The sequence below is a fragment of the Corvus hawaiiensis genome, chromosome 3 (genome assembly GCF_020740725.1).
Source record: "Corvus hawaiiensis isolate bCorHaw1 chromosome 3, bCorHaw1.pri.cur, whole genome shotgun sequence".
In the NCBI taxonomy this organism is placed as follows: Eukaryota; Metazoa; Chordata; class Aves; order Passeriformes; family Corvidae; genus Corvus; species Corvus hawaiiensis.
Window position 1 is genome coordinate 98,388,960 of NC_063215.1, and position 144,179 is coordinate 98,533,138.

Sequence of the window (144,179 nt, forward strand, 5' to 3'; positions counted from 1 at the left end):
TACACTTATAAATAAAAATAAAAAGAAGATGAGATGCTTCCATATAAAAGCTTAATGCAAAATATCATGGGGTAAATGAATTTTTCCTTTGACTTCAGTGGCCTTTCTGTGAGGAGTGAAGTGTTCAAATTTAAGAGGTAGTTTTTTGCTAAGATAATTGGAAACAGAACATAAAGCTACTAGGATTCCAACTTTACCTCCAAAAACCATATGAACTAAAAAAAGAAAAAGTAATCTTTGAAATCCTGAGATTGGTACCCCATCCTCTGCAGAAGAGTATCTGGTTTCCTACGTCATTTTCTATGGATAGAAATATCCCTTCCTTCTTACAACACTTAGACTTATACTTTCTTTTGTTTTTTCTTTAGGAAGTAGAAGGTGCTGAAAGCCAGTATGAATTTGATATACTTACTTATGAAAGAGAAGTCCAGTGAAACTATACATATAGTTTTATTCTTCATTTGGAACCTAAAGAAATAGAAAACACACAACTATAAAGACAAAGTAGACAATGAAGACTTTTATATTCAGAAAGATACACGGTTTGACTAAAAAAAGTTTGAGATAATAGTTTTAAAAATATTTACTGTTTAAAAAGTTAAGGTCACACTACTAGTTTAGAATCACCTTTTGTGAGTTAAAATACCTGAAGAGAAGTCAAGAAAAGATAGTACAAATACATAGAATTTTTATTTCTATATTCTTTAGCTCTGAAACTAACAGTGAGGTTTAGGGGTTTTCAATCTCTCAGGTTTTTTAGGTACATTTTGGCAAGCTGTTATGCAATTTGTATTGCTTTTGTTTTAGACAATGGTTTAATGGACAGAGCTAGAAAGCAGCTGAATGATAGTTCCAAGTTCAGAAGACAAATACTGGTTTGGACTTCCACATACTCACAGCAGGTAATGTTTCTGGCAGAGTGAAAACAAACCCCAGAAAGCATAAGGTTATTAAGCTTTTGTTGTGTTTTAACCCTAGCCAGCACTCAAGTCCCACACAGCTGCTTGCTCACTCCCCCACCAGTGGGATCAGGGAGAAAATCGGAAGGGCAAAAGCTGGAAAATCCATGGGTTGAGATAAAGACAGGTTAAGAGGGAAAGTACACAAGCAAATCAAAAACAAGGAATGAATTCACTGCTTCCCATGGGCAGGCAGGTGTTCAGCCATGTCCTGGAAAGCAGGGGCCCATCACACTCCAAAGTCACCTGAAAAGCAGAGCATCCCTTCAATATGAAGTTCTGGTTCAGCCCCTGGTGGCCATAAGAGCTTCTATGAGATAAAGCATCACCATGAAAATAGGAATCAGGATGTGCTTTCTTGGAATGACCCCAAAATTACTTTTTCTCTTCCCACTGGGAGTATAGGTTCGACTGAATAGTGCTTTATTTCCAAATGAAAACTAGTTTATCCATAGGGATTCATTTTTAAATTAATGTTACTTTTTCTACTATTCTGTGTATGAACTCAGAATTATGTGTACAATTTGTTCCTGAACCCAAAGTCTCAAGACCTGAGACAATGGAGCAAGATACTCTTCCAGCATATGCTTTGGCCTGTGCCAGGAAACACGTGATCCTTTTGTTTTATTCCTGGCTTAGTGTTCAAAATAGTAAAGAAGTGATCAGTTGTAAGTAAGTATTTTAATTTATTAGGCATATTTTGATTAGACACTTGTCTCATACAGAGTGATGAAAGACCAAAGTTGACTGACTTTGTGGCAATAATGATTCAGGAGCATCAAGGAAGTGATTAAGTTTCTGCTGATAACCCCATTGACCAATCTTAATATCTCTTTACCTCCAGTGGTAACTCCAAAGAGGAAAGCTTTCCAGACAGGTTACACATTCTCAGTAATAGTCTACCGAGCTCAGCTGCTGTGCTCAGCCACGTATACAAGATGCAACACTGAACTTTCAATACTGAAAATTCTTTGCCTGTTGCAGTCCCTATTGCAGCAGAAAAGTTGGATGAGTCCAGTGGAAAGGAGCATTTGCTCCACTGAGGAATAAATTACCAGTGCAGAAGGCCAGAACAGAAATTGCTGCATATATATATATATATATATATATATATATGTGTGTGTGTGTGTGTGTGTATATATATATATATATATACCTAAACTTCCCACAGACATGTACAGCTTTCCCTGTGTAGGCCGACAGCAAGGATTCTTGCTTTTATAAAACCAAGTAAAATCCAGCTCTGCCTGACAACTACTACGTGCAAAGCACAGGAGCTTTCCTTTCCTTATGTGAAGTACACGAAATAGTACTCCCTGCTCACACAACCCCAAAACCCAAAGCTGTTGTTTCTCTGTGCACTTGCTGCTTTGCTGTCTCCCCTCAAGGGCAGAATCTTGGGGGTTTCATGTAATTTGTATGAAAATGTAATGCTTTCCAGCTCTTTCATTTATGTTATGCAAAGTCAGTATTCTCCTCTCCAGAATTTAAAGCATATCCAGTGAAACTTGACAGGTAAGGGAGGGTAGGTGGAGGAAGGTCTTAGAGGTCTGAGAAAGCGAGTATAATTTACAACGCCTAAACCCATAAAACCTCATTAAATATGTAAAGGCAGCATACCTACCAGGAGAGGAAACTGGGTAGGGCTGGCCCCAAGCACAGAGGACGTGCTCCACAGAGACTCCCCAGTGACCTTCAGTGGGGAGAGGACTGTGTGGCAGGGAGCTTTCCTGTACTGTGGCTCAAGTCTTGTGGGATGTTCTCCAGCAAGGCAAGCTGCTGGGACACCTCTCCATTCACCCTCCCTCTGCATCAACAGTGGATGAATTGTGGGTCTGTGTGTATATTTGCACATTGTGCCCCTCCTTTGCTTGGCAGGAACTGCTGGGGTGAATGAGAAATTACTACCCTGTTGCACTACATTTAAAAACCATTCCTGTGAAGTGTCCATGATTTTTTTTGCAGTTTCTGCTATAGATCTGATCATCTACTGTTTTGAGTGTATAGGTAGGGTGTAGGAAGTGCAGCTGTCCTGTGAACTATGATTCACCACAGCCCAGGAAAGCTCATCATTGGGCAGAACTTACCCTTGTTGCACATTAAATACTTCCCCAAGTCCTCTCAAAGCAATTCTAAGAAGAGCATTATTAAAATGCTAAGTCTAGGAAATGCTCAATATCAACAAACAAATTTTCCAGACAAATGCTGGTTCTGGGCTTTCCCAAGCGTGTCACACTCAGTCTGCAGATGGGGCCCATTCCTATGGTCTCAGAGGAACAGAGTGTACTTAAAGACCCCCTACAGACGGGTACAGAGCCAGATCCTGCACTTCATGGATTAAATCATATGTCCATTGGTCAAACAACACAGAACCAACTCCAAAGATTTCCAAATGCCTAGTGTTCTCTAAAAGGAGGACTAAACACATATGATTTACTGTGGCACCAACTGAAATCCATCCCTATCCTTTTAGTTCCTTACCTTTCTTTTTCCCCCCCTCCCCCCTTTCTGCTTTAGTGAAAAAAAAAAAAAAAGATATTCCATCTTATGCATGGCACTCAGTCTCTCAGATTAACTATGAATATGAAAAACAAATGCTCAAAAGAAATGCAGCTGGCTGGCTCTATGCAGGTCTCTAAAATGCAAGACGCAGGGAAAGAGCTGTCACAATTCTTACTGCAAGTATAAAAAAAGCACCGGGGTTTTTCCTTCACATGCTTCACATCTAATCAATTTACAGCCTGACAGTATTCCTAGAAAACCTTCTTTCTCACTGTATAAAGGCCTGGTATTCAAGCATTTTTGAGTGATAATTCAATAAGATTAAATTACACTCATGTGACAGCTCAACCTCACTAATGAGGTACATTTCAGTAAACTGTTGACAGAACTGTCTGGAAGGCTTCTTTAATTTACCAACATGTAACAACATGGGAAAAGCATTAGTCAACTAGATGAAGATGAATAAGCACTGGGGTCTCGGGGCATTTTGCATTAACATATGACAACCTAAAAGTGTTTTTGTCATTTGCTCTTTTTAGCCCAAGGCAGTCACTGAATAACTGGTACCTGTTCGTGCGAGTGACTTACCAAAGCAACAGAAGGGATTATATTTACAAATGTCTGTATGGAAAACAAGCCAGAGAAATGTCTTTCTTTTTTCTTAAAAGATAACAGTTGTTCTGTGGGAAGATGTCTTACAGCTACAGCCTGGCTAAAAGAACATTTAAATCTCCTCAGCCTGCCAGAATGCTACATCAATTATTTCATTTCAGGGATTTTTTAAGCTTGTTTAAAGTATATAATTCCATAGAGCTGTTGACTAGCAATAGTATATACAATCTTTTACTAAGCAGAAAATGCAAAAGGAAGAGTAAAGGTGTCAGAGACAAACTCTATGGCTTCAAGTGACACAAAACTCTTCATGTGTATCAGTTTCTGCACATATACTGCTATTAGCATGCTTAAAGAGAAGCTGGGGGATACTTAACCAACTGATGACATCATTAAACTAAGGAGAGACTCAGGGAGACTAAGATGCAGATGAAAGCAAAGACAGAACAATGCCAGTAATTTTAAATGTGCAGCTTCCTGTAGGGGAAAATCAGTGCAGGCAATTTTAAAGATGTGATGAAGTCTCTTGCCTGATGCTCTCAGCTAATGTATCTGCTGCATTTTTAAAACTGGGAAGGCTAAATACTTGCAAATAGCATAACATTCAAGCACAACAGGTTGCACCATGACTGATGGGAAGTGGTCCACTGAAGGAAAAGTCTGTCTTTCTGTTTAATCAGACTGTATATTCTCTGTGTGTGTGTGTATTTTGTTCTGTTTTTCTTTGGTATCACCTCGTGTGATGCTCACAGTTCTGTGAGTTTACTTCCCCAACAGGGACTGCCTGTTTCAGAAGAATTAAAACTTTTCTTGATGGAGGGGGAAAAAAGACAACTGAGCCAGAACACAGTTTTCTGGTGTAGTGGAAACAAGATAAGCATCCTAAAACAAGACTGAGGTAGAGGACAGAGGGGCAGCAGGAGATTTTGTAGGCTTACTAAAAGAAAAATTGAAAGGCTGAATTCACTTGAATGGGAATCAGACCCCAAAACCCCATAGCTGTCTGGTTATACTGAATTTGAACAATATGAAAAGAAGAGAAACAAAAGAGGTGTAAATGAATCTTGCCATGAGTAAAGCTGATGAGGTTAAGTGATAGATAACCACTGAGTCTTTCAAAAGATTCATCTTTTCCCCTTTGGATTTGTGCTAGTCTGCTGCTGAGGGCTACAATTGCCTTAATTTTTTCCATCTGTACTGGCTGTACTATCTGAAGTCACCACTTCTTTAATCTGTTCCTTATTAAAACTAGACTTTTTCTCACCAAGGTAACCCTACTGTCTGTGATCACAAAATGAAAAATCCCGAGTTTTAACACCAGTGAACAGCCCTCCCCAGTCTCCTCAGCATTTCGAACTGGTAATTATGACTGATGAGAATAAAAAAGGCTACTTAGGTAATGCCTGGGGAGTAGCATAACTGATGTAGTCTCATGCTGAGTGTCCCTGTCACCTCCCTGTCACTGACAAACCAACACCCCTGGCTCTATAAAGCAGCAGATACACAGAACAACGCAGGCACAATATCAAGGACAACCTTAATAGTGTAAAGTAGGCCACATGTTGGTCCCTTCACACAGCTTACTTCCTACAAGAATAAAAATACTGAAGGCCTGGTGCTGGCGGGTGCTTCTGTCCTCCTCTGCCAGCAGTCCTCTGCACTCCTTCCCCTGTGATCCCCTCTCTTTCCAGCTGCAGTGGTGGTGGTTTGTATGGGCTGTGCTCTCCTTCACGGCAAGTACTGGGAAGCCAAGAACTTTTGACTGAATTTGCAAAACTGTTTTGAAAATGTATGGAGAAATGTCTCAAATGACAAATATCCAGAAGAAGGAAGAAGGGAGGGGAAAGGTGATTCTCATATATGCAAGAGCTCGCTTAAAATAGTTTCTGAGGACCCTTGCACCTTGCAATCCCAGTGATAGCTGATTGAAAGCACTGATGCCACAAGAGTAGAGTAGTAAAATAGATGCGAGCTGTGCCGATAATGTATCTTTTTTAACAGTCTGAGTCTCTGGGGCTAAAAAGGGCTGGTGCGTGACTTTGTCTGTTCCTTTTTTTCCTCAACTCAGATGCAAGTGTATTTATTATGCAGCAAGCTGAAACCTTTTTGTCACAAAAAGTTAACTTTTTTTCCCATTGAGTTTTACTGTTTATTGGAAAGAGGAATTACTTACACCGTGTTCATGGCTGCAGTGCCAGAGCAGCTCACAGTCCTGGCGCATTCATCGTCACAGCACTACTTGAAGGAGGGGTAACACTATTACCTACACTTTGTGTATGGCAGAACTTGAGCTCAGAAGCTGGTGCATTCAAACTCAGTGACTGGCCCAACATTACATAAACTTCTCTGCCACAACAAGGCCGTGAACTTGGGCCACCCAAGGTTGTCTATATGTAAAAATCAGAAATTCAAAGAGTTTTCTTTTCAGACAAACCAGCTTCTGAAAACACCTAATTCCCTTCTGGATTGGTTCTTAGGTCTACCAAATGTCTACAGCTACCAGATGACACCTTGAATAATTCTCAGGATAATATGATCAAGCATTTTAATAAATCTATTGATGGCTTTAAGGGTTTTTCCTGTTCTGCTATTTTATTATTAATTGTTTCTAACTATGGTGTAATCAGTGAGTGAGACTGAAAATGCTGGCATGCATTGGCTAGCCAGGAAAAGGCTAAGACCCCTAGCATCCAAAATACCAAGAGAAGCAATTGTCTAGCCTGTTGAAAACACAGGGATTCATTTTATTTTAAAGCACAAAACCTTCCTAATTAGTCACCAGTGTCCTTAGGAATAATTTCAACTGGTTTCCAGGGGAAATAGGCAGGAATCTTGTAAATTTGTTCCTGCCCATGAATACTTGACCCCTTAAAGAAAACAGAACTACAATTACAAGGAGAGGTGCTCTTTCAGAGATCATAGGTTTCCTCCCTTTTCCCTTCTAGCAAAAATACTTGGAATTAGAAGGACTTAAGAAACCAGTCTGATCTTCTGTAATGAAAAACAGCTTTTTTCAGGTCCATCTCATGCATTGCCAAAAATATGTAAAAAGGAGGGAAAGTTACAACACTGACTGCACTCTCATTTACTTCTGGATGACAGAAGGCAGCTTCAGAGCATACATGAACCTAAACCACTTCTCTTCCTTGATGAGGCAGCATTTAGGGATATCCATGAAATATGAACTATATTGTGTTTTCTCTCACACCCCATGACTTTCTCAGGCACAACAGATGATGCTAGGCAAGTGAGTGTAGCTGAATGAGCACAAAGATCTAATCCAAGTAGGCTCTGAAAGTACAGAGAACCACAGAATATTCTGAGCTGGAAGGGACCCACAAGAATCATCAAGTCCAACTCTTAAGTGAATGGCCCATACTGGGATCAAACCCACAACCTTGACATTACTAGCACCATGCTCCAAGCAACCACATCACAGACATCCAGCAGAGAATTCGCCAGCGGGTCAAACTGATACTCCTCTGGCACATGAACAGGGTGACTAAGTTCGTACTCAACACAGGGGGAGAAACCCGTCAGTGCAGAACTTGAAGTAGGACCCTGGGGTGCCAGAAAATCTGTTTTTGAGGGCTTCTTCCCCAACAGCACCAACATGCACACAGCCTGAGCTTGCTGGCACTGCTCAGCCTCTCCAGCACCCTCAGCAAACTCCACAGGGCGGAGCTTGGCAATGTCTCTTGCTCCATCCCATAAGGGAAGGACAGCAATGCCATCACATCTTCCTGATGATTTTATTGAGCAGTTCCATTTCTGGATCTTGGGGCTATTTTCTCTCTGTGTTGAAACATCCATGAGTTATTAATTTACTATACGCCCATCACCGTCTTGATTCTTTTGTTCGGTGAAGAGTGCCATAAGTCAGTGTCTGTTCTTTAAGACTGTAACACAAGCACTTCACTGGTGGCAATGCCTTTGGGCAGTGGTATCTGCAAATCCTGCACTTTCCAGTCCACAGGCAGTGCATGCAACTGTCAGAAAAGGCAGTCAGCTCCATCCTGTCCTCCTTGGCTCCAGTTCCTGGAACACAAGTCCCATTCCTATCTCTGCTGACCAAGGGTAATCTCTGGAGCAGAGGTGATGAGCTGGGCTGGAGATGCAGCACCTGCACATGAGTCAGCTGCCCAGGGTAGATCCTGCTGGCTGGTGTGAGCCTGAACAGCAGCAGAGCAATGACCACAGGTTAACACCCACCTGGAGGCATCTCACAGCCAACAAACACCTGAGCAAATAGCTCAGGTCCCCCCTTGTCCTTCAAAACACATCCTTATTCACGTTTGTGCAGCACCACCTAACACAAAACAGAGAAGAGGCACCATCCCAAGCAATTTGTAATTGTTCTAACAAGTACAGCACCTATCCCAAAAAATCCACATTGCTTGTTTGCAATCCATGGCCTTGAGTTGCCCCGAGAGAGGAACTGGTTGGGCAGAGTGTGGATATCCTGCTCCATCTTTCATCTCAGGGAGAAAAGCACACCCTAAGCTGCTACTGCTGCTATCACTCTGCTCCTCCATCTCGGAGCACTGACAATTCCAGGTCTGCTGCCCTTATCTGCTACAAGATCTGCCAGCCAAAAGATGACACACATGTCTTGTTATGACAAATTGCTTAATTACAAGTTTGGCAATATGTAATACTTTGTATTTGCTGCTATCGTTAAAGCTGAAGAAAATGAAAAAAACATCCATTACCCTGAGGAAAAAAGTCTACTCTTACCATAAATTTCTGATAAAGAAATGAAGTAGGTTCAAGTTTAATCACACCAGCAGTAAATCAAATATCAAATTTAAAACAACGAATTACAAAGAGCCTCCTCACAGTCACTTAGCATTGATAAATTAGTAATGTAATATTAAATTATTCATATCTTTTTTTTTTCCTTAGGACTATAATGATATACTGTACACAGCACTGATAATTTACTTAGGCTGAGTCCATTCATTTAATTATGCTGCTAAAGTTGGTAGGCCAATTGGTCATCATGAGAGTTTCCAGGCAAGCTAATCACAAATATATAGAACATGTCCCTTATTGTCCCCAGCGGCTAAGTGCTAAAATGCTATTTAGTGCTCAGAAGGTTAATGTCCTGCTTATGTAAATTGTCCAATTTAACATTCAGCAGCAGTATCATAAATTCTGGCTCCAGGATTTCATTAAACGTATGTTCAAACTAGTTGACCTTAAAGGTTAACAAGCACAAGTTAAACAGGACAATTATTTAACTCGCTTCTTATCAAGAGACTGAAGCGCTCTAGCCATTTAATAGTTATGCATACTTCACAATTAGAATTCTTAAAAGGTCTCTGATAAAGCGGCAGGTCATGAATTTTCATAAGGATGTCAGATAATAACTATTTATCTGCACTTGTTTTTCTTTCTTATAAACTTAAACTTTGATCTTAACATTCAATTAGAAATGATTCCACAGAGAAAGACTAGGTGACTCAAGGAGCTTGTCCTCACATTAATTTGAATCTAAATTAAGCTTTAAAAACATTGCATCCATATTGTCTCCTACAGAAATTAATTCAGAAGTTAGCGACCTATTCTTCATGCAAAAACCACTTCAGCCTTTCAGCGCTAGGCGATCGAAAACCACTGAATGCCAAATTATTACATCAGGTTAACAACTCTATTTTAATGCAAATCATAGCAAGAAAACTCTCCCTACACATCATGAAATAATTTGTATCATACACAATCAGCTTGCCTCGTACTATGTTAATCAAAGATGAAGACAGATTAGCCAAGATCATTCCTTTTTTACGCTGCCCTATTTCTCACACAGCGTCTTTTCCAAAGGCTTTGGTGAAATATGAACAGCAGCAGCTCCTGAAAGTGGCTGCCACAGCCACCACTACCTATGGCAGTGGTGATGCATTGAGAGCAGCTCCTCTGCTGACATTTCAAATCCCAAACACAACTTCTAAATGCAACAAGATCAAGCCATAGCTTCAGGGATACATTAAAACAGTAAACATACATGAGAAATCTCTGGAGCTGACAGTAACTGTATTCCAAGGAAGTCATAAGAAACCTTTTTTTTTTTTTTCCCAAGCTCAAAGGTACAAGGTGATTTCACTTTCAGACAAAATAGCAACTACAGTTTTATATTCATAAATCATGCAATTGCCGCAGTATTTCAGAAAGAAAGGAAATGCAAGAGAAATTGAATGGTTATTTAAGAAAAAGTCTTTTCCTTTTCCAATATGATTATGCTTTCACCCAGCTCATGAGGATTTTTTTAGTACAAAATTTTGTTTCTGAGGGTGTCTTCTGTAAATAGAACCACAGGACATTTTTGAGCTAGGGTCTAATTTTTTTTCAGTAATACATATAAAAAAATGCAGGTCAGTTGGAGTAAGTCCATGAAGATGGGAAGTTGGCTACCCATTTTCCAGTATTCTATTTTAAAAGTTTTCTATCCTAAAAGAGATCAGAAAGCTACACACTTTGGCAATCAGGCAAAATACTTAAGAATAAAGTTGCATCATCTAAGCCTTGAGGGGAAGGGACTAAGACTCTGAGAGCTGCTACCTGCAGTACATTTAAACAGCCCAAGGAAGTGTGACATATTCTAATTTTGTGAAATTAGCAGATTACTTTGGCTTGCTTCTCCAGAGTTTTGTTTCCTAAAAGCACTGTAATTTAATGATGGCAAAGCAGTACATGATGAATACTCCTATGTCTTTCTAAAGGTTATTGAAAACCTTGCAGAAAGAAAAGAATTTTCTAGCATCCTGAAAGTGACAGCTTTTTATGACTTCATGTGTGGCTCCTTTTCCAAACTTCAGCTTTTGAATTCTGGCTTCAAATTCTTCCTGAAAGAGGACATAAATAAAATGGAATGGCTAATGGACTAAAAACACTTATGATCAGGTTTTCATAACGAACATTATTAATGGCCTCCTTTGCACATGCACTGACATATAGTGCAATACTCATTTCTAAAGTAAGATTTAGAGCCCTATTTGCAATAAAAAGCTAACAGATGCAAATAAAAAATGAGAGATTCCATTACACAGCTACACACAATGGATTTCTATTAAAGATAAACAGAAACATTTTCTTCTAAAGGCAGAAAGAATTTCATTAGAAACTCACACATGTATGTAGGATTCACATTTGTCTTCTCAGACAGACATGGGTATGTTTCTTTTATTGCTATCAACAGTACTAAAACCTTGGGTCTCATTTTCAGTAGCAATGGACACACACATCCTATTTTGGGTTCTCCTAGAGTTGTGAATCTTCACATCTGAAAAATCACATTGACAGAATCCAGATTATCTCCAAACAATGCAAAAAATCCCACCAAACTCAACAAAAAAATCCCAAACCAAGCCCCCCAAAAACCGCACAAAACCAACCCCAAATAATATATATCCTTCTGCTAGACTTCTAGCCTTTCTCATCAGATCACACCACCACCACCTTTTTCTTTTTAAAGAGACATTTTTAAAGAAATGAAAATCAGAAATGAAATCCAGAAACGAAGACAGGCAACTTGAAGAGTTACTCTTACACAAAACTCTGCAGTCTGTCCAATTATTGGTTAAGATCACCACGAATCCTCTGCTCTGGCTCTTCACAAATCCTAGATTTAGGTAAATATTTTTGTCTCTATTTAGAAAGGCAACTTGTTCTTCCTGCTGCTACCATGGGATCCCAGGTGGCCACATTCCTGCAGAACAAATGAAGGTCCTGCCAGCACGGGGAGGTTCACTCAGGCAAGGAGGCTGAACAGTGCCATGAGCCTGACTTACTCCATAGGACTTACTCTCACAACAAACCCAAGAACATTTACAGAACTAACTGCTTTTGAAATCAAAAGTAAGGCTTATTTCTCTGACTTCATGTTCTATCAATAATTTCCTAAGATCCATTCCAAACAGCTAAACTCATTGCATCCAAAAAAAAAAAAAATCCATTTGCAATAATTATTTCTGTTGGGGCTACAGAAAAAAAGTGGCGTGAGTTTAGTCATGTCAGCATTCAGATGAAAGCTGCAAGAGTACTTTTATAACAGGTTTGTCCATTAGCAATTCCATCATCAAGGTAAATCACTAGAAGTGTATATTAACAAACAACGACTAGTAATTATGGTTTTGCACAGGGAACAAAAATATGGTATGCAATTCTATTTTCCCTGAACACAGTGAAGGATCTGCTACTGACTTTGGGGGAACCAGGAATTTATTTACTTGTCTTTAATTAAAGATGAAAGACTCCTAAAACACTTTGAAAAATAATCCCAGTGTTAATTGGGAGGGTGCCTGTTGCTAGAATAAAGGAAAACTTGATGAAGACAGATTGGATGATGAATCTCTTCCAACTGGGCTTCTGGTTTGATAGAGCCACCTCTTCCTTTAACTTTAATTCAAAATCCCTAAATATACATAAAACTAACTCACTTATCACTGAAGAGTTTAGGTCCCTCTAAATACATCCCAGGCCTGGTAAGACTCTTGATAGATCTCACCTTGTTTAAATGAGTCTTAACTACGGTTGTTGGCCAAGTTCTCATTCAGCTGAAGGAGTATTAACTGAATTCACTGATTTGTAGATGATTTTCACTGTGAGGAGAAGGGAGTGGAGGGGGAGGAGGAATTGATTTTTAGGAATAAATTACTTTGCAGCAATACATCTGAATGAAAAGTTTAGTTTCCTATGTTTAAAGTGTTCTTGTCACCTTACTACTAGCAAAGTTCAGGTTCCTAAATACATACCATTACTTGAAAATCTGAGAGTATGACAGGAGACCAGTTGTAAACCAATTCCCATTGTGCTTCAGTTCTCAGGAGGAAAAAAAAAAGAAAATCATTTTATGGAATACTTGCTGATATGAGAATTAAGGCTTTTCATCAGCAATTGGGTGCAAGTAGCCCCTCCCCAGTAAAAACTCGTGTGCCTGCAACCTCGTGTATTCAGGCTTCATCAAAGTAATTACACTTAGGCTTAGTGAGCATGTTTCAAGAACTCATGGAGAGATTTCATATGCTGAGAGGTTATAGGCATAGAAGTCTTTATGAAGAAGGGTTTAGAAGCTTTTTGAAGCTGGATTTTATTTGGTTGTTTGGGGTTTATTTTTATGATTGGTGTAGAATAACTTATGCGTCAGGTGGTATCGAAGGGAGGTGTATCAAAATCTGGTATTAAATGAAGGGCAAGAATTCATGCACTCCTGATCTTGTGCAAACAAGTTTAAAGTAAAGGTCTAGTCCAGGTAAAAACCAGAATTTTCCTGTCTTAGGGTTTAAAAAAATAAATTATGAAAATTTTAAGCTAGTTTAACATGATCTTTCTTTAGCTCTTACCCCATTCCACAAGGGTATTATCTCATCCTCTTCAATTATCCCAGTACAGATTTTGCTTTGTAGTTACAATACTGTTTTTGGCTAACCCTTCTGCATCTCTATTTTGTAATGACTTTTACGGCCAGTGTGAAATCACTGCAGTGAGGCTTCAAGTGGTTTTGTGAAGACTGTTATAATAATGAACAAAGTAGGTCTGGAAAATTTTACTATTTGAGGTAATAATTAAGCATAATATAAAAATATTTAGGTAACAAATATATAAACCTTTCAACTAAATATATATATAAAATTCCCTGAGACTATTCTGCAGGAAATGACTCACAATTAGTCACCTTGCTGAATTATCTTTCTTTGTTGCTTTATAAGTTGTGTCCCTGCACAACCCTCAGTGCATACAAGCTAAGTCACTATTCTGGCCCCTTTGTCCCCCTTGGAGGTTTAATTGTGACTTGGGTGTTAGGCATTTGGATTTTTTTCTACTACAGACAAGCAGGCTCAAGCCACAATCTCTTCTGTGATTCCCAGAGAGCAGGAGACAACTTTCTGAGCTTACCTAAGCTTTTCTGATTTTTCATGTATGCAAGTTTGTTCTTCTCTTTACTAATGATTACTGAGAATTCTTTAAAATTATCAGCTGTGATGAACATAGCTAACAATAATTTAAATGTAAAAAACCCCATTCCTAAAGCCTTAAAGATTTGGATACCATATTCATTGACCATCTTGTTCTCCCACCTGCCTTCCTTGACAAGTTCTCAAACATTTAAAATCTACTCAGGACATAAACCCACTTTTTCCGGCACAAGCTCTCGTTCTTATTTGTTCATTGTAGCTCCAGCCAACTCCTGTGATGCAGGTATTGATAAAATGAAGAAAATCTGACATGAATTCTTAAAATTCCAGTCACTGGTTTGTGTTTTGAACCTGATTGTGTCAGGTAATACATCACTACCATAATTAATTCCTGTGAAATATAGGAATAAGAATGATTATTGAGCATGAATAAATGAATGAATGGAGTTAGGGAAGAAGAAACATGGAAGAATTTAAGATTTAGGTACATATTAGCTAAATTAAGTCCTTTTATCTCTTTTTAATTTTCTCATATTGATGAGGGACAAAATAATAATTGCTCCTCAACATAACACATAAACTTACATATCTCTTAAACCAGGAAGCTCCTTTTCAAATGGCACCATGGTATTGGTTGAAAGCTGATATATAATAATCAATGACCACATGCAGAATAAATTGTGTCAAATAATACGGATAGTGCAAACTCAAGCACTTAAAGTTTGGAAAACACAGATTTAAGATTAGCCAGCATCACTTCATGCATACACAGCGTGCAAACCTGTTGCATCCAATGGGCAAGATTTCACAATTTCTTTTTAGAATTATTTTCCAGTCCCTGTTTCTGACCTTGGTTTGTTGGGGTTTTTTTTGTACACAAGAGTTCTTGTCTTTTCTATGTTTTTCATTGCTGAGGTAGCTAATAGTTGCACAAACATTCAGCTAAGTCTACAAACAAGTTTATGCTTAAAACCACAGGCATAAAGGTTTGCAAATGTTATATTTACCACTCTGTGTCTCCCTCCTAAAAACATTCAGGTTTACTGCACTGGTGTTTGTGAGGCTCAGGGATCAAATGAATTCACATGGAAAGAAATAGAAAGTTTCCACCTGACCTTGCTGGGAGCTGGACTAGAACTTTCATGAGGTAAAACATTTGCAGAGGACCAGGTAGTACTTTATTATGATTTATTAAATGTCAGTTTATATGAGTTTTATTGAATATGAGATTAGAGCAGTAGTTATTATATGACACCACAGTATTCTGTGATTTACTCGTGAACTGCTCTTTTTTTCTTCATCTGCAAATACCCTGCAGAGCTGAGGGGAAAACATGGCGTCAGCTAAACCAAAGAAATGGAAATGAGAATAAACATGCTTAAATCTAGGGGCACTGGAGAGCTTTATCATGCTCATCTCCTATCTTGGTGTTATTGATCTCTCTTGGTGCAGGAATCAGGCTATGAATATGACCTACAAAAGTCGCAAAGATTTTAAACTTTATTATACTGGCTTGGAATTCAGTCTTCATTGGAACAGAAAGGGCAGTTATTCGGGGGATATGTGTGAGTCAAGGCAATTTGTTCACAATGTGGTTAGGAAGAGAATGGTAGCAGCCATGGGAGAAAGCTGGATAAGAAAACACAGCTAGAAAGATCACAAACATTAAGCTGTTTATTTGGGATAATACAGGCTCAGCACTTGGGAAGCTGAGGATAATGGCACACCAACATGTGAGGGATGCTACAATGCTCCATTCTCACAGATGCCAGTAAGAATTTCTAGCACAGAACAAGGGGCTACATTAGTAATTACCATCATTATATTACTTTTTCATTTCTATTCTGTTGAAATTTAAGCATGAAGAACTTGATCCAAAGGCCACTGCAGGAGGCAGCAGGTGCCTACATTTACTTCTACACCCATCCAATGAAGTCAAAACTGGAGTCCTGTCTTTAAAGGCTTTTGGTGGCCTGCACCCAGGGTATTGAGAGGCTCCACTCTGGGATGAAGATCGCAGCTGAGAACTACAGCATGACTGCACTTTTTCAGGAGGGGTAATCCTGTCTGCCTAGGCAAGAGTTCCTTTGCACAGGACGAGACAAGTCTGTGGAGTACTTTCCCACAAGAGCTAAGGGTAGCACAAAACTTTTACTGCCTTGCTTAAGCACAAGGTACACTACTCTGACCTTGTTTCCCTTTATATAAACCCACTGCACATTTCCCTGTGAGTCTGTGCATTTGTGTTGGAAGAACATCCTGCAAACTTCTTTCCTAGAGACAAACTGACAACAGGCTTGTGCAGACATTGGTCACTTTCTTGCTGGGATCTACAAATTCATTTTAACTCTAGAACCCACCAGGACAGAGGAGTTGTACAACTCCAAAGAGAAACCAAAGGGAAGTTTTGTCTTCATTTGCTCTCTCTTAGAAAGGCAGACCAAGAGAGCTGGGGTTATTCAGCCTGGAAAAGAGAACGCTCTGGGGAGACCTTATAGGACCTCTCAGTACCTAAAAGGGGTTAGAAGAAAGTTGGAGAGGGATTTTTCACAAGGGCAGGTAGTGATAGGGCAAGGGATAGTGGCTTCAAACTGACACTGGGCAGGTTTAGATGAGCTATTAGGAAGAAATTCTCTGCTGTGAGGGTGGTGAGGCACTGGCACAGGTTGCCCAGAGAAGCTGAGAAGCTGTGGATGCCCCATCCCTGGGAGTGTTCAAGGCCAGGTTTGACAAGGCTCTCAGCAATCTGGTGTAGTGGAAGGTGTCCCTGCCCATGGCAGGGGTCTGGAACTGGATGACCTTTAAGGTGCCTTCCAAACCAAACCATTCTACAATTCTGTGAATTTGCTGCTGCTATTTATGTAATGAGGAATACACAGTAACTGCTTCAACTGAGCTGTATCCCAGAACTGTTGATGTTTAAACTTTCAGCCAAAAAAACACCAACCCCCCCCCCCAAAAAAACAAACAAACAAAAAAAAAAAAAAACCAAAAAAAACCCACAAAAAAAAACCCTAACACATTTAAAATCTTAGAAAAAAAGATTAGGATTGCAAATTCCTGCGCCATCCTTTTTACACTTTCGGGGTTTTTTCCCCCCAATGTTGGCCCTGGTGCACCCATAGATCCAAGTTTTGTGCACTGTTTCATTAGCCAAGGTTTAACTATAGACTCGTACACGCAGAATGCCAGCTTGTGCCTCTGCTGCTCTTCAGCCACTGTTCGTAATGATAAACTGGGATGTAAGTGCTGCTTTGTCTGGTTTGGAAAGATTCTGCAGGCTGGTCATATCTCCAGCATTCCTCAGACCACAATTCCAACAGAGAAAACATTCACACCAGAGTGATGGGAGACAATGACAGCCATTTGAAATGAGGTTTGGCAACAAATCTTCTGACAAATGCTCTGGCATAATGCTCATGGAGAGAAGTGTGCTCTCGGAGACGTGACTTGTTAATTCAATCTGAGGGAAGAAGATTCAGAGCCGTCCTTTATTGGAACCTATTACAGGACTTAATCTGAAGATTTTGACATACTTCCGAGACAAATAGGCTACCAAGAGTGAGACATGTTCAATAAGGTGGGTGTTCTAGGAAATGAGGACTGTAATTGCCATGCTGAGAGAGCTTGTTGTCTATGCAATTTAATGACTTTCTCCTAGCAGTGTCCCTTCTGACACAACGTGATTCAGAGATTAATCATGCCAAGCACATGGAAAGGGTCTTTATCATCACACAGCAGACTTGACCAAATGGTTACCGCTTATTATTGGCAGATACCGTAGGATTTGAGCCCCACAGAGTAAAACATTAGGAATTGCATCTCCTGTAATGCTTGGGCCTCTTCATTAAACATCATGGGAGTGTTTACAGTTTTCTTGTTACTCTGCAAATCACAGCACTGGCCCAAGATTTTCAGCACAAGTTTTCTCTTTGCTTGTAGCAGTGAGTTAGACTGAAATTTGTCTGAGATAACTCTGCTCAGGAGCACAGATTATGATAGAAACAAGAAGTCAAATCCTGTTTGCCCTTAGCCAGCACTTAACAAAGACACCCTTACTTAGTCTTTTTAATCTTTCCTTGGAAAACAGTTTCCTCAGTCATGTAAGAATATCTGTCTCCACTTTCTGACCTCTCTCCAACTTCTAATTTTCCCACCTGATACCGAGGCAGGAAAAGAAATTTGCTATCTTGGCTGCAATCCACATCACTGAGGAAAATTGTGGAATGACAGAAGTGCAAAGACATAGGTCACTTATTGTGCAGGGTTGCGACAACAAAAGAAATATTTCCAAAAAATATAGGGTGTAGAAATTAAACAGCCTTTTAAAGACTTTAAAACCTGCAAAATACTCAAGACTACACGACATGCTACATTTTCCCCCTTTTACTACCTATACTCCTATCTACAGATGTACTTGGCAATGTCTGTGGTTATTTCTGCTGCACTACTTTGGGGCTCAAAGGAATACTGGAGCTTCTGCCCCCCAGCACATTTTATTGCTACAAGAACAGCAGTTCTTTATACGTAATTTTTATTTGCTTAGTTTAGACTGCTTCTGTGTAAGAAGTTGCCAAAGATTTGCTTCTTTTACAGTTCTGGTGTTCTAGGTAGTGCTGTTTTCAGGGTGTGCTTCTTACAGATGCATCAAATTGAGTAATTGGATGACTGGTAGTGTTACAATCTGGTCTTAAAATCTGTGCATCTGTTTACTGGTTGTGAAGTGATAGAAAATTAGTGTTACTAAGATTTCTCTCACCTAAGGTAGGAGAAATGTATTCCTACACGTGGTGGATGGTCTGCTCTTCTGACCAGCCAATGCTAACAACAAATACCACCACTAGAGAAAGGGATTTCAGTACATCAACTGGACTTTGCAAACACTTCCAGCCCCTCCTTTTGGGCCTTAAAGCAGTGTCTGAAAGCGTGGCTAAGTTTTCTCGGGACACCAGCACTGAGGAGCTGTGGAAATTCCTCTTCCCACCAGGCACCCTACATAAATACAGCATTAATTTATTTTTCTCGTTGCCACGTCCATCCTCAGCAGCTCCCCAAGATGGAAGGGAACACCCAGCCTGAGCTTTGCGGTGTTGGAGCTCTTCTCGGTACTTTTCGCGCAGCTTTTCCGGCATAGGGAGGCCACGATCGGGGCCTGGGTGTTGGTAACCCCGCGACGGTGCCTTCGCAAGCTAAAGTGGCCGAAGGCTCTGCCCACAGCTAGACGGAGCAGCAGCCAGGGCCTGGGGGACAGGAGGGGCCCGGATAGCCCAGTCTGCCTTATTTACGGGCCCATGTCAGCGCGGCCGGAGCCCCCTGAGCCCGCAGCTCCCCCAGCCCTGCCGCGCCACCCCCGCCCCGGAAGCGCCGCTCGCCTGCCCGGAACCTTGGGAGCCGGAACGAAGGTTGGCGGCGCGGGGGCCGGGCCGGAGCGCGGCACTGGGTGGACCCTGGGGAAACATGGCGGCGGCCGTGGCGAGCCCACGTGGGCGCGGGGCTGCGGACACGGACACGGATAGCGGTAACGGGAGCGGGAACGGGGGGCGGCTCTCTTCTTCTGAAGCCTCTTCGGCCGCCGCTGCGGGCATCTTTGGCTTTGGAGGCCTTTCCTCTCTGCCCCGTCCGAGCCCGCCGGTGGGTCCGTGGCCCTTCATCTCCCCCGCTTCGGACCCTGGGCCGAGGGCTGGCGCCGGTCGGCGCGGGGAACGGGAGCTCAGGCCCCGGCCCGGGCACCTGCTGAAGCCCCTTCCCAGCGGCGTGTCCCGTGGCTGGCATTCCCGCCGTCCCTGGTGCTGTGGTTGGCCCTGCGCTGGCCCTTGGGCTTTTCCTCGCTCAGCCCCGGGGTAGCGACGGCAGCTCGTTAGTTCCCTAGGCCCACCAAAATAGCTTTCGCTGCCCTCTCTCTTGGGAAAGGGGGGAACGACAGTGCAGAGCTGCACGAGTTCCGTGTGTGTGCGAGACCGGGATCTGCTTCTCTTCGAAGGAAACCCCTGGGACACTCTCGTTACACTGATTTACCCTTAACGCACGGTTCTCCACTCGTTCTCGCCTCCTGGCGTGTTGTGAGGGTGTACCTAACTAGTTGTGACCACTTCTTAATTATATCCTGTAATTGGTTTTCTTTTTTTTTTCTTTATTCTGGGAGGAATCAAGGTTGGAGCCATTTGGAGCTGTAGCTCGCATTGGTTCTGTTTGGTTTGAGCGTCAAAACTGAGCCCGAGGGGAAGCGTTGTGTGGCAGCTTCTTTCAGAGCTCATTGCTGAATGTTTGCTGTATTTTAACTGTGTGTCTACGCCTCGATCACTGAGCAAGTTTAAAAGAGTAAAGTACAGATATGTGTGTTTCACACACACACAAAACCGACTAGAACTTAGATTAAATCAATTCCAGACATCAGTCTTTCCAATTCAGAGTGGAGCCCCAGGTCCTACTTCTGATGGAGTTAATCTAGTTTAAATTACTTTGAAATACTTCAGCTTTATCTCATGTTGTTGACTGATACTCTGATGTATTATAGATTACGTTTTGGCTGGTAGTGGAAAACTTGTTAATTTTTCTGTAATTGTTGAAAGTAAAATGTTGCTGGTATTATCCAGCACTGTCCTATTTTATTGGCAGAAAATATTATGTATAGGAAATTAATACACGCTTTTGCAAATTTCCTTTCTATAAGTCTGATCTTGTTTTTTGTGGCTAACTGCAAAACTTGGTCCTAAGCAGTGTGGGAGATTCAGGTTCAGACTTTTGGTAGTTGCTAGCTTCTGTGTGTGTAAAAAAAAGTCACAAGCAGGGGTTAATTCCTTGTTTAAAAGCTAAGTAGCAATATCCTAGCATGGACAAGGCCCAGGGGTGAAAACTTGACTTTGTTTTATGTGTAGGAACTAGGATGTGGTGATGCAGTTACTTCTTTGCAGGCAATGGTTTGAATTTATTTTTTATTTGAAACTCAGCATATGGATACAAATATCTAAAAGGATGCCTTTAGGGAGTTACTGACTGTGTTGAGAGAATTTGCCACTTCTAAATTTCCAATTTATAGTAAGGACCGTTGGAAAAAAACCCCATAGTTTGTCTTGGCTGGAGTATGACACAAGACTGTGTTCACCTTGCTGGTATTAAAAGTCATACTGATAGAGATAATGACCAGTTATTCAGTGATTATTTCTTTCCCACATTTGTTTTGTAACCATAGACTCTCACTTCTTTCCATCAGGATAACTAAATGCTCTCCAAGCTTCTAAACATGCCTGGGCATTAGAGGCTTTGTTTTAAATTGGTCAGTGCCACTGTTTTGCTGCTGTGTTGTTTGGTAGGTTTTTTTCTGGTTTAAACAGGCACATGGAGAAGGCAGAGTAATGAATTAGTGTGGCAACAGAGTGTATGTTTATGTTTGCTAAGTAATTAAATAGACAGTTGATTAATGAGGAATATCATTAATGGCACCATAAATGATTTTATGGAGAACAGATCTTGTGAAGCACTCCTGGCTTCATTCTCTTAATGGTTTGGTTGATAAAGGTAGTTCATAGGATATAGGAGTGCTTGCACAGTAAAGCACTTGGCTCAGCAGTACTGTGATTTTAAATTTAAATTTTCTTTTTTCAGTAGTGTGAGAGTGGTAGATGGATGAAAGTGAGTCATCTGCTGGGGAATCAGTCCCTTGCTGGTGGGACTGGGTCAGAAACCAGCCTCCTTCTGTCCAGCACTTGATTTTGCAGCCTTGACAGTTGTATATAAGATAATTAATTTAAAATTTCAAGTGGCACAAATACTAGTGGAATAGTAGTTAATGCTGGCAGGACTGGTGTATGCTCTGCTCTTGATTATGTGGTGAAGTGAAATAGCCAAACATATTTAAGCCCACCCTAAACCTGCAGCCCATTTCATTCTAGTTAATCATCTGCACTGTTACAGACTTTTATTGTTGCAGTTCGGCCCACTGAACAGAGTAATGAGGACTGATTCTTCATGTGTTTGTTGTGCCATCAGTTTGGCTGTTTCCAGCCATCTCAATGTTGCTTTATTCCAAACTTTGGTAACTTCAGTTCCTTGTTTTTTTATTTTGAAGGGCTCATAGGGGTAAGGAAACTTGACTTTGGGGGTGTTTTATTTGTGTAACTTGAGCAGTTAGTTACTTATCCCAGAAAAGCTCAGTGCCTCTGGTTTCTTTTTGAGCTGCTTGACGACTGTCTTGATTCTGTATTTCACAAAGCAGTCTCCCCTGGGTTCATTATGCTTGGGTAATTGTATTTTTGCTGGCGGTGTTCTCTCTGAGCAGGTTTTGCTTTCATGTAAGAAATGCCCCCCAGCTTCAGTGTAATCCCTGTGGCTGTTTGCACTCAAACACCAGATGTCACTGTTGCAGTTTGTCTGTGTGTACGTATATACATACATATTTGTGTGTATAGGCATTTATAAGTTACACTTTTTTAACTGCAGAATAGATGGGTTTTCCCCCCACAGTTACCAGCCCTAAACATTAAAGTATTCAATAATCTAATAATAAATATCCGGGGCTGCCTTTTCCCTTTGGCCCAGCCTCTTTCTGTTAGTTTAAATCATCACTGAGATGAGCAAGCACTTGCACTGCATAATTTCTAATAAATAAATTGTAACAGTGTGTGCCTTCTTGAGGAATTAATTGTAACAGTACATGTACAGTAATACATGGCCCTGAACTTGGATAATATTTACATAAGGAGCCAATGGCACTAGTGAATGATTCCTACTAGAAACAATTCCTGATTGGTTTTTTTGCTTCTTTTCTTTTCTTTTTTTTTTTTTTTTTTATCCTTAGGTTCTGAGTTAAGCTCAGAACTTCCAGAAGACAGCTACTCCTCGGGAGGTGAAGCCTTGGATGGTGATGATGAAGATGAAGCAGCTGCCCCTGGCAATGTGGCTGAAGAGGCAACGAGCTCCAAAGATGGCCCAAGTTCAGGCTGGGCAGATGCCATGGCAAAAGTGCTCAACAAAAAGATTCCACAGAATAAGTCCACCATCTTGGCCAAGAATAAAAGCCTGGAGAAGGAGAGAGAGAGAAAAAAACAAGAAAGGCAAGAAAAGAAGATGAGGGTGAGAAAAAGATGCAGTATTCCATGCACAGTGACTGTCAGATGGGCTACATGCAAAATAGTCTCAGAGCACTCTCCCAAGTCTCTGCTGAGGCTCTCTCAGTTTTGGAATCTCTCCTTCCCAATGATCTTGAGTAGCTTAATTTTTTTTTACTTTCCAGTCATGCTGTGTAGCGTTTTTTCCCTTACTGCTTATTCTGGGTCATCAGGCAGGCTGAACTTTGGCAGCAGGTCTGTTCCAGGCTGTCAGCTTAAGGTGTTTTTATTGTTGAGAGGGTGAAAGCAGCTGCTTTAAGCTTGGTTTTCTAATTGTTGTTGTTAATTTGGGGTGAAATTCACTTTGTTGGCATTACAAATTGAAATAGTTCTCTACCACAGAAAGTGAGAGGGAGAAAGAGAAGCAAACTGCTTTCATTTAAATTGTGCTGTGACTTCCAAAATCAAGGCCTCTGGGTTGAGATTGCAGTAATCACTGATGTGGTTGTGATTGTTGTTTGCTCCCCTCAATCATTTTCCTGATTGAAGTTTTCTGTTACGGTGTCAGTGCCCTAAATTGCTTTTGGTTCTGAAACTGGTATGCAGAAAGCAAAACCATGTTGGCAAGTAAGTAATTTGTTTGTGCCTTCAGTGGAACTTTTAATTCCAGGCTCTGATTGATTTACCTTCAGGCTAGAAATACATTAATAGTTCTAATGGCTCATCCTACCAGTTCTGTTTCAGTGGGATAACCAGGTTATTCACCTGACAGTTTGGGACATGCTGTGGCTGGGCCATGGCTTGCCTTTTAAATACAGAGAGCTTCAGTACAGTGTCTGCCCAGTTATGGTTGTCCTAAATACCTGCTCTCATCCAGTCAATATTTGAGAATACCGCAAAACAGAGATGGGCCACAGGTCCCCAAACTGACTTGTTTGCTTTAGAAAAACTTGAAAGTAATTTGCCTTTTATTGATTTCTTGCTGATGAAAGGTAGGATAAGACAGTTATTTTGATCAAAGGCCAAAACATGGTCATAAACTCAGAAATTCATAGTAGTCTGCCTGGAGTTATAAAGATAAGGACTCTGAAATTCTATTAGAGACTTCTTGCATAAAACAGATTTAATGGAACATCACCAGGACTAAAACACTGTTAAATTGTTCAGAGGGGAAGAAAAAATGTCACTACTTTATTCCTGAAGCAGAGGTCATGAAATACAGTGGTCTGCTATTGCAGCAGAAACAAAGCTGGTGGTATTGTGTCTGCTGGTAATGGAAAAGTGGATCAGTTTGCTTTTGAAACAGAGCCTCCAAAAAAAAAGACAAAACCCAGTATTGTCCACATGACTTGTTGTCTGGTGGACACTTGGTGCTCTCCCTGTGTTAGAGTTCTGCCTGTTGCACTCTTTGCTGAGCGTCACTTTGGTCACAAAGCTATACCGGGATCAATCCTGTGGGGGGATGTCAAATTCCCAAGGCTCAAAATCTGACATGCCTGTCTTGATGGACCTAGGGATTCATTATGTATAAATTTCTCTGTGATCAGCTTGTGAAGTCTGCAATTTGAAGGCTGTCTTTGAATAATTTCCTTGCTCATGGCTGTCAGTGTGAAAGCATCGTTCTCCTAGACTTTTGTTACTGAAAGCAGATGACTCTTGAGACTTGAGTGTGGCCCCTGTTGTGTCAATGCTCAGACCTGCTCAGACCTGTTGTCCAGCCCTATACTGGCGCTCCCTTTACTTTCAACCAAAGTGAACTTTGCAGATACATTTTTTTCCTCCTGCTACATACTCTATCAGAGCATGCTGCATTCTCAAATGTCCATGTTGTTTCACATAACAATATTTATAATGCAGCTCGATAAAAAGCGGGAATGGGAAATGATGTGCCGAGTGAAGCCAGATGTTGTCAAAGACCGAGAGAAAGAAAGAAATCTTCAGAGAATTGCCACGAGGTAAAAGTTTTTCTGAATGCTTTCCTTAAATATATGTATATCAAAAAGAGGAGGAAGAGGCCTGTGCAGGTAATCTGTTTCCAATCAGATTGAACTCCTTTTAAGAAGTGACTAGCAGGAGCCGAGAGATTTATAGACAGGTCTGCATTGTACAGTATCAAGTTCAACAAGAGATTTCAGAAGCTTTATGAAAGAGTAAAAATTTAGATGGGAATCTAATGTTTGCTTAACAGAAGTGCTTTGTTGGATCCCCTCATTTTGTTAATTTAATGCTTTAAAAATGCAGAACACTTGTTTCTACTGCTCTGGTTTTTTGCTTCTCTGCAGAGGATTCCCCAGATCCATGGCTGTGAAGTTCAGCTGCTTGTTCCACATTGTGGTGGTTTGGTGTCACAGAACTGGTTGAACATTGATGTGCTGCCTGTATCTGTCTCCTTACTCATTCCTGTGCCTTATCCTCCTACTTCAGCTGCCATTAAGAAACTTGCCTGAGTAATTTAATAACTGATTTTAGGACAAATAACATGCTCCCAAGGATGAAACACGCTCAGGGATGAAACTGATCTCAGTGCCATGTTACCAAGCTTACTTCAGAGTCTGAATAGTTATTTGTGGATTTGTTTGTTACTGGTTCCTAGCAATAAGTATGAAGGAGGAGTGAAAATTTAAAGTCTTGTATGTTGTAGTAAATGTTACTTCTTAACCGAACTGAGGTTCCAGGTAACCATTTTGGGGAGCTAGAAGTCATCCAGCATCTGTACCGATTAGCTTTAGTAGGGGGTTCATTCCTGTAAAAGGAACTCGAGTTTAAAATTGTGCTTTGTTGTCTTTTTCCCTATCCCAGAGGAGTTGTACAATTATTCAATGCTGTCAGGATGCACCAGAAGAAAATGGAAGAGCAGGTGAAGAAAGCTGGGAGCTCTGAGAGGAAGCGTGCTAAACTGATGTCTTCTGTTTCAAAGAGAGATTTCATCGATGTTTTAAGAAACATGGAGGGTGCTAAGGGAGGCAAGAATCCTGCTGGAAAGGCCACAAAAAGTAAACAGGTAGGCTTCATCTGTGAGAAAAAAATGCGTACAAGGTCCCTTCTTATTATAATGACTGTTAATGTGCCTGCTCTTCATAAACCTGTGATCCAAATGGCTGGGTTGTTTTGAGGCTTCTGGAAGGGAACAAGCAGCTCTTAGCCTGTTTTCCCTGTCTTTTGACTATCAAAGTACAAAACGCTGGAAGCTCTTCTGGTAAGACATCAAGCCTTTTATGCAAATAACTTGGTTTAGCTGTGTGTTTAAAAAAAGACTATGAAACACTGGATTTTATCTTGGATTTTGCACCAGGCATGGAACAAACTGCTAGATTATGGTGGGTTGTGACATTTGGAATTTGGCCAATACTTGTTAGCTCCTTGAAATTGTTGAAGACCTGGAGGCTGTCCATGTTACACGGTGTATTAGACTGTACTACCTGCGTGTCCCCACAGTTTGGTCATGTCAAACTCGCTTCCTTTGGGTGATTGTGGTGTCTGAAATTGAAGGATTTGCCAGACAAAATGAATACCACAACAGAAAGAAACAGAGATGTATTAAACCTTATATGTAGGCTTTTCTTTCCCTGATTCTCTGTGTGTGTTGGGCTGGTGTGGCTTCCTTGCTCTTGTGATGTTTTGGAAAGAAATACATTCCACTTTTTCCAAATGTGTTTGAGACACAGTGGAGTTGGACTCATCCAACTCTTCATCAGTTCTTTCAGCTCACCAAGTAGCTCAGGGTTGAAAACAAGTTGCTCAGACACACTCTTTCTCGTATTTCAGAAGCTGCACTTTTCTGAAGCGTATTTGTGCTCAGGTTTGAACTCTGTGCTTGGTAGTGGGTGGAATACTGCAATTGGCCCAGACACACTGCAGTTAACTAAGTGCTTTTCCATGCCAGGAAGAAATACTTTAATCAGTTAGGAGACAACAGTTTGTCATATGTTTTTTGTTTGTGTGCGCTTGGGGAACATGCTGAAACACTGCCTGGCATGGAGTGCTCATACAATTTTCATGCAAGTGCAATATTGAAGTATTTTTTAAATTCTTCGGATAATGAGAACAATTTAGCTTGGTGCTGACACTTTATTTCTCTGTAAATGATTCCAGCTTGCCTGTTTGTGGGGGGGGGCATGTGCCTGTGTGTGGTTCTACTTTTTTGGTTTGTTTGTTTGTTTTTCCCCCCTCAGAATAGCAGAATATTGGAACAATGGCAGTGCCAACTACTATTGTAGTCAGCGTTGAATCAATAGCTGGGCAAGAACTAGGACCTTTTTTTTGTGACACATTGTAGCAGGGCAATGTTTTAATTACAAGGTCAGAAAACACAAATTGCAAATGTTTCTATACTTAAAAAAAAAAAAGTTTTATTTTGGCAGCATCAGTAACAGCATATTTCCATTCACGTCCTCTGGAGATGCTTTGGATGCTGGCTGGTTAGTGTTGGGTTTGAGAATTAATGTAGGTGCTGCTTTCACATTGCTTGTGCACAAAAGCTGGGGTGGGGACCGGCGTTTTTAGTTGGGTTTTTTAATTCCATGTCTGCCTAGATAGACCACCCCCCCTTCCTCCCTCCCTTCTTGCCTTTGCTTCAGTGATTCTCCATTCAATTTAATACTGAACGAAACTCTTTAATAACTCCTTTTCAAGCTGTTCTTAATCTGCCTTATTTTCTCTTGAGAACATATCTTACTCATTGAGCAGGCTCCCCTCCTGGTAGTTGTTGATGCTTGAGGTTCAGGCCAAAATCTGCTCTTCAGTCTCCTTCTCAGAATTACACAAATATTTAGCCACTGAACAGTTCTGCTGGCCTCCACTGTTGTATCTCTGCTTCTTGGTCTTTGAGGGTGTTTCAGGGGGTAGGAAGCCTGGATGAGGCTTTTTGGTCGTAAATTTTTTGCAGGAGTTCAGCAGACTGTTTGTGCCATCCGAAAGCTGTTGTTTGTTTCTTTTGTGGGTTTGTTTTTAACAGTCGAGAGTATAGAGTGTATTTCATTTTTAAAAAAGGGGGGGAAATACATTAATTTATCTCAGCAAAAACAACGGAAGAGATGCCAATCCCAAAATCCAGGCACTCTGCCATCAATTAAAAGGCAGTCCAGAACAATAAAAACACTACCCCACCCACATAAAACAAGCAGTCAGCAGGAAAAATAGCAGAAAAAATTTTACCAGTGGAAGCAAACCTTTCTTGACTTGAGCCTTGTGCTGTGACATGAGACTTGACTATATTTGAGAGAATGGGTGAAGGCATTTTCTTGCTCTGCAGGAATTTCTGAATGCAAAATTTGCTTTGTATTTTTGAAAGTTTGGTGATTTTTTTCAAGTGTCAGGGGTTGTTGAAGAAAGCCCTTATAAAGCTCTGTTGTGATTGACTATTTAGCTGAGTATATTTATGCGTGAAAAAAAGAAATTAAATGCTCCAGAGGCCCATTTGCAACAGTATGGTTTCAAAGTAGCATGACCACTTTCTAAATTTTGCTCTTTATTTCCATCAGCTTCATGCATTCCTGGGAAGGACAGGTAACCTGTGCCCCACTAGAACATTGTCCATAGTCTTGTTTACTTTTAGCCATTGGCCTAAATGTTACTTGGCACATACCTACCAACATAACTATGAAGAAAAGACTAAGGCTGTGAAGGTTTTCCTGTGCCCTTCTTGTGAAACTGTAGCCTTTCTTGGAGTTTTGTGTGCCCAGCTGGGAGTAATTACTTTTCTGAGCTGGAGCCAAAAGCTTTGCCTTTCATATCATTTGCTGTTTATCAAGGTATTTCTTAATCCTTGCTGAGCCAGCTGACTTGTGTAATATTTTTTCCTGTTTTTTTTCTAAGTTACTGTGCATGATGCTTGCCTCTGGGTAAGATCAACTAATTTCTCTCCTCTTACCACTTTGTCTGAAGCCTTGCAATGTGGCAGGAAAATGTAGTAATCTAAAAAGAAATAATAAAAATCCCACTTGTTTGTGTTCGCGTGGGCTTCTTTTTAAGTTTTGGGGTGGGTTTTTCTAGGAATCTTCTACTGGCAGATATGAGGGATTTCAATCTTGTTCAACACAATCCTTACAGACCAGCTTTTCATTTCAGGATGTGTTGGTTGCATCTTCCAGCTTCCCACTGGACACTATAGGAAACATAAACTACAGGTTTTGTAGAGATGCTGTTTTTTCAGGCCTGGAGGCTGAAGTCATTTTTATGTCTATGGAATAAATACAAAAGTAGGTAGTGGCAGTAAAGGATTCCTTGCAGGAATCTTTTGTGTTCTTTAGGTCCATAAGAGATTTCTCAGTGCTCTTAGGAAGTACCTTTGCTTCCAGGGTTGAGTGAAGTTTCTGTTCTCTTAGAGTTGCACGGACATGCTGGCTGATGTAGTGAACTACATGAGGTCTTGAAGTCTTAACTGTAAAAAAACAAGGCAGTTCAGAGTTAGCATTCTCAGAGCAGCCTCAACTCTCCTCCCTTGCTGTGTGTCAGTGAGTTTCATCTTCACTTTTCTTTTGTCATTGGTGCTGCTCCCTGTAAAGCATTACTCTGGTAAAACATTTTTTAGTGACACATAAACAACTAGCATGAAAGTTACAGATGCTCTTTATGACAAGCATAACCTGCACTCATGAACCTTTCATTTTTAATTAGGCCTTTGCAGCATGATTTTGCTTTAAGTGTTCTTACACCATATCTGTTACAGAGCATTTCAGTGATGGAAGTAAGAGCAGGATTTCCTGGTCTACTTCAGTAACCATGATCCAAATTCTGCAAGGTAATCTTTCTGTAAGCTAGGCTGGCTACATGACCTGGAGGTACAATTTGCTTCCTGTGTTGTGATGGCATCTGGAAAAAATTGGTGTATTGGTCTCAAAATAGTACCTATTCTAAAATAATTTATTGACGGGAAGGAAGATGAGTGGAGAAGAATACAAGTGCTATTTCATAGCAGCTATTGCTCATATGGGACTTAAAATAAAGTGCTTTTCCAGAAAAGTTCCTTCGACCTCAAGCATATTTTATAAATGCTCCAAGTATCTGGTAAGTAATTTGTAAGGACAGTGATTAGAGTCAGGCTTACTATAGATTTTTCTTTGTTCATAAGACTTGAATTTTAAGCAGTAGTTTGAAGATTGTTCAAGGGCAGGAGGAGTACTACACTTCCGACTTTGCTGTTCTTACTGGGATACAAGGAGTGGCATGGGGGGCTTTCATTTTTTAAGCAAAATGGGGGTATAAATTGTGCTTTTCAGCTTAAAAGTCAGATCAGTTTAAAAACTGTGAGAGTGACTGCCTTCTTTTTCTTGCAGCTTCATGAGTACTGGCCATCAGCATGGTCTGCTTTTTTTCCAGTTTCCACAGTGTAGAAATAGGGAGGGTGAAAAAAAAGTTGTTTTCATTCATGTACCTGTTTGGAGTGACAATAGTCTGAACAGTTGCTTCAGCCTGCGTTAGGAAATTGTTTCTGAAGTATGGATGAAGGCAGAGATGACTTCTGGAAATTTGTAAGGTGTATCAGCACCTCTTTTAATCTTATAAGGAAACTTCCTTAGGTGATAATGGCATTGCAGAGTAGCAGAAGTTTATTACTACAGCTGTTGTGTGCTGGTTTTACAGACCTAACTGAAGGAGTAACCAAGCATGCATGTATTCCAGCAGATTTGAGGGGGCAGCCAAGTATTAATTTAGTTCAGCTGTAGCCAGAGTAGATGTATTCTCCCAGTTTTAATAAATGTCTTCCCATCACGTGCACAAAAACTTTTAATTTGGATTCCTTTAGATACTGCATTTGTATCTGGTTTTCCCAACTGTGTGTACATTTTCTTGAAGGGCACCCATATATGTTTGGAGCTGATGCTTTTAATGAAGTTTTTTGGTTTTGTGCCAGAAAGTTGCTGACTACCTAATTGTATGCTGTATTCTTAGGAATATCCTTAGGGATAAATGCAGCACAGCCTGCCACCAGTTTGCTATATCCTGTATTCCTTATGTTCTTTAAGGTAGGGGGTTGTTGTGCAGTGTTAGAAGTTGTTTGATGGTGACATTTTTACTTTAAATCTGTTTAGAAGTTATATTAACTTAGAGAGTTTAGGTCATCAACAGGATTGGGTTTTTAAGATGTGTAAGCTCAGCTCCCTGATTGTTGTCATAGCAGGTAATGCATATGTGTTAACATGGGAATGTAGGACTTTGTCAATATTTAAATGTCAATTTAAATTTGTCAGTGTTTAAATATTTAAATTTGATTGATAGATGTCAAGAACTTGACACTGTAAATTCAACTCCAGATAAAACAATTAAGGGTCATGTGATGGACAGTATTTTACCTCTTTTTCCTGTGGTTTTATACTGAGATATCCCTTTCTGTCCTCTTTTTCAGATATTTGATCACAAATCAGGAAGGGAAAAGGATGTGATTTTTCACTTTGTTCCCATCTACCTCTTTTTTTCTCCTCTTCCTGTTCTATGTTCCTGACAGGTTCTTTCCCCCTGCACCTGAGGGCCAAGCATGCAGCCCAGCATCCTGTGCCTAATGCAGGAGCAGCCCTGACAGCTGTTCACACAGAAAGGCCAGTTCCCTGTGTGTCATCACGAGCCACTCAAGGTTCAGCTTAGTGCTGTCTGCTAAGATGCAGATAGTGTGTAATCAGTGAGGACAGATATCTTCAGAGAATTTGGATGCTAAATGCCTATTGCATCTACTGAGGTGATGACCTGAGGTTGGGGGAGGGCAGTCTTCCAGATGTTTATAACTTGTCCAGATCCAGGCAAATGTTCATGGAGATAGCAAAAGATGTGTTGCCAGCTCCAAAACACATTCTTAACTGATTTTTAAGTTTAAAAAGAATGAATGATGCAAGGTTTTAATGGGTTCCTGTAGAAAATGTCTCTTTGTTCCTTAGAGCTGAAGACAAAATATTTTAAGTTTGTCTTTCTGTGAAAAGGAATGAAGTGGTTCTATTTGAAACATTGCAAAATCCTTCAGCATGAAGTGGTTGAAGTTTGGCAAATTTCTAAGTGAATATAAACAGGGACTTGTGATTGAAATGTCAGGCAATACTGAGACAGCTCCATCTGTCATATTTGAGAGTAACTTGCCTTGATATTTGTTTATTAGTGCACAGGATACTATGATGGTGTTCTATTTTCCCAGAAGATGTTGCAAGGCTTTTTTTTCCAGTAAAACTATGTCTAAAACAACCACATTTGAAAAACTTGTGGCATACATCATCTTTTGATCTTCCTGTGAGTATACAAAGCACAGAGTCAAATCCTATTAGACTTTTATCTGGTAAATCAAGTTGGAAGCCTTATAAAAGCAACTCTCCACTTTTGGCTTTGTTCATAACTCTTAAAGGCAGGGCAGTGTACTTAGAGAAAAATACATCTAAACATTTCATAAAGTTTTATAGAAAAATGTTCTCTGGAAGTAAGAAGGTTTGGGTGGAGCTTGTCTATCTGAATAAGTTTGTTTCCCCCCATGTAAGCATTTGCTATTGGAAATTATCTTGAAAAGTGATTCCTTTACTTTGAAGTTTTATTAAGGTATAAAGTGTTCTGATTTCCAGAGTGTTGACCTATCAGATGTGTGTTATAAATGACCTCTGTGGGTACCTACTCATCTATTTATCTTGGTAGATAGGCTTCAAGAGTGGTGGGTCAAGCTGCTTCCAGCTTGCAATGGTTAGAGGGTCAGCAATGGCTGAGTTCAGTACATTGTTTTTCAGTACTATGGGAAATCCTGGCCAGTTTTTAATGAGTGTTTCTGAAATTTACTGAAATATTATAAAATGTACTTTTAAAAAATATCCAAAAAACTGGTAGTATTACAAATTATACTAAAACTGCCTCTTGGAAAGGTCTGACCTCTCTTTGGTTTGCTGCTGAACTTTGGTCAATGTTCTGCAGGTGGTCTGTGTCATTTCTTCTCCACCTGCAGCTGTTGGGAAAGCCCATACAGAAACGTAGAAGGAGATGGAAAAGTCAGAAATGCAGAGAAAGGGTAGCCAGATGTTTAGGATAAGGGATTGGGATCACGGGCAGTTTACATTTCCTTCATCAGGTTTAAACTGTTTTTAGAAAGCAGCCAGGAGTGTTGAGGGGTGTGGTCTGTTCCTTAATGAGCTTGCCACTCACGAATGACAGTGTGAGGGGAAATTACAGGAATATAAAATCAGAGAAATTTGGATTTGGAGACCTCTACGATATGTCACAAAAGCCAGTTAAGTAAAAGCAAGGGCAATGACTGTTGGGAGGTTATATCAGACAAGCTGCTTAGCAGACATGAAAACATCGTTATTTTATATTTAGCAATAAAATTGCACAGAAGTTAGTTCCTTGTGGGGGTCTGTTGTTTTTTTTTTTTTTGTCACCCTCCTACCTCAAAGTTTTTTGGATCCTTATACTTCTTCTGGCACTCAAATATAAGTGGAAATCCTGAGTCAGGAAGAGGAGGCTTTTTACTAGCCCCACTTCTTTCTCATCAGCTGTTCTGTGAGATGATTTCTCAAGTGCTGGAAGTGATGGACATGGTCATTACTGTAGCCTTTATTGTTTGTTACAGCCTTTTGGGACTCACTCCATTATGCCTCTGGCTGAATCATAATGAAAAACAGTGGATGATTTTAGCATCATTTGTTGAAAATGATTTGAGTGATATTTGTATTATTCAAAAATTTTCAAGCTGATAATTTATTAAAAGAAAAAAAAGTCAGAAATACTCCAAACAGCTGCAGGTCTGCATGTTTCCTTACTGGGCAAACAGGCAAGCTTTTGTAAAACCTGCAGAAAATTTTAGGTACCCAGTTGAGATAGTGCATAAGTGTCTTTCATAAATGGGTGACATCTGAGAAAGATCTGTTGTGACTGGAAAATGTTAGTCTAAAGTAGACTTAAAAAACTTGAGGATGTGACTTCTGAGGGATAGCACAGTGAAGGCCTTAATCTTGACTGAATGTTTTTTACTAGGCACTCTTGCTGTATCTGTGTACTTTCCAGATACAGCTTGGTGGTTCAGGAACTGAGCAACTTGTAACAACGATGTTGTGGATCTGAGGTGATGTTTAGGTTCATCTTTAAACTCTGCCATGTCTTCATTACTGCAGGAAATGCACATTAAGAAATGTAGGACCAGCTGATGGAGAGTTTTTTTATTACTTGTGAGAAGTTGTGGGGCATTTATTTCAGGGTTGAAATGCTGCATATCTAGAAAAGTTCTTTATTTCTTCATTTTGAATCCCATCCAAACAGAAGAATTCTCAGTTCATTATCTTCCTTTTAGTAATAACTATGGAAGCTGGTAAGGAGTTGTCCTTGTAAGATTGTTCTTTGTAATTAACCAGTATGCTTTTGGTATAAAGTGAATAATATTTTGCCTCAGACCCAAGACTCATGACTAGCTAGCAAGAAAAGTTGTTTTTTCTGATGGACAGCACTGTCTTTTCCAAGTCAGGACTATGATTCAACTGGTTTGGTTACCATAATTTGCCGTACAGATTCTTGTCTGATAAGCAATGAAAGTGTAACACATTGCTTTAAATACAGAAGTCTTGATCATGAGTTATTTTCAACCACAGTACTCAGTGGGTCTTTATATCAAGCATTAATTGATGCTGATGCTGTGCAGTGCCAAGTACATGAAGCATGGAAGCTGTGTAGAGATTTACAGGTGAATAAATGGTGGGAGTAACAGGTGAATACAGGCATAGGAATGGCCAGTCTGGTAGGCAGGAATTTCACTGTCAGTAGTGTGACTGCTGATAAACAGGCATTGCAGATGTGAAGGTATATGTGTGAAGCATATAGATGGGGATGATGAAGAGTTTTGTTCTTACAGGAAACAAAAGCCAGCAGGACTGAAAATGAGGAGCAATGGCGTATTGAAAGAGTCTATGAACTTTCTGCTCTGGTATGTTGCATGGCAGCCTCATACAGGGAATGTGCTAATCTATTCCTATCTTTCCAGGTACCTTCTCTAAGAACTTGCAATCTATTCTGAACTAATGTTTACTTGGTGCCTACTTAAAAATGCTTATTTGTGGACCTTTTCTTTCTTCCATATGTCAGTGGAGTATTTTGGCCTGGCAGTTGGAAAGATAGTGTGATTACTTCATATTTGCAACATTGTCATTTTGCCTTGTATTTCAGAGAGCATAAGTTACAAATTAGAGAGTGTATTCCCCAAGGGGAACTGCTGGTATGGGTAAAGGTAACAGGTCATGCCTGTGTTGTAACTTAACTATAGGATTGTTTCATTGGGTGAGTCTTGTTTTCAGGTGAGTTTTTATTGTCTGTGAGCAGCTCCTGGTGTAGCATGCCCATGCTACTCATCATGCTCATTAAAACATGGGAAGGGAGTCTTGATGCCAGTATGGCCAAACATGTCTTGCAGCAACATGTGGTGGAATTCCTTGTGCCAGCACAAGGGTTTCTGAGATGGCTGCTGTCGATGGCTGGAGTAGAGCGCAGGCTGAGGAGTTCCAGAGCGTCCTGTATGCAGAAGGGCCCTGTGTTAAGCTTAAATTCTTAAAATAGTTTTGCTTTTTCTGACAGAAATAATAATTTATGAGGTTTCTGGCTGGGGAAATCTGTTCTCTCATTAGCTTTTTCTAAGATTCTTCTTTGCAACTGAGCATTTAATAACGGTGCTTATGATTTTTCTTCTTTGCTTAGGCCCAGATTAATGCTTGTTTTTAGAAATTCTGTAATTGAGTTCTGACCCCTCTAAAGTTGGGGCATGTTTAAGCCTCTGTAAGCCAACCCAAAGCATTCCTTCTCATTCACACATCCCCAGTTGTAGTAAACCCTAGAGGAGGATGTGAGGAAGGGGAGATTCCTCGTGCAGGTCGTTAAGCTCTGGGTGGTCTTCTGGCTGTGCTCAAAAGGAAAATCAGTATTTGTTGTGCTTGTAGTAACAATTCCAGTGTGTTACTTTCAGAGAAGTTTGAACAGGAACAGCAGGTCTCAAAACACACTGTAAAAAAAATTCATTCTTAGATTTATTTACTAGAATTGCCAGAGCAGATTCTGGTCTGTATGAGAGACTTTGTGATCTGAGTAAATCCCCTGTGCCACTGTTGATACCCACAGTGTGGTGTCACCTCAAGTAAACCAGGGCAGTTGAGTTCAGTCGCTGTAATTCCTCATTCAGAGAGAGGATGCAAATGGGTATTGAATAACTCTCACCCTAAGGAATAAACAGTTGTGCAGAATTATACTGCAGAAGAATAGATCTCTGTTGTGCAGCTCACATGTTCTGCAAGCTTGAAAATGCTTCCCAGAATGAGTTGCTGTGATAATTCAGCTCAGAAGTTCAAGATAATAGTGGTGCAGGTTGTATTCTCAGTTTGCAGTTTTGTGGGATTTTGGCTGCTTGGGATCAGGCTTACATAGGAACCTTTCTTAGAGTTAAGATCTTGCTGCAATTCAAATCAGATCAAGTTGCAAGCAGCACTAATGATCAAGCCCAAGTATCATTTTCCTGTTAAAAATCATTAAATTTTGTTTTCTGCTTCTATTTCTGCTTTAGATACTTTGGCTGCAGTTTTTTTTTATTTCTTCTCAGCCTGAGAGAAATTTATTTTCTTAGCCTGTGAGCTCAAATATTGCTGAAAATGAACTTACAAGAAATGATTATGCTGGTGTTCTTTGTTTTTCATTCCCTCCCCCTCTTCTGCCAAGTGGGGGTTGTATTATTACTATTGTTTTAAATTGAGATTTAATATACTTCAGTGTATGCCTGTGCTGTTTGTTTGGAGTTTTTTGAGCTCAGTTTAAACCGACTTGCTTGGGGATGAGAACCAGAGTAGCAGCAGTCATTCAGAGCAAGATGCAGGCTGACAGGGCAGGTAATTGTCAGATGTATGTGAGAATGTGTTCTGGCAGTTACGTTTTTTAACTTCTCCGTCATGACAAAAGCTTTGCTGTGTCTCAAGGTCTTAAATGTTTGTCTTGAGCAAAACAGACGAACCTGGGGAGGCAGTTCAGATTAATTAGGCGCGTTAGAATTGTTTTCTCAATGCTAAAAGTTGTTGCTTGAGAGATATTTATGTTAGACATTCCTTCCCTGACAGGTACAAATAAACGTTTATTGTGGGTGATGGTAAAGAGAGATGCCCCTGCAAGCTCTGGCATTTCGTCTTTTACACAGAGCAAAAGCATGGGGGTCCAGTGTGCTGATTGGAATTCCCAGGTCTGAAAAACGTTCCTTTGTTAATGCCCTGGAATTCCTCTCTTCTGGACACAGGCTCTTGGGGAATCTCCATGGTGCTGTAGGTTTGTTCGCTGCTTTGCAGAGGCAGAAGCTGGAGTGTGTTCAAGTGACATGAGCTGGTGGACAGTGGAGTGAAATGCTGTCTTTTGTCTGTGTGCCCTGATTTCAAGGCATATCTTTTAATGCCATTAGTTACCAGTAAGCACTATGGACTTTGGTTTGCTTCAGCATAAGGTTCTGAAAAGCTCTGGCAGGTATCCTGCTTCAGAAGGGGCAGAGAGTATTGATCCCACACCTCGGTGTCAGCGCTGTCTGCCACAGCTCCAGTGCTGAGTTTGGCAGGTCTCAGTTGAAGATACTTTTGGTTGATTTACCAAAAGCAAATTTTATAGCTGTGGTTTTTTGTGGTGGTAAAGAAATGGACAAAAACGGGGAGATTTCTAACTTGATCATATAGCTGCTGCTGCTACCACAAGGCTTTCATAGACCAATTCCTTTAAAAGCATCCAGGAGCCTGGATCCTGCAAAGGAGAGCTGCTTGTTCTAAGTGACAGAACTAAGCTTTATTGGAGCTTAGTTTGGAGCTTTGTTTGGTGGTTTTATTAGGACTTGGCCAAGAATTTCAGTTCATCTTGTCCTGGTGCAGATTTTAGAGGGTATGTCTTCAAATCACAGTTAGTTTAGGAAGTATGTCCCCACTACAGAGCCCTACTTGTGTGAGACTTTAGCTAGTGCTGTGATAGCTTAGCAAGTAGGCAAGGTGTTGGGTTGGTTTTTTTTATTTACATGAACTCATTTCACCCGGACCATGAGTCCATCACAACAAGTAAATATCAGCACTTGAGTAACCACAGTTCGTGCTTTGGTCTGCCTTATTTCGGCTGGTGATAACAAGTCCATCACCAGCAATTAGTAAAACACCAGTGAGTCTCGAGGTATTCTACTAATTGCTGCCACTCAGACCTTTTGAAATAGGTTGCCACACCCTTCTGGCAAAGAAAACCCAATTCTAATGTGTGTATAAAAGAGGAGAGGAAAAAAAACAACACGAGAATTTTTCGCTCCGTGCGTTACTGAAGGATTCACATTATGTGGCGTTACACTCTGTTGTTTATGTAGCCTGCTTTGTTTTCATTTGGGGATATTCAAAGGGGACTTCAGTGTTGTAGTGAGATGTGCATGAACAGCTGACTGAGAGTTCAAAAGCATTTGTGTAGATTGAAAGCTGGTTTATTTTCCACATGCCAAGAATCAGTTTTGTTTTATTTAGATGAAGCTAGATTATGGCATTGAAAACCCAACTGTATTAACATTCTTACATAAAGCAAGTTGGGAAGTGATGTTACAGTTGAACTAATTGTTAATTATACAAATAGTCTTGCTGCATATTTTCTTAAGGCTTTGGGAATGTTCTGTGATGCCATAGACTTGGAGAGTTTTTATTCTGAGAGGAAAAGAGAGTAGTAAATGAGTTAGGAATGAAAATACTAAACAAGGCATTTTTTTCACTTGGAAGCATGCTTAAAATTGATTAAATATTTGCTTTCAAGCATTTAATCTTCATCTTTGAGGCACGAACATGCTACCTCTGTCTTTCTCCTTTGGGCTTGTTGTAAAACTCTATTCAGGCCTTTGTGGTGCCTTACATAATGGGTAATGCTATGGAGAATCAGCACCCCTCTTTTGTTAAGGTCCTGCTTTTGTCCTGTTGTTCACTTGACATAGCCAGAAAGAAGGGCTAATGGTTGCTGAATAGCAGCTTGTGATGAATTTGAGGATTGGGCTTTTCAAACCCTGAGCCTGCCACTGTCATTGCTGATAATAATGTACTGCTCTGTGCTGTTTAAATACCAAAACAAAATAAGAAAAAACCCCTGTTCTGCACATCTGGGGAAAGAAAGAATTCTGGTTGGTTTATTATTGAGAACAAAAAAATGTAGATTGTTTTGTAAGAAATATGGGATGTTTCAATTTAGGTATTTCAGATTTACCTCTCTTAAATTTCACGGTTCAAATAGTGATTTATCAAAGATTTGGGGTTAAGAAAGAAAGAGCTTGGTGATTTTTTAGACTGTTCTCTACTCTGCTAAGGTAAACATACAAAACAACTGCAATACAGTTAAAAAGGAGGGAAAAAAAGTTACCCTCTCCTTGCATCCCAGAACAGAGTACCAGTGTTTGCACTATTGTAATAATACAGATTATTCCCATGTGAGTATTTTAAGGTCTGCCTAGGGACCTACCTTATCTGTAGCTCTTTAATTCCATGCAGTCGATTGCCCTGTCTGAGACGATTTTAGGTTTACTGGGTGTAGCACTGGAAGCGAATTGCTGCAAGAGTGGAAACTGGTTAGGAGGCACTACCCTGGGGAAAAGGGGAATTGTTGGATGGGAGTAGCCATTAGTGAGAGCAGCTGTGAAGACACAAAAGCAAGCCCCAAACCAAAACCCAGTGCAAACATCTTGAGGAAAAGCTGTGGAGCTTCTCTTTTTTTTTTGAGCTGGGCCCTGGGAAATTCCTTCTGGGAAGGAAAGTGTTAAGACTTGTTACCCTATTTTTGTGAGGGCAGTGTTTCAGAAAGAACTGCAGGAGAAGTCACATGCAGCATTTCTGCTTTGATTACCTATTAAAAATACATGCCTTGTTTGGCAGACTTGTTGCACTCAGGTAACTTCTGATGGTGTGATAAGGACGTTTTATTTACAGTGATGGACCCGCATTCTTCATTTCTCTTTCCTCCTGCTATCAAATTCTGTATGCTGCTCTATCCCAAAGATTGATTCCCACAGGCTTCAGCTTAAATATGCAGTGGTATCACATTCCTAGATGCGTGACAGAGAAGAGGCATGGACAGATGCCTACAGTGATCATACATTTCCTGCAGGTTTTGCATCCAGTAGGCAAATCTTGTCTGCAGAGGATGCTGTAAGAGGTGACCCCACCCAGTGCACCCTGTCAGGAGGTGGTTGTCACCTAAACCTGGGTGAGTCAGCTGAGGTCCTTTCTTTGGAGCAGGGGAGTGGGGAAAGCCTACCTGGGGTGCCAGTGTTAACTTTGTTTCAAAGACCCTGCAGAACTAAATGAGTGTTTTCGCTGCCCCTAATTCCACTTTGGTAGGACAATTTTCTGCTTTCCTGCTGGACACTGAGCCGTGTTGTTGCTCAGAAGTGTTTTGCTGCTAAGGCATAAACCACTGAAATAAATCCTTCGTCAGTACCTTGAGCAGCTTTTGGTATTTTCCTCCGGTAAGGATGTAGGTGTAGCGTCAAGCTGTTGTTTGGAAGTGTTGCCACAGGATGGGGCTGTTGCACTGCCCAAACGGGATCTGTCACCGCCAAGAACTGCGACCAGGCACTGTTTTCAGTGCTAACCTGAAACAACACTCCCCCCCCTTTTCCTTATTATTCACCAGTCCGTGTAGTGGGCCTCGAGTGTATCCACTTCCAAGAGGTAGGAAATTTGGAGTAAGGTGTTGTTGGCTTGCTAAGAGTAGATCAACTTTGTTTCTTTTAGAGGCAGCTTTGTACCATATGACAAGCCCAGGTAGTGAGGTAATAATTCACATAAAGGGGATTTGGTTCACGTATCACCGAATATGTTAAATATTAAATTGGGGGGGGGGGGGAGGGGAGGGGGCTAAGCCTTTATTAAATCCATATTTGTGTTTTAGAAGTGTGCCAAGAAGTGTTCTAATGAAGCAGCACCTGGGGGTTAATAAATGATATCATGAATCCATTCTGATTGCCAAGAAAGATTTTAATAAAGCGAGCCATGCCCAGGGTTGACTGTTTCATCCATGAGGAATAATTGTTTTGTTTCCATATTTCTTTTATTGGTTGGTTAAAACAAGTTTGCTTTTTAGCATCAAGTCATTTTTGGTTGTTCTGCGTGTTTCTGTACCATTTGCAGAAAGAGCTGGCCCTCAGTCTGCCGATTGTGGGAGGTGTTATTTTGATTGCATGAAGACCTTCCATCTTTTACTGCCTCTCACATTTATCTCATGTTGCTCTGTTTTTTCTTCTCCTCCCCTCAAACATTTAGGGTAAAGTGAAGTCTGAAGAAGGGCCAGAATGGAATATACTGCGTGATGACTTCATGATGGGAGCATCTATGAAGGACTGGGACAAGGAAAGTGATGGAGAGGGCAACAGTGAAGAAGGAAGTGGTCTGAAACAAGAAGATGACAGTGACTGAATGAAACTGAAAACCATTCAAGATAATGTTTTATCTTCTTAAGTTTGTTTGGATAAAAAGTCAGCATTCTGTGAATGTACAACACTTGGAGGATACCTCTTTTAAAAGAAAAAAAAAAGACTTACACAACCTTGGAGTGTTTTCTCCTCCATGTCAAACTTTTATTTAATATAGCTCCATTTGCTATACTGAAATCCTGAAATATTTTCCAAAACAAGTATAATTTTCAACATATTTCCAAAACATTTTGTACAGTCAAAATAGTGGCACTTGCCCAATGAAAGATAGATTTTGCCAAGGTCATTAAAAGTTTATACATTAGTCATGGCAATTGATGTATTAGTGTGCCTGCATGTCCAAATCACTGTTGCACTTTGAAAAGTTGTTGCAATTTGCAACAGAAATGACTTACAATAAACACAGAAATACCGTCGCCTTGTAAAGTTATCGGACTCCTATAGAGTCTTTACTATTTTGGCCAGAAAAGGTTCTGTAGATAATAAAGGAAAGTAACCATTAATGTGATAGTTCTGGTCTTGGAGCATTAGTTTGATTGGAGACAACTCTGGAAATGTAATTATAAAAGGAGAGACTCAACTCTACTGACTGGGTTTAGTATTTATATATGTGTGTGTATATATATATATGGTTTTTCCATTGCGAGTCTGAGATTGTGTAAGCTAAGAGTCTGGTAGGAGAGGAAAGGACAGTCATTGCTATTGGTTTCATTGGGGAGGGAGAGCTTTTCTAGCAATACCACATAAAATTGTGTTCAGTGTTGCTTCATTTGCAGCTGTGTTGTTCTCGCCTTTTTCAGTGAAGAGCTGGAGCTCCGAGATTCATCCTGTGGGTTTAGCCAGCTCTAATGCTAATTCCTCAGGTTTGCAAAGGGTCAAATGAGCCCTTCCTCCTAGGTGTGTGCCCTAACAGTAACAAATGTGGAAGTCATCTGTCAGGGTAACACAACTGGCTTTGTTTAAGCTACAGCAATCTCTCCTCAGTAGTTGTTGGTTGCAGAGGTGCAGAAGCTAACACACATAATAATAATATATTTTCTGTAAGCATATGCATACAGAAGGAACTGTGTGGTGATTAAGGTGTTCTAAATGAGAGACTGGGGTTGAATTCTGCTGCCTTTGCTGTTCCAGACTGACTGACTGATGCTGTGTCATTTGTTTAACTTTGCTATCACATTTCCCCATTTGCTATGTGAAGAAAAGCCTTGGGGCCTATTAATTGATACTTAAAATACATAGTACTGTTCTATCCATTTCTACAGATGCCTTACGTACAAACCTTTCTTTGTACCTGCTTAGAGGCAAGATATGATTAGGAGCAACTTTGAAATTTTCAGTCTTCAGCATGGAAACATGCAGTAGGATTTAGATTTTCCTAATGAAGGCATTGTTTGAACTTTGTGTGTACTGCAGGATAAAAAATATAGGTACAAAATGGCAGAGAAACCCATCCCAACAACTGGCAATCATTGTCTTATCCCTAGCCTATTCATCTGGTATATATTGTAGCATAATTCTTTGAAGAGAACTCAAAGCGAACAGCAGAAATGTTTAGATTTTCAAGCTGTTTTGAGTGTTGAACATATTAGATATCTGAGGAGACATTAGTTTGTGGTCTGATATTTATTATCACAAATGAAGGCATACACCCAAAATACCAAGTGGCAAAACCACAGAAGTTTGACATATGACTATCCCAGCTTCGGCAGGCTCGACATCTGTACAGCTGTACAGTGAGAGTCACCGTCTCATTAGTGCAGTGCAAAAACGTGCTGCAGTGGGGTCTGAGTCTGTGAAGCAGCATAACATTCTAACCTGACACTGCTCTCTTTCTACAGAGTTCAGCTGCTTTCTGTGGAAAAATTACATCAGCACCCTTAAATCTACAGTTGTTCTCTAGTTTCGTATCAGCGGTTTCTTTCCATAATCAAAGTTCTGGAAAATAATCTGAGTTTTTCTTAGAGACTGCGGCATCCTGAGGTGATTATTAAAAATTTCAGAATGCTTTCCAAATACTTTTAGAATACTTGGGTGTTTATTTGTGCATTTTTGGAGTAGTGTTTTGATTAAAGCACTGAAGTGTCTCTTGTGTGTTTCAGAAAAATGTGGACTCTATCCATATTGCTAAAGGTATTTTGAGCTTCCTTTTCATTTAGAGTGCATAGCCTATATGTGGAGAGCATTTCTTGCCTTTTAAAGAAGCATAATACTTATATTTTTATGTATATGGAGTAGTTATTTAAATTTTATACTGTACCTTGTCTTTGCCTTGTTCTTTTTTTGTGCCATATGCCAAGAAGCTCAGAGAATTACAAAAATTGCTAGCTATGTATTTTGATTTTAGGCTGCTTTATTTCACAAGTTTTGTTTTTGTTGACTAGCAGTTCAAAAGATCTTGTTTGGCCTAGGCACCTTCCAGTCTCTTCTCTGAGCTGCCCTACCCCCTTTTTCAGTAATGTTCTTCCTCTTCAATAGCTACCAAGAACAACCTTCAGCAGCCTTTCCCAGCAGTCAGAGTGCTCGCTCTGTTTTTCCTGCTCCCATGAATATCTCTGCTCAAGCAAAGCTGTGCTGCTGCCCTTCATTCCAGAGAGCATGAATCATCTCAACTTTGTATATTTCTGTACCTATCTATATAAAGCCAATAAGGATGGGGTGGTTCCAGTTTTGTTAGGCTTCAGGCCAATTCCAGAGTATGTAAAGTTTAATATTCTATGGATTGCACGCAAAGAAAAGAGTTTTGTTTAATAAGAGAAGGCACAGGGTCAGCTCTTCCCCGTGTCTCTTGTCCCCTGGTCTAATTTTTCTTCACATTAATTGTGCTAACTTTTTTTCATCAAGGAAAGCATGAGTTGGCCTATGGAAAAAATAACTGTCTTGTCCCTGCTTTTCTTCAGCCTCCTGTTAGGGAAACACTTTGGGAGTGGTGATGGAATATTCTTGTTGTGCCTGATGCCACTGTACCGCAGCATCTTCGCTGCTAAAACCTGGAGGGAAGAGCTCCCACTTCTGCAGCTGTGAGGCAGGTTCTCCTGGGTTCACAGGTTGAGCAGAACAAAAGAGCTGGAAGCTGCTTCCTCATGAAGATAGGGCTTTTTTGTCTGATTTGTTTTAAAGGGAGAAATTAATTGTTTGGAGGCCATAAAAGTATTTTGACTATCTGATGCTTCCAGAAGAAGGTGGTCTGTAGAGCTGCATCTGTTCGGAGCTGGCTCAGTAGCTGTCTCTGGGGAGGAAGGCAGAAGTCATCTGGCACAAAACACTCTGCACAACTGAAAATGACAAACTTCTCATTCTTATGAAATGAGTCCTGGCACAGTTAATATACACACAGAGCAGTCATCAGTGTTGTTCACTTCCAATCCCTGCAAATTGCTCAATGATTTCTTCAAGACTTGCTGAGGTAAGGAGTGAGAGGGCCAGGAGAAGGCTTGAGGTAGTGGAGACTCAGGATCATGTTACACAGATGGGGTCCCTGTGCTAAGTAAGATGTTAAACTCGGGAGTCTAAGACCTCAGACACTGGAGACTGAAAAAGTTCTTGATTAACAGATGGTAGAAGACTGTAGATTTCATTTAGTGCTGTTGTAAAGTCGTGGCTTCTAACCTCTTGCAGCATGTAAACCTCAAATGTTTCACCTCTGTAAGTGATCTAGCAGATAAGGGCTTATTCTTAATCATTCTTTTTCAGACTTGTAGCAATGGCTGATACTTCTTAGACAAAGCATTTTGTTGCTTTTCAGTTGCTTTTCTGTCTTAGGGGACATGTTGAAAATGAAACTCCAGTCAAACTGAATACCTTCAACATGAAAGATCCTTGTCTTTGTGTAACACTTCATCCCTTGGAATGACTTCTTTTTGTTTAAATTCATGTGTTTAACCTGTTGGATACAAAATTGTTAAATGAATTGGGGCAGTTTCATCAAGCTGTTGGATGTGAACTCACGAGCATAAGTGGCTTCCCAGAGGTACTTTGGACGGTGATTTTAGGAATACTCATAAAATGCATTATTTCTTCACAGTGCCTCTGTTGATTCAATAGCCCATTCTCTCATGCCAGTGCATGAACTTTGAAGCGTTATTTTACATTTTCTGAGTGTTTCTTAACTCTGTTTTCAGTATATGTGGTGGTGTTAATTGTGAACTGCTAACCAGGATCAGACTTGCATTGAGGTTTTGATACCACTAGGATTTCTTACAGACATAGTGTTCTCAGAAGTAGCTGAATAATTAATAGAAACAGTTCACTTACAAGATAAACTGGTTACACTTCTTATCAGAAACTTCATGCGTAATTTAGAAATGGTTAAATATAAAACCTGCTGATGTTATGTTAATAGTTCTTTAAATCATCTGTTGTAGGCATGTGTGATCATAAGTAGAAGGTAACAGAGGGTTGTTTGCTGTCGTTTTAAAATCTGAAGTACTTAAAGATTCCACCAGCCATTTATGAGCCCTTTGTAAAGTGGATTATGAATATAATCTTGGAGATTGTGACTTAAGGCCCTTGGCTATTCAATCACTCTCTTGCTTTGAACTTTGCTTTTCTATCCTGATAAAGGAGGGCATTCCCATCTTGTTCAGAACAGAAAAACCTGCAAGTGTTTTTTGATTCAAGCAACAAGATAGTGAAAAGCTTTCTTGATTATGCAGATTTTGCATTGACTTTCAGGTTGAGTACAGTTTATCTCAAGAGGATTTTCTTTGGTTTTTAAGTGATCCATAAATTGCAAGTTTTGTGGGCAATGGAACAGCCCTTTACTTAGGGTACTTAGGGTACCCTGTGTCCAGGGACAAGAACTGGCCTGTGTCCATTTCAGGAAGGGTGCCTGAGGTCAGGCAGCTGAATGAAAACTGTCACTGGAGAGCTGAGTAGCCGAGCTGTTGGTAATTGAGTTCTGCCCATCCGAACTTCACAGTCACACCTCGCAGGGCTGCTTGGAGGCAAAGGGCAATCAAACACACATTGTCAGCCTTTCCACCACTGGGTACCTCTTCATCCTCACTTATAGCTCCAATGAGTTTCAAAAGAGGTTCATATTGCACAGTAGTGCAATATTGCTGCGGTAGTGTAGTTTTGTACAAGAGGTAACAGCTGTATGGTTTTGTATGTGGTGTTATTTTAGAGCAGTGAAGTATTTGACAGTACCTGCTGAAATTTGGTACATGCTTATGAAAGAAATACTCATTAATTAAGAAGGACTTCATAAGATTCTCAAGTGAGTGTCTCTTCATGATTAGCAGAAAAAGACTGAAGATTCTCAGAACCTTCAGACAAGATCCTCCGTTTAAGGATGCATTACTCAGCCAAAACAATGTATTGGACCCAAGTATAAATACACTTCCAGTATGAACATTGATCAAACAAATGCAGCCTGGGAGGATGATATATTGGTATTCATTCTTGTGGATTGTGTTAGAAAGGGACTGGTCAGGCCTTGCAAGATGCTGAACACCTTTCTGATATTGTAGCACTGCAACCGGCAGGTCAGACCAGGATTGCCAGTGCTGTTCTCGACATCTGCTATGTTTTGCTTTTTCTTTTTTTTAAACTGCTGGAGTGTTCTTTTATTTTAAATGTTGTTGTCATTGCCTGGAATTAAAGGGGAACACATTTTATGTGAAGAGGATAGTTCAAGCAGGGAAATGTATGTCTTTCTATGTCAATATTGTGCCTCCCAGACACAGACCATTGTCTTAGATTCTCATTCACTTCAGTTGCTGCTGAAGCGCATTGCTGGACTGTCTGCCTCATGATTAATTAATTGCTTTTAATTTTGTAAGGCTGCAGTTATGGGTTTGTGGACTCAGGTCCTTTATGTGAGACACTACTGGGTCTGATGCGCATTTTCAGCCAATGTGTAGGCATTTTTACACTCTGATTTAATTGTTGATGAGGTGGATGTTCAAATGACACTAGAATCTGTGAGAGGAGACATTTCAGCTCTCAGTCTATATCCATGATGGGGAAGTTTAGAGACTTGTCCACAGAGCCCAGCTAAAACCAGGGGAGTAGGTTACTTTAACTGCAGTCCCATCTAAAAGATCGTGGATTCAGGAGAAGCAGATACTGAACACCTTTGCCACTCCACAGAGGTGGCCTATTCAAGATCCAGCTCTAAAATAATCTGGGTATGGACCAAAATTCTAGCACAGAAATGGATCTTTCTGTTCTAATTCTAGATGGAGTCACCAGGCTGGGAGGATGTAGTTTGATCTTCCAGTCAGGAATACTGCATTCATTGATTTCAGTAGCCAGGCATAGAAGATGGGTTTTAAAATGTGTAAGGCTGAGAGGCAAAGACCTCTGCACTAATCTGGTGAGTTCAGCACAAAAGCTTGGTACTGCATGAGGTTTGGTTTGGTTTGGTTGTGGGTTTGGTTTTGTTTCATGAGGTAATATGAAACAATGCATTGCTTTCTGTAAGCTTTCTAGGACATTCTTGAACATGTGTTGCTTTCAAACCATTAGGAAAAAAACATTTTGAAGCCATGTTAGCTTATTAGAGCTTTTCATCTGTGCAGACTGCACAGGCAGCTTGTGAAGAAGTCAGGATGCCAGACCCAGACCTATTTGTTTTCTGTAGCTGCAGAATATGATTTAAATATGGCATTACTGGCTGGCCCATTTTTGAAGTTGCTGCCAATTAATTTGCTATACACATAATTTTCTTAAAACTTCAACAGTGCAACCTGGGTGCACATTCTAACTTGAGTTACATGGTTTTAATTTGTTGAATAAACTCCAGTAGATGCTCTGTTAGGAATACAATATTTACAGATATCATTTGTGTGTTACTTAATGAGGTATAACCCAAGTCATCACCATGCAGTTCAGAAATAGAAGGCAACAGCTGTAATACTGAGAAGGAGATGCAGGTCACTAGTTCAAACCTTGAGATTAAAGGGATGACTTTTACCCTACTGTCTTTACTTTGTCATGCTTGCTATAAGTAGATGTCAAGGCCCTCTGGTTTATAAACCACTGAGCTTATATTTCTCTTGTCTTATTTTAATTATTTTTATTTTTAGTTAGTGAATCTGATCATTTTCCTCTGGTGATATTTAAGTCTTACTGACTTAAGTGGAAACAGGATTTCCTGTGGTGATTAAAACCACAGGTGCTAGGATTAAGGAAGGCCTTTTTTTCAGGGACACATAGACTAAAACTGGAATGATACAGAGAAGATTAGTGTGGCATCCTCAAGGCTGACAAGCAGGTTTGAGAAAGCACTTGAGGGAATCAAACTCCAAGAGGTGTAACCATGGGGCAACTTTTCTGGCAAAGTTTTTATGAAGACTTGAATCTTAACTGATTCAAAGCTGGAAATTGGCTGTTGGAAGCAGAAATCTCTTTGGATGCAGCGCTAATGTGTGCAGCCTTTATAGAAAATGTGTATGTTTGTAGAATAGTGGGTTAAGGCTACTGATGCTTCCCTAGACCCCCTAATGTCTGGCTGTACTCTGTGGAGGCAGGGTGCAACTTTACTGGCGAGAAGCTATTTTAGGAGTTCTAAAATCCAAGCCATGTAAAATGGTGATGTTCCTTTCTGTCCCTTTTCCCTCTTATCCACAAGACTTTTTTTTTTTTTTTTTTTTTTGGAGAGTGGGGAATTATTCTGAGGGTCAACTGTAATATCTCAGCACTTCCTGAACATTTCCCTTTCTTTCAGATTTTAGTCATTCTGGCTTGAGGTGTCCTGTCTAAAGTTCCAGTGTTGTTGTTTTGGGGTTTTTTTTGGTGGTCTTTGGTACAGTTTTTGGGGGGTTAATTGCATTCTAGATGTCTTTTATTAAGGTGCAGTTTTAAACACAGACTATACACTGCTGCGTGGACATTACAGCTTTGTGTTCTTACTTGATGGTGATGATGCCATTCCATAAGTTCACAGAGATCACACCCAAATGGCTTTTTGGATCAGATCCTGTTGACTGCTCTTATGACTGTTTCCCCTGAAATTATTAAATCTATTTGTAGGAATGAGGATTTTTTATATATATATATAGATATGTATGTATGAATACATATATTTATAAATATACAAAAATGTGTGTGTGTCTATAAATACATATAAAAATAAAAGTTCTTATTCCTGTTATATATTTTACATTTGTTCTATATATATATAAAATAAGTTCTGGTTCGCACAAATAAATTCTCTCCTTTTATATATATCAGAAACATACCTTTGGTTTGCAAGTTGACAAGTAGTTGCATATGTATATATGGGTAGCAGTCTTGCGTGTCAAACAGCATGTTCTATAAAGTAGCCTTTATCTTCTGGAACATGAGTGCTGCAGGAATGGGCTGTGGTTGTGTGAAATGCAATCCTGGGGCAGTGGGGCTGCTTGTGTTAGTAAGGTCAGCAGGGTTTGCTCTCAAATTCACCCAGGCGTTACAGCGCACACTAATGAAATGTGCAGCACAGAGGTACGGACTTCTACTTCGCTAAGGATAATAAACAGTAAAATCTAAGGTTTTATTATAGTATATATTACAATTTTCCATTATTTGTCATCTCGTCTTTGCCTCACCTTTATTAGGTGCCACCTTGGCTCTCCGAGTTGAACCTTTATACGTGTATTTTTATAAAAAGGAGAATTCAAAAGTTTTTTTCCCGGGCACCCTGCATCAGAATGACTGAGATTCTACACGACCGCAGTTATGGCTGCAGATTTCTTTGCGTGCCACAAAGAATTAATTGTGCAATCATCCTACACTCGTCATCAGTGTGAGAATTTACAAAAGTCACCTCTTAACTTTTAAAAGTTATTCCTCTTCCAACAATGTTCTTTAGTTTATGAAATGTGACCAGCCACCTTACTTAATGACCTGGTCGTCAGCAGTTTCAGAAAGATTATTGCCTTTGTATTTTGCACAGCACATTTGCGTATAACCAAAACAATCTAAAAAGAAACCACAAATTGTAAAATCCTGACCACGTAATTTCTAACTTAATAGGAAACATGAAACCTTTACGTTTAGTGAAGTAACTTTCCAGGTGTCCCTGTTTTTCTAATAAATAGTTACTGTTTATTAGAAAAAATGAATATATAAAAAAGACAGTATTGTATTGAATTAAAAGCTCCAAAACAGATAAGTTCTGTTCCTTCCCCATATGCATGCTAAGGACCTACTCCCACTTCTTGACTTACAAAGCCTCCACTAACAGCAGCCTCACAGGACAAGGCCATTTCATAGAGGCACAGGGAAGAGATAAGTGTGAGTTGACCCTCAGTGTGATAATCCCAGCAGCTTTTGAAACTAACAGGTAGTCATCAATAAAAGCTATTTTGGAATGAATAAAAACCATTAAGCTTTGCAAGATAAAATACAGAGCCATAATTGGGATAATTCATCAGTCACAAAAATTAACAGTAGAATGTAGAAGCTGTGTAAAAGGTCATACTATAATTGCATTCTGATGATATAACACTTTATCCTGCAGTTTGGTTCTGTCATTTCTGACAATTTTTGATTTCCTCTTCTGTGTGTTCCTCACTTTAGCAAGGTAAAGATGACACCTGTTTGAGTCTAGTTTGCAGGATTTCTATGGCAAAAAAAAGCCTCCTTAAATGTGCAGGGGGGAGATTTTAGAAATAAGATCAGGTCTATCATGATGTGTATATTCCAGGTATTTTCCGGTTCGATTACATAATGGAAAGTTGATGTTTATGAATGTGGATGTGTATTTGAATGATGTGGCTAGCAGGTAGGTGTCCCTTCCTGGAGCAAACTGGAGCAGCTCAGGCATGTGTGGTGGGCTCCTGCAGCTGCTGGGGATTTAGCCCAAGTGGCCAGGGCTTTTGGAATGGAGTATGCATGCCTGGGAAGTTCTGCATGGCAAAAACATCACCATGGTGACATCCAGAAGTTTAAGGGGAATCCAGCTTTGCTGCAGTCTTAAGGCAAAATGGAGACATGCACCTGGGTAAGCCTGACACCCTATGTCCACACTAAAAGGGTCAGAAGAGAAGCAAAGGGTTTTTCCCAGATGAGAACAAACCCAAGATTTATCTTAATTCTTTTTTTTTTTTTTTTTTTTTTTTCCCTAGATGGTCTAAAAGACACCGAGGAATCATTGCCAAATCGGAAGGAATCCCAGCAACTTTCAAAATCTCATCGGACTGGTTTGCTGTCAGCCTGGCTGGATCTCTGGCAGCTCACATGGAGGGCTTCTCTGGAGCTTGGACCTCCTGCAGATCTGTGGGCAGCCTGGCCAGCTGAGCACTGCACACATGGGGATTGATGGCCTCCAGCAGAGCATCCCTAAGGCTTCAGGGTTTGAGAAAGACACTGCAAAGTTTGGGTTGGTTGGTTTTTTGGTTTTTTTCCCCACCAGTAATAAACTTTCAAGGATCAAAACACTTTGTAACCTGGAGGGTTGTATCTGCAGAGGGATCCTGAGAGATGGTGGGAAGTTCCCTGCATGAGGAGGGTGTCCAGCACTGTCCCAGTCACTGCTCTGAAACCCTCGAGGTGAGTGGCATGCAGAGCCAAGTGTTACAGGGCTGTAGTTGCTGTATAAGGAATTTCTTCATGGTTTCAGCTGTAGCTCTTGGAGGAAATAATTTAATAACCCTTTTCTTTAGAAGTATTTGCGGTTGAGGTACCTCATGTAACAGAGCTGATTCCTCAGCTGGCTAGCAGTGGAGCTGTGAGATGTAACAGCTCGAGGAACTGTCCCCTTGGTTTTGTACAGGTGTGCTGCAGAAGTGAAACCAGCTGAGTCTACATGTTGAGCTTGCTTGTTTATTTGAGTAATTTTGGAAACATTGCCATTCCTGACACTGCAGCTGTGTTTTTGAGGTCAGTAGGAGCAGGACATTGACATGTACGGCACAGAAGAGTGATGTTGTGGCAGAGACGTTTAATCTGGCCTTGCAGGAATTCATGGATTTAAGTGGAAAGCACTATTAACTCTTGCATCATGAGGATGCAATCTTGGTTGTGTGTGCAGGGCTGTACATACCCACATGCTGGTAAAGAATGAAGAGTAAGTTTACTTTCACAGTCTCTGTGTGTACACATACCTGTCAAAAATATGTTTTCTTAGCTCCTCCATCTCTCGGACAGCGTCATCATTCCTGGTACCCACAGCAGTCCGAGGTTAACTGGCCGTGTTGGTGCAAGATTCCCCTGCAGCAGACCCTGCCAAGGCAAACAGCATGTGGCAGCTCCGTGCTGCTGGGTGCCTCCATCACCCCAGCACACAGCCACAGCTGCTCACAGGAAGCACTTTTCCTTGCTGGGAAGGAAAAACTCGCATTGAATTTGGGGACTGGCATTCTCCAGCTTTGGAAAACAGTCAAAAATTTTGCAAAAAGAAGATGGTTCCTGAGGTGTGGTTAGCTGGAGGAAGTCTTTGGTGGTGTTTGGCTGGTTTGTGTCTTACATGATTCTCTGTGTGCTTCCAGGTCCCAGTCATGCTACCTCCTTTCTCTTGTGGGTGTTTACCCATAATACCACTGGCAATGGCCAAGGTGTTCTTGGGAACACCCATGGTCCTTTGACTACCTCTTCTACATCCTTCTTCATCTCTGAAAATAAACTAGAGTTTCCTCAAAAACACTTGCCCCGCTTAGGATGATGTTATTGGAAACTTCTGGCAAGTAAAATCTGTGATAATTTAATTCAGAAGGGAATGTAGGGCTAAAATGGGTGGGAGTAAAGAAAAAGGCTACTTGATCACTTTTTAAAGTTAATGTACAGCGGTGATAAATGAACTGTAAAGGAAAAGCTTTATGGCATTAGGTTGAGGGATGCCTAGTAGACTGTAGAGTGATTTCCCTAGGGCAGAGTAGGGTATGGATGGAGCCTGTGATGTTTGTTGTGGCCAAAAGAGGCAGCGGAAAAATTGAATTACAGGCGTAGCCAAAGCATTTGGGGCTTGAGAGTTTCTGTCAAGTGCAGATGAGGATGTATTTGCACGCTTCTGACAGGAGAGGAGACCTCGGCGAAGGAGCAAATCCTCCTCATCTGTCGTCTCTCCTTCCTTGGCCGGTAGTACCGATTACCAAGGTGTCCGGGGAGCAGCGAGAATTGTCCAAAACACACTTGAAGTGAAACTGAGGGGCAGTGCCAAGGAGCGTACTGTGCCAGAGCAGCGGGCAGAGCTGCCCCGCAACCTTGAACAGGAACGCGTCTGAGCGGTGTCCAAGAGGCGTGTTATTCTTCCTCTACCGCCAGAGTGCTATTTGGCCCAATTACTTTAATAATAGGTGCAAGAAGCACTAAAGCCTTTATTTAAAAAAGAAATAAAACAAAAGCCTGACAGGACTTGGTTTTTCTTCTCGGCTCCGGGCTGCCTCCCCTCTCCTCGCCCCGGGGTGAGGCACCTCGGCAGCGGCCGGGCTGTGGCGAGTCCCTCGCCGGTGGCGCGGAGGGGAATAAATAGCCGGGCGGCGGCGCGGAGCCCTCCGCTCCCGCAGCCCCTCCACGTCACTTCGCAGCGAGGCGAGCACGTGGGGCGGGGAGATCGTATAAATCTCCCTCTCCCTGCGCGGCCGTGATGTTATCTGCTGGCACCCGTCCCCTCCGCGCAGGGAGAGCCGAGGGGCCGGGGGCGGCAGGCGGGGGGCGCCGGGCGGAGCGCTAGAGCCGCCGGGGACGGGGCCAGCCCCAGCCCCGCGAGGGAGGCCGGCGGGGGGGGGGGAGAGCGGCGCTGCGCTGCGGCCAGCCCCGGGCGGCCGGCTCCGCGCCTGCGACCCGCGGGAGACTGCCGGGGCGCGGCGGCGCTGCCTCGCTGACTGCGGCGCGGGGTTGGCGTTTCAGAAGGAGGAGGAAGAGGAGGGAGCTGGAAAGAGCTGTGCGGCGCGCAGCGGCCCGGGCGGGGGTGGGTCGGTGCATGCGGCGCGGGGCGCACGCAGCAGCCTCCGGGACGCGGCCGGACGGGGGATCGCCGCTCGCCGCGGGCGCCGGGCGCCGCCGCGGGGCCGGGGCCGCCGCCTGCCGCTGCCGCTGCGCCCGGGCCGGGCGCGGGGGCCGGGGCTCGGCGCCGCGGGGCGCACACGTGCGCGGCTCTCCGTGCCCGCGCCGCCGCGGGGGCTGAGCGCCGCCGGGCGCGGGGCGGTGCCGCTGCCCGCCGGGAGCCGTCGGGCGCCGCGGGCGCACGGCGGGGCTCAGCGCCGCGCCGGCACCCTCTCTCTGCCGGCTGCGGCAGCGCCCTGTGATACCCATCACTGCGCCTTCTCGCCCTCCTTCTTCTTTTTTTTTTTTTCTTCCCCCCCTTTTTTTTTTTCCCCCCCTTCAGATTTTTGTTTTACAGCGCGCTGAGAGCAGCCTCTCTGCCATTTACCTGATCTGCAGGTTTGTTGTATCTATTTGGGTGCTTTTTTCCTCCTCCTTTTTTGCTGTCCGGCTCACTCCACCCCCGAATTTTATCTAGTTGTAGCAACTTGCTGCTTTTTTTTTTTTTTTTTTTTTTTTTTTTTTTTTTTCCCTTATTATTATTACTGGTGTTTTTTTCACTGGCGCCTCCCGTGCGTTTTCCGATTGAGAGCCGCCCTCGCAGCCCGGTTTTTAAGAGCATTTTGTCTGCAGATCTCCCCTTTGTTTGCACAGATCCCCTTTTTATTTTTTGATTATTTTTTCCTTGTTGTCGTTCGTTGTTAAAGTCACTTTTTTTTTTTTTCCGGGAGGGGGGGGCGCTGTATTTAAACACTTAAAATGCACTGCTATCTCCTGAGCGTGCTCCTCACCGTGGATCTGGCCACCGTGGCTCTCAGCCTGTCTACCTGCAGCACCCTCGACATGGATCAGTTTATGCGCAAGAGGATCGAGGCAATCCGGGGGCAGATCTTGAGCAAACTGAAGCTCACCAGCCCCCCGGACGAGTACCCCGAGCCCGAGGAGGTGCCCCCGGAGGTCATCTCCATCTACAACAGCACCAGGGACCTGCTGCAGGAGAAAGCCAACCACAGAGCCGCCACTTGCGAGAGGGAGAGGAGCGACGAGGAGTATTATGCCAAAGAAGTTTACAAAATAGACATGCAGCCTTTTTACCCCGAAAGTAAGTCCTCTGTGTTTGTGCATGTGTGCGTAATTTCGCCCCCGAGGCGTAGCGGTGCTCAGCACCTTTAAATAGCACCCCCAAGCATCGTAATCTGCCTTCTTTGCTTGGCTTGCTTGTCATCCTCAGCATCGCTTAGGTGGAGGCTCTTAGGGTTTAATTTAGGTGACGGGGTATGCATATGACTGGATGGGACTTGTTGGGGGGGTCACCTGTTGCCCCAGACTCGCGAGGTTTCCAGACCCCTTTGAAGTCACCCAGGAATCCCCCAGGGTGCCTCTGGCGCCCACCACCACATACCTGAGCAGAGCTCCCTCCTCCCGGGATCCCACTCCCTCCCCAGCACCGGGTTTAGCTCCCCGGCAGCCCCGTGTACAGCCTCCAGAAAGAGCCAATATCTTTCCACTGCTCTTGTTTCCCTTGGAGTGTCTGGAACGGGCAGGTTTCCATCTCTCCATAACTGAAAAGAAAAGGAGGTCTTTTAAAAAAAAAAAAAAAAAAGTCGCCAGCTCGTCTTGTCTGTGCCCCTGCAGAACATTGTCCCGCAGACTGCTATGCACATTGGTGCTCAGAGAGGACAGAGACCTCCTCCCTCCTCTTCCCACTTTAGCTAGCCTCCCCCTTCGGTTCGTGGGCACTTTTCATTTCAGGTACAGAAAAACTTTTCCCTTCTGGGTAGCCTCGGTTCTTGGAACCTGTCTCAGCCCGTCTGCCTTTTGCTGTTTTTAACGACCTTCTGGTGATCCATGCCACGTTTTGCACAAAAAAAAAGAAAGGGTACTAATGCTTTGTGCTGACCAAATCCACTTAGAGTGATTAATAATCATAACGACGTGCCTTTTTGTTTTGGTAGAGAAGCTTATGTGCATAGGAAAAAAAAAAAAAAGAAAGAAAAAGCACCGCACTGCCTTAAAAGAATCTAGATCATCATCATACCGAGGAAAGTGAAATACCAGAAGCAGAAAATAACTTCACCGTTCACATAACCAAACCCTAGTCCCTAGTCGTTTCATTTAGCTCGCTTCCCTCCCCCACCACTTGATGCCCTATATACTTGCTGTCTGTTTCTCAAAAGCACATAGCTCTTGCTTAAATAGATAATTCAGCCATCTTGGTAACTTTATCCTAGAGTTTCTAATTGCATTTTCCTCTTATTTATTTTTAGTTTAGCAAGTTGTAGCTTTGGGGCTTGCTCTGTCTTGCATGTGATAGTCCTAGGATGCCAGCCAAGGTAGCTGAACCCCACGCTCTGTGCAGCTGCCTCCCTTTCTTCCTTTAGTCTTAAATGACAACATCAGGTACAGGACATCCTGGCAGTCAGAGCCATTTTTTTATTGTAATTATGGCACCATCCTTAATAGCCATGATAAATACACTCCACCCTTGTTACCCTTGGGGAAGAAATACTTTCTTTTTTTTAAAAAAACCCACATATTTGGAGCCAAGTGGGTATGAGCAGAGTGGTTCAGTGCAATTCATAGCCGTGGCAAGAACACAGAAGTCCTGCTTGTTTTCCACGTTGATGTACTGTATTATTTTGCTGGTGGTTTTGGTAGAAGTCAGCACTTCTTTTTGAGACCTATTAGATCATACCCAGGGCAGAGGAGCACCTCTGGGCCAAGGCTGGGAAGACCTATAGCAGTGCCTTGGCTTGGAGAGCTGACCCTGTAATAGAGAGTCTCTGAGAATTGTAAAGCGCATCCGTCCTGAGCACATCTGTCCTCTCTCCTTGCTTCAGCAAACTACAGAGAACCAATAATCCAAAATGCAGCTGCATACTTTCCAGAAAATTAAAATATCTGTGGTGTGTGACTTGGATGGTATTGACAAAAGAGGATCTATTTTTGAAACATTGTCAGGGGCCAGATTTGTTCTGAAGTATCGATAGAGGCTTTGGAAGAGCGAAGGAGATTGCAGGTATCTACCAACAGAGTGCATCAGACGTTTGGGATCCGAGGGCCAGCTAGCAGCAGATCCAGCACTACTGTGCGAGGGCTGTCGCTAACATCAGAGTAAGTAGGTTAACTGTTTTTCCACTGCTCTCTAGTTATGCTGGATGGAGCGAACCTTTCCAAAAAAGACAGTAAGGAAGAAATCACTCCACCATATTTTAAAGGAAGAAATTGAAAGCGCAGCTCTGGCAGCCACAGGCACTTTCTCCTAGGCATTTCAGAGCGGATTTTTTTAACTCTACAGTGTCTGCTGTGTTGGAGAGAGGCAGGAGGGAGAAGGGGATCAGTGTGAATGCACTGGAGGTCAAAAGCTGCTTGGACGGCAGGCATGGGAAAGATCAGTAGTTCAGTTTTTACCACAAGTTGTTAGCGTTCAGTAACTGACTACAACCCAAGTATTACAAGTATGCTCTAATTATACTCATAGTCAGCAATATATCACTACAGATCGCTGATAGGTCTTCGTGGGGCATTTTGTAGAGTTAAGACTAAATATTTTTAGCAATGAGGAGATTTAAAAGGAAAACTATAAGAGATATTGTATATACCCTAAGGCATATTTTGTCTTAAATATTATCCTTGGCCAACTGTACTGTATAAATACAGTAAATATGAACAGAACTGGCAAGATGCCAATCTCCTGGGATGAATTTTAGTCAAGAAGGTATTTATGGGATATAAATAATACTGTGTCAACATTTAAAGAAGGGATCTGATTAGTTTTGAAATTATTCATATTAATCTTTTCACATGCTGTTAGTTTAAGGCTCAAACTAAAGTTGTGCTAAGGTTTACTGATAGTTTGCACTGAGGAAGTGAGGGGGCATCTGGCTTGAGAGTCCACTTGAGGTTAAGGACACATCGGGATATAGGTGGAAATTCAGCAAGTCAGGGACTGCCTGACCCAAAAGCAACAGATGTGAAAGAAATGGCACAAAAGAATGCTACAAAGACGTTTGGAGAAAACAGAAAGCTTTTGTCTGTCAAGCATGCCTTGCACTCAGGACTGTGTGCATCTGTATGAGCCTGAATCTCACCGAAGTCCAGGTGGCAGTCAAAATTAGAGGTTTTTCAGAGTAGTCTAAAGAGGAAAGTTGGGTATGGTGCTCTCTGAGCACAAAACCAGAGAGTTCTTGGGAATTTTGTACCTAGGCAAAGTTACCTGAGTAAATGCTTAAAACTGGTGACTGTGAATGCTGGATCACATTAGAAGCTTATAAAAGCTTATTACTTACCAGTTCTTCCTTGAATATCTAGGGCCTGATACTTAAGCTAGGTGATGATTGCCATTGCACTGAGAGTAAACAGAAATTTAACGCCAACACAGTTAAGGATTATAAATTGTAATGCTGGTGAATACCTGGCATACTTGAGAAAAACAGGCAACACATGTATCTGGAGGCAGGGGCCCATTCTATCTTCTTCATTCAAAGCCATTTTTACCACAGACAGTGAACTGGTTCGTAATGATTGCTTAAGGCCAATGCAGGTAAACTTTTACGTTTTCTGCATTCTTGAAGATAGGTTTATAAGTACTCATTAGCCTAAGAAAACACAGTTCTTCTGGGTTTGGGCCTGGTTTTTCATGAGTTTTAAGCTTAGTGTGAAGGAGCCTGCAGAGGTTCCATCCTGCACTGGTTGTTAGGATTAGTCTTCTCAGGAACTCTGTCCCATGAATATTGCTTTACATAGGCCATGGTTCTGCTGAATATTTGCCCCATGAAAGACAACATTATAAGCTGTCAGGGCACAATGACATGCTTCTACTTTATCAACAAGGACTCAATTTACCAGCAATTACAGGTATGCGGGTTCCTTGTCTTCAGGGCACCAGAAGCTCCTGCGGGGGCTCCCAGCACTGGCTGCATCATTACCATAGTGTTAACAGCTCACGTGTGTTTGCATTTAGCATAACACAGAGCTTAATCTGTCAGGTTTTCCCATGTTATTAATGATATGGAAACGGGCTCAGGAGGAACAGGTTATTTTAAAATTTTCTAGCTATGCTGGACCTATGGTTGTGCTCTGGAGCACCTCTTGGAGGAGGAGGTGTTTGCCAGGCATACTCTCTGCAGTACAGAGAGGACCTGAAGCAGTGTGAAGGCTTTCCTGAGGAGAGGCATGGGGGGAACAGTTCTTTGTTCCTTGTTCATGAATGACACTTAATGCAATCTTTGTAGGTGGAAAACCCCAGGAAATTGCAAATGGCTTTAGAAAAGCACAGGGTGATTTTCTAGACAGTAGTCCTCTACATACTGCGAGGGATAATAAAATAACATGCTCTGGTGCACTAATGAAGGGCAGCACCACATGTGTTTCCTGCCTGGCTTCTGAATCACCAGCCACTTCTACTGTAAGCAGGGTGCCAAGCTGGGAAGCAGGGGGGAAGGTCCAAGAGCCAGTATGGAATGATACATGGTCCTTGAGTTTCTTCCAGAGGATGAAGCCTACAGAAAAGCTAAATACCCATGACCCCCCGTCTTTAACACTGCAAGGTCAGATGAGCTAAAAGACAGAAATACAGGGCTATATTCCCAAGTCCTTTCCATAGCCCTCCTGGAATTTCTCTCTTGTGTCTGTTTTAAAGAGGCATTTTTCACTGTAGTTTGGTGACTGAGTAGGTTTGACAGAATCATGGAATCATTTAGGTTGGAAAAGACTTTTAACATCATCTGAGTACAACTGTTAACCTAGCACTGTGAAGTTCACCACTAAGCCTTGTCCCTAAGTGCCACATCTATACTTCTAAGTACCTCAACCACTTCCCTGGGCAGCCTGTTCCAGTGCTTGAAAGCCCTTTTGGTGAATATGCAGCAGTGCCCCTGCTGCTCCCCACCCTCCAGCCACTGACAGTGTGAATGTTTTATAGTCCCAGAGACCTTTCTGGAACTGGGCCCTTGTCTTTTGCTCGTGGCTGGAGATGTGCAGGGAGTGCCCGGAGCTTGTGCTGCTCTTGCTGGCTCTACTTGCAGGTCTAGTGTGAATAGGTGATAGAGTGAAGAAAGCAGAGCATCATCTTCATTAGATACTGGTTTTAGCCTTGCTCCTCTTTGGTGCTCTGCATGAGAACTGTAGGAAGGCTGGATTACTTTGAAGTTACTACTTCCAGCATTTCACTGTCAGCTTGAGATTCCTGCCTGCACCAGAGCTGAGCAAAAGGGTGAATGAGAGAACTGGCTGTCATTCTCAGTGAACTTCTTCAGCACAGTCCTGAAACATGCACAGAGCTTCACACATATGAACAGACTCATTAGCATTAAGGCTCTGTGTATGCCTAATTAGCTTCCTGAGTTGGGGCCCGGTTTATGGTGCACTTGCAGGGATGAACAAAGCCAGACAGTTCAAATCCCTCTCACTGTGGTGAAATCTGTCATTTGGGCATGGGAGCCCAGTGAAAAGGAAATGCTTTACAGCATGTTTTAGAGAGGAAAGAAGAAACTCTTCAGTGATCCTGAAGAAGGCTGACCCTGTTGGGCAGCTGGCTTCTTTTGCCTTTGCACTGATGGGCTAGACTGCTCCTGTATTACAGATAAAGAGAGGAACCCCAGGGTGTGGTGACAGAACGAGTCATGAGTGAAGACACACAAATGTTTCCATTCCTGTTGTGAAACCACATGCAGCACATTTTCAAGCAAGCAGTTTTTAGCTTGAGGATGATATGCTCCCCAGGTATTATTTAATGTAATAATGTGTTACGGATGTTTCTGCTGATTTGTTTAGATAAAAAGGATTGGTTTGGTCATTTGTTTAGGGAAAGCTTGCACCCTGCCTTCCACCACAGGCTGTTGCTTGCTTCCCCTTCAGTCTGTGCTGTGGATAGTTGGTGCCTAGCTCCAGCATCACTATCAGCTGGCTTCCTGTAGTAGTCAATCTGAAGCAGCAATGTTTCTTCTTAAAACATCTCCCCCGTGCTTGTCCTTGCTGTCTGTGCTGTGTTAAGTGATTGCAGCTGGGCACCCAACTGTACAGGACATATGGCTGCAAGGTATAGAGGAGAAACTCAAAGATTTGTCTGTTACAAGACAAACTCAAAGATCTGTCTGTAACAAGACAATAAAATGTTGGAAAAAACCCCTTAGTGTCAAGGGTTGTGTTTTATCTCCTTCCAGTGTGACCAGTTGTGTTTGAATTTATGGATGACTCGTGAGGCAGTTCAGTGCTGTGGTTCCCTTCACTCAAATGGCACAGGATTGGCTTTGCAGAAATGAAGTGCCAGACCTGGCTTTGTTACACCTGTCTGGTCTTTATAGATTTTTACATGTTTTTGGTGCTCTGCAAGTTGATCCACAGTAGAGAAGTTGCTTCTTTGGGTAAAATAGCATTCTTTAAAACAACCTGGTTTTCCAAAGGGAACATGGCAGTTCATGCCACTTGGAGAGCTTCTGGCTCCTTGTGTTGGAGGTTGTGTTGGATGAGTTTAGGCAGCTGTGCAGAGAGACTGCTCGCTCATTGTGAAGAGACAGGCTCCACTGAAATACATCTTGTGGTGTTGTTTGGGCTCTCTGGCATCCACATTCTGTTTCCAGGAGATGCTGGACCTCACAGGCATCCCTGCAGCAGATTTGTGGCAGAGAGTGTACAACACCTCGCCACACAGAGCTGGCACAAGAGTGTGGAGAGGATTCTTCAGAACATCTCTCCCTTGTTCAGGTTTTAATTTGGACAACGAGTGAGGAGTGCTTCTCATTCCATGTGTGATGCTCATTGACATATTCAGGATCTTCTTTGTAGAACTGAGCTTTTCCCCTCTGAATCCCTCTTAGGGAGGAAACCTCTTTTTGTTGTTACATAATACTTAGTACAGTGTGATGCTAATTTCAGGTTATTAAAAATAACTGTATAAATTATAAAATATAAGTTTTAAAGCTGACCCTGCTTTGAGCTGGAGGTTAGACTTCCAACATGATTTATCCTGTAATCCTTGCAATACTACATTTTAATGCAAGGAAAATAATGCATTGTATTTCAGCTTCTACAGGGTGGTCTTGATTCAAGTATCACCACATTTCTAAAGATGTGCTGTCTTCTGCCAGTCTTGGATTTGTCCCTCTGCTGTAGCTTTCTTGCATCAAAATGTTCCTGTTCTTCTTTCCCTCTGCACACGGTTTTATTTTGCTTTTCTAGCTTGAATGTTGCTTTTCAAATAAGCATGGTAAGTTGCATGAAAATAGGCTACTGTATTGGACTTCAGCAAAAGCTGTGGCATAGTTTTAGGCAAACTGAGGAGGGGCAGAGAAGGAAAATGTTGTGATACTGACCTTTCACTTTGCTTGTCTGGCTCCTTCCCATCGTATCTAACCCACACTGCACTGACAAATACCGTATCTGTCTTGACAGGCAAGTTCACAAATAACCATTCATTCATAACTTGGAGCTGCTGTAAGACTCCTTATGGGTTGCTTAATCTGACAGTTGTGCATTTGAGCAGGGACTTTGAAGCAAAGACTTTGTAGAATGACCGTGAGTTCAGTCTGACTTTGTGAAAACGAAGAGGGAGGTCTTGTGTGAAAGAGGATACTGTACTTGAGGGTGTGTTGCATGTGTGCATGCGTGCACACACGCGCGTGCATACATTTCAGAGTATTGAAACAGCTGTTGTTGCCAAAGCCCAAATTGGAATGTTCTGGGAAAGATAATTTAATTTTTAGCTTCTGGATTCATTTCAGTGATGGTAATTTCAACACTTCCTGGGGAGAGTCTATCAGTGGTTATGTGCATCAAATGCAGCAGTAAATCTGTCATTCTTTCCATTTCAGTTTTTCAGGCTTACAACTTCGTTATTTTTCCCTGTTTGGCTGGTGTTAATATACAGTGTTTTCCCTGGCTTCATCTCTTTTAAACCCCTGCTTTGAATTTTAAAAGGCAAGCTAAGCCTGTTGAAGTTCCTTCTCTTACTTGTTTTTGTTTACTTACAGCATTTGAAATTCAGCAGCTAGCTCAGCTGAAATAGTGACGGTAATATATCTTTACCATAGTGATGATTGAAAGATAGGAATCAGAACATGTTGGTTTTCATTCCTTGGGGTGGAAAAAAAAACAATCCACAAAATCCCCCAACCCTGTGCATGAACTTTGTACTCAGAAGGCTGAAAAACTAATAGGTGTTAGCAGCACTGATTCTTTTGAAGTGGTCAGAGAGCACCTCACAATCACATATTTGATGAAGGCTTCTGTGCAATAATACTTACTAATCCTGAGCCTGCTGTTGTGTTTACAGCTGATCTCTGGTACCCTGAACTGAGAGAGTGGTCCTTGCTTATTTGAGTGGGCATTGTCCAGTATGAATAAGATGACTTCTTTCAGGCTTTGGGCAAACAGTCATAAAGATCTCTAGGACTGCCAGGATGTACACTTGGAAATAGACCACCTGCAAAACTTTTCATCTTCCAGATGGCATGTAAAAATAATGCTGCAAATTCAGGCTCTTCAGATGCAGCAGTGGTTTGAAACAGTGGCACAAGTGGCCATCAGGGCCTGGTGTTCACCAGAGCCTGGGACAGGCTGCTGCTCCTTGTCCCACCCCTGCTTGGTCTCATGGGTGGCCCAGACTAGCAAAGCTGAGAGGCATCTCTGCTCTCCCTGGCTATGGAGGGGCAGCTCTGCCCTTTGCATCACAGTTCCTGGACTTTGTGCTTTGAGGCTTTGGTGCAGGAATTGATCCAGCTGACTGGAGAAAGTTAAACAGAGCACTTAATGAATGCCTAGTAAGCAAGATTTATGGATGCCAAGGTTCAGGTCCACTGACACGTGCAGTTCATTTCTTCCTTCAAATGCCTGCAGGGGGTATGAGGGATATTTGCCTTCAGGGAAGGATAAATGATACATTGCATTTTCCAACATGATAGGACATTGTAAACTGTCTGGAGATAATGTTGGATCTATGCAGGTCCTTGATGTTCTCATTCGCGCCCAATCTCCAAGAGATCCAACCCAGTTTTCTTGGCTGTTGCAGCTGGCTCCAGGCCTCCCTGGCAGAGTAAGGGCTGTGTATGTATTGTGCCAATCACTGCTTTATGCTAAGATTTTTCTTGATGCAGGCTTTGGAAGTGAAGTAGCCCCATTTCAACATTGAGGTTTGCTGAAAGATGTCTGTATGTCTCGCTTGTTGTGCTCGTTGCGTGTTTATCCAGCCTACAATGGCAGACACACATCTCTAGGTCTGTGAGTGGGGAACAAGTTCCAGCTTTCTTGAAAATCAATCTGCTGTTCTGATCTGGTGGTGTGATAGGAACTGAGAGGCTCCCTGCCAGGATACACAGTTTGCAGAGCAAGGGAGCTAAGTGAGCAGCTTTGGCCCGGTTTGGATGGACTCAGAACAGATTGTTGGGGGCCTGACCGTTCTCTCCCTCTTTGAATCTGGATTCCCCCATTCCAGCTTGCATTTCTCCCTGGTGCTAGGAGCCATGTATTTGGAAGTTTCACATTCCCATTGCTAATCAGGGAAGAAAAGAGCCCCAAAAGAATCTAGAAAAAGAGATCTTTATGAAGGTGGCCATAGTCTGAGTTACAACAATATCATGTGTCTGAAGGAACTTGCCGCCTTCCAAGCTGCAGTCCCATTATTTACCCACTTTATTGGGAGACCTAATTTTCTCTGGCTGGAAGTGTATTTGTTGAGGTAGAGTCTGGAAAGGAATCTGCCTCATGCACACTTGCCACTGGGCCAGCTATACATGTGATACAGTCAAACCTTTCCATTTTTCTGCCTTTTGAGAGTACGTTCCCCAGATTAAGGGCCCTGGTCCAAAACCTGCTGAAAATGCTGGAAGTCTTTCCACTGGCTGCAGAAGTCTTGGTCAGGTATTAAGTGTCATTCCTTTGGTTCAGGGAATGGTCACATCTCCAAGACATATTGGGGTGTATTACCATAATGTGGTGCTTTCCCCTTTATTGAGTTGCCACTGGAGACATTCTTCTGCATAAGGCCCTGAAAAACAAAGACCACGTTTGAAAATAAACACCTTAGTTTGCTTTATTGATGGAATCGTTTGTTGGCAGATGTCATCTGGGATCAGCATATGGTGGCAATATGGCAAGAACTGCAGAATGCAGAGAAGGAGGAATGAGTTAAAGTCCTGTAATTCTTAGGTATTCCACATCTTCCCCTGTCTAAAATAAATGACCATCTGACTGCAAAGGTCTTGGCAAATAAACATGCCATAATATATCTTTATCATCCCTACAGCAAGTTTTTGTCTAGAAGTTCATCGCTCCACATCCAGAGGCTTCTTACAAACATGTGCAAAATCAGACCTCAGCGCCCAGAGCAGGGAAGAATCTAAAGGCTTTGAATAAGAATGTGGCAAATCTCTGTGCAGTGGACTGTAAAGAAACATCAGGGCTAAGCCAACAAGGTGTTTTTATGTTATCAATAAAATCTTAAAAGTCAGTTCTGCATAGAGCTGGAGCCAGGAGAGGACCATTCTGAAAGTCAGTTTGCTACATGATATATGCTGAGTTTACAAGCTGGAAAGCCAAGTATTTTGGGAACAGGAGCCGTGCTTATAGCATGAAGGTGCATGTGGTTTTACATAAAGCCTCTCTGACTTGATGTGTCTCTAAGTGGCTCACAAAATAATGAGTTAACTTTTGAGATACTTTTTTTTTTGCATGGATGAAGAGCTGGAGCAATTGAATTTGAGTCAGTAAAGTCACTCCAGATTTTTTCCTGCGGTGTTGAACCTGGATTCTGTGCAGCCATTGTTTAGGCAAGCAGAAGAGTCATTGTGGCCAGGATTTTAAGCAGCACCTAAAGGAGTGGTTCCTTTGTAGCCTTTGAGAATCCGAGCCTTTTGTTCAGATGAAGACTGAGCCAGTTAAATCTGCTTTGCTGATAAGAAATGTCCTGAATGCTGTTTTGTATCATGTTTGTACTACTATTGTATACTTCTCAAAGCCTGAAAGGACTCAACATCCACCACACGTTGTTGGAATTTTGTGTGTTTGTTTTTAAAGCAAAGAAAAAAGCTTGGTTTGTATTCTATCTATGTGGTACTTCCTGTGTCCTGGTGGGGTGAGATTTCATTTGATTCAGGGTATGAAACCAAACGGTTTGGTTCTTGTTTAATATAAGGCAATATTTTAATGTCACAGGATATAAAGTGCCTTAATGTAAGGACAGCCAAACCTGCAGGCAGCTTTCTTATTGAGCTTGTATGTTGCCTGGCAACTGGAGGAGGTGCTCATCTCAGCAAGGGTGAGGTGTTCTTCTCAGGGTATAACATTCCCGGTTTGTTCACACTCATGGCTAATCAATAGTTGATGTCATGCTTTAGAAAGGATGAGACTGATTTTGCTCTAGGAAGCTTTGAGTTGTGGTAGAATGGACAGGTTAAAAAAGATGGAAGCCCTCATTATGGTCTTCTGGTCTCTCTACCTGCATATTCCAGGCCATTGTGTTTTGAATTAATTGCTTTTTGAAAGGGAGTTCACAGCAGGCTTGGTAAATTATTCCAGTGATTAATTACACGGACTAGAAATGAGTATCTTTGTGGTTTAAGTTGTTTAGATTCAAGTTCTAGGATTTGAATCTTGTTTATTAAACTTTCACTTGCTATTTTGAAGACCCAGTGTCAGATCTGTGGGCTTTCTGTAGGTACCTACAGGAAATGGAAGTTTTGGAGAGGGGAGCTGATCTGACTAAGAGTAAGCTGGTGTGGCTGCTGGAAGACCCTGCAATTAGCAGCCAGGAGCTTTGCATGGTCTGCTTTATCCAATCTCAAGTGTCTTTCAGATCTGTAGATGTGATCAAGCCACATCTCTTTAAAGTTAAGTGTGCTGTGCTCCACGAGATAACTTCCTAGCCTTTTCAGTTATTCTCATGGTTCTCCTCTGAAACTCCTCTGCTTTATTCATGTTTTGCTGAGACTGTGGACAACAGTATTGGATGCAGTATTTCAAGAGTGGCTGTGTCATTATCAAGCTCCATGCATGTTGCAAACTCTCCTTTAATTCAATACTACACAGTTTATGCAGCTAACTTGGGCAGGAACTTTGCCAGGAGCTCTACAAGGAGAAGTTAAAATTCATGCTTGGGTAATTATCCACCAGGGTGTCTCCCAAGTTCTTTTCAGAGGTGTTGACTATCAGGATGGAGCCACTTACTTTGTAAGTATAGTCCAGTTCCTCTGTCCTACGGCTGCATTTCCATACTGAAAAACATTTACATCTTGGTAATGCAGGATTCAAGTCACTGTATTTTTGGTGCATCTTCTTCATTATTTGGCACATCCATATCATTATTAAATCTGCACTTGGTTAGTAATGGTTTAGTTTCTTTCCAGATAATGGATAACAATATTAGATAGTAGAGTACAGTAAAATGGGACCTTTGTGGATGCTTTCCTCTCAATAATGGTTTGCTGTCTACCATTGTATTTTAAGTCTCATGAAAATGTAAGGCTTTGATTCATTTACTGCCTGGCCCCGTTGGTATCCTGTTGTTCTGTTTCCTAATGAAGCCATAATGTAGCACCAGCTTAAGTGTCTTGCAGCTACCCAAGTACATGATATTAAAACAGTTTTCTTACTACCCATGTCACTCACTAAGGTACAGACCAGTGGGATCTGTTTTCCTGGAGAGGGTGTGGGTTATACTCCCTTAGTTCCTCTGAGCTCATTCTCATTCCCACACTTCACATATTTTTTCTGAGATCAGTACAAGGGTGACTCTGTAAGTACAATATCACAGATTGCCTGTTTAGGTTTGTGTATGAACAGTTATATTCTGCTTCAAATCTTTATGGTATTTTTCACTGTTTAGGATTTATTGAAAGCTAGTTTTAATAATTTACATTCTTCCTTGGACAGCTCTTTAAAAAGTTCTTATGCAAGTTATCCAGTCTTACTTATTTTACAATGTTATTTTAAGACCTTATGAGTTGCTGCTGGAGTAAAAAAAAAGAAAAAATCTGTTCATCTTGTACTTGCCTGGCTTTTTATCTACAGAAATATGTTTCATATTTCTGTACTACTATTTCAACAGTTTTTATGTAATGGAGGAATATCACTGTTAAGCTTCCTTGCAGACACTTAAGTAAATCTCATCTCTAAGTATCTTGGCCATGTAACTGGTGCGCCTGTTTGTTTTTTCTCATCTGTTATCTGCAGTTTTTATTTTCTGATGTTATAGTAGTTCTCAGCAGCTGTTAGTTTTAGTTTTACTTTTTTTTGGTAATATATAGTTGCATTTTTTTACTTTAGGGCATTCTTATGGTTTCATTATGGTTCACAGGCAGTTTTCTAACCTGCGTGGTCTCATCTGTTGATTGTGTATCTTTCTACTTGTCCTGCAAGCTAAGTGTCAGTCCATTATCCTGTCCATTTTTCTCTGTGAATACTTCTGTTCAGTTGATTCAGCTCATCATTGTATCGTCTTTGTATGAGTGTCTCCTGCATAATACTAAACCCATATGTATTCAGTTCTTTGGGACTTCCTGATTCCTGAAGTGATCACCACGAGGTGATCACTTCTACCTAAGCTTTGAATCTTGCGTGTCAAGCACCTCACTTCTGTCTTAAAAATAAATCAGTACTTATATCTGGCCCTTTGAAGTTGCCTAGCTGTTGAAGTGCCAGCAACCTAAAACCAGGGTTCTGTAGAAGCCAGCTCATCAGAGAGTCACCATATCTCCTCAGGAACCAGATGTAAAGATGTGGCCTGGCAGAGTGTGGTGGCCCTCGTGCTGGCAAAAGCAGTGCCACCCACTGCTCCAGACTGCAGAGTGGGTGGTGATGGGTTATCTGGGGCTTGCACCATTGGCAGCTCTTCCCTCGGAGAAGCAAAGGGCCAGACACTCCAGCTGTGAAGTTAGTTCTCTTGCCAGAAACCATAATTTTGGAAGGCAAATAATATTTTTGGGTTTCTTTTCCATGTTCAATAGCACAAGACATGGGAGACCTCCAAGTCACTGACTCAGTTGGTGACTCCATGTGCAAAGTAGTTAGTGGATGTGTTCTTCTACCCCACCCAGAGGTCTGAGCCCTTAACCTTAAGAAATTTCACTAGCCCTTAAGAAATTTCACCTGTGCTAAAAGTAGTGTAGAGGGCACAATGATCGTAAGTCATCCTAGTAATTGTGACTCGGTAAAAGGACATGGGCATTAGGGTTATCTGTACTTAAATAACAAGAGTTGATACTCTCATTGAATCCATCTTCTTAGCACTAAATTGGAGCTAACTCTAGCAAGTGTCTTCATGGAGCAATCTGGGTTTTTTTTTTTGACAAGTTAACGTCTAAAAGAGAATGACCAGATACTCTGCATTAATCCTCTCTATGCTCTCATGATTCCATGATAGGAGGATTTGTGGCTACCTGTACATGAAGACATGCAGATGAGCTTCTCCAGGTTTTGTTGTACTGTCCTGTCCTGTCTGTGCTGCACCTTCTAATCCTTCCACGTCCATCTCTATAGTAGTTTCTGGGCTCAGCTAGCAGACATGTTTCCCAAGGAGTACACAAAGCATTTTAGGGATCTTCAGAAGTGGCCTGGGAGCTTCCTGGGCTAGCTGCAGTGAAAAGTAGAGGCAGGAGTTGAAAGCTGAGCACCTTTACATGGGCGCCTAGGCAGGTGTGTGTTCCCTGCATGCAGGCAGCTAGTGGCACTTCTAATGGCTGCAGAGATTTTCTAAGAGAGGCTTAAAATCTCTGTGCTTCTCTGTTCCTGATTTGCACTGCACCAGGGTGTAAATCATTTTAATTGTAATTACTGCTACAAAACAAGAAAGATTGAACAATTTTAATGTGGTTTAAAACTTTCACTTCCTTCTCTCTCTTGCATTCATCTGTTGTCTGCTGTCTTTATCTTAATCATTTAAAGATGATGTTGCCTGTGCTTTGAGTCTGTGAATCTTGAAAAAACCAATGTAGTTTTCTTCTGCTTTTCCTTCTTCATTACACTTTTACTTCTTGTATAATTCTTTTTTCTTCTTTATTTTTTCTCCCCAGAGTGAAAGGGTTGGACAATCCAATCCGCTTTTCTTGAAAATAACTTGCTTTCATTTCCTCCTTCAGCCAGGGAATAGTTTGGAAAAGCTGTTCCCTGGACCCTTGGCTGAGCAGGAGCAGGCAGCCAGCTGTGCTGCTTGCCAGGGGAACAGGAGCGCTTCCTGGCAGAGGTGGGGCGAGAGGAATGGAGCCTGTGCCGTGGGACTTGCTTTCATCTCCTCCACTCTCTGCAAGGCAGTCCTGAAATTTCCTGACCACTGCTAGGTCTTCCAGTTAGAATAGCTAACTAGTGAGGCCCACTTGTATAGAAAAAAAGCTATAAAGGAAGAAAATGCAGCTTGCTCTTATAAACAGCAATAGGTTAAAAATACTAATCTGTGCTGGGCACCCCAGCACAAGTTTCTGTGTGCAATTTTGAATAGCCAGTAAGGCAAGATGGGTGCTCCCATGTGTCTGGTCACCATCACTATTCACCTGGTGTGAGTGTCCTTTTTGTATAATCATCCACATATGTTTCTTCTGTTAAAAATAGGGTCTAAGTCTATGGTTTATCCTATTCCATTTTATTTAGCATATTTAGGTTTGGATGTGCTGGAATGTTCTGATTCCTTTTTTTTTTTCCCCCCCAACCTTCTAGGTATGTTTGGAGTGTTGCACAGCACCTGAGCCCTGTTGCAGAGATAAAGTATTGGGCAGGAGGAGTGCATTGCATTCTGGCTTTGGGCTCCTGCAGACAAGTTGCTGTCAGCAACACTGCAAATGCTTTACTTCTTGGAGTATTCTCTGAAGTGAAATGTTGCAAGTTTCTTGGTAAAATCTAATTAAACTTAATTCCTTGGTCTTCATTGCTGGGGCCTTTATCAGAAATATACAAGAGAGAAGGCTTCTCTTTTCAACCTCTGGGAAAAAGTTTGGAAGTATCTATCCCCTTTTATGGTTTCATCACTGACATGTTTCAGAAGAGGTCCCAGTGTGAAAATTACTCCTGTGGAGAAGCCTTTCTTTTATTTGCCTCCAAGTCTGACTTGCCTAAATCTGTAACTGTTGCTTGCCTTCTTCCTAAGGCACTTCAGTGATACGTGGAGATGCCATGGGGTTCTCATGCCACCTTTTTAAGTGATACATTCCTCTGTATCTGTACTGGTTACTATGATCCTTAAGTGAAGTCAGCAAATGGTAAGAGGTTCATGGCTTGGCTTGAAGTCATGACTGACTTACCACTGGTGACAAAGCTCCTCACCTGAGGAGCTGATTCCTGCACTTGCACCAACAGTGATGGGAAATCTTAAATCTGTACAAAGCCCCAGTGTCATGAGGAAACTTTGCTCATGCTCCCACCTGTTTTCAAAGATGGAAGAAACAATTTGTCTGAGGTTTTGTTTTATCCACTTTTGTGAAAGTCTGGGTGTGGTGAGATGAGCTTTACAAACTTCTAGTTTGGATTGTTGCAGTTCATGATCCTGCAGTTGGATGCAGAAACTGCTGATGGCTGACTTGACAAAAAGCAGCCAATGCCATCAAGAGCAAATACATCTTGTGTGCTGCGCAAATGGCATTTGCTCTGCCAAAATCTTTCTGGTAAAAATTTCTGTCCCTGACTGGAATTTGGAAATGCAATGAGAGCCTGGGATCATTCTGCCTTAGAGATTTTGTTAACCTCAAGTACATACAAAAATACCCATCTTACTTTCAGCATTATGAAGCAGTGGTAGTGTTTTTGGGTACTGACAGCTAAGCAGGTGGGCATGAGCACTCTTAGTTCAAGGGCATTAGCATCTATTCTATGTTGTTTGTAACCTTTTCATTGCTTTTGACAAGGAGCTTTAAACTTTTATTGAAGCCACCAAACGAAAAAAATCTGTGTGAAAGCAGTCTTGTTCTTCTATGCCGGAAAAAGTGAAAAATAGAGAAAGAAGTTCGCTATGGATATTACTTTTTTTTCCCCCTTTCGTGTTATTGAGAGGTGCTAAGTAAAACATCTATGGGTAGGAACAGTCCAGCTGGGGAGGCTGTAACTGCCCATGTTTAGTGAGTCAGGGCTCTCCACAGCTCCTGTAACAGAGATCCTTTTCTTTGCTCCCATTCTGGTCCTTCTAGTACATCAGCCAACTTTCACCCCATATTGCAGCTGCTGACAGAGAGGTTTTCTGATGTGCGGAGCCAAGGGCCAACCACAATTTGTCCATGTATTTACAGGGATCATTTCACTCCTCTAGAAGCGCAGCCAAGTATTTCTTGATAGAAACATGCTGCATCCATCTAACAACACTATCCAACTGAGGCAAAGCGGAGAATGCTGTAATACTTGTATTACAGTAGTTGCTGAAGTCCCAGTGAGAGATCAGGGCCCTGGTGCGTGAGGCACTGTTGATCTCATAGTACTTTTCCCAGACCTACAGACCTTCCCATTTAAGCTGACAAGTCAGATAATGATGCTCTGTGGTATTATCAGTTACACTGCAAAAGGCATGTGTGCTTGAAACCAGAGATTTTCATGTGATCTTAAATATTTCTTCATGTGAGAGTGTTCATCATCTCATCCAGATTGCTTATCTAGGAAGTGATCGTACATGAGAAATGGAGAAACTTCATGTGTTCATTCAGTGCTACTGGTCGGTTTTTTGTTTTGGTTTGGGGTTGGTTTTTTTATTCAGGGCCAGACATTAATCTTGGCCTTACAGCCCCAATAACTATTATTTCTCATCAGCAGCATGGTGAGTCTGAAAAGAGAAATTAGAGTCAAGAGGATATTTTCCCAGAAGATTACAGCAGTTATAATGGAGGTCAAACTTTTGGCTTCAGCTATTGGACTGTTTTGCCTTAAACTTCAAATGCACATCAATGAAAGGAGCAAGTTCAAAGTTTAGCATGAAATAATGCCAAAGACTAAGGGGAAAAAAAAGCATATCATAGTAATTTTACAAAAATTTGCCATCACTCTTCACACTGAATATAACTTTTCAAGCAATATAACAAGCAATCCCAAGACAATGAATCACTAGTGGAGGAAAGTGTCATACAGCACAGTGTCCTAGTTTGAGGAATTCGCAACCAGGGATCGGAGTATCAGTTATAATTATTTACTGCATTGTTTTAAGCACTAACTCGGTTTTAATACCACAGAGAATTTACTCATTATACTTGCATTATTATACATGTCAAGTATCCTGGTATAAATTCCTTTAGCACAAGGCTTATCTCTTTAACTTAAGGAGCTGTTATGATTTATCGGTTATTTCCAGGATAGTTGCAGTGGACTTCCAAGTGCATTACCCAGGAAACAGAATGCTTCGAAGAAACATTGTTAAATTTTTAACTTAGCTGGTCTGTATGTGTGTAATTAGTATCCTGTAAAAATCATTCCCGCAGGAAGGGTCTTAGAAGCCTGGCACTCACTCTGACTGCAGTGGGAGCTTTCTGTGCACGGTGGCTGCAGCCCGGTGCTCCCAGCTGTTCTTACCTTGTAGCATACTGGGCACAGCTGGAGAGGAGTGTGTTGGTCAGTAGAGTTCCTGTATTGATTTGCACCCTCTGGGGCCTGATCTGATGACATACATTCTGGAATTACTTTGCATAAGTATGTCTGACACATGGAGGTATCAGCAGGTGTATTCCTAAAGCTTGTTCCAGAACGTGAGCTGTTTGCCAGCTCTTATCTCAGCCAACAGTTATCACAGGAGAAACAAAGAGCTGGAGGGACTTGAAGAGGCTGCTCCACTGGTCCTGCATTACTAGAGGATGTAGACTGTAGCCATGATACTCCAGATAGGTATTTGTGTAACCTTTCCCTCAAAGGCTTCCAGTTGCCACCACAGCTTCCCTGTGCAGCCTTATGCATCATGTTGTCTAAAGGTTTTGATGATGCCTAGAATAAACCTTCCTTGCCGCAGCTCAGAGCTACTCAGGATTTATCCCTCATGGATGTGGAAAATGGATCATTCCCCTGCTTTCTGTGGCAGCTGTTTAGATACCTGGGGGCTGTTTTTACATAACACCCTCAGTAGTCTCTGTTTGGCTGAGCAACCCAATTTATTAGTCTGTGTTCGATAGCTCAGTAGTAATCTCATTCCCCTGCAGCACCTAGGTGGGTAGAGCTTCTGTTTTAACTAGGAACCACTGATACTTGCTGGCTCAGGGCAATTTCCAGTCTTGCAGCCTACCCACTGTCTGTTTTTGTCTAGATCCCATTTCTCTCATTTGCTAACGGGCTTGTCGGTGTCCAAACTTACTGAAGTCAAGATAAATGTCATCTGTGGTTTCTCCTCTATTTGTAAAGTTTGTTATCCAGTCCTGAAGGCACTTCAGGTTGTTTGGACACTAATTGCTTCTGACAAGGCCATGTGAGCAGTTACTCAACTCCTTGCTTTCTTCCAGGTGCTAAAAAATCGTTTGTTTGAATATTTTTCCACTCTCGTTCCGTCTTTTTATCTCTCGCTACCCCTTATTTCCTTCACCTCCCCTTTTATTTTATTTTTTTAATAGATAGCATAGATTGCTTCATTCCAATCTTCTAGTGCTTGACACTGTAATTAAAATTATCTTTTCTTAATTGTAAGAGTAGTGCATTAATTTGTGGCAGGTATTTTCAGAAGGTTAGGTAACTGTAGAAAAATGTGCAGGTGTCCATAGTCCCTTGCACGCAAGGCCGTGCATGAGAGCTGCACTGCTTGTATAAGAAAGGTAGAAGAAGGAGGGATTGAAGGTCTGCATCAGAGAGACTGTGCCTGGATCTCTGCCTCTGATCGTGGTCTGTGTCTGGGGTTTTTTACACACTGTGCTGTGGCCCTAGTTCACCAGCTGGATTTTTTAATTGGTTTGTAGCTTGCTCTGTACTCGGAGAAGTGGGACAAAGTTTGGGAATCCTACTGAAATATATTGCAAACAGCCAACTGAGTTGCTGGTTGTATCTTAAAGTCACTTGTCAAATTTAAGCAGTGTCATGATCATACCTTTTTTTGTTTTCAAAATCAATCTGAGGAATGATGAGTAGTACCTGTAGTATGTACAGTAGTACTCTGTAGTATCTTTTACTCAACTCCCTACAGCAGGCTATCAGTTGAGAAGAACAAAGCTCAGCTGTGACTCTCTCATTATTATTTTGGTTCCTTTTTCAGATGGAATTCAGATTTGATGCCCTTTCAAAAAAATGGAAGCTATGAAAAGAATGGAGAAAATAACTTCTAAGCATTTTCTCTCAGGCCTCTTTTGAAATATCTGAATGAATTAAGAAGTAACTTTTCCATACTCTTTTCAAGAAATCAAAATAAAGCTGTATCATCTTTCTGACTGAGTGTACAATGTTGGCTAGGTTTGCTATCCCAGAGCATACAATTAATCTTTATGAGAAACATAATTTTCTACATTCTTTGGGCTTTTGTTCTTTGGATGGGGACTGCTCAAGTTTCATGCTAGCACAGTACCCTGCCCAGGTCTCCAGGACAGTGGTGTTTCATCTCCTCTGATTGTTAGAGACTTCCAAGCGTTATTTTTTTCCAGTGGCCTGTATTTGATGCCATGGATTATGTTACTTTGCCCATGAGCTTATCCTTTTTTTACGTTTCCTGTTTTCTTTTTTGCTTCAAGTCTCAGTGGCTCGAATTCATTTATCTGCTATATACCATCAACCCTTGTCTTGCTGTGTCCTTGCAGTTGAATCATTTCTTAAAATTATTTTTCACAGTAATTTTAATATTTATGAATACTTCTTCCTATGGTTTTGTGCCTTCTAGTAATACTTTTGTGTATATAAAATAACCTATTGTTGTGTAAATTTGAAAATGGCAAAAAACTGTTCTTTGTTATTTGGTATGACTGTAGGGTGGTTAGCTGCTGTCCCATACTTATCATTTGTGTCTGTGATCCTGAGGTGCTGGTAGTACCTGTGTGTCAGGGATACAGAGCCAGGACAAAGATGTCCCCTCATTACTGATGTAATTCACGTGTGCATTTTGAAGACAAATTCGTTCTGAAGTTTCACCTCTGAAATGTGGAGCTTTTCCTTTTGGTGGAGGGTCAGCCTTGGGTTGAGGAGAGCTTGAATAGTCCTGAAGCATTCTATGCTTTGTATAAATAGGTGTGATATTTCACTGTCACCTGTTCTGTTGTATCACTGTGGAGGAGGACTCTGCCTCCAGGGTATGCAACCAGTACTTCAAACAAAACACCCAACTCAGCAACAAACTTTTTGCACAGTTCCCTGTTTCACAGCCGCTTTCCACCACCATGTTTCCTCTGAAAATGGTCCTTAAGCTTAAGTATCCTGTGTAATTCGTGTCAGTGTCATATGACTGGAGCAGTGAAGATGTTCCTGGAGCCCTGCTTCTGCAGGCACAGGACAGCTGAATACCTGCAGAGCCGCACCAGTAGGAAGTATGACTAATAATGCATGTAGAGCAGAAAACTTAAAACTTGCCGTGAAGAGCCACCGTGGTTTTCATGCTCCTTTGAACGAACATGTTTTCAAATCATTCTTTAGCTTATTCCAAGAAGCTGCTGAGGCATTCCTAGTCTGTTTTGATCTTTAAGAAATGCAGACATTGACCCTGTAATTGCTATCCATATTCATTATCGGAGTCATGGTGTTGTATGATGCAATTTGTGGAGCTCTTTCACTGAATGTGATCTCTGTCTGGAGTCTGCATTAGTTTTGGATTCTTCTGAATCATAAATGGTCAGAACATCTTTTTCTAATATTTAGTTGGATGTCATTTTGTTAGTCTGAAACATATTCTTTTATATTTTTTGTTTCTTCGTGTGCATATAAGTGCGTCTGTTTGTATGCACGCTTCTTTTCCTAGAGAATTTTGTCTCAAACATTTACACGTGCCTAAAAAAGCAGAATGTAAAGTTTCTTGCCAATATAAAACCAATTTTGGGGGTATTACTGTAAAATTTAAAGCAAAATAGGTGAAACTTCAGGTGGAGGCAAAGAGTTGAAATGAACTGAGCAAAACCTGCCGTTAAAATAGGAGGCAATAAGCAATCACTTGTTGAGCTGGGGTGTAGTTGCATTGTCCTGGTGATACCACAGACCTGCTCGAGGTGTGTGTCCACACACCTGTCACTCAGGTACCTCTGGTGCACAACTGTCCTGCACCACAGTTCTGTTATCACGGTGTCTCCTCGGGAGTGTGATAAAGCTCACCAAGGAAAGAGGAATCAGGAACTCAGTCTTGGTGATGTCTGTCTAAAAGCCAGTTCCCTGCAGATGAATCTCAGGCAGGTGGCAGCACGCAGAGTGATTGATATTTGTAGTATTTTGGGGAAAGATGTTGATCTTGCCCTTTGGAAAATCCAACTGGGTCAATCCAGCTATTTTATTTGGACACAGGAAAGCTAGTCTAGCCTTGTAAACCTGAACACTCAGCTATGAATAGCACAGAGGAGAACTGAGTGCCCACTATGATACGAACTTCTGCCATGTCCTCGTGTGTTAACCTGTCACAAGGAGGGGCCACGCTATAAAATGACATTTTCGTGTCTCTAGTGCCCCGAGTTGCCTTGTGCAATGCAAAAAGAGAGTCCGTACCTGCAGCAGCCCTTGCAGTGAACCGGAGCCTTCCCCATTCTCCTTATTCCCAACTCTCCCAATTCTCTTCTGCCTGAGACACTAGAAGGTTAAAATACAAAAAGTGCATATATTGTAACAAAAAAACCGTAATCCTTTTTCAGTCTGTATATGATTTTACTCCAGACAAGGCAACTTTCCAGATTTGCATAAACCAACATTTGAAATGGGATGGTTTTAAGACTCAGAAAACCATCTAGGACATCTTACTATGTTAACTTGAAATTATTCAGAAAATCAATCTCTTTTTTTTCTCCTTATTTTTCCTTCTTTTTTATTTCTTTTCTTGTTTTTCCTTCTTTTTTTCTTTTTTTCTCTTTGTTTTCTTCTTTCACTTCTTCTTTCTGCTTCTTCTTCCTTCTTTCTTCCTTCTCCTTTCTTTCTCTTTTTTTTTAAGTGCATTGGAAATAGCAAATTTTTGTAATAGCAGCAAGAAATACAACAACTCAAAAGGCTCAAACTCTTGACTAGGTTTTTATGGCAATAATTTTTCTTAATTTTTTAGAATTTTTTAAATTATATCACTGTTCTGGTGTGATCTGGGGAGGCTCTCGCTTGCTCAGAATGGCCAGTGTTTACTCACTCTTACTGTGCTTGGACCAGTAAAGACTGGAGGCCACAGTTTAGATCAGACTGGAAGAAGGTGGTTTTGAGTAAAAAGTAGACTGTTGAAATAAAACATTTTTAGTCATAAGTATCTAGAACATTTCCAGCACTGGATTAAAAGAAAAGTTCAAGTTGGAGCAACAGGGTCTGAGAAGCCATGGTCTTCCCACACCTTGCTACTAGCAAGAGGTTCTTGGATAAAGGTCTGTGATGAGTATTGGTGCCTTTTCAGATTCAAAGGCATTTTGCTTGCTTCTACTTTGAATTTTGACAGGTAGAATCTGCATTTTGGTCCAAGGCTTCTGAGGATTAGGTTGTCAAGGCATAACTTTCTGTCCCAAGGTCAAACAGACCTGTAGCCTGTATGTAAATCAATGAAGTTATACCTTTCAGAGCTTGTACCTCTTGGGTTGGCCAGCCATTGCATCCCCATGGGAGAGAAGCTGGGAATGCTCTTTCTGACTTGTTGTGCTGACACAAAGCATCTAATCCATACAGTTAATTAGTAGAAGCAAATGTTAAATTCAGAAGAGCTTGTCCAGCCTTAGGGCTTCTTGCAGTTCTGAACAGAGCACTTGGAAGTTAGCATTAGTCAAGACTGAGCCTGTATGGACACAGCCCTAGGTTAGAAGGTGAGAAATGCTTGGAGTTTATCCTTGCCAAGCTATGCTGCATGGTGCCAATCAATAATGCTTGATTATAAAGAGAATTTGAACTTAGTTGTTGCTTTATGACTGTTCTTATTCTTCAATATCAGCTGGCTCTCAGTGCTATTCTGTAAACCCAGGCATAGATGAACAGAAGTTTGCCCGTGTTGGTCCTTGCTGTCGTGCAGTTCCTAATGTGACAGGCAAGGATCCTATAGCAGGACAAAGCATGAGAAACCATCCATTATATTCTTTCTCTTGGCTTTAATTTGTGAAGGATGATAACAAAAATGTAAGTGTGTAGTCCAGACTGAAAGGTCTATTTGAGATGCTGCTCTTTTTGGGGACTCTAAAAGGGAGTGTAGCACTTGTATCTTCTCTTAGTGGCACTTCTTAGAAGGCATTTTTCAGAATGCATTTCTCTTAACTATGGTTTTGATTTTTAAGAGGTTTGTACAGTCCTGGGATTCAGTATCTTTATTTGAATTGAATAAAGCCAGTCAAATACTGTTTGGCACTAGGCAACAGGGTACATAGGAGATGCCAAGAGACTCTAGTGAGCTCTAGATGCTTCACATTCCGGACCTGTTACCTTGCAAGTGTAATATTTACTGAATATCATTTCAGCTGGAGATGAAGAGCAAGCCTGTGAAGGAGAAGGGAGTCAGGGGAATTTTAAGCTTGCAGAAGAAGAGCTTGACTGAGCTGGTACAGCAGGCTAAATTCTACCTGCATAGTTGACTTACATGAAGGCATGTAAAGAACAGTCACTCATGGGCAGTTTGCTGAGGCTAAAATCAACATGCATTGCAGTAAGAGGAAAACGAGAAAAAGAAGGAGGGGAAAAAAGAAAGGCTTACTCTAGCTGTGAATGAAAAGCACCAAGCTTTTGTGTTTGCAAGCATGAATGGATTCTTGAAAGGGTACAAGAGTGGTCCCAACACTTCTGCTCCTCTGCACGCTTTGATTGATTCTTAGATGGCTTTATCAACTCAGAGCACTTCTCCTGTAGAGGAGATCATGGTCCATGGTTCACTTGGTGCCTGAAATCTTGTTTACAAACAGAGTTAGTGAATGAGCAAAGCTTAAAAACTGAAAGTCATAGACTTTTTTAATGGCTGCAAATCATAAAATCCAAAGCCTAAGCGAGGAAGCTTTGCAAAATCACCCTGATATTGCACGTTTCAGTCCCACGGGAGTGCTGCTGGAGAATGAGTTCAGATTTTTGTTTACCAAATTAAGTATCAAGGAGAACTTGGATCTAGTTCACTTGGACTTTATTGGATTATGCCTTCATGGTATTGTAGCTGAAGTAAAAGGCTGTGGTTCCAAATATGATGTGTAACAATTGTGCAAATTCCTTAATCCTGTTTTCCATTCATTTATGTAGTAATTAAAACCATAAACCTGGAAACTATTTTTCACAGACAACTTTCATTTGCAGAGACCTATTTAATTTCCTATGGTTTATGGCTGTATATTCAGTTTTACTCTCTTCCCCTTTTAGAAGAGGGTGAAACCTGATGGTGTTACCTTCATTATGAGTCTGTGTCTTGGCTTGGTTTCTTACAAGTTGTCCAGAACATGACAATGTAATTGTGGAGAGAAAGAGGTTTATTTCATTTTGCTCTCCTTTGAGAGCACCCCAAAATGCACTAATGAAAGAATAATCAGAAGATTAAAGAGGAAGGAAAGTTTTAAGGGACTAATTGAAGAGGGCAAATGCTTGAGTGGTTTAAAGGAATGAAATGGTGGGAGAGCTCCAAGTGAGATGAGGCAGCAGAAGTAAAAACTACCACCAGTTGTGATGAATGACAGATGTGCACCTAAAAACCGTGGTTGTGGGGCTGCATAAATACGTGGATAGAAGGAGGAAAAGGAGAGTTCACAGTTTGTTCAGGAGACAGCAGTTCAAAGTTCAAATGCACGTACATTGCATTACGTGCAGTAACCTGCAGCCATAGGTAGCAGGCAGGACTGGGTGCTCCAGACCTTTGGCAGTAGGACACTGCTCTTCCGAGGTCCATCTTAAAAGGAAAAGCAGCTTAGGACAGCTTGGTTTATGGTGTATTCTTACTCAGTAGTCATCCATGATGGAGCAAAGACTGCTGCCCTGCTGGGTTCTGTGGGATGCACTGTTTAACTTAATCTCCGTGCAATTCAATCTCTGCCTTGACCAACTTCTGTCAGTTGAAACTGTACTCTCTTCCCATGAGAAAACCAAAAAAAATGTGGGGAGACTGGATGACTATCTAGCCTGGAATGTAACCCAGGCTAGAGAGGCCTGGAGAGTGTTAGCAGGAGGTGACTGTCCACAGGCCATCTTGAGAAGAGTGGAATGAGCAATCTCTGCAGAAGGTTGACGCTCATTTTCATCTCTCTCACCAGGAGTGTGAAATGCAAGGCCACCCACAGCATAGGCAGGAAAGCTATCACCTACTCCTGGTCCTGCTCCTGCTGAGGGAAGGCCTTTCCAAAACGCAGGTTGGGTACGTTGGGAAAGCAGTAACAAAAGTCACATTCCAGGTGTGAGCAGCATGGAGGATTTGGTCCTGTAGGCTCTCCTCAGTCTGAAGAACATCACGAGGACTGGGTTCACCCTGTGCTCCCTCACTGCTATGGGCTCTGAGGCAGGAAATCCTTTAAGCACATGGCTGCGTGAAAAACTCATAGGATGACTTTGACAGGACTGTGTTTAAAGGGGAGCCAATGCCTATGTACTTTCTCTGAAGCAGAGTGGTAGGCTTCTTGCCCTGTTACTCTGCTAAATACTCAGACTGGTTTTACCACTTATATCACATACATTCAATTCCAGCTGATTGAATCACCCTACAGATGTATGAGGACAAATAAAACACTGGACTTGAGAACAAGAGAAGCAATATTTGGATTATTCTGTGCTAAGGTAGAGAGGCACATAAACACAGCAGCTTAAACTGAATTGTGAAATAGCCTGAGAATATCTTTTTGCTGCCATTTCCTTGATTTCAACACCACTGAGTTTGTCATGTATGACGGCTTTGTGGTTGTTGTGACACTGTTGGAGAAAATTGGATTTGGGGAAAGTTTTCTTAGTTCTTTAAATAATTCAGAATATTTTCCAGTTCTGTTTTTTTTCTCTCCAGTGCAGCTTTGTTCTGCAGCAGCACATTTTTTGTAAAGTAGATTTTTGTATAGCTGCATTGCCCTGGCATAATATAATCCTTAGGACATATCCAAGGGATTTCCAGCCATCCTCGTGGATTTCGTAACAATGCTTGTTTGATTAGAAGCCCTTCTACACCGAAGATTAAAATGGAGATGGCATTCACAGGCTTGAAAGGCAGCTTAAGTCATCCAGCACTAAAGGCACAGGTCAGAGCCTGTGAGGAGCGTGTTTGCTGTCAGAGTGCAGCAGCCTGATTTTACAGACAGAGACAGACACTGGGTAACCACAGCTCTCCTTAAAGGAAGTACTGAGTCCATCTCCTTGGAGAGGTTAGTCTTGGAAACCCTGGTTTCTAGCACTGAGAGTATATGCCTGTGCTTCTGTCCAAGCATCAGGCTTAACCACAACCCTCCTCACTGGAGCTGCTTTCAGGGGTCCCCAAAAGACCACCCTGGTGCCCAGGTCTGGGGGCCTGACTGGGCTGGCCCTGCAGGACCAGTGTCCTGTGGCTCTTGCAAGCAGCCTGACCCTGTGGGCTGGTTGACCTCTCTGCCTTGGGCACTGCTGTGGGAGTGCAGCTTTCTTACCTTACCATGGATGGCAGGTCCCCCCAGGGCAGCAGGATGCTGCTGCCCTGGCCTCGTGCCTGTGGAAACCCTGGAGCTGGGAGGAGGGAGAGATGCAGAGCGTGCAGAGCTGCGTGCAGGCATGCCAAGCTCCTCTTGTAGACTGACGGGGAAGATAGATTTATAACAGAAGTAATTTTTCGTGTGAATCTGAGGGATTCAATAAAAGTATGTCTAAACAAAACATATTTTTTAAATATAGTTCATTAGTAAAATGGCACTGTGATAACACTGTGAAGCCAGCTTTAATCCCGCTGGCTGGGCTGTGAGTGCAAGTGAAATTCATCAGAAAGGTGCCAGGAAGAGGAAGGATTTAAAAAAAATAATAAACATATATAGACTGTCTCAAACACATATATAAATCTAACCTTACACCTAATCTGCTGTTGAGAAGATAAAATGTTTTTCTTAGATAGAAATTATTCAAGGTGACTTGGGTTTGGGGGAAGGGTGGAGTATTGATAGCTGTGTAGGGGGTTTCGGGCACTGCAGTCAGCATCCCCGTGTCTGTGTAAAGCAGGGGGATGCACAGCAGTGCAGCTGGGCTTGTGATCGCGTCTGTCTCTTCAGCCTGCCAGCAGAGAAGTCTCTTGGTACAGGTTGCTTCTGGAGGTATCACTTCAGTGGCATCCAAGCAGAAAGAGATTGGGAAATGGGAGAGAAAAAAGGTCTTTGTTACAGGGAAGACTGTTGGTCAGTCCTGTGAACGGCGGAAGGTTGGTTTGCTCTGTGTTCACTCGCTGAGGTCATTGCAGCCATAAAACCTCAGCTGAACTGTGCCAGCAAGTCAAGTCTTACTTTGCCTGTGAGAAAGGTTTGTGTTCCCTGGTGAGCTTTTTCTTTTGCCCCACCTTTCTTTTTCTTTTTGCCTTTTTTTTTTTTTTTTATGATGAGATAGGCAATTGTACTTGCAATTCTTCCTTATGATTGCTAGCTGAAAGAGGAGCAGCCTTTCATGGAGAGAGATGAAAGACACTAGGAGTATTTTTCTTACATTCCAGTGTAAGTAGAATAGCGAAGTACATACCTGAGACGTTTCCAAACACAACACACATCTATTTACATATTTGATTTCAGTGGTGATACATGATAACCTGGGATTTCATTCAAAGGATCCTGATGGGGATTTGAAAGGAGCTCTTCTTCCCTGAATGTTCACAAAATAACTGCTGAAAGCTGAAGGGCCTTTTGTTGGCAGATAAATTCACAGAGAGGCTGGAGACAGTTTCCCTGTGCTGAAAATCCCCTCTGTGCTTGCAATTGTGGGGGTAAATTCCTGGCCCTTTTGAAAGTGTTGGGAATGTTTGGTCGGTGGCTTCAGTGGGACCAAAACTTTACTCAGGTTTTGGAGAGGCTTTGATATCTTTGTAACTTGTTCTAATGCCTGTTGACAGACACAGCAGCTTTCCTGTTAGCTTGTCGTACACCTTCCTTGAAGAAAAGGATCAGTCAGCTTCTCTTGGGAATGCACGGTCATGGGCTTGCTGTGATGGCATCCAGTGCAGAAGTGAGGGACACATCTGAAGATGTGTTTTTCTCTCTCACTATTAAAATTGCAGTGTTGTATATGTGGCAGTGAGATTAGAGGGGGTTTATGTGTGAGAGAGCAAGCAGTTGTGCTGTTCCTTTACCCCATATGTTTTAACTTGCCACAAGATTAAGACTTCTTTGTTGAGAAACAAAGATAGCAATAGGGTTTGTGTTTACATTCCCTCTCTGGCTCCCCTGCATGACAGGTGATGTTTAAAGAGGACTTTGAGAAGAGGAGAATTGAGGTCAGACCTTTCAGACTTCCTAAAATGCCCGGAGATTTGTGTATGTGAAAGATGGTCTGGAAGGGAAAATTCAGCATTTGCTGTTCTCCAGAATAATCCCAAATAATTAAGTTACCCCAATTAAGTGTTGCTCAAATGGCTCAAAATTTAGACCTGAGACCAGCTCTCATGTGATGCGTCAGTGCTGTTCGCATTACCCAGCCCGTGTTTCAGCGTGGACGAGGGAAAGCAAGCCAACAGCCTGGAAAGCTTTGAAGGCAGGCAGAGAGAGGAGGGTCTGGTGAGTTCACATGGTGGAACTTTTCCTCAGGAAGTTCACATTCAAGCAGTCATAAAGGCGGGGGCAGAAAGTGTCTGTTGAGCAGGTATTGTCATGTGAGGTTTACCCCTGTTTCCATCTACTCCAGCTTTTGCAAATAGGGAAAGGAAACACCAGGTGTGGGGCAGTACTGTGTGTGCTACTTTGTCTCTAGAGGGTCTGTCCAGGGCAGGGACGCTGTGCTCCTTTTAAAGAAACAGTATTTGGCAGTGGTAACGCCAAGTATGCCTGGGTTGGAGGTCTGGTCTTGTGTTCTTGAAAGGGGCTGGGCAGTTTCCCCTTTCATCTTAGCCAGAGGTTTCAGTGATTTCAACAGGCTTGTGATTCTCCTCCAGCTTCAGAAGTTTGGATTCAGGCAGTTTATTTGAGGCTCAGTGTTTAGTCAGGTTCTTCTATACATTAATGTTCAGTTTGTTTTATAGCAGAAGTGGTCTTCTGGGCAGCCTTTGCTTTCTTCAGAGTTGCAGAAGAAAAGTGCACTTTCCTAAAGTGCACTTTCACTCAACAGAACACACTCTCAGAACAGGGGAATTTGTAAAGGACCAGGATTGTGTCTCAGAGTTGCCTCATGTCTGCCCTGTAGTGGTAAAGTAGTTAAAAGTTTTTGCAGTCTCTGTGCTGATTTACCTCACCATACATCTCCATCCCCTTGCAGCAGGAGTGTGTGAGGCAGCAGTGCCTCCCTGTCATTCGCAGGAGAATGATCCTGGGGACTTCGATGCTTTTGGTCATCTTCTCAGATAAAGCAGAATGCTCCTGCAGCTTTTCTCTTTGGTAATAAATTTGACTCTCCTTTGCCTTTTGGGTGATGGAATAGCTGGGAACCTTTTTCAAAAGGGGTTCATTTTGGGCATCTGCTCAGACTCTTCGTGTTGCACCTCATAGGAGGTGAACAAACATACGTGATGTTGGCCTGGTTTTTATTTTCGTGTAAGAGATGGAGGAGAGAAGAAGCCATCACTGATTGTTCAGGATAGATATTTTCTCTTCTTTCTTTCTGGTTGCTGTGAGTAGTATGGATTTTTTCATGCTAAATGTTGTTTTGGACTGAGTGTACAAAAACTAGTAGCTTGAAAATAATCGTGAAAGGGTGGTAGAGAGAGAAAAGTCCAGTGGAATAAAGGATCTCAATAAGGCCTTTCTGGCTGATAAGAAACACTTAAATCAGACAATTCAGTGATACAGGAAAATTACAGCCCTTCTTACAATGGTCTGCATACCAAATTAACATCTAAAGCAGTCAGTTTCAGCTGCAGCGTTTAAACACACTTGAGATTAAACTTGCAACATGATTTCACCCAGCCCAGGGAGGACAACTACAAAAAAAAAAAAAAAAAAAAAAAAAAGATTAAAATGAGTTGTATTGTTACAGCCTGAAAACAGCAATAGTACCTCTTCTAGGCAAGGTTTGTTGCCCTCTGTAAGACTCACATCCAGCTCCAATGTGCCAATAGGGATGAAGTGACACAAATTAGGGGCATGTAGTAAGATGCCCTTCTCTTTGCATCTCTGTGGTGACCCACAAAGCCAGGACTTAAACCTGTTTTGTACAAGAGTCCTATGCAGCAGCTTTGCTACCCTGCTAACAATTACTTGAGTTTTATTTTACTACTTGTCTTTGAGAACTTTAAACCTAAACTTAAATTTAAACTTAATCCTGTGATTCTCCAGGGGATAATTACAGTGTCTCAGAATCCTTACTCTGCCAGCTGCATTTTGACCCAAAGATGACTGCAGGATGTTTTTCACCATTACAGAATTTGAAAGTACAAAAGACAATTATGTAAGAGTGTTGTCAGAGTCCTTCAAACTCCAGAGCAATAGGAATACCTTGAGGGAATGAATTATTTGGGTAACTGGAAACCAGACTACCACATCACTTTGCTGTTGAGGTCATTGCTTTGGCTAGTCATCTTTTGATTCAGGCTTGGTGAAGCAGTGAGGAAGTAGCAGCAGAACCAGAAGGCTCTTGTCAGATTTTAAGTAAGGAACACATACTTTCACAAACGTGGCTTCTGAAAATTCCCTCTTTGCCTCACTGTGCCTGTCTTTTCAATCTGGAGTGTCCTGGGGTTGTTTACTTTTCATATATTGTCATACATCTTAAGTGTGTTTCAGAAGAGGAATAGCAAGTCGTTCCACAGTGGAAAACATGTCACAAAATCTGGTAATTAGGTAGTTACTGTTTTCTAAACCCACTGTGTTCCCACTGGGTTTTTTCTGGCTTTCAGTGCACTGTCCCTCCTCAGTAGCAAATGGTTGATGACAGATAAAAGGTAATACCTCAGAGGCAGCTTTGTAGATAAAAACTGGAGTATTGGAGCAAGTCCCTTACACTAATTTTGCACTGTCTGACTTTGAAGCCTTGCTGCAAGAGCCTGGAAGCGATGCCTGAGGGAAGAACGGCACAAGTGTTGTGTCCAAGAGCTCTGAGCAGCTAGTGGTTGTGCTCATAGCTTAGTGTCATAGTGGACAGAGTTTCAGAGATAATGGCAAGCTGATGTATGACTGATTTATCCTTGAGGGGGCAGTCCCAATTCCTGGATATGACCTGTGGCTTCCATTATTTGGTCTCCTTTGATTGCAGAGAGGCTGTTTCCAGCAGGATTTTGCAGTCACATCAGGGTCAGGAGGGGTGAGCAGAGTGATTATTATGGGCTTTGGGAGCCCAGATGCATTAAACAAGATTTTAATTTATTGGAGACACTTTCCCTGGAAAAGAGGAGAGGATTTGTGGCCCAAGTGCGCCTGACAGGACGGATGGGATCCTGCTGGAAAGATGTGCTGTCACAGCTGACAAGCTGTTCATCCTTCCAGCGCATGCTGCTTCACTTACCGTGTCTGCATGTCCTTGGAGGCAGCCTGACCCAGCTCCTGGCAGGGACCCCAAAGCCGAGCAGGGAGAGAAATTCACACAGAGGGAGAAACGATGTCACATTATGCTGCTTGTTAGAAAAAAACCCATAGAATTTGCTATCAGTGAGCTGAAATCTAAACAGCCTAAATGGTCCTAATAGTTAGAGAGGTTAGGGAAGCTTGCCAGAGCGTGGAAATCATAACAACTGCATTTAATAACAATCAAGCTACTCTTATAAATATTTGCATGTGCTGCTTCAAAGCCTACTACACGGTCATTCATGTACTGCAGTTAGAAAGATGAGGAGGGAAAAAATAAAAGAGAGCGAGAAGAAAAGGGTACTCCGTGTTTTGTAGCTGCCATAATAAAGAATGGGCAAAGCACCAGAAAGAAAAGAAAAAGGAAAAGAAACCCTCCAAAGTTTAATAAACACAAAAGGGAATAAAAATAAATCTTTGGAGCATTTATTACAAGCCCTTGATGGAAGGATTAGATTGAAGCTCTCAGCCTTTCCAGTGTGGGTGTATGTGTGAAGGCGGCCTGTCTGGCCTCTTCCAATGAGAAAAGAAAAGTTGTTTACATTTCCTAACTTGGGCTGTGCATGTAATTGATTTCTTTTTGTTTCAATAGCAGAAATGAAAATTCAGAGGAGAAAAAAAGCCTCATTTGGATACAATTGAATTTAGGTCTTTTTCCTCGCCAGAACGAAAGCACAACTCTCAGAAGAGCTGTGTCAAACAGAGTGTTTTGTTTCTTCTGAAATGTCAGTACATGCAGTACTTGGGAGGAAAGCTGTGGAAATGCAGGGCTTAGTTCATCAAACACAACTGCGCAAGGCAGAAGTGTCATCCTTCTATGCAGGTTGTTCCCAATTTGGGGAATATCTTCAGCATGAAACAAACTTTCTATCCCCCTTTCAGTTTCAGGGTGCTTGACTACATCTTGCTCTCCTCCCCGGTGCTCCTAGGGGCCTGCGTGCTGTTTTGGATGCTTGGTCAGAGAATATGTTCAGTCTCTCCCGTTGACAGTGTTCCAGCCTGGAGCAATGCTGAAGACTGTGGTGGGATAGGTCTCCTGCACCACTCCCATTGGTGCTTTTCTGCTCTGTCAGAGCAGGGCTGCTTTCTGTCCAGATTGCTGGCACAGAAGCCTGGAGGATGCTGGACATCGAACAAAGTCAGTAGGAGGCACAGAAACCACAGTGTCCTTATGCACTTAATCACTCACATACCAGAGTACATTTGAACCTGGCAGCTCAGACTGCCCCGTGTAAGCAGCGGATGAAGTTTCAGCTTGTTCAAGGCAGAAAAAAAAAAAAGGGTAAACTTGTGATGCTCAGTGTTTAGCAGCCTTAAGGGAGGAGGAGGGTGGATGCTGCCTTCACCTTCTCCAACTGTGTTGTGTAACTCTTGTCTCAGCTGTGATGATTGTGATTGTGATTATTACAGCTGGAAGTCTTCAGGTTTTTTTGGAGGGTTAATTTAATGAGTAATTTAAAAATGATAAAAATGGAACCTTTCATTGCATTTACTATTCTGTCTCCCACCAAAACAAAAGAAACCTGTGTTTTCCTAGCTCCAGGAAACATACTGATTTAATTCCACTCATTAATGATAATAGTTCAAAGAATACTTCAGGAGTCTAGTCTGCAGCAGGGTAGCTGTGTTTGCAGACTAGCTTGGTCAGAGTCATCCTGGCGTCTGCTGGAGTCATGGGGCCAAAACCAGAGGGAAGTGCAGAGGTATCCAGCTGAGTCTGAATTGATACAACTGTCAGGTTAAGGTGGAGTCACAAAGAAAGATGAATTGCAGCATCTGAGATCACTTAAAGGCTAATCCAAAACCTTGTAGACTCAATAAGGGTTCTTACCATTCCTTTAAAGAGACTTGCAAGTCTCATTTCTCAGTCTTAATGTTGATTAATTTTCACATAAACCCCAATTCTGCAGTCAGCCATTCCTTCTTTTTTTCATCTGTCCATGAATAATGCCTTTTCCTCAGTTGACTTCCTGTGGATACTGTCATGAATGATAGAGTAAAGAAATCAAATTTCTTATGTGGGTTTTTGCATATAAAGATGTAAAACTATCTTACAAGAGAGACGAAGCTTCTGTAAGACAAGAATTTCTTCTTACTCATAGAGGGTGTCCCATCCCTGCCTTCCAGTGGAAAACTAATACTTGTTTACAGTGTGTGCAAATACACATATGCAAAGACAAAAATGGGCACACTGAAAGAGTATTCATTCTCTGTCTTCCTTATATATGAAAGAGAGAAAAAATGTAAATGCAGGAATGGCTTGGGAATATCCACTCTGATACATAAGCAGAGATTTGTAATATACAGTATCTAAAATAAAGAAACTGGAGAGAAGGCCTACAAATATAGCACAAGAAAGTTCTAGGAATAAGAAGCTAAATATAAAACAAACTGACAGTTAAATAGGACTTTTCAATCTAAAATAAAGTCAGGATGGACAGGGTTTGTTTGTGCCAGGGCAAGTGAATGCTGCTGGTTTGGCTTGTCCACAGTGAACAAAATGGTAGGTTGATGCCTCAAACAAATGACAGGGAAGGACAACTTACAACTCATCCTGGAAGCATCAATCTTATATATACATATTATGATGCCAAATTATATTCCTAGTAGGATTAGGTTTGGCTGCAGAACAAGTAGTAGTCTCGGAGTTTCCTACAGCAGGAAAAATAAATTGAAGATACTGTTTCTCTGTTAGAGGAGGATATAATCTCTGAACCAAGTAGCTTTTATAAGAATTTGCAGAATGTATCAAGCTCATAGTTGGTATACAGTAAAGCGTCTCTCAGAAGCCCTTCATTTGGTATTTTGAGAGACTCTAGCACTGATGTGTTGCTGATGGGAGAGAGGAGGAGCTTTGGTGTAGGAGTAATTTGCATCTGTTTGCCTTTGAGTTCTCACTGTGAGATTGTAGCTGTTTCCTGTCAATAAGCATGTTAGCCAAGAATAGTGATGATGATGCCTGGGGGGTTATTTTCAAGCGCTGCAGATGTGAAAATCTGAGAACCTTTTTTTTCGTTTTCTTAATTAAAAGGAATCATAAGGAAGTCTGGGGCTTCCTTTTCATAGTTGTACCTGTTTGATCATACTGAGGGTCTGCTTTGGGAAGTACTCTTTCAGAGGATTTTTTGAAGTGTTTTGAGAACTTGTCATCTCTCACTTACAATGCCTCTGCAGTTGAGGCCGATATTATTTCTTTATCATCAAAGATTTTCTCATTTTTATTAAGTAGTCAGTTTTAACTTACTCAAAGAGCTACAGGTGGGTTATTAAATATGTAAATGTGAGAACTCCTGTGCTTCCTCAGCTGAAAATGCCTCCTCAAACCCCCAAATACAATTTTCCTCTTTTTTTTTTTTTTAATTTATCCACTTCAGTTTTCACATGGTAAGAGAAGAAACCGTTCCCTTGGTTTGAACAAAGATTTTTATGAGGCCTTAAAGTAATTTCATCTCCTCTCCGAGGAGTTTGGGTGTCAGGCAGGGGTGCTGCAGGCAAATTTCTCCTGGTGCTGCTGCTCTGGACAGTGTGGAAGGGCCTTAGGTGATGACTGAAGCCCTTAGGGTTGCCTGGGTTGTGTAAAAGTGCCTTGCTGCTTACGCTTAGTCAGGGTTTACCGCCGAGAAGGAGAAACATTGTTTTGAAACCTAAACTGAGATATCTAACACTGCTATTGAAGACTTGAGTGCATTTTTCTGGTTTTTTTCTGCTTTTCCCCAATATATAGTAAGGGGTGGTTATGTTTATGGCTTTTACTGCTTCCAAATGGTCAAAATTCATATAATCCTGTTTATAATGTCTACTGTCTGCTTGCCTTTTCCCTTTGTTTTTCCTTCCTCTTCTCTTCCAGCCCTCATCACTATAATCAGAATGCCTATTTTGTTCCAAAAATATCCTTTAATAACTAGGTATGGAACAAAATCTGAAGCTGGCTAATTCATGCTCCATATTCTGGGGGAAGTGGGTTTCAGAGAACATATAGATCAGATGAGCTGCTGTTATGTGTTGTCTTAGCAGATCCCTGTGAACTCTCTGCAAGCCTGAAGGCATTTACCTTATACCAACTGCTATATTTTTCTCTCAGTTCATAAATATTCATGATTTTCTACCAGTTGGCTAAAAGAGGGGAGGTTTAAATGCATGACCTGAAATAGAGTTGAAAGTAGTTGTTAATCTCTATTAATATGGCAGTCTTACAAAAAACACATGGGGTTGATTTTTTTGAATTTTTATTAAATTGTTAATAGTACTAAATTGACCACTGGAAACTGAATCATGGTTCAGATATTTTCCTGATTGAGGCTGCCTTGTATTAAAATGTTTGAAGGAACAACATCTTTTTATCATCAAAACAAGTGATAAAACCACCCTGCTTTCTTGCAGACGCCATCCCGCCGAGCTATTACAGCCTTTACTTCCGGATCGTCAGATTTGACGTCTCAGCGATGGAGAAGAACGCCTCCAACTTGGTGAAGGCCGAGTTCAGGGTCTTCCGCCTGCAGAACTCCAAGGCGCGCGTCTCGGAGCAGCGGATAGAGCTGTACCAGGTACGGCGGCACCTCAGACCTGTCAGCTGCCCACCTGGCTGCTGCCAACCCATCCAGCAGGCAGCACAAACGGTGGGGAGAAGCAGCTGAGTCCCCTCTCTCCAAAGCAGCCTTTCCCTAGAAAGGACTTCACTCAAAGTCATACGAAGCTGAAATGTGCAAACTTTCTCTTGCAGTTGAGCCTCAGGACTCCAGGGTTTTGAGCCAGCACGGTGCCCAGGTGGCCAAGAGGGCCACTGGCATGCTGGCTTGTATCAGCAATAGTGTGGCCAGCAGGACCAGGGCAGTGATTTTCCCTCTCTACTCAGCCCTGGTGAGGTCACATCTCAAATCCTGTGTCCAGTTTTTCAGTCCATTCCAGTCCCTCACTGCAAGGAAAAAGTTGAGGTGCTGGAGCATGTCCAGAGAAGGGCAGCAAAGCTGGGCAAGGGTTTAGAGAGAGAGTCCTATGAGGAGCAGCTGGGGGAGCTGAGGATGTTTAACCTGGAGAAAAGGAGGCTCAGGGCAGACCTTTTGCTCTCTACAACTGCCTGAAAGGAGGGTGCAGCCGGGTGGGGATTGGCCTCTCCTCCTGTGCAACCAGCAACAGGACAAGAGGAAATGGTCTCAAGCTGCACCATGGGAGGTTCAGGTTGGACATCAGGAAGAATTCCTTCACTGAAAGGATTGTCAAGTATCGGAACAGGCTGCCCAGGGAAGTGGTAGAGTCACCACCCCTGGAAGAGTTCAAGAAATGACTGGACCTGGCACTTGGTGCCCTGGATCAGTTGACATGATGGTGTTTGGTCAAGGGTTGGACTCCGTGATCTTGGAGGTCTTTTCCAACCTTAGTGATTCTGTGATTCTGTGATTTTATGTTTCAGCATATAAAAAAACTGTGAGAGAACAGGACATCAAAAAAGTTGTCCCCAGGATGTCTGTCTCCCAACACCTGATCTGAACTGTAGTTTACATGGAAGTCAAATTCCTCTCTCTCACCCGTGTTCAGGAGAAGCTTTTGTAGCTTTCCTTGTAGCAATGACATTATAACTTAAAGCTTAGCAGTTTCAAACCTGGCTTCTGTATAGTAGTCCAGGGGTTGAGGCAAGGGAGTGGACAATTCAGGGATTGTGGAGTGAGTAAGAAAATGCCCCATGACTCTTTCACTCTTGAGTGTTGACAAGATTTATATCATTTAATCTTTAAGTATTTTAGAGCCTTTAACCTCACTTAACACAGAGTCTGTGCGTTTGTGCAAATACTGTCTAGAGCATATTTCATCTAAAGCGTCGTTCAGTTCACTGAGAAACACAGCAACTAAAAGGGGCCCAGCTATTAGCGGTTTTATACTGAGTAAAACTCGTGGTTGTTCCAGCAACCTGTGACATGCTCTGCTGAAAACCCTGATGGATAGGATACCACCTTGTAAAAGGGTATGGAGCCCCTCTTTAGCTCTGTCCTTGCTGCCTGCGTTAGCTGTGCTTGGGCACTGTCCTGGGCTTGCAGCACTGTAGAGTCCTGCTCAGATCCAGTGGGTGCAAATTTGCGTGGGTGCAAATTTCTCCCTCACGTTGAATGTTCACCTTTTTCCTGCCTGGACTGGGCCAGTGGAAGCCAAATGTGCTGCAGAGAGAGGGGGCAGTTTGGGTTCACGTGCTTGCTGAAGTGACAGTAAAAGCCAGTCATGGAGGCTGATAGCAGGAAAAGTGCATTGGTCTGTTTAGATGTTGTTTAAACATAGGGAAAGCTTAATTCCCATTTGAATGTGGTTGAGGTCCACAGGTGGTCACTGGGGGCTGCAACCTGACTGCCTTCCTTTCCAAGAACAGGATGGCAGAAAAGTTGAGTAAATAACGTGTTATTTGTTAAAAGGGAAAGCTAGGAATGTCTGTTGAGAATCACTGGTGTTGCCTGTATAGAACAGCCATCCCAGAGAAATACACTGTGAGTCCCAGTGATGCTGCCACAGCAGCCTGCTGGAAACAATTGTATATTCTGGCTTGACCTCACTGTTCAGACATCCTAAAAGGAGTTGATGGCATCTCTGGGCTTTCTGTTGTTCTACTTTTGAGAGCTGTTAGTCAGCCACCTGAAAAGAATATGGCTGTGATTGCCTGAGCTCAGTTCATTGCCTTTCCGTGTTTGAGGAACATGGGGCATAAAGGGTTCAGCAGAGGTAGGGAAGAAAGGGCCTTTGCTTGGCTGGGATTTTGCCTTGTGATGAGAAACAGCTGGGGTTTACTTGAAAGAGCCTGACTCCAGCAAGCCTGTGCCCATGGAAATGACTGACACCTGCATCCAGGGCAGGTACTCGGGACCCTGGATAAATATATGGCTGGTGAGTAAGGCAGTTTCTTTTTTAGGCTGGGTGGAGCATACTAAGTGAAGTGTTAGGTGAGTAGTGAGTGCAGGTTATTGTAGGATTAGATCTTTTCTCCACCAAGTAAGAGGCAAGCCAGAGGCAGCATGCTCTGTGTGTTTGTGCCAGGTATATTTTAGGCATGTTACTTTGCTCCTTTGCTTGTAGAGAGGCAAGCTGTCTCTGGATCATTTCCCTTTGGTCATGTTTATTTCTTGCAATCTTGTATGCAGCTCTTCTTAAAACCTTGTACGGGGGTATTACAGCTCTGTGGTGGGCAGTCTGAACTGCATGGGTTGCTTGGCAGCAGCTCTTCTGCAGGAGCATGAGAGTCCCCAGATGTTGCTGCAACTGATCTCCATCACAGCACGTGAGGTTAGGATGCAGTGTTTAACAGGAAAAGCAAAAGCAGGGAAAAACTGGAGAGAAGGGACTGAAGAGGCTTTTGGGTCCCTTCCAGCTTGAGATATTCTGTGATTCTATGGTGTATTGTAAAACAGTGCTATAGAAAGCATCCTAAAACTTAACATATGAATTCTGGAGATTAGAAAGATGAAAATCTATGCAGATGAAGGTGAAGAAGGATGGGAGGGGGAGGCATTGGTGCCACAGTGGTGCTGGAGGAGCTTCAGAGTTGTGTATTGATGTATTGAGAATGCAGATAGAGTTGTCTAGCGGTGAATGAAGGTACGAACAGGGGAGGTAAAAGGGGAGAGGAAGATCCTCCTTTCAGTGAGGGAGGCAAATATATTCTGTAAGGACTGAAGACTTAGACAGATATCTGACTCCAGCATGAAAAGCCATGCACGGAGAGTGAGCCTTGCAGAGGAGATTGCTAGTGGAGTTGGCATGAGCAGCTGCCGCTCCTCCTCTGTGCATGAGCTTTGCTTCCTGTCTTGTGACATACATGCTGGGCTTGCCAGGGCTGTTGTGCCCAGAAGGAACAGTATGGTTTTTCATCTTGCATAAGCAACATTTAATTATTAGGGGTTTTTTTCTCCTCCAACCAAGTTTCAGGTTGCCTAGTCTTTTGCTTTGTTGTGGAGTTCTTCTTAATGCGGGTTTTTGAAATTCCTCTCATACCTGCAGTCTCAAGGAATGGTTATTCCTTTGTCCCCTTGTCTTTCTCAGTCAAGTAGGAGGAGAGGGGAAGAAGTCTTCTGGAGAGTATTGGATCTCTCTTGCAGTTCACTGAGGTGGTAGCTGTCCCTGAACATGTGCACATCTCCTAACTACCCTCCGAGAGCTTTCTGATGTAGTCCAGCAGCAGTTTAGTAGTAGCATATATACCACTGGAGCAGAAGGGACAACAGTACTCTAAAGGACTATTTTAGGAACAGCTAGAGACAGATGTGCAGGGTAAATTGAAAAAATAAGCAAGCAGAATATAAATATTTTGTTTCTCTGCCTGATTCTTTCTTTGTGTGGTCCTCTGACCTTACAGATCTACCCCTTAAAAATGAAAGAAGAAATGCAAAACTGCACCTTTTCAGCTAAGCTTTCCTCAGGCTGTACTTGGCTCCCTTTTCCAAACCACATCAGAAAGGGACTTTGTGTTTTCCTACAGCCCTTGTTTGCACTGACTCCAGGAAGGCAGTCTGGGGCTGCTTGGCATGGTGAGCCAGGGCTGTGGCCCCTTGTTCCCGGCCCCTAGCAGCAGCAGGACCCTGTTCCACCTCGCAGGCTGAGCTGGAGCAGAGAGCACCCCATCGTATTTATGCTGGGAGTGAGTGGTTGTGAATCTGTTTGCCAGGTTTTCTGCCATCTGGATTTCTCCAGGCAGTGAGTCCTAGAGATTAATCCTCATGGAGGTGCCCTGGATGCATCCACAAAGCCAGTGGGCAAGTAGTAATCCCTGTGCGCAGAAAAAGTCTGTTTTCACCCAGAATGCTTCTCTTGGTATTTAAGGATTAGTCAGCCACATCTGTGTGTTCCTGCACAGATGGGAAGTGCAGTGCACATACTAAGTAGTCTTAGGATGGAAAATAATAAAACTCACCGAAGTAGGAATTAAGTTACTTTTATAAGGCTGGTATAAAAGCTCCTGTCTCTTCTTGGCTCTGGTTAAGTGAAGCTGCAGAGAATTAAATTCTTTAAAGGCACTATCTTTTCTGTTGTTTCTTCTGCCTGAAAGGGAGGCTTAATCTGATGGTTATACTGCTGATCATCAGCACGTTGGCGAGTGGGAAGCCAGAGGGAAGGAAGGAAGCAGCGTGACCTCAGACAAGCTGCGCTTCTCCCGTCCTTCCACTGCGCCATGCTCGCTCAATGTGCTTCCCAACGTGCACCAAGACTTCAGAAAATATTAAGAGGATAAAGTGCTTTTGGGGAAAGGAGGAGGAATAATATTAAATAAACAAGTTTAAGCATCCTCCGGTGGCCCTTGCTATGTTTTCAAAGATTTATGCCAAATGCAGGCTTTATTGGAATTTGATCAGATAAAGCTCAGTTGTTATGGGAATGTCTTTGTTCATCAGTTTTCTTGCCTGCTTTGAAGACTTCATCACATCTTTCTTTTATTAAGGTGCTTCTGTATTTATGAATAAAGTCCCTGCACCCTTCAAAAAAAACCCTTGTCTTTTATGAATAAGCATTCCAAAAAATAAATAGGCACCACTGCAAAGCAGAACTAGTGGAAACCCTTACAGGGTGAAAAGACACCCTTCAGAGAGTATTGTGGTATTGGGTTTAAGGTATTTTTATTACATACAGGAAGTCAAACAATAACAAGTAATAATTACTTCCTATGGAAGCAGTGCCATGTTTTGTTAACACATCATAAAGCATCACAAAAAATGCAGCTGAAGTGCTGTGTTTTATTGTCATTGTTATCTGAGGCTGCTCTGGGTGGGGGTACCTGAGAGACACTGGATGGGAGGGATGTCCCACAGGATCTATCAGAGCACAGGGTTGGGGCAAAGGAACAGTGCCAGGTTAAAGCTGGGGGGGACACATCAGATTGCAGTGAAGAATTTGAAGCAAACAGGAGCAGACCTTTGGTCATTCCATGTTATGGAGATTCCAGTTCATGTCAAGAGCTCCTGTGGAGCTTGCTCGGGGTCTAGAAAGAACTGTCTGTGGTCTAGGCAGTGGTAACCCCTGCTTATTCCAGGGCCTCTCTCCCTGCTTGGAGGTATGAGGAGGAAGATGCTGTGGAACATATTACCCCATTATGAGTCAGATTTAAATTTAAACCACAGTCGGTTGTTCAAATACTTTCAATTCAGACAGTGTTTTGTCTTGTTTTTCAGTTGGGGAATACGTTTAGAGTGAGCTACTATAGATTTGGGCCAAATCTCTGTGGTGCAAATCTGAGGCAATTTACACTGACTGCAACAAAGATCCTTCAGGCTGATCTCCGTATAATCAGGAGCAGAGGGGCCTTGCTCTCTTTTCTTGCCAAAAAGTGCCGTCTCTAATGCCACGGAAGAAAATACCATGAAGCAGGATTTGTGGCTGTGAGCTGGCGCAGGATGTCTGTATTACAGATGTCACCTGGGGCATTTGGTTATAATTGCCTGCCATCACTGTGACCCACATCTAAAGTAGGGCATTTGGATCTCACAGTTTATGTATTGCTGTCCTGAAACCATTCTCCTGCATTCTGAAAGGTTACCAGGTTTTGTTGAATGGCAAATGTACGGTGTTCTTTGAAGTGCCAAACTCAGTATAAAGCGTGGACGTAATAGCTTTCTACTTTACCAACCTCCTTCTCTTTCCCTCAGCAAAGGGGGAAAACTGCTCAGGGTCAGAGGAAGTTAATTTGCAGTACATTTCAGTTGAATTGCTGTTTTCTCCTTGTTTCAGAATTCCTTTTTCTGGTTCCAAATACTGTATGCCCTGCAAAAAAATGTCAGTACATTGGAGACCATGTATAGAGTACCTTCAGAAAATACTCTGTGAGCATGAGGGGGAAGTATTTATGGCTGCATCACCTTCACTGCAATTTGAGACCCTATCTTGGATGCAGCCACCTCTTGCCAGGAACAGAGCAGTTACTGAAGATGACTTGAAGAAATATATAATATCCCCATCAGCTCCTGGCAAGGGCCAGTGTGTGCTTCCCAGCTGGACTCTGCCACATGTAGAAATGTGGGCCATGGATGGATGTATTGCCATTTGTGGTGTATGTACATAGTCAGAGGCGTGGCAGTGTAGGCCATGGGTTAGAAAACAACTGCTAGGGTTGGGCTCCTGCTCTTTGGGCTAGGGTTTGTTGGGATAGCCAAGCCTATGTTATGCTGGGACACAAGCAAGTTTGAACCAAGCAGCTCAGCGTGGTAGTTACTGGGCTGAGGAACATCAGGTTGGCTTGATGGCCGTGTGCTAGAGAGCCTGTTGGAGAGGGAAGGGTGGTGTTCCTGTTGTGGGCAGGTGTAGGAAACAATGTGAAGCTTTGTTGAAGAGAAGCCTACGTGAAGAAGAATAGATGATGGGAGAAAATGGAGGAGGATGGGAGTGGTTTGGGTGGAAGCCTGTAGGTGGTGGGAAGAGAAAACCACAATGAGAATTGTGAGTTATGGGGAGCAATGCAGGCAAGAGGAAGGGAAGAAAGAGGAGGGACTTGCAGAAGAAGACAACATCTTGGAAGAAGTAGTATGTCCAAATATTCATTTAGCCAAGAAAGCTGCATGCCAAAATGTTGTAGTAAAATGCACGTGAAGATGAGATGTGACTGTCAGGGACAGGACCGAAGAAGAGAAACGGGCTTAGGAGACCTGTGTATTAAGGGGAGATGAACACAGGAGTACCCTGCAGGATCCAGGAGATTTGGCTAGAGGACAGGAGAACCCACTCTGTTTCTGTTGACTTTGGCTCCTCTTTGTTGATATTTTAATAAAACATAACGTGCCTTTGGCAAGTTAAAGCTAAATGCTAGATAAGTTTACGGGATTTTTTTGTTTTGCTTCATTTTATATAAAATCTTTCTTTGGAGCTATCTTAAAATCTCCCAAATGGCAGGAAATTGCCCTCAATATTTCAGAATCTTCCAGGAGAAGGACCCCAGACCCTCCATTCTTGTTTATTGCTTATACAATGCAGTCTTCCTGCCTGCTTAAACATAAATCAGGCTGGATGGCCTCGGGGCCCTGTCCCCAACTTACACTGCACATGTATCTTCAGTACCAGGAGGAAGGCCCTGCTTGGGGAACAAATGAAAAGGAAATCCCTTCCCAGGATCCATTCTCTTCCCAGAGATTATCCCCTTACCGCAGGGTGATGCAATGAGTCAGTCACAGTGATTCCATGACATACTTGACTTCCCCTCCCTTTCTGACCTGCTTAAGTGCTTATCTCTTTACCCCCCTCACACTTCACCTTCTTTTACCTTTAAGTGAGCAGCAGCCAACACTGTAAGAGAATCCTTCTGCAGCTGTAGCCCATCCAGATATAAAAGAGGTTGGGTTATGTGTGCAATATGTTCTTTTTATTTGCAAGTTTGCATGAAGAACGTGTCTGGCAAGTTCTGAGCAGATGGATCAGAGCTATGGGTTTTTTAGAAACTTTGGCAAGTACTCCATACCTTTCTTTGTATTTTGGCAGGAACTCTGCATCTCATATACTAGTCTCTTGAAGATTCTGCCCTCAGTTTGAGCCTGATTCGGAGACCGCTGCAAGTAATGGAAGGACTTCATTGATATGCAGGGGGACTGTAAAGGCCTTTTAACTCCATAGCACTGAAGGCAGAGTCTGAATCACTCCCTTGCACAAGTGGCTACAAGAAGAGCTTGAAAACTCACACTGACAATTTTTTTAAAAAATACACAGCTGGTCTCTTGCACTTAGAAGGAGCTAGGATTTTGATAGCCAGTAGATTCCCAATTATCTGGCAAAAGGTACTACATGGAAGCTTTGCACTTTACACCATATGTTTTCACATATAATGAGTAAGAAACTGGAGAGGTTCGCAACAGAGTCAAGGATTTGCTTTTCCTGTGTCCAAGATAGGATCAAAGGCCTCAGATTTAACCAGGGAATGAGAAAGGATTGATAATTAGCATGGTCATTTTTTAAGTTTCAGAAAGAGCTGGCTGAAGTCCCTGAGGGCTGTCGAGGAGACCTTTGAAATCTGGAGCCAGACAGTGAGTGAATCTTTCAGTAGGGTGAATAGTATGTAAGAATTTGGAAACAACAAGCAGCTGCCTATGCAGACCTTGGGAATCTGATCATTCCAGTGTAGAGAGTTAGGCTGGAGTTCCCTGCAGTTCCTTCTAGTTCAGAAAAAGTTATCCTAAATGACAGTTTTCAGCCATGGTGTGCATAGCTGAACTTATCTCTGCTCTCATGTTAACCAGCATAAGCACATAATTTACCCCTGGATCTCATTGTTCAGGCTTATTTACTTTGAGCTTACAAGTACAAGTCAGGTTATTTCCATTATTTGTAAAAGGGCCCTGAAGTTCCAATGGAAATCATGGATAATGACTGATAAGTAAGAGAAAGAGCAGTGAGCCTGCCAAGATGTTGTAATACAGAAGAACATCACATGAGTCTGAAATGACAGAGAAGGGAAGGGAAGGAAGGAAGTTATCAGGGGGCCAACAGCATCTGGAGGTAGGAGATCAGACAGTCCAGAATGAATGGAGAGGAAAAACAGATTAATAGCAGGTTTTCACAAGATAATGCCATATTTACTGCTATTCAGTGACTGCAGAGCCCACACTGACAGCAGTGCCCATTTCAAGTTCCAGGGCAATGCAGGAGACAGGATAGATATTTTTTAAATGGCCATATGACTATGTTTGGAAAGTTCATCAACTTGTTTAAAGAAACTGTAAGTCACCAAAAATATTTCCAGAGAGCTGGTGACCATAATTCTCAAACCCAGCTATCAAATGCTCCTCTTGCTGCTGAAGCTTGGCCTCTGATGGGTGCCCAGGGTTTTCTTGGCTGCAGCAGATGTATGTCATTGATGCATCAGCCTGTGTATCATCACTGCTGAACCACATTCAGGGCTTTTTTTTGTTTGCTTGCTGAGGAGGTGGTGAATTTATTAGCCAAAACTATTCCACTGTAAATTATACTTAATTGTAATTTTCCTATTCTTCTGCATCTGATTGTGGTGGCAGTAGAAGACTAGAAGTAGTTATTGGCTGGTACACCAAATCTTAAATGAACTAAGCAAGTTGCTGTTCTGGAGCTGTAGTTACTTGAAAGAACCAGTGTATCTTCATGTCAAATTTTTTCCTTTTAGCCCTGTAATGAGTCATGAAGACAGGCTGTTCTGGCGTCTGGTGTCAGTGGTTATTGTCTAGAATACATACACTAATGTGTTGATTCAGTTATCCCCTGCTTTAGCTGCCTAAATATATGAGCGGGGGAGTAGGTGAAGGAAACTTTGAGCAAAATAATTATGTTTCTTTTAACAGAGTCTTGGGGTTAGGAGTTTTCTTGGTTTTATTTTTGAACCAGTTCAGTTACACTGATGCTGAGTGCTGCTGCTCTGCTCATGTCAGCTTCTGATATGCCCCATTCCTTAAAGAAGTCATGTTTCTGCTAATTTTTCAAACATTCTGCTTTGTTTGTTATCATGAATTATGTAGTGTTCTCAGTGTACTTTACAGTTTATAAAATACAGACGAGGATAATCCTTATCCTTATTTTTACACTCAGAACTGTGTGATAGTTTCTTGAGGGTATAAACATCTGTGCCTATAAATAAACAGTTTCATCCTCCAGTATTTTAATGAAGATTTCAGCTACTTGATACTTAAATTTTTTAAAAATATATCTGTTAATGCTTTCCAGTTAGTCTGAAAAATAAGCATAGCAAGTGACAGAAGTAATTTAGAAATCAGTATTTTCTGGAAACTCCTCATTCTTCTGAAACCAGTTTGTGACAAAACTAAAATTTTTCACTGCTGAATGCCCTGGTCATGGTGATTTGGGATATGCTTTCAAGATAACATCATGGGTCAGCCTCCTCTAATGGATGAAGGGGAGCAGAGACAAGTCCCTGCTGGCCAAGCAGAGGTTCTCCCCCAGAAGACTGAGCAGAACAAAGAGTAGATTTCAACAGGATTTGTAAAATACCAGAAATCTGGCAGGCCTGATGAGGGTGGCATGTGAGTGCTGTCATCACCAAGATCCCCAGCTGGGCTTCCTAAACATATGGAGCTGTACAAACAAGAGCAATGCTTTGTTTGCATCTGGCTTCTTCATGAGCCATTTCCTGCAATTAACTGCATTATTCATTTGTTCATGTGTTTGTTTCACCTTGATCTGCTGGCAGTAACTGCATGTATGTGATATCTAGAGACCCTTCATGGGTATTTGTAAGATACTTTTTTCCCCAGGTGTTTTCAAGAAGCCTCAGAATTGAAAAAAGGTATATGAGGGGTAGGTTAGGAGTAGGCATAGAAAATGGTAGGTAGAAGGCAGTGTGCGAGACACTTGGTCGAGGGAAGATTAACAAGATTTTTGGTTGTTTGTTTTCCTGTGGAAGGGAGGAATCAGGTACAAAAATGGGGTAGAAAAAACCTGAAATTGTTCTTAGAATTTAGAGCATTGCTACTGAATGAAAATGACTCTGCATACTGGTCTAGAAGTTTGGTGGATCACCTTTTGGTAACACTTCTCCCTGTTCAGCTCATCCCGATGGCATGTGGTCATATGCATTTGTTCCCTGTGTAATCACTTACTGAAACAGCAGCGCTACATTATCACTCTGAGGGAAGCAAGACCAAGTAAGCAGCTATCCCTGGGCAGGCATCCCCACATCCAGAACCTGGGTTTGTTGGCTTTGAGCTCTCTCTGGGGCACATGTGAAGGTGTGCATGCTCACACCCGCACGAGCGCAGCCGTCGTGCATCAGCAGCTGCTTGTGCGTGCAGGTGTTGGGATGTGTCGCTCCTCAGTGAGGGAGGTGGGGCTGCCTGTGTGGAAACTCTGTCTCCTGCTCATGCAAATGATGGGATGTGTGTCTCTGCATGCAGTGGGTGATGCACAGGATTCCCCCACCGGAAAACCCTAGCCTTCCACGTCATGGCCTGTAGTCAGACCAAACTCCTTCTACCTCTTTATGAGGGAGTGTTTGGGTAAGCTGCCAGAAGGAAATAAGAAAGGATTAAAGGGGAAGTTTAACTCAGTTGACTTTCTCTTCTGTGGATTTTCTTTTCCCCCCCTTGCCTTCTGTTAATATTTTTAGTGCACTGAAAACTTGTGCACAAAGGCTTTCTTTTAGCTCCTGCAGGTACAAGTTGTGCAGCAGCAGTCCTGATAGCAGTGTTTGATGTGGTTGTGATGGGCCAAGCATGAAGGTGAGGTGGTGTTTATAGGTAAGGCAAGGCAATGTTTATAGGTGAAGGTAGTATCTCTTCTAAGACCAATCAGTGTGGTTGGAAGAAGTAGACAAGCTCAAGCACAAAAGCTGCAAGGCACAGAAAAGGCTTTTATTCTTTTTTGAAACTAAATTAGTTGATCTAGTAGGAAGAAAGGATTGGAAACACTGAAAGAGAAGCTTTGCATTGAGGATACAGGCTTGAGGGTGTATTGGAAGTAAAAGGTTTGTTGCTGATGGGAAAGGTTAAAACCAGAAATGTAGGGCAAAGTAAAAAGAAGCGAACCAAAGGGGGGAAATGGCAGAGAGAACCTAAAATGCTTATTTCATGTAGTAATTTCTGGAAGACTCATTTGAAGAATATATTGTAGCTGTAAAAATTTCTGAGAGATTCCTACAAAAAGGCCGCTTTGTTTACCACTGTATAGAGTGCAATTGCTTCAGTGTGGATGGAAATAGAATGCAGTGTAGGAAAAAAAATCAGATTATTTTGTGGAAGAAAATGGACTCTGAGGATCCAGCCTAAGATTTTCTCTTCCATTAGCTTTCCACACTTGCAACAATGTAAGAGAAAAAGCAGGGAAGATGGAAATGGTGAGGCTAGAAGATCATTCTTGCTTACAAGTACTCAGGTTGTTGAGATCATTCATCACCCTCACACTATAAAGATACTTAACCCAAGAGAAGGAGATTGAAGTTAATTTCACTAAATGTGATGCTCATCTCACTTAACAGCCTTTTGCTTAAGAACTGCCAGTGCCTGTTTAACCCATGATGTCAATTGTGGAAATTATCTCATACTTAGTTTGTGACTTTTTACCTCATTATTCATAATTTTCTTCCTGAACATGCTGCATAAACAACATGGAGAGAAACTTTACTTTCAGATATTGTAGGTACCACAGGATGGATGATATCCAGCTCTTTCAATCCACAGCATCCATCCTGTCCCATAGTGCCATACAGTTCTGAAACCTGCCAACACTTTCCTTGTCGTTCAGCTCAACAGCGAGGATGGATTTTCCTTGTACCGTTGGATATGTGCAGTGATGATTTCTGGTACTTTTACAAATGCCTTTCATTCCAGGTACACGCTGCCAGCCCTTGACTGTGTCTTTTGGTAGCAAATGGGGTAAAGACTGGGATAAATACATGTTATTTTTGATACCAAGGCGCTGCTGTGAATTCAGAATATGTCTAAGACCAATTATAGTTAACATCAGGAGATTGCTTTTGGCACATCACTTACTTTTAGTCCTTACATCACTGCCAAAACTGAGGTATGCAGTTTCTGGAGTCTTTGGAAAGATATGACTGTGCAGAAAGGAAGACAAATGAGCCAAGTTCTTGTGTCCCATTTGCCTCACACATCCCCCCCCCCCAGCCCCAACACATCTTTGCAGAATGACAGCTGCATTACATCCTCAGAAACACTTGACCTGATAAAGACCAAAGGGAAGGCAAAGTTATATTTGTACTTCTCTGGGACTTTCCCAGCATTGATTACTGATTCTCTCATCCCTCTGGCACTTCTGAGCAATGGTAGTCCCCTTGCTGCTGCCAGACTCTCTGTAAACAGTTGTTCAGACACTTTGTTTGAAGGTTACCTCATAAAAAGGAGTCCCAATGTTCACTGTTTGAGTGCCCTTAGTTTCTACTGGGGAACTCAGCATCGCCTACTAGGGGCCCTTAGTAATCTTCTGGACTTGAACCAACATCTTCTCACAGCTTTTTGCTAAATGTGTTGATCAGAAAGAAGACAAGGAGCTTGTCGTGTTGCTGTTCTTTTCATAAGACAAATGTTACTGTAGGAGACACGGTGTTGGCCTTTGAGAGATCCAGAATTGCCTTGCAATAAATAGGGAGAATCTACATGCTGACTCCACATGCTGGACAGAATCTGAGCTTTCCAAGCCTGTTTAATTACAAAAAGCCTGATTTTATCATGATGACATAGTTTCACACCTCTTTTGAAATATTTTTCTTTACATGTATTATGCGTTTTCATGATTTTATTACAGCAGTGCTTGCTAGATGTCAGGTTGTTCTGGGCTGAGAAAATAGGAGGAAACAATGAGGTGTTGTCAGTTACTCATTTGGAGATGGACTTGGATGCTTAAAGAAAGGAAAAACCCGAAACAATATATGAAGTTGCACAGCTGGCATGCCAAAAGTTACAAAGTGATGTTATTGTGTGGTATCTTGATTGGAGTTGACTTAATGTTGCATGGCATTCCAGATCCCTGCATCACAAAACTATCAGCAGAGTAATAACCAGAAAACCAGACACCTGTTAACAGCCAAAAGTCCCAATTTTTTTTTGTCCTAGAGTTAGGCTAAATAATAGCAGGCTATGCTTGTATGTGGGAAGGCACTCACTGAATTGTTTGCCTGGGAGGAAGACTGTGGGCACTTGAAATTCTAGTCATGCAGGGCCTGGGTTTCTTTTCTACAGGTATTTTTTATTGCTTGGTCAGTAGAAGCTTTGCTGAAGCGTTCAACACAAATACAAATACAGCTGGCATCAAAGTCTGGATGGAAGCAGCCTCACCTGTTGTACAAATCTGTGTGTGGCCATCAGTTTAATGTGTGATTAGTACCTGTAGTGAGAGGGAAGGCTGGAAGCGGGAATAAGGCAATACCATACAGGTTAGTTATAGGGGAGCAGTGTGGTATCTTCGGCGTACAGACTACACTGTACAGCCTGGACTTTGGCATCTTATGCTTTAGCCAGTGTAAGTATTACTGAAGAAGGTCAAATAGCTGCTTCTGATGATTACTGTGATGTCTTGACCCCTTGTATTACAGGATAAGTTTTCAGGGCAGTACTTTTTGTGTGGTTTCTCTCATGAAGGAATATGTGACGGTGTGTTTTGACTCGGAGCACAAGCTGATTTCATTAGGGTGTTTGTATATGGTTCTTCTCCTTACACACCTTAAGAAGATTCTTTCTGAAAATGTGCATGAATGTTCATCTGCTGCACAGAGGTTTCAGCTGTAATAGTTTTTTGTGCTATTTTGTAATGTTAGTGGTCCATTTTAAAAGCAACCAGGTAAATATTAACCTGTAGGCAATCTTATTTGTTGTTTCTTGCAGGTTTTAAAATCTAAAGAATTATCATCACCAGGACAGCGCTATATTGACAGCAAAGTAGTTAAAACAAGAGCTGAAGGAGAATGGTTGTCTTTTGATGTCACTGAGGCTGTACACGAGTGGCTCCATCACAGAGGTGACAAAAAGTGCTCTTTGCCTTCCCTCCTGCCCCACCTGCTCCTCCATTAACTCAGGAGTATTTCGGAGTCATTCCACATGTAAAAACCAACTCCACTCACTTTTATGTTTTGCAGACAGGAATCTTGGATTTAAGATAAGCTTACATTGTCCGTGCTGTACCTTCGTGCCTTCCAATAATTATATCATCCCAAATAAAAGTGAGGAGCTTGAAGCAAGATTTGCAGGTAATGATAGAAAAAACCCCCAACTTTTAAAAACGTTGTGGCACCCACTAATTGAGGAAGGAAACAAAATCTATTTCTGCCTCCTAAAAGGCGTTCAGCTGATGAAAACTTGCTCATTTGAGAATCATGATTCTCAGCTGGTAGGAAATGGTACTAGAGACACAAAGGGTAGAACTATATCACCTGAACAATTCTATAATCAGATGTCACGAATAAGCTGTCTCATTCCACGCATGCAGCTTCGATTCTTTAAGAGTCTCTGTTACAGTTTGCAGCATGCACACAGGATATACACACAATTTTGGATTTAGTGAAGACTGTTGCACAGTTTGCCGTCCACTACTGGATAGTAGTGAGACAATAGCTCAGTAGTTTCAAAATAAACCCTTTGTTCTCCATCATAGTACTGTAATGAGTCAGACTTATTAGGAAAGATTAGAATGAGTGGGCATTAAAAAATAAAAAACTGTGTAGTGAGGGTTATGGATATATGTGTTCTTTATGGACATCAGGCAAGGTGATATGGAGTAAATATATCAAGGACATATAAGTTCTCTTGTGTTTTTAAGTCATTAAACTTCCAGTTTTACAAAGGGAAATTATATTTAATTGACTGTACTATAGTTGCCATCCACCAGTACATATGAATCTATAACTATATTATTATATGTATTATATACAATTTTAACCTAAATTCTGTTAATGAAGTTCTCATTTATTGAAGTGTATCATGATTTGGTTCACTTGTGGTTCGAGTATTTGGCTATATTCCTTGTCAAGCATTAAGTTTTTCTAACCATTGTTTCACTGCTTTGGAATTTTTTCCTGTAAGTAAATACATGTACTGTACATATGATTAAAGCCATTGTGTGCATTTAAAAAAAACTGTTAGTATGATGTTTGATCACTGTAATTGCATATGTTAAAAAAAGAATAGTGTATCTTTTACTGTTTAGATAGTTGTATCAGGTTGGGGAGGGTGATTTTCTAAAGGGTCCTAACAAAAGGCATAACACTATATAAAAGGTTAAAAGACACTCCTATAAAAGGCCAGTGTCTTGAGTCTCTTGCCTGTGCTATTGCCAAGATAAGAAGCTAGTAAGGCAGTTAGTGTTCAAAGAGAATACAAAATGTGAGGCCATGGATTGACATTTCAAGAAGAAATACTTTGATCAGTGTCTTTGCCATGCCCATCTAAAGGAAGAGGCTAGAATAGCTGATTTTCTGGGGAAAATTAGGAGATTTAAATAAACTGGCAATGAAAGAGAATTTACATGTGTTAGAAAAGAGTGACTGTAATGGAGAAAACTAATGGGATAGAAATAAGAGTGGGAGATGAAGATGAAGTATCCAGAGCAGCTTTAAGTGTGTTAAGAGGTTTTAAACGGTAGGTAGCTGTTAAAAGTTGGGAAAACTGCTCTAACTGAAGCAGCAAAAGAATCACTGCTTAGGGCATTGGAAACTAAGCAGTACAGATGCAGTGACTGAAATTACCTTTCTGTTACTAATTTAAACGTTTCTAGTGAATGTGCTGAAATGCCATTAAACAGCTGTGAATGTGGGAGGGCTGATAGAATAGATAACATGAGAACTGTGAATGTCTTAGGCATGTTGGGTTGAAATTTGCCCCCACTTCCCCAGTAAACATGCCCAGCTGACACCATCATGGCCCAGTTTCTGAGAGATTTTTTTTAAGAGATGGTTTATTTAATTTGTGAAGAAAAAGCAACACAATGTTTATCACCAAAATGTATTTTTTGAAGGTATTGATGACTACACATATTCCAGTGGTGATGTGAAAGCTTTAAAGTCCAATAGGAAAAAATACAGTGGGAAGACCCCACATCTTCTGCTAATGTTGTTACCCTCCTACAGACTTGAGTCGCAACAGCCCAGTCGGCGGAAGAAGCGTGCTCTAGATGCTGCCTATTGTTTTAGGTAACTATGCCTCCACATCCAATACTCTTACACAGTCCTGCCAGCCTGAGAGGTGTCATGCAGTTGTTTATCATGTTTCTTTACAGTTGGCATTTATACAGAACACAGACCCTCATTCTCAGACCCAGCGGGTCTGTGTGCAGCAGGTCTCTGCCTGGCGGTCTCCAATCCCACAGAGACAGGGACAGATTGCTGTGACCTTCGACAGCAGAAGCTCAGTTCCATCTGGGATGATTCCCAGATGCATTAGCCCCATAGTTAGAGCCAAATTAACACCTTCACTTTGCTCACCTACTCAGAGTCTCCTCTGTAGGACCTGGAGAAAAACACTTGACTAATCCTCCAGGGAAGCCGTTAGCTTTGTATGAGCAAGTCCTGCCATGTCTAAGCATCCAGTTTCAGTTACAGCACAAGCTACAATTTATTGGATTTAGTTGAGAACTTTTGTGACTCAGACTTGCCTGCCTGTAAAGGATCATTCAGGGAGCAAGCAACTGGATTATCTTTATTCCCTATGTTGTCTTTGTTATGACCGATGTGTTTGTATTTTGTTTCCCAGGAATGTGCAGGATAATTGCTGTCTGCGTCCACTTTATATTGACTTCAAGAGGGATCTTGGCTGGAAATGGATTCATGAACCTAAAGGATACCATGCTAATTTCTGTGCAGGAGCCTGCCCCTATTTATGGAGCTCAGATACTCAGCACAGCAGAGTAAGTAATGGATTCACTCATTTTCAGCAACTGCAGGTTGAGCTATGTTTCTGGGACTGATATCAGCACCAATGCCCAAAGTCAGTCTCAAACTCTTAAGGATGAAATGTGGGCCTATAGAGGAAGTCACACATGGCCTCAGGCTAGTATTGAGGCAGGAGAAATGTACTGACCCCAGAGATTTCCCTTTTTTTTGTGTGTTCATTGATATGAACACATGGTTGGATTGAATTCTTTTTGTGAGCATGTAGCTTTTGGAAGTGGCCTGGAAAAGGCTTTCATTGTAGAGCATGAGTGGAAGATGGCACAATGAGTTTGGTCAGCAAAGGCACTGAGGGAGGCACTTTCAGAGTAACAAAAGGGCTGTGTGGTACCACCTGGTCATCACCTACTTTTATGACCTGCCATTTCAAGGTTAGCACCTGCCATGCTGAACTTCATGGAAATATACTGATAGATGTCCTTTTTTTACTTCAAAAGATATATTCTTTCTTACACTTTGAAAATTTATATGTGAAGGAGGGACTTTGTGTCTGGGACGTTGAAGAACCAAGTCATAGTTGTCTGAGATGGGACTTCTTATTTTAGGGATTAGATGTGATATTTTAGCCAACTGCCTTAGGATGAGTAGTATTCTGCTGTGAAGTGCTAATTTCCTCTCAACTATCAATAAGGATGTCTAGACAGTAAATGCAAGAGACAGACATTTGCATCATAGTTGTCATAAAGTAAGAATTTCACCCTCAGGTCCATATTAAGAATGATGTCTCCCCTTTTTCAAGCCTCCCTTAAAATACCAGATCAATGTCAGCCAGCAGGGAAAACTCTTCTGTGTCCAAGGGACAGCTTGAGTTCCTTTTGGTTGGTGAAACCATGATACCATGTTCTTCCTGAGCTTACAGACCCCTTTGTAGCTGTCACTGGCTGTGACATTGTACTGTTAGCAATGTCAGCAGGCAGAGGTATAAATAAGGTGAGTATGTTTCTGTGCTGGTGTGGAGTAACAGTGTACGCGTTTTGGAACAGCACTTGTTTTTAAAGGAAAGAGGAAGAGTAACTGTCATGGTCACAAATATGTGGTTTGGATAAATGCCCAAGGAGCCAGAAGTTGCCTAATAAAGTAGTTAGTGTTGCTGTCCTGAACAGGTCTTCTGTCTCTCTAAGCTGCAAATGTTGTGTGGAAGTTCTAGGAAAAGGTCACTTGGTGTTTGGCTAAGGCATTAATGGCATCCGCAGGAGCACCTATGCATCATCAGTGGCTAACCCTACATACTTCCCTTGCAGAGAACCATGCATAGGAATCCAAGGTGACATTGGTGATAACTTCTCTGCAGCTGGTTCTCACCAGGAGTACCTGCACCTTGAGTCCTGGTGCTTGCAGGGTGGCATTAATGGACTTAATTAACATAGCCAGAGGGTAAAAGAAGGGGAGTGCCTATTCTGAAGAGGTCCCTTTTCTCTTTGGTCCCTTGTAAATCCAAAATCCTGTAAACAGGAAATGACAACCTGAAGAAACAGATAAAAAGCTTTCCATTTGCTCTGTATTCATAAATAAAATGTGCCTGTTGATTCAAATGGCAACAGTTTAGAGGCAGATTCCAGGTATGTACCAGCTTTGAGGTTTAAGACTGTATAGACAAAACCTTAGGAAATTCAGGCATATTGTGAATGCCAGACTGAAGAGGAAAAGCATAAAAAACCCCTAAAATCCAGGAATCTTCATACTGCTTTCAATGGGCATTCTCTCAGGTGCTGTGGGAGGAAGTGATGCAGAAAGCAGTTTGTTTGTTAGAGGTAGCTGCTTTAATCTGTCTATTTTTGTTTCTCCTCCTAGGTACTCAGCTTGTATAACACCATAAATCCAGAAGCTTCTGCCTCTCCATGCTGTGTGTCCCAGGATTTGGAACCCCTCACCATCCTCTATTACATTGGAAAAACACCCAAAATCGAACAGCTGTCCAACATGATTGTAAAGTCTTGCAAGTGCAGCTAGAGGATATCCCTGAAACAGCATGACGTGTGTTTATTAAAAAAAAACAAAAATAACCAAGGAAAAAAAGAAAGAGAGAGCGGGAAGGAAAGAAAGAAAAATAAAAACCCAGGTTCATCAGTGTTAAAAGAAAAAAAAAAGAAGAAAAAAAAAGCGGTACTAGTCTGAACTGTTTGAAAGTTTGTTTTGTTTTTTCTTTTTAAACTGGCATCTGAAGCAAAACATTGAAGGCTTTTTCCTACATTTCACCTACACATAGTGTGAGATAGACAAGAAGCAAAGTTAAAGAAAAAAGAAACCTTTTAAAAAATAAACACTGGAAGAAATTTGTTAGTGTTACTATGTGAAAGGAAAAAAACAGGAAAATCCCATGAAGTGGAGTTGCTGTATGTGTCCCATGCCTTACTTGATCTCTCTGTATTGTTACGCAATAAGCATCCTACCCATTCCTCTTAGCTGTAGAGTTAACAGTGCGTTATTTATTTGTGTGTAAAAACTATCAAATGAACATTTCTGTATCGCCATTGGAAAAACGAAAACGAAAGCCAGTGTGGACAAAGTGGAGACCAAATAAGCTGCCAGAAATACATATAAAGCCTAAAGGAACACAAGCTCAAAAGAATCAGAAAAGTAATGGTTAGTTTAGTTCGATTAAAATAGAAATCAGTTATTACATTATTGACAAACTCTGCCTTTAAAATACCTTATTTTTCATGCCAGCTGCCTAGAGAGACTTCTTGTAAGGTCTCAAACCCTTGTTTTAAATACTGAATAATTTACTAATAAAGGACACTCTGTTTCAGTCTCAAAGACAAGTCTATAAGATTTTTTTTTTTTTTACTGTAAATGATTTAAAATTTCAGTTTAGTAAACCAGTGAAATATTTAACATGTACTGGTCTAATCTTCAGACCTTAATATGTTGCTGTATAGCTATGCTATGGGATTTTTTTGTTCTTTTGGTATATGTAACCATACCTAGAGCATTACAATAGGTGGGTAGTAGAAGCCAGCTTAATTGGAAACATATCTGTAGATCTCTATTTGTAAACTATTAAAAAATTACGTACTTTATGTGTAATGTGTAAATTTTCACCATATTTTTGTACTCTGTAATACTGTCAGCTCTCATGACTTTGAATTTGAATTTGGGGCTCTTTTTGATCACTCAGAATCATGTGTTTCCCTCTAGCTGGCCAGTATGAGTAGAGTCCCTATATTTTGACTTGCACTACAAATACATGTTTTATAATAATTGCTATACATGTGCTTTGTATATTGTTCATCATTATGACATAAGCTACCTGACTCCATTTGTTTTTCTGTTTTATAAAAAGGGATGGATTAAAGCAATCTCTCCCCCCCCCCCCCCCCCCATCCCCTCCTTCTCCAGTTGTCCCCATTTATAACACTTGGATCGTGATGCGGTTCGGATTTCTGGGCCTTCCGATTTTCTTTTCGGCTGTAGACATTCAAACAGATGGGCAGGGAGCAAGGTGTTGAGTGAAGAGATGTCCCAGCCTGGCTGAGGCAAGGCAAACCCTTGAAGAGAATGACATTCACCACTGTGCAGGAGGCTGTAGGGAGCGTCTGCCGCGCCATGCGCCACACGGGGCAGGAGCGGGATCGGAGCACACTCGGATGTGTCGGCCTGGCACGCGGGAACCCGGTCCTGCAGTTCCTCTGTGGGGCTGCTCCTGCTCCTGCTGCAGCTCACAGAGGTTTGCCTTTGACTTCTGCAGTGGCTCAGCAGGCCCCTTTAGGCTGTTGGGGTGTGTGTAAGGATTGGCAGGATCAGACCCTTGAGTTTTTGCAAGTTTACCAATTCTTTTCTCAATTGAGTTCATGCTAAAGCTTCTTTTAAAAAAACAAGGAACATGGGGGTCCTAAAGTTTTGTTGCTGTTGTTATACGTTTTCATATTATAGAGGGAGTAAAAAGAAAAAAATCACATCACATACTTCATTTAAAAAAAAGCCCCAACCTAAATTAAAAAAAAAAAAATTCATGAAGAAGCAACAATCATTTCTTTTCACATGATGGATGCTTCTGCAGAGCAAAGATGGAAACCTGCAATACAAGCATTCTGCTTGGATGAGAAGGACATTTTCTGCCATTGTCCTGAGCGGTGTTGGGAGAACACTCCTGAGCTTGGTGTTGTCAGCTCCAGTTTTAAGAAGTGCAGTTTCTTTGGCTTCAGCAGAACGCTGATGCAAAACTGAGGTGCCGTGGTGGCTCGCACCTGCAGCTTCTCAGGGCTTCTGTGGAGCCTGTGCTTACTGCCTAGATGGGAGCATAGCCCTAGAGATGATCTAATCCCACCCACTGGCTCAGCTCAGAGGAGGAGGTATGTTAGACTTCTGATGTATTTAGTGAGCTGAGGGGACCAGGTGAAAAATCTGTCCTGCTAACACTTGCTTGAGCCAGACTTAACTCCAGTGAGAAGATGCACTGAACTCAGCGAAACTCCTCAGGGTAATACATACTCTGGATTTTGCTGTATAATGACAGCGAAATTAGTTTTATCAGGCTCAGTATGAGAGCTGTATTTTTGTTGGATGGGAGAGAAGACAAGGGTGAGCACATTTTACAAAACTTAAAAATGTTTTTGCAGTTCTCTGATATAGGAATGCAGCTCAAAACCAGTTTTGAAAAAGTGGAATAGGAGACAGCATAGTTGTCCAACTATACTCACTGTGCCCTGGATGCAGCTGAAAATTTGGACTTGGATTTGGAGTTTTTCTCTAAGCATAAAACACTACTTCTGTAAGTCATGCCCCAAGATTGATTTTTTTTTGTAAACTTCTAGTGTTCCTCAAAATGCACTGATAATATTTTAAATTCTCTATTATAACGCTCCTACAATTTTTTTTTTCTTGTTCATTAGGCATGTATTTCCCTTCAACTACCAAGGGTATTAGGCCAGATCCTACAATATGCAGAACTCATGGGTGAAATTCCCCTCTACAGAGTGGGGTAAAGTGAGTCCTAAGCACCGCTCAGGTCTGATGTAAGAACCCCTCAAATGATCTTTAGATGGGTCTGCAACAGGTCAAGTGCTTTGTGCTACAGGGCCTTACTTTGGCGAGGTGATTGCCACTGTCTGAGCAAAGTACCTGAGAACTGATGGGAAATGTTCAGCATCTTGAAAGATCAGACCCAAGGGGCTGACTGGGGCTGAGGGGGAATCACAGCACTTAGCTGGGTGGGGTAGGACAGCACTTCTTATGTGTTTAGCATTAATACAACTGTATGGTTGGCATGGTTTAAAGGAGAAAAAAAAAGAACTTAAAGGACAGCTGTGTTGTACTTTGGTGATTGATTACTCTGTATTTTAACACATTGTATGTCTGTTTTTGTGGTGCTCTAGTGGTAAATAAATTATTTCAATTATATGCTGGTGTTGCTTTCATATGACAGCGTTGTTCTGGCACAGGCAATTCCTCAGCTCTGGAATGTTAAAGTCTTTGCAGTTTAATTCCTGTGAAGCCTGATTTGGTGTGGGATTTTGGCATGTGTGACCTTGATGTGGTCCAGCACAGGCTGAGGTGAAGAACATCCATCCAGGGTGAGGGTGGATTACATCTGCTGTGGGAATTGCTCTCTCCTCAGCCACTGTAGTGGATGTCTTGGTCTGTAGACAAGAAGGAGCTTCTGGTTACCTGCTCTGGGCAGCAGCGCTGTCCCCTGTGTGTGCAGGACAGGGACTGCCCCGGGCAGGAGCTCTGTCCTTCACTAGAACCATCCTGTCAGGCTGGTTACTGCTGGCACCAGTTTTTGGGGCTTTCCTCTCTGGTCGAGGATCTCAAATTAGTTTCTTCCTCATTTCTGTAGTGCTGTGGGAGGTGAGAAGGTGTTCTGTGTGATGTGTTTTCTGATGCCTGTACACTGTGATCCCACACCACCTCATCCCAGGAGAGCACAGTGAGACTGTTGGGTCTGTGTGTTGTACAGAGCAGCCCGCAATGAGATGATGGGTGAGAGGCAATGAACACAAGTTGGAACATGGCAAATTCTGGCTTCATAAAAGGAAAATATTTTTGCAGTAGAGGTGGCCAAGCCATGGAATGGGTTGTCCAGAGAGACCATGACATCTCTATCCTTGGAGATGCTTGAAACTGGGCAAGGTTGCAGCCTGCTCCTCCGACTGTGCCTGCTCTGAGCAGGAGGTTGGGCTGGAGACCTCATAGACTCCTGCCCACCCCCATGTATCTACAAACAGTTGTGGTCCAACACAACCACTGTTTTTGTCATGGGCTAAAGGAGCTCAAGAAGCACTGGTGCTCAACTGCCTCAGTTGTATCAGTTTACCAGGAGCAGCCGTGTGGCACATGGAAACGTTTTTTTCGACAGAAAATAGGATTCCCTAGTTTGTTGTCTATTTCTATGCACTCTGCAATATGCAATTGCATTATCTAAGCAAATAAGAATTAAGGAGCTTGGAATTGCAGCTTTTCTTTATCAGGCTCTTAAATAAATAAAACTGATGGGAGAAAGGACTACAGGATTGAATCATTCCTTTTAAAGTTGATAAAATTATATATGAAAATGCTTCCAGACCAGGGACTGATGAGGAGACTGGGGACTGCTCTTCCTGGTGCCTTCTCTGGCATCTAAGGAGTGCATAGCATTTCTTGGCATGAATGAAAGAGCATGTTTATGCCAGATTGTTTAGGGTTATTGTGATAAATAATAACAAATGGACTCTGTGGTCTGTTAATATGTTTAAGAATGTAAGTTGGGATGAGCATTAAAAACAGTCTTAAGGGCGATTTCACCACAGTTATGCTCCAGCCTTAATTGATTTCAGTGAGTTTATACAGGCTTAAAAACTATGGCCCTTCAAAATTTTCCAGATGCCAATTTTTATTCTATCTATTTTTAGCTACCCAGCTATGTTCTTTGACATGAATGTAATCTGCCAGCCTCCTTCTTACCCAAAGAAGCCCTCACACTGCCTTGAGGTGAGAATACTTTGCAGCCCTGTCTGCTGTATTCATGAAATCACTGAAGAACAGGAGGGTTTGAGGGGGAATGCTGATTGGACATTCTAGATGAGAAAGTGGTCATGGTGTCTGTAACTAAAGAGGAACAAAGTGGAGGGAACACAGTGTGCTAAAAGACACTTTATAGCATGGGGCTGAAAAGATGGAAGATCTCCCATGATAATGAGATTTATGCAGAGTATTTTGATGCTGGTCTTGTCTTCCTTTTGTTAAAACAGCCTCTCCAGACTGTATCAGTGAAGCTCTTGCTCTGCTTGAATCAAACTGTGGTTAATAAATGTGGAATATTCAATATAGGAAAAAACCCAAACCATGTAAATGTCTTGAAAACCATTTTTTAGGCCAAAATCTGCCTCTTAGTTCAGACAGAACAGATTCTATGAGGAGCCATGAGTTCTGGAAGAAAATAAACCAAGAGGTTATGTAATTATATGTGGTTATAAAGTAGATGTGAAGTAATGTAGTTGGCTTGTCAGTGGGTATGGGTGTAACAGTAATTTCTTCATCTGTATAAAAATAAAATTAAATGGAACAGAAAGCTGATGAGAACTTCCAATCAAATTTGATATGCTCATTTAATGAAGTAACTTGCTGGAATCTAATACACAACCCCTGGGGTATAAACCTTTCTCCAACCATATGGTGGTCCAAGAAACAAATATTTCCTATAAATGGTGTGTTTTAGTGCCAAACCAAGATGATGGCAGGAGGAAGGGTCAGTGATCATTGATCTTTGGGTCTCAGCACTTGTTTGCACATACTATAGGCATACTATGTATTTGCACATATATTTGCATACTATAGGCAGGTCCTGATTTAATGATTCACAAACTCATTCCAGAAATATTTGCTACAAGAAAGGGAACAAGGAAGACAAAAATGGCAAATGGGGACCAGAGTCTCTTTGTGTTCAGTGAAGTGTACCATGAGCTCTCACATACCATTTGATCCAGCTAATTAGAGATGGATGCAACCAAAATGTTAACATGAGAGTACACATTTTACTAAAGTCAAAAATCAAGTGTTTGGGACTCTGAAGTAGTGTTCAAACCTGAACCAATTTATGAAATTCAGTTAGGTTCAATCTCTGCAACTGGTTTGTAACCAAACCTTAATCACCCAAGCTGTTGCTGGGGCTTGTAAGGCTTTGAGTTTAATATGTCCAAAGTTCTTGCACCTGAGCTGCTCTGAGCGTGCCAGATGCAATTCTCACAGCCAAGTCTTCTGTTTTTTCTCCCGAGCACAAAGGCACATAAATATAATTGCCACTCATAAGAATGACAGTTGGAAACAGTCAGAATGTCCCTGTGCATCAAGGTGCTTCCCAGAGAGCCCAGAGTGTTATGGGTCACCTCATTCTTCAAGGATTTAAGGACCAACATGATGGGACTGTGTGATGGTTTTTTGCCATCTGACGGAACCCACATGAAATGAATTGATGGCTTCATTCCAGTTCCTAGTGTAAACTTGTTGGCAGTCTCCAAGGATATGCAGACTAATTTCATCCATCAAAAGCAGAAAATATCTTTATCTGGAAAAAAAGGTCTTTTTTTTTTTTCCCCCCTTTGGAAAAATGTAAATACAAGACAAAATATGCAGCAGTTCATGGGCAAGTTATGCATTCCTCTGCAGTGTGTAACCTGTTCTCAAAGAGGTGGTCTGGATCAATTTGTGAACATTTGGGAGGGAAAGCTGCATTTGGAGATACTCTGAAATATATTGTTTCCTCTTCTTCTTCTACGAAACCCTCAATTACAAAGAAAAAAAAAAAAAGAAGCAAAAAAAAGCCAGAAGACTGCAAATAAGCAAATGAACTGACATTTTCACTGTGCTACCCAGCTATGATGTCTAACACAGAAGGTGAATCACTGCAGATCCCGAGTGTCAGATACAGCCAACTGATGTACACAAAGTTGGGTCACAGAAAGAGGAGCAGGAAAGATGAACGCAACAGAAGGTTTTTGTCAGCATAAGTATAGGCCCTACATAACTCCACAGGAAAACTGGACTAGTTTTTGTTGTACTTTTTGCTTTGGACTGCTTCCACAGCACAACAGGCCATTCCCATTTCTCATGCTTTAAGAAAAGGGGCGTCTTTAGGGAGGTAGGAATTTACCTAGGAATAACAGAAAGATAAATTTTGAGATCATTATCAGTCAGGAGACATAATTTAAATGAACTGTTAACAAGACCTAGTTAACTTTTCCTGTAGCTAAGCACCCCTAGCTGTTCTCCTGGCCCCTATCTCTTATTTTAGTGTTAAAGTTCCTCCATAGCTTTGTGGTAACAGATGGTGTCTATCAAATAGTTGAAATCTCAGCAAGTATCCCAAGGAGTGAGGAGGAGATCTCAAGCATTAAACTCCTGGATTTCTCTAGCTCCTGGTCCCTTGAAGCAGTGCTGTAGCACACCAGATGATCTGCAGGCTGTGCATAAAGCAGGACCTCAAATGCTCTCTCAACACTAAGCTATCCATGTAAATGCAAAAATACTCTGTTTTGATCTCCACAAGATACACACAGACTCATTCAAACTGCTCTCTCACTGATCAGACCTCCTCCCCCCCTGTAAGCAGTGTAGGAGGAATTGGTGAGTCTCACCCATGCCAGGGGAAATTTATCCTCAGGAGATGATTAATATGTGTATGCAAAAATATGTGTCATGGATTTCAGAGAGGAAAACCCCCTTGTCGTGGGTTTTAGCTACAGTAAATTTCTTCTCAGTAGCTGTTACAGTGCTGTGTTTTGGATTCAGAATGAGAATGGTGTTAATAACTCACTGATGCTTTGGGCTTTTTGACAAGTCGTGTTTATCCTAGGGCAAGGACTTTTCCCCCCTTGTCTCATGCTCTGCCAGTGAGGAGGTGAGGAAAGAAACTAGGAGGGAGCACAGCTGCGATGGGTAACCTGAACTGACCAAAGGGATATTCCACACCACAGAACATAATTCCCAGTATATAAACTGGGAGGAGTTGCCAGTCTGGGTTTGGGAAGGGGTTCTGGCATCGGTCAGCAGGTCATGAGCAATTGCATCATGCATCACTTTTTTCCCCTTTTTATTGCCAGCATTATTATTTGCCATTATTACTGTATTTTACTCTATTTTCAATCATTAAACTGTTCTCATCTCAACATACAAGTGTCACTTGGATTCTCCTCCCCATTCCACCAGGGCGAGGGGGGTTGAGCGAGCAGTCGTGTGGTCCCTCATCTCCAGCTGGGTTTACACCCACAACACCCATCCACACACTTGCTAGCAAGAATGTACACAGAGAAAAAGGAAAGAATCAAGTCATGCTTGATCCATTTCTGTGGATACATAGTTTAAAGTGGTGAATATAAATTTAAAGGCGTCTTTATAATTTACATTGGGTTGCAACGTTTATATTTTTTTTCCTGTATTCATAAGCCTCTCCCTCTATTTGCTAAGTAACTTTGCACTTTCTGGACAGTTTCACTACATGTATTCTTAGCAGTCTTACTGTATGGCCCCAGGGAGGAAAAAAAGGAAATTTCAGAGACTGATTCTCTTCTGGGTTACTCCATGATAGCAGTTTGGGTTTGTAACTTGCATTGCTGGATTCAGGAAATTACTTTTGGAGGCAACAGAGTTGAACTGACTGCTCTTATTCCCAGCTCTCTTACTCCAACTTTACTACAGCACAACTATTTCAACAGGGGACAAAACAGGCTTACAATAATTTTTCTAAGAATGTCAAGCTCAGTTTGCTACTTTACTAGAGCCTTCCCACAAAACACGTGTGTTTGTGAAGTGTTTGAACAACAATTGCCACAGTAGCCTGCAAGAAGGCATTTCTATTGCACATTTGAGCTTATATTTGAAATCTAGAAAGATGATGAACGTGGCACTATCCTAGAGAAGGAAATTGATCTTATTATCATTTTAATTGGTATATTTTGCAAGGTGTTGCAAGGTTTTTATGTCATCCAACAGTATTGAAAATAACATTCTCTAATGCTGGAATCAATTCTTGGGCTGTATTTATTGCATGGGTGTAATATATAACTATAGCCTGGGGAAAACTATCCTTTTCAGTGGCTTATAGTGCTCTCAAATAGTTTTCAGGCTGACCTTTTGATATTGGAATCCAGCCCAGAGATAAATTTGTCTACACAGTTTTATCAGACTTTGCTGAGATATCTTTGACTTCTGAGAGAACAGGTAAGTATATTTGCCTTACTCTTTTCGATCAGAAAGGCTATGCACACACAGCTCAGCTTGAGAGCAGAATTCAGCCATTTGAACTGTAGTTTGTTGGGGTCACAGTCAGATTAGTATATCAGCCTTCATTTCAAACATGAAAGCAGGTTTCCAGTGTTCCTGACTGTAAAGAAATACATGAAATCACGAGCTGTGTTGAATTAAGACAGCAACATCTACTTGAGTCTGCAGAATAACCAAAGCAGACCACGGAGTGAAGTTTTGCTCTTTGTAGCTTTTCAATGGGGAATATGCTCTTTTCAGAGGAATGCTCTTTCCCCCATGCCCCTGGCACACAGGAACAACATCTCACAAGTGAAACAGTTGTCATCTTTTTTCTTTGGAATTCAAGAATGAAAATGTCTTTCAGGTTCTTGTTGAGAAAAAAAAAATGAGGCAAAAGAAATAGCTAATCATCTAAACTGTTTTCAGCCTTGACAATATTCTTTCCAGAAAAAAAAATAAAAGAATTTGCAGCATGAATTGGTCCACCTGTGTAAGTGTCCTAATGAGAAGCCTCTCCAGAAAGAGCCCTGCCCATTCCTATCTGTATGAAGAGGGCAAACACCTCAGTGCCAATACTCTCCACCAGCTAATGGAAAGGGATGACAGATCCCTCTTAAAACTGCTTTTAGTTGCACTTCTCTCTTGCAGTTGGGCCTTGATTCACTGCTGAGTAGCGGCAACTGACAAGAGAATAAAGCTGTGATGGCCCTTTGAAATAAGGTAGATGCAGAGAAGACAAACTGTGTTCAGACACGTCTTGATGTTCAACCACTGTCTGACCTAAGAGAAAATGTAAGCGTGAAGGAATCTCATTTAGCAAAAAATGACCACAAAGAACCAGAATCACACGCTGCATCTCCGGAGACAAACAGGCAGAAGGAGAAGGTTTTATACCAAAGACCTGCTTAGGAAAGTGGGAGAGCAGTGACTCCTTCTCTCAAGGCACTGCAAAAAATGATGACACATCCCTAGGCTGGCCAGGCACTGCGTGGGAGTAGCTTCATCACAGTCTAGTTTCAGCTTCCTCATGCACTTGGGTTGTTTGGTGGTATGTGTCTGTCTCTGAATCTTGATTTATTCCTTTGAAATCCTTTCAAGGGTAATCTGCCACAGAATGTGTTTGTATAAAGGGATGAAAGTAGCAAATATTCACATGAAAAATAAAGGTCAATCAGACACTCTTTATGTGAATCATCATTACACCCATACTTCCTGCTGGAATAAGTAGGAGATTTGTTTAGAACACTGTGCTTCTTTTGATTTATTCCAAATCTGTTGTAAATTACTGACTAGAGATTACATGCTGAGCATCTTTGTACTAAAATAATTCTTAATCCATACCAAAAATTTTCAATTTGCTTTAAGGGAACTGCTTCCAGAGGCTAAAGGACAAATCTGTTTCTTCTGTCTCTTCATTCTGCAGCCTGAGTCCTGAAGTTTCTCTGTATCTATGCCATGAGCTCATGGTGTTGATTTTCTTGTATCTGATGTTGACATCTCTTGAAAAAGTGTATGATATTGAAGTTTGTCCATCAGTTTGCCACACAGACCATTGATAGCTAGGAGACACACATGGGACTGAGTAAAATGGGTTGGCTTGAAGTGAAAAGTGAAAGAAACCTCCCAAATTTCTAATCTTGGAGCCAGTACTCCGAAGTGTTTTTTGGGATCACAGTCATCCCTCTGCAAGTCTGCTTCCAGAAACTAAACAGACCACTGAAGGTACCTTTCATGATCGAAACAGAACAGGAAGGCCAGAAAGCTCTTTAAATCTGTTTGTAGGCTTGGAATTCTAAATATATTCCTAAATAAGGAATAGTTACATGAGTACAACTAACCATATGCAATGATCAAGTACAGCCAAATTCTTCTTGTCTCAAAAAAGCAAAGGAGACTTCTCTGCAGAACCCATAGTGAAAAGGGCTGGTTAAAATGGGGATGTCCCTAGAGGTGTTCAAGGCCAGGCTGGATGGGCCCAAGGCAACTTGATCTAGTGGGTGGCATCCCTGCCCATGGTGGGGAGGTTGGAGTTCAACAATCTTTAATGTTCCTGCCAAGCCAAGCCATTTTGTGATTCTATGATTAGCTCCCAGTAAATCATGAAGCTGACACTGCTGAATAGCCTCTGGATTTCCAGCATTCAATTAACATTTTATTTGTTTGATTAGTGTATTTTTGGGGGGTTCAAGATGAAATTTGGTGCATTCACTCAGCCTTCAAATCCAGCATTATTTAACTGCTTAAATGAGAAATACTGTGTTTTTATGTTACTGGTTTAATGCAGCAAGCAAGCAGAGATCAAAGTATCTTGAGAACTACATTTAATTATAATCACTGCCACAAATGCCAGAGCAAGATGTGGCTCTGTCATAAAAGAAAACACAGTAAAACAATATTATGCAGTTTACAAATTCCATCAAACCACTGTACAAATAAACAATGCTACTGAATCACACAACAAATCATCTTACAATTAGGCCACACAAGACCATCTGGTTTGCAAACCAGCCTACGAGCCAAAGAGGAAAACTTTGAAGATAAATATTGCCATATGTGGAAGCCCAGGAAAAATATTACTTACTAGCACGGAGCATCATTTTGAAATGTAATTCTCCGTGGGAATTGAAGATTTCTTACTGAGGCTAATATGTTTTGCAAGAAACCTCACAAAATGGAAGCATAAGGTATTACAGATAGGCCCAGAGACTGCAACGGAATGAAAGCCCTTTTAAAGCAGCTGGATTTAGCCTGTCTGCTGCTTGAGTACCTAAGTTAAATTGGAAGTTGTAACATTTTGTCTGTCCAGGACATTTGTCTAGTTGCATAAGGGAAACATCCTGTTCTTTCTCAGTCAAAGTGTACTGATAATGATAAAAAGTAGAATTTGGTCTACATGAGCTTTGAATGGCTAAAGTAGCATTATTTTACCACTCCTTATTATACTGATAATCAGAGATTCTTAGCATTCTGATGGAACAGTTTTGCAAAACTCAAGGTCTAAGGATCAAGATTTACCAAAGCAAACAGATATTTGGAAAGTCTGTCTTCGAGTCACATAATGGTTGTGCAGTTCAGGAGACTGAAATTCAGCGTTCTTTAAAAAAACCAAGGCACTGTAAGACACCTAAAAACAGATAGCAACAATCAATAAAGATGTCTAAAATCTCTCAAAGATGTTGGCAAAGAAACATGTTTTTTCTAAAGTCAGAGGTAAGTTCCTCCTTAATATTGGTGATTCAGGGTCAGGTCCTGGAACATAATGGTCAGTAAAGGAGAGTATTAAAAAAGAAGCAAATCATAAAAACCAGAAAATCAACATCAGCCACTTACCCATCTGAACAAATTTTGATTAAAACAAAAAATGCAGAAGTGTTTCATTTGTTTGAAATTTACAATCTCTGTGCTGTTCTGCCGGTTTGTTCCCAATTTGTTTTGCTTTATCCCATGAAAGACTGTGAACATGTGAAAAGGGTTTATCTTTCATGCTTTGAAACAAATAAATGAAAAAAAAAAGTTGAAACATTAAAAGGGATAGTTTAGGAGATTTATAGAATGATAAAATACACTTTAAACTGTATTGGTTTATATGCATTATATAGGGTATAAAATTGCTTGAAAGCTTATAATTGACATCTCTGGCTCATTAAATGTTTTCTTTCTGTCACAGGTATTTCTCATAAAGTTGATCAAAGGTTTGGATTCTCCAGAAAATGGCTCATATGTTAAGGATAACTCAGAAATGCTGAAGTCACAGTTTTATCCTTGCAGGGTTACTAATGGAATCTGTACTCTTGGTGCTGAGGTATTAGAGATGGGTTCAAGCAAAGTTTTTACAAACGAAGAAAATACCTTTAAAAATGCAGCCCCCACCCCCAGTTTTTGGCCTCACAGCAAATGTAACGTCCCTGCAGTTGTCCTGATTTAAAATTTTCCCCATTTGTGGTGTCCAGTGCAACATCCTTTAAAGAGACATTACAAAACTAATTGGGGTTGTAGAGCTTTTGTTTCACTAAGATGTGAAATTGCACACAACTGTGTCACATCTCAAGCTGTCCTGATGCACACTGAGCTTTCATGCTGGGTCTCCATTTGCTGCATTAGTTCAGTCCAGTGATTTCAAGGGAGGTCTGATTTATGTCAGCACATGCCTTGATAAAACAGAAAGAGAAGCAAAAATGCTGTTGGCCTGACTTTGGCTGGTTGTAGGTTTGGGGCACCAGAGTATTTCATTGTGTATTCAATAGATGCTGCATATCACAGGGAACACTACTGTGCTTTATGTATTCTATCAGCTCATGAGAGTATTTTGGTCTCTGAAATTTCTCTAAAAGTTCCTTAGATCACAGGGTGGAAAAAACATGGCCTGTTCTAATCCAGCTATAACAGTTGAATCTTTTCTCAGGTTTGCTGGCTGATTTCTTACATGGTTTGAGGTGCAGTCCCTCCATTTTCAGGCTGTTTAGATGATGTGGCCAGTGCAGAATGGAAGATCTCTCCTTTTGGAACCACTGGGCAGCAGTTTTCATGGAGATTCGGAAGATGGTATACTACACAAAGGTCTGCCAGTTTACATCATATATATAGATCCCAATTTTGTCAGAGTTATGCTGATGATTAAAATGGTGAGCTAGCTGGATGTGCAGGTCTCAGCTTACGATCTTTGCATTACTTGCCGCTTTTTTATTTCAGACAGCAGCAGTTGTATTGCCAGCATTGATAGCAGGCCTAGACCTACACGGAGCAAGAGGAAGACCTGACCTTTGCCCTTTCACTGGAGGATAGATAGCTAAAGCTGTGGAGAAAACCAAGACAAATCTTATCACTCTAAAGGATTTTCTTCCCAAATGACTATGGTCTCAGGCTTCTTTGACAGAGCAGCACCAGTTTCTGCTGTCTGGAGGTGTGCTCATGGCTAAGCATCAGCTCTACCCCAGAGATGGCTTAAAACATGTGTGAGTCACAGAAAGAAGAGTTTTGGATGGGAAATTTGGAAAGGATGTGCTGGGGTAGGGCAGGGAAGGGAAGGGCAGGGCAGGCAGGAAGGGTGCCCATGGCTGGGAGAAAAGGGCACTTATGGGCACTTTATCTCTGTGGTTTTTTTCTCTGTTGTCTGCCTGTCTCCTGGTATTTCCACCACAGCACAGGCTGCAGCCCTTAGCATGCAAACAAACAGTCAGAAAGAAAGATGCCTCCTCCCAAGTGCCTGGATTTTGTCTGAAATGTGAGCAGGAGATGCAGGAGATGAAATCTCCCTCATCCTTGCTGAGGCCTGTCTCTGCAGCTGATTTTGAACAGCACTGAGTCACAGCAAAAGACATCCTGAACTCCCTGAAGCCAAAGAAACACTTGCCAGCATCACAAAGGGGATTCCCAGCCACCTCACTCATGTGCAGCGCCTCTGGCATCCAGTGGCTTGCCCAGATTTATTTATTTATTTGTTTTATTCACTTCTGTTTTGTCTGGAAAAGACTAATCTGTTTCTCTTCCCGTGGCTCAGGTCTTTCTTTCAGCTCCTGCCAAATCCAAGGGCCATGTGTTTTGCAAGCCTCTTTGGAGGAGGCGCCATCCCTCGTCCCTTATTAGGCTGGCCAGCAGCCAGCTCCTGGGAGGTGACCAGGACCTGCGAGGAGAGGGATGTGGTGCCACAACAGGAGGGAGAGGTGTCAGGTAGGAGATGTGGTGTTTGGCAACCTGCAAAGGCTGTGGGGCTGAAGTACCACCCTGGGATTGGCTTTAGCCCTGGGCTGGGCTTCCAATAGGGACACAGCCCCCTCTCACACAGGGAAAGGCAAATAGGGTGGAGAGAGGAGGAAAAGCGATGCTCAGTGGCACCGGCAAAGTTTGCCAAGCTATGAATATGGCCCTTAGCACCTGGGCTGTGTAGGCTTAGCACTGCCACAGAAAGCCTCTTTCGCCCTTGCCAGCGGGCGCCATTCTGGCTGGGACAAGCCTCTCAGCTGCTGTCACAGCCAGGCCACTGTCACCCATGGAAACACACCAGTTTGGTTCATCTTTGTATTTTCACCTGTGCCTTGCTTGGGAAGGGCCCAACTGGCATCTCCAAGGAAAGGGGCTGATGGCTGGCACACGCCCGGCAGTCAGACTGCACTGGGGAAGGAGCTGACCCTTCCTCCCTTTCTGGGGCGGCTCAGGCCCAGCTGTGCTCCCATCACAGGCTCAGAGCCTCAGGGTGAGGGGAAGGGCATCGTCAGAACCGCCGAGACCCAACGCCCTTCATTGCGGCTGCACACACAGCACTGTCCTGACATTAAATAAATAGTAAAAAAAGAGAGACAGGGAGCGAGAGAGAGTGAAACGTATACCCTCCATTTCACACAGTGTCCAGAAAGCCTGGCTGTCAGCATCCCGCTGGACTCCCTCCAGACAGGTATTCATTACATAGATTTGACTTTTTAAATACGATAGAAATGAGAACTGCAAACTTAATATGTTTTTCTTCTTGGGAGATGAGGGGGCAGGAGGGAGGGGAATAGCATTTACCTCATAATTTCCTTTTCTCTTCCCCCCTCTGTATAAGCCACATTATTCTTTCTGCAAAGGTACTTGGGGAAACTTGCTAAAATTTTCCCTCATGCTTGAAATTTACTTACCCTGGGTAACAGGAAATGTGGTGTCTTGTGATGTAGATTGTTATACCAGATGGTAATCTTAGCACATGCTATTTGTGTAGATCTGCGGTGCAAGTGAGTCATCATTTGTAGCTGACCTTCACTGCTGTGAAAATACTTCTTTCAATAATAACAACAACAATAACAATAACAATAACAAACAACCTTTCGACAGGGTTTGGCTCTGCCTGGCGTGAAGACAAGGGCCTGCTGTGCAGCCGGTGAAGGTGGGTCCTGGGCTCTCGGCAGAGCACTGTTACAATCCCTCTGGAGCGGGATCCAGGACTCATTACGAGTCTTTCCATTGGCTCTGCTGAGCTCTGGATCAGGCCCAGGTCGTGTTGCATCACATTTCTTTACAGCCTCCTTACGTTCCCCTCTCTGCACTCCTCTGTTGACAGAAAGCACTTGCCCTTTTTCTGCCATATAGGAAGAGGCTCAGCCCCATAATAAGACCTAAATAATGGGACCAGCTTGCTGCTCTTTCCAGAGTCCCTGCAGCATGCTGAATTTAGGAGGAAGACCGTAAGATGCATTACCCCTGAATCAAAATTTTGTTTGCAATTTCTGAACCTCAAAAAGGAGTACTTTTACATGAGACAGGTATCAAAACCCATTGATATTTCAATGGAGGGCACCAACTTTTGCTGGAGCCTCCCACAACACCTGTGGCAGCTCAGCCTTCCTTTTCTCTTTTCACTGTCTGCACATAATTCTGAACACAGGTTCCTGCTTCAGCGAATCTGCAGACCTAAGCCCAGATCCTGCAAGGACTCGACTGGTGCAGGATTGAGCTCATAAAGTGAAATTACAGTTGTTATTAGTAGTGCCACTGCAGTTCTGCAGAAATCCAGACATAGTATTTGACTCCAGTGTTTCCTGCAGCAATGAATTCCACTCTGGGAAGAAGCATTTCCTTTCATTTTCCTGAAGTTGTCCTTCTACTGTGGGATTTAAGACAAAGATTCATTTTTCTTTCCATTAAAATTAAAATACTGGATGCTAGCAGAAAGTGGTTTCTGGCTCTTTTTAAACATCAAAACCTCAGACCTTACTAGCTGTGATAGCTTTCCAGAGCTATTCTTCCAGGCATTTCAGCATCTACTTCTCTATGTCCTAGAAAAAAGGGTGAGAGTTTCAGACCAGGGTACATATTCTGCTTAGAAAGTTGTTTGATAAAATAAATAAAGCATTTAAGTAAGGAGAACACAGAAGCCTATCATATGTCAAACTTTTCAAAACCAATTACAACTCACATCTGATAGAGTGAAAATCACACTGGCAATTAGATCAAGAATGGCTGATTAAATTCCTCAGGCTCCCCAAATCACAACGCCAGTATTTGTTTCAAAGACCTTATAATTACTGTATTTAAAAGGCTGTTATTCAATACTCTTCTCTAACTCTAAATTGCTCCTGATGTCAGCTCGAGGTACATGAAATCCTGCCTATGGCATATGCTTTAGCTGATCAGTGCGCATGACCTTCATGGCAGCGTGCGTATCTTTTGCTTTGTACTAATCTTCTCTAAGATCAGAGGAGATGGATATTGTAGAAGAGGCAGTAGGTCGGATTAAAAGCCTATTAAATCAGTGGAAAAACTGGATGTTAATGGACTTTAGATCAGGTCCTTTGTGACTGATTTTGCTGGATCGCTGTTGCAATAAAAAGGCCTCTTTTCTCATGCTGAACTGTACTTATCTTCCAGCCAGGGGAGTACAAGTGACACATATATTCATCTTAACTTACTCCACATTTTTCGGCTGCTTTTATGAGTGGATTGACCAAGCAGGAACTAGTTGCAAAACAAAATTAAAAAATCACTTTGTACTGCTGTGAAATCATAGGTTTCTTCAACAGCCTGTCTTGTTCAGGAGAACGTTGTATTTGTTACACTGTCCTGCTGGTAGCAGTGATAAAGTGTTTTAAAATTGAAGTCCATTTTCTTACTCTCACATCCAGTATATGCAGCCCTTGTAAAAGACAGAAAAATTCCTGATGTTTGAAAAAGTTGCTTTTGGTGCCAAAGTAGACAGAAAACGTCTATGCTCCTGTAGAAATGCAAGGGGAATAAAGCTGTTTCTAAGGGGATAAATGTCTCTCCTATTTCCTATTCCCTGTTACTTTGGTTACTGTTACTTTTAAACATTCCAAGCATTTTGCACATAATAAAAAAATGGCAAAATCCCTGTTCATTTCTAGACACTATTTTCAAACCAAAGCTGCTTGTATCAAAGAAAAGTGTAAAGACCAAAGTCCATCCCACTTCAGTATAGCAACCCATCCTAGGTGAAGCTCTTGCCGCTCTGCTTTTTGAAGGAAGGAGATACAAGAAGAAAAAAAATGTAAAAATGAGAATAAAAATTGTGCAAGAAGGAGGACTTGAAAAACATAGTGATCTTTGAAACCAAAGATTATGATCACCATGAACTGTGTTTCTTCCTTCTGTGGTTTGGTCCAGGATGCAGGTCTCGTATATGGCCGTGCTATGACATTACATAGAGTGCTCAGCTGTGGATAAATGTGACTGTCATAGCAGTTATTCCTTGCATCACCTCTTCCCCTCTACTGCCACTCTTTCCCCCAAAACTGTTCTTCAGAGGAAGCAAATCAGCAGGTAGCCCCCTTCCCCATTCCATTACCAGAGCCACAAACAAGTTTGTCCACATCAGGACAAAGAACTCACCACTAGGAACATTTCCTGCTGACAGCCCTCATTGCTGTCCTGCAGCTTGTGTTTCTTATGTTTATTTAGGAATCTATTTCAGCTTGGTATTTATTTGTGCTAATGAGGAGAGCAGTGCATCCCCTGTGCCATAATCTATGTTTGGTTCCGCCCAGCAGGTTACAGGTAAGGAAGGAAAACAGAGCATCAATTTCCTGCTTGCTTGAAACCTTCTATGTGTTTTTCTGCAGGACTGGACAAAAGATAGCTGTTGCCATCCAATAATTTCTAGGCTGAAATGCTAGGTGGGCTATGAAAGGCAAACTGAGTGGGGTGATCTGCACACAGCCTGTCCTGGCTGCACTAGGCTGGGGTCAGGGCCTTGGACAGCCACCACCATATCCAGTCTGCCCCTCACAGGCTCTTCCACTGATTCCTTTTCCCTGTCTGTGTGAGAGCAGTCTGGCACCCACCCCGGGCAGAACAAGATTTTACTGGCCATCTGAATTTTTTTTTTTCCATAAGCATTGCCCATGAGTGTCCCTAGGTTTGTGTCTTGCAGGATAGACTGCATGGGATTTCATTTGTACTTTAGTAACCTATTAAAATGACTGAGAGTTGTTGCTGTAGGTTTGCTCCTCCTGAAAGCCTTTTAGCTTTCATTAAACAGTAGCATCTGTATTTGTACTGTGACTTTTTTTTTTCATTCTTAAAAGTGTAAAAAACTCATTATTTATTTTCCTCAAAGTGTTACATAGAAAACACCCCTGGCTAAAGTATCTACAAATATGGCATTCTCTGATGTTCCTCATTTGTCTGTCATTAGTAATACCCTTTAGTAACCTCTGGCTGAGGCATTTTTCAGATATGCAGTTCTTCTGGTAACTTATTTACTCAGGACAGTTTAATTCAGAGGCAACATCTGGATTTCCATGGAAGCCAGTCTTACAGCTTAGCTGACTGAGGTACCACAGAGGTCAAGAGAACTGCCTGTGGTGATACTTTAGCTGCCACTGAACTTAGGACCTTCCTGCCTCCAAAACACTGTATTGTAACTGTCAGACTCTCCTCTCTCATCAAAAATCATATTCCTGGGGATGATTTTCTTTCCTTGGAGCCTGATTATATCCTTCCTTTTTCGTGGTCATTTTTGGGCCAATTTTGTCTGTTCACTGTATCAGCCCTGCAGTACTGTCTTAAATATTGCTTGGCTCTGCATTTGCTTCCAAATCATACTTCAGTGTTTTCTTCAGATGACAGACAGGGTTTGAAAGTGTCCTTTTGGCCCTTGAAAAATGATTTTCTATTCCTTGCAAATTTCTGAGATGCACAGGTATTTCTTCATCTGTGATCATCTTGTGAAATCATGTCTTGTTAAGAGTGTTTTGAAACCATGAAATTCCATACAAAACAAAACTGTATTGTCTTCAGCTATTGTTTGTGTGCTAATTAAACATCTCTTTGAACAAATGGTGTAAAACCTCTAATAAAATTGTAATGAAAGAAATATTCAAAGCTTCAGTGATTAATGAGCAGATGTTAACAGGCAGTGCAAGCTTATGGGAAACCATTTCTAATAGTGATGTCAACAGAGAACAATTCACAGACATAATTACTAAAAAATTATCAGAGACTTCCTTGTCAAGTATTTTGTATGTTTATAAAGCTGTTGGTGACTCATTTTAAGCAGTCTGGGAGACTTATTTGATTTGGAATTGGGGTTTTATTATAGCTTAGCTGTTATGTAATAGTTTACTCAGACGGAATGGTCAGCTATTCTTCCATCTCAGCACAGTCCTCATGTGTGCACTGAGATTCCTTGTAATTCTTTCAGCAAATCGTATCTAAATACTTTTCCATACTTTGGAAATACGGTTCTCGTTAAAGCTGAGTAGTAGAACAGCCCTTTGCTTAATTACCCATTAGATTGTCTGCCATCCACTATAAAGTTCAAATGCTGCAGTATTTAGCCACCCTGTGCTGCTCAATTCTCTGCTCCATGTGGAGCAGCTCTCTCTGACATGCAAGCAGCCTCAGTAAATTTTGTCTGTGTTTGTTTTAGCGGCAATTTCATAGCAGGCAGAGTGCTGCCATTTATGAAAGGCAGGTGCAATCACTAATTTCTTAGGTTACAGCACAAACTGCAATTAATGTTGCCTGTCTCTCCAGTGTCATTAATGTTGAAGCGAAGTAATCTGGATGTAATTTTCGCACTGGCGCTAAAATGACATTTCAGGGATTCCACGAGTTTCTTTTTCCAAGACATTCCAGTACAATCAGCTATAGAATTACCCATCTTTTTCTCTGATTGCTTACTGTCATTCCTTCAGATGAACTCCAAAACCCAAACTTGGAACGTTGAAAAAGGCAAGCACAGCTGTCCTCCACTCCTGGCTCTTCTCAGGGAGACCTTGAGGATTTTATATAGCTGAGATGTAGCTGGTATTTGTAGAAAGCACTGAGATTTTTGGATGTTAATACGGAGCTGTTGTTTTGATTTAAGTGTATCATGGTTGTGACAAGCTGTGGCAGATGAATAATGCCCATCAATATCCTTTTTAGACTTGCAGTACAAAACTGTGCTTGGTGTTGCCAGCAAACCAAGATAGGTTTGGGCCACTGCTCTGAGAACTCTCTGTAGCAGACTGTTGGTACCTCTTTGCATACTTTCATGTGTTCTCATCTGCAAATATTATTTAAATTAAATTTAAATCATCAGGTGCAGTCAAACCTGACACAATTTCCTGGAGAATCATTTTGCTGCACAAACACAAAAGCTGATCAGTGCAAACAGGTTTCGTAAGCAACTCAGACCATAACTGTTTTGGGGCAGAAATAGCCTATATTTTTAATATGCATAACCAGCCAACTGCTTCTGGTGCAGATGAGGCCCTAGTGAATATTCTCAGCCTGCAAGGAGCTTCAGAAAGAGTTCTTAGAAAAGACACCTTCCTAGAAGATGGCACTGGTAGTTTGGTACTCCAGAAGTCAGAGTGCCCATCAGCACTCAGGAGGGGGCTCTTGCAACAACAAGCAGAGATGTCGGAGTTTGATCCACTCCTACTCAATATCGAAACTCTTCGGTGTCTTAGAGAAGAAATATCTCAGGGAGTTTGGCTTCCAAGGGTCCCTAGAGGCCAGTAGGAGCTGGGTGCCTAAAACCTGCTTTGCAAACGCTCTGGCAGCAAGAATGAGCAAAGGACTTTTGTGGCTGGAACTTTTAAGGGAACTGCAGCTTTCCAGGAGATGATGGATGTATTTTTAGTCAGGAAGCCATGGGTGAAACTCTGTTATCAGATGTATGGGTAGATCTGAAATGACTCCTCTGATATTGGGACACCTGGTTTTGTGATTTTCTCTTGCTTTTTCTACCTCTACTATAGCCTATATGGCTCTGGTTCTGGGAAGATCACCTCTCCTGGAGGAATTTTTTGAAAGAAAGTGCAAAAATAGAGGGTTTCTAATTACCTTGGTGACCTTTACTGCTGCAGCAGTTACCCAGATCAAGGTTTGTGAAGAGTGGTTCAAGAAGTGGGGACTGGAAAATACCATTTACATCCCTCTCTTTCAAACTCTGGCATGTACTTCTGTAGTCAGAACTGACAGCGTGACACCCTGGATCACCTCATCCCGAAGCTGTCCCTGGCTCTGGACTGCACACAGCTCCCATGTGTCAAGGAGAGGGTTTCTGCCAAAACCATGCCATGGAGGTGCTGGCTCCCTTTTGTGTGCAGATAATTCATTCCAAGCTGGTAGCATGTCTATAGCAGTTTGGGCTTGTGTCTAGCACCATACTTTTGTAAAGATACCATTGCAAAAAGAGATAGAACAGCAGAGATATACTGTAGCTTTTTCTCCTTGCCACTCTTTTCATAGCATTGCTGGGGAGATGTTTATCTGAACATCTATGCTGGAAAACAGGATGGTGCCAGGATATTGACGCAGAAAAGACAGTTCAGTACAGAGAAACTGCAATCCTTTTTCAGGATTCCTATCAGCATGGGATTCTTGTGAAGCCTTATGGGGGCATCCAGAAGTGTGTGTGTTATCTAAAGAAGTACCTTCAAAATTTGGATAAATGATGCAAAAATAAGAGTTACAAGACTTCTGCCTTTCCTGCTGTGTTCGGCTGTGGCCCCTTTCCCAGGCTTCAGGCCATGTGGGACAGTAAGATGGCCTTTGCAGCAGCCATGGCAGAATAGAAGCACATGGTGGGTCAAACCATCTTTGCAGAGGTCCCTCTTCACCAGCCCTGAAATCACCCAGAGCACAGATGAGTGGAAATTTAGCAGCGTGAAAGTCTGGCTCATCAAGAGCGAGCCCAGGCCATGTGCCGTGGTGGGAAGGGGCACAGTGGCCGGTTTGAGGTGAGTTACTGCGGGAGCTGAAGTGACCCAGCTGGGCAGCCCAGGGACAGAATGTTCTCAGCTCTGTGTCCTTCAATGGCAATACCATCTGAGATGGAAAATTTGAAAATGGACAAGAACGCTTAAAGGGTAAAACGTTATTTTAAGCACAGAGTGTTTTCTAAACTGTTTATGTATCTAAGCTATACTCGTTTATGGCATGATTAAGCAAGGTACTAAAGCCTGTATTTAAGCATGCAAGCACTCTAATCAACTTCCTATTACATGGCCAGCATTGAGTCTCGTAATCAAATGCATTCCTCAATTCATGCTTTTAACTGGCTTTGAAAAGCCCATCTCTGCACCACTGAATCGCATGTGAGTCATTCAATACAGCCCGAGCCTCAAGTCAGCAAGCTTAAGTCTGTAATATTCATATGAATAGTGATTATCATCTTCTATAGACCTTTCAATTATAAAAATATTCTGCTTTTTTAATGGAAAGGTGTAAACAGCATGCAGTTTGGTGAATATTAACAGCAGAAATATTTAGGGGTATAAAAGAGATGGAGGGAATGACTCATGTATGTATAGCTCTGAGCACCATAATTTTTAAAGTGACTTCTGGATAGGAAAGTTAAAATTGTTACCAAAACAATAAAATTCAGGGCCGGTGTTATATTGAAAACCTTTGAAGTAACTCCCTTTTATATATTTTAATGTTTTTAAATCCTCAGCAAGACCTTTTGTAAAGTTATTTTCAATTGTTGTCTGTCAGAAAAATTGTGGTGAGCTATAAGCATGTGTACTCAAAATGAGCAGTAATAAAATAACATTGTAAAATACAAAACAACCTGAACAGCAGGTACTTTCCAGAAGTGTTTTTGTTACTTTTTGTAAGATATGCTTGGAGGAAAAATTAGTGTTGCAGTGTCCAAATGGCTAAAAAAGCAGACCCAGTAAATAAACCCTGTTTTGGACTGTTTGTATCTCGCTGGAGACCAAAGAGCAGAGAAGGGAGGTGCTCTGCACAGGGACTGCTTGAACTTTGTAAAAGGGAAAAGAAGCTTTGGGGGTATCCTGTGCCATAGGAAGAAATGTGTGTCAGAGCTGTATGTGTCTGTGTATTTATGTGGTGTGTGTGGGTGAGAGAGAGGGTCCTGGAAGCAGAAACTAAATGAGGGATGTGGTCCTGGAAAGAGAAAACTAGGGAAAGGCCAAAGAGCATTGCTGAGCTGGATCCAGCCCTGGGACATCATTCCAGCCAAGGAAGCTGTGAGTTAGATTTTTTTTTTTTTTTTTTTTTTTACATGTACATTTTTTATTACATTCTGAGTAATTTCCCACAACATTCCACATTTTTAAGCCTTTTCAGAAGGGGAAAGGGAGGGAGGCTTGAGAAACATCAGATCTTTTTTTTCTTTTGTTGAGAAATTCCAGATCTCTTGAGAGCATAAAGCATTTTTAAGGTTCCTTACCCGTATTTAAAAAGCTAATGATGACATAACCAAATCGACTATAAAGGAGCAGCAGCTGCTCAGTGAGAAGAAAACCGTAGGGGGCAGATCCTCTGCTGGCAATGGCTGGCGAAATTAGAGGCAGCCTGACAGATGTCAGCAGCTGAGTGTTGCCAGCGATCAATAAAGGCTGTGAAGGCTGGTTTTTCTGCTGGGCATTGTGTCCCCGCCGCTGCAAAGCGAACCGGGAGCGGGCAGAGGGAGCGCACCTCCCCTTACGCGGAGAGGAGCTCGGGGCCAGCTGACTCACCGGGATCCCACAGCACAGGCAGCGTGTGGTGCAGGCAGGGATAACACACACACATCCTCCCTCCTGCGGGCAGCCCAGGGCCAGCCTCCCCGCCGCCGCTCCGTCCTGCCGGCCGGCGCACGGGCTCCGCGGAGTGCCTGCAACCCGCTGGCCGCGGCTGCCCCGCGCCCCAGTGCCTGAGGTCAAGTTGTTCACCAAGCACACAGAAGCAGTGCCCGTTTCTGGCCTCTGCTTAGGTCATTTAGGCTGCCTATGATAATTATTGCTATTACTTGTCGTCGTTATGGTCTGGGTTTTTTAAGTTTGTTCTTAGTGTTTTCACATTTCAGAAGAGCTGGGAAATGGTTACAACCTGGGGGTGATGATGGTAAAACTCACTACATAATTTCTGAGTGCTGTGGGAGACACATCCTCCCATCATAACATTTTTATGGCAAGTTTAATGTTCAACTCATCTGGAATAAGCTGTGAGAGCCACACTACAGGAAGCTGTCAGGGTTGCTGCCGATTTTTTATTCTCTTTGGAGAAGAAGAAAACACAGGCTTCTGTCCTCGGTGGATTCTGTGATTTGTGAAGCACTGAAAGAGATCAGATTTCTGCAGAAAAGGAATATCCAATGGGTAATTATTTGTGCCAATTCCAGTTCAAACATAAGCCTTTCTTATACAAATAGTTCATGGCAGAGCAAGAGGTATTAAGAGGGATGTGAGCTGTAACCAGAGTGGAGGGAATGCTAATATTTTGTCCGGACTGGGGTTTGGGAGGTGGGTTTATTGCTGTTTAGAATAAGAATCGAGAAATTCTGGAACAGTGCTATGCTTTATTTTTGTTCTGTTGTGAAATTCCATCCTTACAGCTCTGTCTTTCTGTCCACACAGGAAACCCATTTTCTTTTCCAAATGGGCTGGACTCTGCATTTTATATGCTACCCCACATTGTGGGCACTGCAAAAAGGTACTAACCCGAGAAGGCTGCACTGCCCAACCCTTCTCAAGCAAACTCCTGGTGGGGGAAAAAGGTGGGGAGGAATTTATTACTTCTTTTTAAGTGTTGTAGCCACTCTCTTCTGCCACATGGAGCACAGGAGGGGGCAGAGATATAATTCTGAGCCCCTTTTTTGTCCCCCCCCCCCCTTCCCTGCCTCCTCTCTGAAGAGTTGCTCCTGTGTTCCCTGGAGCAAAGAGGCTGTGATTCTTGGCAGACTTCATGTCAGCTACTCAGGTCAGGGGGAAGTCATTACTTCCTCCTCCCACACTGCTCAGTCGTGTTAGGTTAGGACAAGACTTTGCAAGACGTTGCCCAATGTTTGCAATGTGTCTTTCCCATAAAGGAAGAAACTGAAATGCATCATAAACCTTAAAATTCCAGAAAATGAAGCTGCTTCATTGATAGGTGAAAATGTAGCAAAATACAATAAACAAGGAATTTGAATATAGTTGTGGATACAGCTCTCATCTGGGAATGGGGAGGGCTTGAATTCTCTTCTTGACCACACCTCAGACTTACTTGGCTTTTTGATTAGGCTGTGACGCTGTCTGTCTTTGTTGTTGTTATTGCCCGTATATTTCAATAATTTTGTGGTAGTTAGCTCCCTTTGTTGTTAAATTCAAAAACTTTTACAATAGAAGGGCTTTTATTTTCCCTGCTGAGAAGAGGTTATCCACCTGGGCAGGAGAAATGAGAGGCTTTCCTGTATACTGGGTGTCTTTGTTATAAAGCAGCCTGTGACAGTGAATAAACCCTCGCTATTGTTGTAAGGCTTTATTTATTAAATACAGTTAGCAGTGGGACTACAATGACAGCAGTAAAGTTATAATGAGGATCTTTTGTCACAGAAATAGCATCAGGATCTAGGCTGACATATTTAAAGGAAAAAAGTGGGCAGGCTAGTGGAAACATTACTGAGCCTTCTATCCCAAACCTATTTCTCTTAGATAATTTCATTTCCCATTAGTACTAACTATTATTATTATCTACTACCTATTAGTAGAACTTAGTAGTGTTGCACCCTTTCATTTCTTATCACTATTATGAGAAATGTGAGCCCCACAGGGAAGGACAACCACAAGAAGAGCACACAGAACTCAGCTAGGGAAACACAGGTTGCCTGCAATGGAAAGGGAACTCTGCACTGGTATCATGATCACTGTGGACTCCTTCCCCCCAAAAAGAGAGCCCTCATCTTATCAGTTAATAACATTTTATAAACTTGGTAATTTCACCACCTGCCCCTTCTATCCTTAGAAAGTAGTGGAAGCCAAACAGGCTTTATGGTATGGTGGCCTAAATCCCTTCTCCCTGAAATTGCCCTCTCCCTCCCCACCATCTTACAGGAAAATTCTGGGTCCTGGTACAGTATCAGACAGCAGACAGTTAAGCAAACACCCAGATGCTGCACAGCATCAGTGGTGGCAGTGCCTGCTCCAAAGGAATTAACACCAAAATCTGGGGCTCTCGTTTTTTCCATGAACAAGGTGCTCCAGAGCCAGCTCATGCCTGTTGCTAATACTGCCATGCCTTTCCAAAGCTTTCACATCAGAAGCAATTGCAAGTGGGGACATTTCTGCGTGTCGCCCACACCTTCCCTTTTGGGATACTCTGCCTTTTCCAGGTTATAAAGATTGTGTGTGCTGATGTTGTTCTGAAGCGCCTGGCGGAGCTGGATGCCATATCTGATGGTATGTTCTCACAGTGGCACTGCAGAAGACTGGACTAGGCTTCCAATAACAAGCACTGACACTAACATAAATATTTGTGGTTAAGCTTCCCATTTTTTTCTTATAGGAAGCAAGCTAAAATTTTGAAATACTTCAGTGATGTGATCAGTGGACAGTAGTGGGAAAAATTTTCTCCAAAACTTGATTTGTGAACAAAATAAGGAAGGAAGATCTGAAAGACCAGAAAATATTTTTGTTAATCAGGATATGGCACTTTACAACATCTGGATGTCAGAGCAAGTGTTTTGAATGCAATACTATTAACATGTGTCACTTAAATGAATTTTTTTCCTTCAGAGATGATTGGGTGGTTACAATTTTTGGCAATGGTTTTGCAGTCTGTTGCTTACATTACCTGACCCATGGTCTGTTTGTCTTATGATGTCTGTGGGAAAACAAAACAAAACAAAACAAAAACCAGTTGCTCCCTCCTTCCCTCTCCCCAGTCCTGAAAATAGCTCAGGACCCAGAAAAAAGCTCTAGGACTGAGTTTCATCCTCTCAGTGAACCCTTCTGACCGGAGGGTAACCTCATGGGATTAATGCTGCTTTTGTCTATGACATCATGTAACACCAAATGAAAAAGTATCTGATTCTTCTGAAAATCAAAGAGACATGATTAAACAGAATATAACAGCCTGGGAATGTAGAAAAGAAAGTTTGAATAAAAGGTCAGAGAAAGATCAGGCATCAGCTCTCGCTCTCTGCAAAATGATAAAACTAACAGGGAGTTGTGACTCAGCTTCCCCTGATCAAAAAGCTCCTTTCTTTGCAGTGTAAACAACTGTAGTCGGTGTTTTTGAAATCCCAGACTGAAACATCAACCAAAGCTGGAAAATAAGATTCCCCAGAATGCCTTCCCTATCCTAGGCATAACCTGTGGCTGATGTTTCAGGGGATTTTATTCCCTTTGACTGGGATTCACTGTCTAAAAGTGGCTGTTGCATGAGTAGAAGGGAAAAAAGTTTTGTGTGTGGATTGTGACCTCAGGAGTGTGAAACAAATATTTTGTTTCCAATCATTCCTTAACCCATTTCAGCAGCAAATTGGGTGACCAGTATTATAAACCAAGAAAAAAGTAGGGAAGTGTGGCTTTGGTGGAATGAATAAAAAATGAAGCTAACAAAGAATAACTCTTCCAAGCTAAAGCCTGGTGTCTAATTTTTTGCTGAATAACTTGTTTTGAAGAATAAGAAACTCCTGCTCTTGCCAGGTCCCTGCAGCTAGATTTTATAGCTACAATGAACAAGTATGCATCTGTGTAAATGCTCTTTAATTTTCTTTTTACATCATATTTACACTGCTCAGACAGTAAAACTGCTGAATGTTTTAATTAGCACTCCCACGGCTGTGAAGTTGTTTGAAACTTTCAGGCGATGTGAAAAGGCTGGCACACAAATAAAGCCTGCAGTCGCTCGATGCTGACAAAGGGGGCGAGGTGTTTGAAGTGCACCAATTGTATTTGTTTTGGGCTGGGGACCGGCCGTGGGGCGGCCGGAGTGCGCCGAGCGCCGGATTCCTCAGCCCTTACACACAGCGCGCAGCCCCGACCCGCAGCGTGGGCAGTGTTCCTTGGACTGGCGCTGCATCCCACGGGACGCCTCCGCGGAGCCTGCGCTGCCCAGCGTGAGCTCAGGGTTGCAAAGTCAGGCTCAGGGACTGCTGGAGCCTGGTCCTACTCGAGGGTTGTTGACACCTGTGGAAGCAGAGGTGGGGAAAGTTTCGCTCCCAATGTTTTCAGAAATTCCCCAGTGAGGTAATTAAGAAGAAATCAAGTAGTGTGGATGAAATGAAAACTGTCTATGGAATCCTTGTTTTTATTAATGTAATTTTAATGTAATTGTCATAGACTTATAGAATAAATGGGGCTGGAAAACACCTGGGGAGGCCATATAGTCCAACCTCGTTAAGAAAAGTATTTTGCATGTAAATGTGGGGCTGGCAAAACCTGCTGGCTGCATAGTATCTCCTGTCTTTGTTTACTGTAGAACGCATACAACTGTGCAAACTGTTTAACACGGACCTGTCAATTCATTTCAGCCCCAGTCCAACCCTTGGGGAGGAGAGCAGCTCCCCTGTGGTGTTTGGGCTCTGTGTGGACTCTGTCAGCACAGTTGCTAATCACCAGAGGACCGACTGTACCACTGGAAGAAGACTGCAAGAGATGATCTAATGCAACTGCTGTATGGAGGCAGGACGAAGAATCTCAATGCTGTGTGGGCTTGCTGTGTTTGCAGTGTAGGCATTTGTCCCCAAAGACCTAAACTGAAACCATGTGCTGTGGATGTTTATAAAATCCCCTGGAACTTTCATAGCTCAGGTATCAATCTGACAAGTGATTGCTCTTAGCTTGGACTCAGCATCCCCCTAAAGACCAAAGGAGGAGTCTTTCACTTGGGTTTGGAGAGAAAAAGGAAGGTGTTGGGACAGAGCAAGTAAATAAGTTCAGGGACTTGAGAAGGCTGTTAAAAAAGATGAGAATTTATTAAATTTATATTTCTGGTGAGCGCTAGAAAAGGTATGACAAGAAAACAAACAAACAAAGAAAGAGGAAAATCGTAAGTGAAATAAACTAAGATGGCAAGTAGTGACAGAAAAACGATTTTCCTCATGTTTCTTCAAACAAGAAGAGATGATTAGGAGGACAGAGGGGATTGTACTGCAGGAGGTATTTGTCACTTCTGTGTATGAGGTGTCATAAGGGTGAGATTTCATCTGAAGAACCACAGGCCAAAGAGCAAAGAAAAACCTGAAACACTCAACTTCTGTAGCAACCCCAAGTTTCATTAACATTACATTTTTGGTAGCTTGGATCCTCAAGTTTAAATGTAATTGCATTTTTCTATCTGAATTCCGTTTTGAGGTCAGCTTCTGATTCTTGCCATCTTGTGGTGTGGTGCTGCACTGCGACCATCCCTCAGCTCCTCTGCAGATTCAGCAGCTGTAAAACAATGTGCTTTCATAAAGGTGTCACTGGGAGAAAAAAAAATACCCTTTCTTTGATTATTCCTTTCTATAATTTGCTGTATTTTCCCTGTGTCTAGACCTTCATTTAAACTCTGTTTTTCTCTTCGTTTCCCCAGTATTTAGGAGTCCAAACTATTCCCAATCTGGAACCCGAGACTGACAGAAATGACCTCTCTCCAAATCTCTTTCTAGCCTGAACTCTTGAGCCATTTCCTACCTGTATAGCCACAGAGTCTCCACACTCTTCTTGAAGCTGTTCTTGGATTTGAAATACTCCCACTCGTCATAGTCTGCACTGTATCTCAGACACTCCTTTACCAGAGCAAAGGCCATTTATTTAATATTCCTCTAATAGGGGGCTGTAGAGTTCAAGCTCCTGTCCTCCTACCTCTTTTATCTTACCCTTCCATCCTCGCCAGGACTATACACTTTTAAGCAGGAGATAGTCAGAGGAGAGATGGCAGGCCTCTGGAACCCACAGGCTTCAAAAGGAGCCCCTATACTCTTGCAACGCTCTTGGTTGCAGCAGTCCACATCCAGGAGCCAAGTCCCACAGAGTTACCACAGGTGTTTCCTATTTTTAATATTCTAAACATAGGGCATGTGTGCTATTAGTGACGTGCTTTTGTACTTCAAGGTGCTGGAAAATGATTAATGTATGAGGGTGTCTACTGCCAGCATCTGATCCAAGTTCACTGACTCTCAGTTAACCGGTTAGGAAAAGTCATGTCTCATGCAGTAGTTCTGTCTCAGAAATCTCCCTCACTGAGAGGTCTCCATGGAAGACATCTGAGGCTTTGCTGACTTTCAGTTCATCTCAGACTTTTCCAATCGTAGTAAGAGTTGAGCGATTTTGACACTGGGGTCCTCTCTCTCCCAGTTTGCCAGAATGATGACTTCATTCTGAGCTTGAAAAACTTGGAGATCAGTCAAAAAGATGTCTTGCTAACTGGCTTACCTAAGGCTGGCCAGCTGTCCTCACTATCTGATAACCCTGGGACCCCGTGAGAAAGAACCTGTGTGTAACAAGTCTGCAGAGGCAGTAGTCCTGCTTAGCAGGATTCCAGTAATGAGTTTAGACTTTGTTCTCCCATTTATATTGTGAGGAAAAAAGAATATCCTCAGGTGTCTTAGTTTTTAGACTTGGTTGCAAAAAGTTACAAGAGAGGGGAAAAATTAAATAGATGAGTTAAACTTCAAAAAAATAAACTCAACGTTCATGTCAAGGTTTCATTAGTTTGCGCGCTTGTTTCTTAAAACAACAACAACACAAACAAAAAACCTCCAAACCAGAACTGAGAGCCAAGTAAAACCATGAATAAAGAAGAGACTTCTTTGCTCCAGGAGTTTGATCAATGTCCTCAAGCTAAATCTGGATGCATGAATTTTGTGTCTCTGTGTGTATCCTTGGGAGGATTTAAGAAAGTTTGTGCTATTTATATTTGGAGGTGGAATATAGAATCATAGAATGAATCATAGAATGCTTTGTATTGAAAGACACTTTCAAGATCATCTGGTTCCAACCCCGTGCCATGGGCAGGGACACCTTCCACTAGACCAGGTTTCTCAATGCCCCATCCAGACTGGCCTTGAACACTGCCAGGGATGGGGTATCCACAAATTCTCTGGGCAACCTCTGCCTGTGCCTCAAAATATATTGTGCTTTGCATTGTCTGATATGTAAAA

General features: G+C 41.9%; 2 protein-coding genes across 2 annotated transcripts; both read left to right on the forward strand.

The window, feature by feature from the left end:
• The first annotated feature begins 19,401 nt into the window (after positions 1-19,401).
• On the forward strand, positions 19,402-42,001 carry RRP15 (ribosomal RNA processing 15 homolog). The gene is made up of 5 exons (XM_048298840.1): positions 19,402-19,502; positions 22,779-23,053; positions 24,886-24,983; positions 25,828-26,029; positions 41,247-42,001. Exons 1-5 carry the CDS (start codon positions 19,442-19,444, stop codon positions 41,397-41,399), a joined length of 789 nt encoding a protein of 262 aa, XP_048154797.1. The 5' UTR covers positions 19,402-19,441; the 3' UTR covers positions 41,400-42,001.
• A 12,505-nt stretch (positions 42,002-54,506) lies between these two features.
• TGFB2 (transforming growth factor beta 2) lies at positions 54,507-115,564 on the forward strand. The gene is made up of 7 exons (XM_048298608.1): positions 54,507-55,427; positions 92,290-92,453; positions 107,169-107,301; positions 107,420-107,530; positions 109,294-109,468; positions 110,028-110,181; positions 112,016-115,564. Exons 1-7 carry the CDS (start codon positions 55,085-55,087, stop codon positions 112,172-112,174), a joined length of 1,239 nt encoding a protein of 412 aa, XP_048154565.1. The 5' UTR covers positions 54,507-55,084; the 3' UTR covers positions 112,175-115,564.
• Positions 115,565-144,179: the final 28,615 nt, after the last annotated feature.

Coding starts and splice junctions, on each gene's coding strand:
- RRP15 (XM_048298840.1), top strand. CDS start 19,442: ATGGCGGCGGCCGTGGCGAGCCCACGTGGGCGCGGGGCTGCGGACACG. Junction 19,503..22,778: donor GGACACGGACACGGATAGCG/GTAACGGGAGCG, acceptor TTTTATCCTTAG/GTTCTGAGTTAAGCTCAGAA. Junction 24,984..25,827: donor CTTCAGAGAATTGCCACGAG/GTAAAAGTTTTT, acceptor TCCCTATCCCAG/AGGAGTTGTACAATTATTCA.
- TGFB2 (XM_048298608.1), top strand. CDS start 55,085: ATGCACTGCTATCTCCTGAGCGTGCTCCTCACCGTGGATCTGGCCACC. Junction 55,428..92,289: donor GCAGCCTTTTTACCCCGAAA/GTAAGTCCTCTG, acceptor GCTTTCTTGCAG/ACGCCATCCCGCCGAGCTAT. Junction 110,182..112,015: donor CAGATACTCAGCACAGCAGA/GTAAGTAATGGA, acceptor TTCTCCTCCTAG/GTACTCAGCTTGTATAACAC.